Source organism: Thalassophryne amazonica, chromosome 7 (genome assembly GCF_902500255.1).
Source record: "Thalassophryne amazonica chromosome 7, fThaAma1.1, whole genome shotgun sequence".
NCBI lineage: Eukaryota > Metazoa > Chordata > Actinopteri > Batrachoidiformes > Batrachoididae > Thalassophryne > Thalassophryne amazonica.
The window spans coordinates 4,032,147-4,176,325 of NC_047109.1; the positions used below are offsets into that span (position 1 = coordinate 4,032,147).

Genomic DNA, 144,179 nt, shown 5'->3' on the forward strand with positions numbered 1-144,179 from the left:
AAAAAACAGAACAGCACAGTACATGTATACAAGCAACTGACTGGTAGCCAGTAGTCTGAGGATGTTTACAGCAATTACCAAAAAATAAATAAAAATAAAGTACAAATTTGTTGGCAATTTCAAATCACTAATCTTTTGATTTGCAGACAGTCCAGAGCATGCTCCCATTTTTTAAACAGGTTGGCTTTACCATTAAGACGATATCTTAAACGTTCCAAAGTCACTATCTCAGAAATTAAATTTTCCACATTTGAATGGAAGGGGCATCACCACCAACCCATTTGGACATTACAGTCTTTCTAGCCAGCATCAGGAGGAATTGTAAGATGTCTTTGTGAGCTTTAAGGCCTACAGGTATCAGTCCCAGAAGACATAGCAGAGGGCTGGGAGACAATTTCTGCCCCACTACAGTGCTGATCTGTGCGCACACCGCCTTCCAGAATGACTGTATTATATTACACTCCTATAAACAATGAAATCTAGTTCCTATAGTCAATTTACATTTAGGACAATTTGGGGACGTTCCAGGGGTGAACTTGCTGTAGATATAAGGAGAAATATAAACATTATGCAATATATTATATTGCATCTCCTTGTACCGATTACATACTGATATTTTTTAAGGCAATATTAAAATTTCTTCCCAAGCATCATCCTCAATTGTCGTTTTAAGCACCAAGTTCCATGAGAGGTGTAGATATTTAAACCGATTCTTTTTTTAAATTTGGAGCTCAGAATAGAATTCTGAAATAAAATGACTGTTTTTGACAGTCTAAGTCTTGAAGATACTTATAGAAGTCTCAAGAAGGAATATTATATTTGTTTTGCAAGCCCTCAAATGATTTCAATTTTCCATTGTCCCATAGATCGTGCATCCTCCTAATGCCAGCTTCTTGTCATGCCTTGAGATTGGGACCATCACCCCCTGCCTTCAGGTCTGGGTTATCCACCAGTGTCATCAAAGTGGATAGTTTCAGATTTTTTCCATACATTTTTTTCAAAATGTTCCATGATCTGAGAGCACTGTTAATTAAATAATGATCCCTAATTATGATTGGCAATTCCTTGTTTGGTTTATGTAAAAGATTTATTGGACAGGCAGGTTCACAAAGCGTTTTTTCAATCTCAAGCCATGGCATCCCTAAATCTCCACAGGTCCACATGGATATGACTTGTGCGTGTATAGAGAGTACACAGTTTTCAATGTTTGGTAAGCCCCGGCTCCCTTGTCCTTTTGGGAGTTGTAATACATCAATTTTAATCTTAGGTTTTCTGCCTGTCCAAATAAAATCAGATATTCTCTTATTTACATCACTAATATCTTTTGCGTTTAATAAAACAAAAAGCACTGTAACAGGATACGGTATTTTTGTTTTTATTTTTAATAAATTTGCAACAATTTACAAAACGTTTTCATGTTGTCATTACTTGAGTAGATTAGAGACTTTATGGTGGTTTGGGTCCATAAGAATTCTTGTGCAGAGCTCTAGACTGAATAAATATAAAACGTGTAAAGGTATAACAGTGTAAAACGGATCATTTCTTACTTTGCGCTCCTAATAAAAATATATTATAAAGTCTCAGGTTATTGGGGACAGAGAACAGTTATTGCACGTTTGTATTCCAACACAGATATTAAGACCAACGACTGTTACTGCAAAGGAGATAAAATACTGCACAGCTGAGGGTTTACATGTAAATCATAGAAATGTTTAGTATCTTTGAGGGTTTTTTTTTACTGCTTGCTATGTACAATTTCTTCCGCTAGATGTCGCTGTAGTAGAACGATGTTTGAGGAGCTGAAAGCTTCATTTGTCGAATCAGCTGCTTTACCTGAAGCTCCGCGCGACACCGGGACAGGAACGGCTCCATGTCGCCGCCGTCAGCTGTCGGTTCCGCCGGTTAACGGTTAATGGACACAGCTGCGACTCCTATCACTCCGCCATCCGCGCGCAGTGCTTTGTGGGTAAGGTTAAAGGTGACGCTGCCTTCAGGGACCACCGCGTTTGTGACGATGCGTTCAGGTGCTGTCGGACTTTTTGAGGAACCACTTTGTTCCTGTTCCGTTCTTTAAAATGCACTTCAGACGAACCGCCCGGTTTTCTGAAGCCATGCGACGGGAGACAGACTGAGACTTAGTCCTCAAACTTTAGTCAAAGACTCGTGGTGGGACCATGAGGACAAATGAGGCAAGTTAGACCTGAAGTCCAAAGGTCTGAAAGTGAGACCACCAGCAGAGAAAATTTTGAAATGTTCAAAATCTCCGCCATGCATTAATTATGTGATCTTCACATGAATGGTGCACAAACAATTAAAAACAGTGTGTGTGAGTGCAAGTGATCGCATCAGCGCATCAAAGCGCAGCTCATCTGAAGGATTATAACGAGATGTTAAAAATCGATCATAAACATACTTTTACAGCTGCTCATAAGAAGGAATGAACATGCAACTGTTTTACCAAGTGATTACAATATAAATATCACAAATGATTCCAAATGCTTTCTCCACCTCATGCAGTGCAGGAAACAGAAAAAAAAAATGCTCCAGCTGAAACAGTCCTCTGATTCTGGAAGCGATTAGAGGTGTTTTCAACAGCCAAACTCAGAGTAAATGATGAATCCATTATAAAATAATTATTTTATATACCCAGCGTCCAGCGGAACAAAACGCAGATTTTATCAATATTGATTCCTTATCAGTTCCCTTATTAATACCTCCTGTGAATTTTCTGTGTACTCAAAGTCAGCTTTACAGGTTTTCTATGTCAACAACATTTTATTGAGTCTTAAAGTAAATAAATATGAAATTGGTCACTGGATCCTTAAACTCTGGACATAAATAAACAAAAGCTGTAGTTTTTGTCAAAAGCATTTCCTTTCAGACATTAACTGTCACGAATGTCTCTCCGTACCTCTGAGCTGAGCTCAGCCGGCTGCTGCACGTCAGCATCAATGTCATTCAGAAAGAACACAGGACGTCTCATTTTGGGAGGAAAAAAACATTTTAGTCTGTTGTAGTTTGTTGTCTGTGTTCCAGGGTTTGGAAAGAGTTAGTGGCTACGTTTACATGCTGTTACTATTCAGGATAAGGTCAATATTCCGGTTTCTGAATCATTAGGAATAACCTGTTTACATACTAAAGACATGGATGACCTCTAATTTCCTGCTTTTAAACTCAGATAACTGAAGTTATTGTACTTGGCCCCACAAATCTTAGAAACATGGTGTCTAACCAGATCCTTACTCTGGATGGCATTACCCTGACCTCTAGTAATACTGTGAGAAATCTTGGAGTCATTTTTGATCAGGATATGTCATTCAAAGCGCATATTAAACAAATATGTAGGACTGCTTTTTTTGCATTTACGCAATATCTCTAAAATTAGAAAGGTCTTGTTTCAGAGTGATGCTGAAAAACTAATTCATGCATTTATTTCCTCTAGGCTGGACTATTGTAATTCATTATTATCAGGTTGTCCTAAAAGTTCCCTAAAAAGCCTTCAGTTAATTCAAAATGCTGCAGCTAGAGTACTGACGGGGACTAGAAGGAGAGAGCATATCTCACCCATATTGGCCTCTCTTCATTGGCTTCCTGTTAATTCCAGAATAGAATTTAAAATTCTTCTTCCTACTTATAAGGTTTTGAATAATCAGGTCCCATCTTATCTTAGGGACCTCATAGTACCATATCACCCCAATAGAGCGCTTCGCTCTCAGACTGCAGGCTTACTTGTAGTTCCTAGGGTTTGTAAGAGTAGAATGGGAGGCAGAGCCTTCAGCTTTCAGGCTCCTCTCCTGTGGAACCAGCTCCCAATTCAGATCAGGGAGACAGACACCCTCTCTACTTTTAAGATTAGGCTTAAAACTTTCCTTTTTGCTAAAGCTTATAGTTAGGGCTGGATCAGGTGACCCTGAACCATCCCTTAGTTATGCTGCTATAGACTTAGACTGCTGGGGGGTTCCCATGATGCACTGTTTCTTTCTCTTTTTGCTCTGTATGCACCACTCTGCATTTAATCATTAGTGATCGATCTCTGCTCCCCTCCACAGCATGTCTTTTTCCTGGTTCTCTCCCTCAGCCCCAACCAGTCCCAGCAGAAGACTGCCCCTCCCTGAGCCTGGTTCTGCTGGAGGTTTCTTAAAAGGGAGTTTTTCCTTCCCACTGTCGCCAAGTGCTTGCTCACAGGGGGTCGTTTTGACCGTTGGGGTTTTACATAATTATTGTATGGCCTTGCCTTACAATATAAAGCACCTTGGGGCAACTGTTTGCTGTGATTTGGCGCTATATAAATAAAATTGATTGATTGATTGATTGATACTTCAGCTTGGGACTCCGACGAGGGCGGTTGCATCTCCTCCACTCTCTCTTATCTCTCTGCCTTTAACCTTCAAGTCCCTACTTCACCAGCAGACTGTGAACTCCTCAAATTATATTGGATTCTGGATCTATTGGACTACTATTGGATTAACCATGGAATTGATCAGCTGGTCTCAGAACGCTATTGACACCATTTTTTCGACAAGAAGGTCAGGACCAGGGGATCCTACCTGCCCAGATGGAACGTATCCTGCGGGCTATGTTCTCAACTTCTGGGGGTCTTGTCGTATTGCACGCTTGGCGCCTTTCTCCGTTGAGGACGTTGAGGATTTATTCATTTTTGATCTCACGGTAGCAGGGCTGGCACTTTTTGGCTTATGTGCTGCCCTGAGCTACTGGAAAATTGGCAAGACGGCAGCATCAAGAACCATGGGCCCTCGCTTGCCCATCATGATTAACGAGGTTGGCAAGGCAGTGCATTCTCAGACTGCATGACGCAAATTGGATGACAGCTTGGAGCTGATGCGTGCCTTGCGGTTGAAGTTGAAGGTTTCGGAGGCCGGTGAATATTCTTAATTCATAATTGGGAATATTCTAAATTCATAATTTGGATTTGGCTGTTCAAGTGGAACTGTAAAAAGTGTTTTTCACTGCTCAGCTACAACACTCCAGGCTTATCTAGCCTCAAGAACAAATTGCCCACTGTTTACCTCCAGAGTGAGTCCATATTTTTTTCCCTCTGCTTGGTCTAAAAAAGTAACCGTTACTGACTGCCACAGTTTTTTTTCCTGATTTCTTATAGTGTTTCTTAAAGCAAGAAAGTTGCCATTTGAAATGACTCTAGTTTTGTGTCATGTCTGTGATCTGCTTTTTTTTCTACAAAATTAAACAACTGAATGAACATCCTCCGAGGCCGGTGATTCCATAATTATTGCCAGGGGTTGTAGAATTTATCAAGTGGCTGAAGACAGTGAGGGAAGAGACGTCAAGCTTTTTGTACATGAGCTGCTTAAATCCGCTCCTCGCCTTCCCTGACCCTAACATCGTCATAGAGAGGGCCTCGCTGATAAGCTGCCCCCCTCGAAGAGAGTCAGCTGTGTGGGTGGTCTGATGGGGCGTATGTGAGCTGTCAGCTTTCATTCATCTCCTCTTGTGTGACAGTTCTGCTTCGTTCTGCGTTGCCTGCGTCCATGTGTTCTTGCCCAAAGTCTCCGCTTGGTGTCACCCTGTGATCATGTTTTATTTTCGCCCCGCTTAGCTCAGTGGCCACTTATGTTCTTCCTTATTTTCTGTACTTGTTTTCTGATATTAATTCTGTGATGATGGTTTTGTCTTACAACCCCAATTCCAATGAAGTTAGGACATTGTGTAAAATGTAAATAAAAACAGAATACAATGATTTTCAAATCCTCCTCATCTTATATTCAATTGAATACACCACAAAGATATTTAATGTTCAAACTGATAAACTTTGTTTTTGTGCAAATATTTGCTCATTTTGAAATGGATGCCTGCAACACGTATCTAAAAAGCTGGGACAGTGGTATGTTTCCCACTGTGTTACATCACCTTTCCTTCTAACAACACTCAATAAGCGTTTGGAAACTGAGGACACTAATTGTTGAAGCTTTGTAGGTGGAATTCTTTCCCATTCTTGCTTGATGTACGACTTCAGTTGTTCAACAGTCCGGGGTCTCCGTTGTCGTATTTTGTTCTTCATAATGTGCCACACATTTTCAATGGGTGACAGGTCTGGACTGCAGGCAGGCCAGTCTAGTACCCGCACTCTTTTACTACGAAGCCACGCTGTTGTAACACGTGCAGAATGTGTCTTGGCATTGTCTTGCTGAAATAAGCAGGGACGTCCCTGAAAAAGATGTTGCTTGGATGGCAGCATGTGTTGCTCCAAAACCTGAATGGACCTTTCAGCATTGATGGTGCCATCACAGATGTGTAAGTTGTCCATGCCATGGGCACTAACACACCCCCATACCATCACAGATGTGTAAGTTGCCCATGCCATGGGCACTAACACACCCCCATACCATCACAGATGTGTAAGTTGCCCATGCCATGGGCACTAACACACCCCCATACCATCACAGATGTGTAAGTTGCCCATGCCATGGGCACTAACACCCCCCCATACCATCACAGATGCTGGCTTTAGAACTTTGCACTGGTAACAGTCTGGATGGTCTTTTTCCTCTTTTGTCCAGAGGACACGACGTCCATGATTTCCAAAAACAATTTGAACTCATCAGACCACAGCACACTTTTCCACTTTGTGTCTGTCCATTTCAAATGAGCTCAGGCCCAGAGAAGGTGGTGGTGTTTCTGGATGTTGTTGATGTTTGACTTTCACGTTGCATGTTAGAGTTTTAACTTAATGAAAACAAAAAAATGAGGTGGGCTTCATAGATAATTGGCAAAGCTTCTGGGGAAAACCTGGTCTTGTTAGGAGAGACTGCATCCATCCCACTTTGGATGGAGCAGCTCTCATTTCTAGAAATCTGGCCAATTTTCTTAAATCCTCCAAACCGTGACTATCCAGGGTTGGGACCAGGAAGCAGAGTTGTAGTCTTACACACCTCTCTGCAGCTTCTCTCCCCCTGCCATCCCCTCATTACCCCATCCCCGTAGAGACGGTGCCTGCTCCCAGACCACCAATAACCAGCAAAAATCTATTTAAGCATAAAAATTCAAAAAGAAAAAATAATATAGCACCTTCAACTGCACCACAGACTAAAACAGTTAAATGTGGTCTATTAAACATTAGGTCTCTCTCTTCTAAGTCCCTGTTGGTAAATGATATAATAATTGATCAACATATTGATTTATTCTGCCTAACAGAAACTTGGTTACAGCAGGATGAATATGTTAGTTTAAATGAGTCAACACCCCCGAGTCACACTAACTGCCAGAATGCTCGTAGCACGGGCCGAGGAGGAGGATTAGCAGCAATCTTCCATTCCAGCTGATTAATTAATCAAAAACCCAGGCAGAGCTTTAATTCATTTGAAAGCTTGTCTCTTAGTCTTGTCCATCCAAATTGGAAGTCCCAAAAACCAGTTTTATTTGTTATTATCTATCGTCCACCTGGTCGTTACTGTGAGTTTCTCTGTGAATTTTCAGACCTTTTGTCTGACTTAGTGCTTAGCTCAGATAAGATAATTATAGTGGGCGATTTTAACATCCACACAGATGCTGAGAATGACAGCCTCAACACTGCATTTAATCTATTATTAGACTCTATTGGCTTTGCTCAAAAAGTAAATGAGTCCACCCACCACTTTAATCATATCTTAGATCTTGTTCTGACTTATGGTATGGAAATAGAAGACTTAACAGTATTCCCTGAAAACTCCCTTCTGTCTGATCTTTTCTTAATAACATTTACATTTACTCTGATGGACTACCCAGCAGTGGGGAATAAGTTTCATTACACTAGAAGTCTTTCAGAAAGCGCTGTAACTAGGTTTAAGGATATGATTCCTTCTTTATGTTCTCTAATGCCATATACCAACACAGTGCAGAGTAGCTACCTAAACTCTGTAAGTGAGATAGAGTATCTCGTCAATAGTTTTACATCCTCATTGAAGACAACTTTGGATGCTGTAGCTCCTCTAAAAAAGAGAGCTTTAAATCAGAAGTGTCTGACTCCGTGGTATAACTCACAAACTCGTAGCTTAAAGCAGATAACCCGTAAGTTGGAGAGGAAATGGCATCTCACTAATTTAGAAGATCTTCATTTAGCCTGGAAAAAGAGTCTGTTGCTCTATAAGAAAGCCCTCCGTAAAGCTAGGACATCTTTCTACTCATCACTAATTGAAAAAAATAAGAACAACCCCAGGTTTCTTTTCAGCACTGTAGCCAGGCTGACAAAGAGTCAGAGCTCTATTGAGCTGAGTATTCCATTAACTTTAACTAGTAATGACTTCATGACTTTCTTTGCTAACAAAATTTTAACTATTAGAGAAAAAATTACTCATAACCATCCCAAAGACGTATCGTTATCTTTGGCTGCTTTCAGTGATGCCGGTATTTGGTTAGACTCTTTCTCTCCGATTGTTCTGTCTGAGTTATTTTCATTAGTTACTTCATCCAAACCATCAACATGTCTATTAGACCCCATTCCTACCAGGCTGCTCAAGGAAGCCCTACCATTATTTAATGCTTCGATCTTAAATATGATCAATCTATCTTTGTTAGTTGGCTATGTACCACAGGCTTTTAAGGTGGCAGTAATTAAACCATTACTTAAAAAGCCATCACTTGACCCAGCTATCTTAGCTAATTATAGGCCAATCTCCAACCTTCCTTTTCTCTCAAAAATTCTTGAAAGGGTAGTTGTAAAACAGCTAACTGATCATCTGCAGAGGAATGGTCTATTTGAAGAGTTTCAGTCAGGTTTTAGAATTCATCATAGTACAGAAACAGCATTAGTGAAGGTTACAAATGATCTTCTTATGGCCTCAGACAGTGGACTCATCTCTGTGCTTGTTCTGTTAGACCTCAGTGCTGCTTTTGATACTGTTGACCATAAAATTTTATTACAGAGATTAGAGCATGCCATAGGTATTAAAGGCACTGCGCTGAGGTGGTTTGAATCATATTTGTCTAATAGATTACAATTTGTTCATGTAAATGGGGAATCTTCTTCACAGACTAAGGTTAATTATGGAGTTCCACAAGGTTCTGTGCTAGGACCAATTTTATTCACTTTATACATGCTTCCCTTAGGCAGTATTATTAGACGGTATTGCTTAAATTTTCATTGTTACACAGATGATACCCAGCTTTATCTATCCATGAAGCCAGAGGACACACACCAATTAGCTAAACTGCAGGATTGTCTTACAGACATAAAGACATGGATGACCTCTAATTTCCTGCTTTTAAACTCAGATAAAACTGAAGTTATTGTACTTGGCCCCACAAATCTTAGAAACATGGTGTCTAACCAGATCCTTACTCTGGATGGCATTACCCTGACCTCTAGTAATACTGTGAGAAATCTTGGAGTCATTTTTGATCAGGATATGTCATTCAAAGCGCATATTAAACAAATATGTAGGACTGCTTTTTTTGCATTTACGCAATATCTCTAAAATTAGAAAGGTCTTGTCTCAGAGTGATGCTGAAAAACTAATTCATGCATTTATTTCCTCTAGGCTGGACTATTGTAATTCATTATTATCAGGTTGTCCTAAAAGTTCCCTGAAAAGCCTTCAGTTAATTCAAAATGCTGCAGCTAGAGTACTAACGGGGACTAGAAGGAGAGAGCATATTTCACCCATATTGGCCTCTCTTCATTGGCTTCCTGTTAATTCTAGAATAGAATTTAAAATTCTTCTTCTTACTTATAAGGTTTTGAATAATCAGGTCCCATCTTATCTTAGGGACCTCGTAGTACCATATCACCCCAATAGAGCGCTTCGCTCTCAGACTGCAGGCTTACTTGTAGTTCCTAGGGTTTGTAAGAGTAGAATGGGAGGCAGAGCCTTCAGCTTTCAGGCTCCTCTCCTGTGGAACCAGCTCCCAATTCAGATCAGGGAGACAGACACCCTCTCTACTTTTAAGATTAGGCTTAAAACTTTCCTTTTTGCTAAAGCTTATAGTTAGGGCTGGATCAGGTGACCCTGAACCATCCCTTAGTTATGCTGCTATAGACGTAGACTGCTGGGGGGTTCCCATGATGCACTGAGTGTTTCTTTCTCTTTTTGCTCTGTATGCACCACTCTGCATTTAATCATTAGTGATCAATCTCTGCTCCCCTCCACAGCATGTCTTTTTCCTGGTTCTCTCCCTCAGCCCCAACCAGTCCCAGCAGAAGACTGCCCCTCCCTGAACCTGGTTCTGCTGGAGGTTTCTTCCTGTTAAAAAGGAGTTTTTCTTTCCCACTGTAGCCAAGTGCTTGCTCACAGGGGGTTGTTTTGACCGTTGGGGTTTTTCCGTAATTATTGTATAGCCTTGCCTTACAATATAAAGCGCCTTGGGGCAACTGTTTGTTGTGATTTGGCGCTATATAAAAAAAATTGATTGATTGATTGACTTGTAGATGTAGTGACAAACTGTTAACTGACAATGGTTTTCTGAAGTGTTCCTGAGCCCACGCGGTAAGATCCTTTACCCAACTATGTTGGTTTTTAATGCAGTGCTGCCTGAGGGGTCGAAGGTCACGGGCATTCAATGTTGGTTTTCAGCCTTGCTGCTTATGTGTAGAAAGTTCTCAAAATTCTCTGAATCTTCTGATTATATTATGGACTGTAGATGATGGAATCCCTAAATTCCTTGCAATTGAACATTGAAAAACATTGTTCTTGAACTACTAGACTATTTTTTCATGCAATTGTTCACAAAGTGGTGATCCTCACCCCATCTTTGCTTGTGAAAGGCTGAGAATTTTGGGGAAGCTCCTTTTAAGTAAGTAATGTTCATTTATATAGCACCTTTTACAGACAGGGGAAGTCACAAAGTGCTTCACAAAAGGCACATGCAGATAAAAAATTTGGTGAAAAATACAATGTACATCACAATAAAATAACACTAAGACACACACAGTGGTCATAAAACAGCCAGATCACTACTAAGGTTTGAATGCCTGGAGAAACAAATGGGTTTTAGGTTTGCTCTTAAAAACATCAATAGAGTCCAGTGAATGAAGAGACAGAGGGAGATCAGTCCAGAACCTTGGTGCAACGGCCTGGAAAGAGCAATCTCCTTGGGTCTGAATGTGGGTACGAGGGACCCTCAGAAGGTTCTGAGCCACTGATCTCAGGGTCTGAGTGGGAGTCTAGGAACATAACAGGTCTCTAATGTAGAAGGGAGCCTGGCCATGCAAAGCTTGAAAAGTCAACACCAGGATTTTAAAATGGAAATGAAACAACACTGGGAGACAATGAAGGGACTTTACAATAGGAGACATATGAGTCCTTCTGCTTGAACGAGACAGCAGCCTTGCTGCAGAATTTTGGACCGGTTGCAGACGGGACAGCTCCTTTTTGTTCAGACAGGAAAACAAACTGTTGCAGTAGTTATGACCACATTCATTATAAAAACAAACAATAACAATCTACATAGGAGGAGGAGAGCAGTGGCGCTGCCAAGCACAGGCGCCATCTTGCCAACCTCAAAAGCCATCAAAGCTTTATTTTACTTTAATTCCTTTTATACCCAATCATGACACTCAGCTGTTTCCAGTTAAGCTGTTCACCTGTGGACTGTTCCAAACACATGTTCTTTGAGCATTCATCAACTGTCCCAGTCTTTTGTTGCCCCGTCTGAGCTTTTTTGAAACATGTTGCAGGCATCCATTTCAAAATGAGCAAATATTTGCACAAAAACAATAAAGTTTATCAGTTTGAACATTAAATATCTTGTCTTTGTGGTGTTTTCAATTGAATATAGGTTGAAGAGGATTTGAAAATCATTGTATTCTGTTTTTATTTACATTTTACACAACGTCCCAACTTCACTGGAATTGGGTTGTAGAAGCTGCTCAAGCTCACAGACATGACACCGTTTCTGTCAACATCGAGCAGGATTAATGTAGACTGAGTCAGTCCTCCTAACAGAAGACTAATTTAATCTGTAATGTAATGTAATGCTAACAGAGGTGTCAAATCCAACTTAAAGTAAAAGTCCAGCCACATATTTGTTCCATCTTCCCAATAAACCAGCCGATTGTATTTAGTTCAGCTCTTCAGGCAGGTGGACGAGCTCATTATTGAGATCACCTGTTTTAGGTGCACAGGTAGAAGCAACACACCGGAGGGTTTTTACTTTCTGAAGCCGGATTTGACACCTCTGAATGCAAACCACTCCTAAGATTCACACAGGAGTAAAATAATGATGTAAAATTTGCAGTGGTTGCACCTAGACACATCTTCAACTGTTTACTCCAATTAAGGGTCACGGGGGCTGGAGCCTATCCCAGCAGTCACAGGGCGCGAGACGGGGCACACCCTGGACAGGACGCCAGTCTGTCAGAGAGACACATACAGACAAACACATTCACAGCCGCACGCACACCTACGGACAATTTAAAGTTTACAGTCCATCTCACCTGCATGTCTTTGAATGTGGGAGGAAAACCACACAAACATGGCGAGAACATACTAACTCCACACAGAAAGACCACAGATGGGAATCGAACCCATGACGTTCTCACTGTGAGGCAACAGTGCTAACCACTAATCCACCATGCTGCCCTTGCACCTCGTCAGGTAACAGAAATAAAAGTAACAACTACAACCCTGTATCGATTAGAAGAGTGTTGTTCAAGCCAGCAGTCCGTCTGGAGCACAGATGCCAGGTCAGGATCTTACTGTGCACCTCAGTCCAGCTCAGGTTATATGACTGCTTTATTATACTGTACATTCATTACAAGGAGCACAGAGTGCATTTGTTTTTTTTCTCTTTCCCTTTCTGTGACAACCAATCACAGCTCCAAGAAGACTGTGTCATACCGAGCAACAGAGTAAACCCCGCCTCCTCACAACCATTAAAGTTTCTGTCTCGTCCTTGCTCAGTGTTTCTCTGAGACGCGGCCTGGATCACGCTGGGAGCTCTCCTGAACTTTAACCTACTTTTGATGTAATCTTTGGAGTACTGAGTAGTTTTCTTACAGTTGAATTTGCTGGGACAACTGACAAACTCACAAAGGAAGAATAATATATGTATATACACACTACCGGTCAAAAGTCTGGACACAGTTTACCCAACCTTGACTCGTAGTTTGTACATGTATATATCTATGAATATATGTTTTAGTGCGCCTCTGCCTTCTTTCTATTTGGCCAAGTAGAAATTTAATGTGAATTTAAACCGGTTTATTTAAGTCATGAAACAGTGAGCGTGTGATTATATTTGGGATGTTAGAGTTAACCACTCTTAACCAACTCTTACCCAAGTGGCACTGAATTATTTTACTGTTGTACGTCGCTCATGATGAAGCCACGAGAACAGCGCCGACACAAAATCTATTTAAAGTTCAAGAGCAAACAGAGATGTCTGACATCCACCAATCCAGAGTCAGCAGAGTCTTCTCTGCCCTGATATCCATCTGTGGTGAAAATCTGGTGAGAATCCATGAAGTAGTTTTAATGCGACAGAGACGAATAAACACCGATGATTTGATCACGTCCCTGGTGGACATAATAACTCGAACACTCACTTTGACTCCAGCAGACTTTCTCACTTTCTTGTTTGTTTGTTTATTTATTTGCTGTTGCCATGGCAAACCCCAGTGTCAGAACTGAAACCAGCCACTCTAGACCCCAAAACTCAACATTTCCATCTCAGGTTAAGTCAAGCCAGAGTTCAGAGACTCAGAGTTTGTTGAACCTGCTTCATATTAACTGCTGTAGAAATGAACAGTGACAACATCATTTCCAATGAAAAACCACAAATAAAACTAAATAAAATGGAAATATTAAATATTCATGAAAATTTAGAATTGTAGATATTTGTACAGTAGATGACACACTCGAGTTTCATGTGTCCTTGGTTCCTCTGATGAAACCGTCTCCTGTGAACTGGGTGTTGATCTAAAGGTGGTCTGTGGTCCCTCAACCCTAAAACAGCCGATTCTGGGACTCAAACTAAGAACCTTTAGTCCGAATCCATCCCCAGCTCTGCAGGAGCTCCATCGGGAATGGCATCCGGTGTAAACTCTGTGCCAAATCCCAATCTGGATCAACATCGGCTGATGAAGCCAAAAGACCAACAAGAGCATCAGTTCCACCAAACAAACACTGATATTTGGTCTCCATGAATGATAAAGATGACAGCATTAAATACGCAGTTCATCTCACATCATCATCAAAGGGGTGTGAGTGAACGAGTGAATGTGTGGCATCACTGTGTGCGTTTTAGGGCCTTTGTGCAGTGAGTAAACAAGTGAATGTGTGGCATCACTGTATGCGTTTTAGGGCCTGTGTGCAGTGAGTAAACAAGTGAATGTGTGGCATCACTGTGTGCGTTTTAGGGCCTGTGTGCAGTGAGTAAACAAGTGAATGTGTGGCATCACTGTATGCGTTTTAGGGCCTGTGTGCAGTGAGTAAACAAGTGAATGTGTGGCATCACTGTATGCGTTTTAGGGCCTGTGTGCAGTGAGTAAACAAGTGAATGTGTGGCATCACTGTATGCGTTTTAGGGCCTGTGTGCAGTGAGTAAACAAGTGAATGTGTGGCATCACTGTGTGCGTTTTAGGGCCTGTGTGCAGTGAGTAAACAAGTGAATGTGTGGCATCACTGTATGCGTTTTAGGGCCTGTGTGCAGTGAGTAAACAAGTGAATGTGTGGCATCACTGTGTGCGTTTTAGGGCCTGTGTGCAGTGAGTAAACAAGTGAATGTGTGGCATCACTGTATGCGTTTTAGGGCCTGTGTGCAGTGAGTAAACAAGTGAATGTGTGGCATCACTGTATGCGTTTTAGGGCCTGTGTGCAGTGAGTAAACAAGTGAATGTGTGGCATCACTGTATGCGTTTTAGGGCCTGTGTGCAGTGAGTAAACAAGTGAATGTGTGGCATCACTGTGTGCGTTTTAGGGCCTGTGTGCAGTGAGTAAACAAGTGAATGTGTGGCATCACTGTGTGCGTTTTAGGGCCTGTGTGCAGTGAGTAAACAAGTGAATGTGTGGCATCACTGTGTGCGTTTTAGGGCCTGTGTGCAGTGAGTAAACAAGTGAATGTGTGGCATCACTGTATGCGTTTTAGGGCCTGTGTGCAGTGAGTAAACAAGTGAATGTGTGGCATCACTGTGTGCGTTTTAGGGCCTGTGTGCAGTGAGTAAACAAGTGAATGTGTGGCATCACTGTATGCGTTTTAGGGCCTGTGTGCAGTGAGTAAACAAGTGAATGTGTGGCATCACTGTGTGCGTTTTAGGGCCTTTGTGCAATGAGTGAACAAGTGAACGTGTGGCATCACTGTATGCGTTTTAGGGCCTGTGTGCAGTGAGTAAACAAGTGAATGTGTGGCATCACTGTGTGCGTTTTAGGGCCTTTGTGCAATGAGTGAACAAGTGAACGTGTGGCATCACTGTATGCGTTTTAGGGCCTGTGTGCAGTGAGTAAACAAGTGAATGTGTGGCATCACTGTATGCGTTTTAGGGCCTGTGTGCAATGAGTGAACAAGTGAATGTGTGGCATCACTGTATGCGTTTTAGGGCCTTTGTGCAATGAGTAAACAAGTGAATGTGTGGCATCACTGTATGCGTTTTAGGGCCTGTGTGCAGTGAGTAAACAAGTGAATGTGTGGCATCACTGTGTGCGTTTTAGGGCCTTTGTGCAATGAGTGAACAAGTGAATGTGTGGCATCACTGTATGCGTTTTAGGGCCTGTGTGCAGTGAGTAAACAAGTGAATGTGTGGCATCACTGTGTGTGCGTTTTAGGGCCTGTGTGCAGGGAGTGAACGAGTGAATGTGTGAATGAGATCTTGCTTGCCTCTACTGGTGGTTGGCTCTCACTGCGGTATTGTATCACTTCCTGTTCCGGAGCACAGCGGTGTTTTTCTGTATCTGTTAGCTGTTTAATCTGCGCAGTTAGATTGATCTAGTTATCTAGATTACGATTTGTTTCCCAGTGTAATCTTTACATGCCTTAACTAAAGCACTCCTTCTGCTGAATCACCTCTAAATTATTTACACATTATTCACTTTGCGTGTTTTTAGGAATCCGCTAGCTTAGCGTAGCTACTAGCTCTTAGCCGATTTAGCATGGCGGCTTCTCCTGTCTCTCCCACACTTTTCTGCTCTGGGTGTGAAATGTTTAGTTATTCCTCGGCCTCCTTTAGCAGTAATGGTACTTGTAATAAGTGTAGCTTATTCGTAGCTTTGGAGGCCAGGCTGGGCGAATTGGAGACTCGGCTCCGCACCGTGGAAAATTCTACAGCTAGCCAGGCCCCTGTAGTCGGTGCGGACCAAGGTAGCTTAGCCGCCGTTAGTTCCCCCCTGGCAGATCCCGAGCAGCCGGGAAAGCAGGCTGACTGGGTGACTGTGAGGAGGAAGCGTAGCCCTAAACAGAAGCCCCGTGTACACCGCCAACCCGTTCACATTTCTAACCGTTTTTCCCCACTCGACAACACACCCGCCGAGGATCAAACTCTGGTTATTGGCGACTCTGTTTTGAGAAATGTGAAGTTAGCGACACCAGCAACCATAGTCAATTGTCTTCCGGGGGCCAGAGCAGGCGACACTGAAGGAAATTTGAAACTGCTGGCTAAGGCTAAGCGTAAATTTGGTAAGATTGTAATTCACGTCGGCAGTAATGACACCCGGTTACGCCAATCGGAGGCCACTAAAATTAACATTAAATCGGTGTGTAACTTTGCAAAAACAATGTCGGACTCTGTTGTTTTCTCTGGGCCCCTCCCCAATCGGACCGGGAGTGACATGTTTAGCCGCATGTTCTCCTTGAATTGCTGGCTGTCTGAGTGGTGTCCAAAAAATGAGGTGGGCTTCATAGATAATTGGCAAAGCTTCTGGGGAAAACCTGGTCTTGTTAGGAGAGACGGCATCCATCCCACTTTGGATGGAGCAGCTCTCATTTCTAGAAATCTGGCCAATTTTCTTAAATCCTCCAAACCGTGACTATCCAGGGTTGGGACCAGGAAGCAGAGTTGTAGTCTTACACACCTCTCTGCAGCTTCTCTCCCCCTGCCATCCCCTCATTACCCCATCCCCGTAGAGACGGTGCCTGCTCCCAGACTACCAATAACCAGCAAAAATCTATTTAAGCATAAAAATTCAAAAAGAAAAAATAATATAGCACCTTCAACTGCACCACAGACTAAAACAGTTAAATGTGGTCTATTAAACATTAGGTCTCTCTCTTCTAAGTCCCTGTTGGTAAATTATATAATAATTGATCAACATATTGATTTATTCTGCCTAACAGAAACCTGGTTACAGCAGGATGAATATGTTAGTTTAAATGAGTCAACACCCCCGAGTCACACTAACTGTCAGAATGCTCGTAGCACGGGCCGAGGCGGAGGATTAGCAGCAATCTTCCATTCCAGCTTATTAATTAATCAAAAACCCAGACAGAGCTTTAATTCATTTGAAAGCTTGTCTCTTAGTCTTGTCCATCCAAATTGGAAGTCCCAAAAACCAGTTTTATTTGTTATTATCTATCGTCCACCTGGTCGTTACTGTGAGTTTCTCTGTGAATTTTCAGACCTTTTGTCTGACTAGTGCTTAGCTCAGATAAGATAATTATAGTGGGCGATTTTAACATCCACACAGATGCTGAGAATGACAGCCTCAACACTGCATTTAATCTATTATTAGACTCTATTGGCTTTGCTCAAAAAGTAAATGAGTCCACCCACCACTTTAATCATATCTTAGATCTTGTTCTGACTTATGGTATGGAAATAGAAGACTTAACAGTATTCCCTGAAAACTCCCTTCGTCTGATCATTTCTTAATAACATTTACATTTACTCTGATGGACTACCCAGCAGTAGGGAATAAGTTTCATTACACTAGAAGTCTTTCAGAAAGCGCTGTAACTAGGTTTAAGGATATGATTCCTTCTTTATGTTCTCTAATGCCATATACCAACACAGTGCAGAGTAGCTACCTAAACTCTGTAAGGGAGTTAGAGTATCTCGTCAATAGTTTTACATCCTCATTGAAGACAACTTTGGATGCTGTAGCTCCTCTGAAAAAGAGAGCTTTAAATCAGAAGTGTCTGACTCCGTGGTATAACTCTCAAACTCGTAGCTTAAAGCAGATAACCCGTAAAGTTGGAGAGGAAATGGCGTCTCACTAATTTAGAAGATCTTCTCTTAGCCTGGAAAAAGAGTCTGTTGCTCTATAAAAAAGCCCTCCGTAAAGCTAGGACATCTTTCTACTCATCACTAATTGAAGAAAATAAGAACAACCCCAGGTTTCTTTTCAGCACTGTAGCCAGGCTGACAAAGAGTCAGAGCTCTATTGAGCTGAGTATTCCATTAACTTTAACTAGTAATGACTTCATGACTTTCTTTGCTAACAAAATTTTAACTATTAGAGAAAAAATTACTCATAACCAACCCAAAGACGTATCGTTATCTTTGGCTGCTTTCAGTGATGCCGGTATTTGGTTTAGACTCTTTCTCTCCGATTGTTCTGTCTGAGTTATTTTCATTAGTTACTTCATCCAAACCATCAACATGTTTATTAGACCCCATTCCTACCAGGCTGCTCAAGGAAGCCCTACCATTATTTAATGCTTCGATCTTAAATATGATCAATCTATCTTTGTTAGTTGGCTATGTACCACAGGCTTTTAAGGTGGCAGTAATTAAACCATTACTTAAAAAGCCATCACTTGACCCAGCTATCTTAGCTAATTATAGGCCAATCTCCAACCTTCCTTTTCTCTCAAAAATTCTGAAAGGGTAGTTGTAAAACAGCTAACTGATCATCTGCAGAGGAATGGTCTATTTGAAGAGTTTCAGTCAGGTTTTAGAATTCATCATAGTACAGAAACAGCATTAGTGAAGGTTACAAATGATCTTCTTATGGCCTCAGACAGTGGACTCATCTCTGTGCTTGTTCTGTTAGACCTCAGTGCTGCTTTTGATACTGTTGACCATAAAATTTTATTACAGAGATTAGAGCATGACATAGGTATTAAAGGCACTGCGCTGCGGTGGTTTGAATCATATTTGTCTACTAGATTACAATTTGTTCATGTAAATGGGGAATCTTCTTCACAGACTAAAGTTAATTATGGAGTTCCACAAGGTTCTGTGCTAGGACCAATTTTATTCACTTTATATATGCTTCCCTTAGGCAGTATTATTAGACGGTATTGCTTAAATTTTCATTGTTACGCAGATGATACCCAGCTTTATCTATCCATGAAGCCAGAGGACACACACCAATTAGCTAAACTGCAGGATTGTCTTACAGACATAAAGACATGGATGACCTCTAATTTCCTGCTTTTAAACTCAGATAAAACTGAAGTTATTGTACTTGGCCCCACAAATCTTAGAAACATGGTGTCTAACCAGATCCTTACTCTGGATGGCATTACCCTGACCTCTAGTAATACTGTGAGAAATCTTGGAGTCATTTTTGATCAGGATATGTCATTCAAAGCGCATATTAAACAAATATGTAGGACTGCTTTTTTGCATTTACGCAATATCTCTAAAATCAGAAAGGTTGTTGTGAAAGTGTAGGTACACGGACCCACAACAGGGGGCGCAATGAACGGACAATGGAGAAAAGTAAGAACAAGTTTTACTGTTGTGAAAATAGCACAACTGATACAACAATTAGCAATTTGGAGGTGTAAGCCGAAATCTGCTGGTGTCTGTGGGCAGGCCCGAAGGTAGGAGACGTCCGTCCTAGTTGAACCGGAACCACCCAGATCTCCTCTGCCACCGAACCCAGAAGTACTGGAACCGCCAAGTCCCGAATTCCCAGGTGGCCACTGCCTCCGCTCGTCGGATCCGAGGACTGCTGGCGGGAAAGAACACAAACACACAGGTTGGGATGCGACCGCACCCAGTAGATGAGAGGGGCAAAGCCGCCTCCACCTCTTGTCACACTGAAGCAGGAAAGGTGAGTACTTATCCGAACACTTGGCCTTCCGCTGTCCTGAAAAGTTTATAAAGTATCGTCACAAAGATACAGTATCTGTTGCAGAGGTGATTACCTTAAACTCAAGGTGATATCTCTGCACTGAGGTGGAGACGCTGTCCTGCTGATATACCTCCGTACTGAGTGAAGTCAGCTGTGTCCAGTAATGGGTGACAGCTGTCACCCTGGCTGCTCTCATCAGGCGGCGGCGCCCTCTGGTGCCTGGAGCCCGCACTCCAGGCAGGGCGCCCTCTGGTGGTGATGGGCCAGCAGTACCTCCTCTTCAGCGGCCCACACACAACAAAGGTCTTGTCTCAGAGTGATGCTGAAAAACTAATTCATGCATTTATTTCCTCTAGGCTGGACTATTGTAATTCATTATTATCAGGTTGTCCTAAAAGTTCCCTAAAAAGCCTTCAGTTAATTCAAAATGCTGCAGCTAGAGTACTGACGGGGACTAGAAGGAGAGAGCATATCTCACCCATATTGGCCTCTCTTCATTGGCTTCCTGTTAATTTTAGAATAGAATTTAAAATTCTTCTTCTACTTATAAGGTTTGAATAATCAGGTCCCATCTTATCTTAGGGACCTCATAGTACCATATCACCCCAATAGAGCGCTTCGCTCTCAGACTGCGGATTACTTGTAGTTCCTAGGGTTTGTAAGAGTAGAATGGGAGGCAGAGCCTTCAGCTTCAGGGCTCCTCTCCTGTGGAACCAGCTCCCAATTCAGATCAGGGAGACAGACACCCTCTCTACTTTTAAGATTAGGCTTAAACTTTCCTTTTTGCTAAGCTTATAGTTAGGGCTGGATCAGGTGACCCTGGACCATCCCTTAGTTATCTGCTATAGACGTAGACTGCTGGGGGGTTCCCATGATGCACTGTTTCTTCTCTTTTTGCTCTGTATGCACCACTCTGCATTTAATCATTAGTGATCGATCTCTGCTCCCCTCCACAGCATGTCTTTTTCCTGGTTCTCTCCCTCAGCCCCAACCAGTCCCAGCAGAAGACTGCCCATCCCTGAGCCTGGTTCTGCTGGAGGTTTCTTCCTGTTAAAAGGGAGGTTTTTCCTTCCCACTGTAGCCAAGTGCTTGCTCACAGGGGGTCGTTTTGACCGTTGGGGTTTTACATAATTATTGTATGGCCTTGCCTTACAATATAACGCGCCTTGGGGCAACTGTTTGTTGTGATTTGGCGCTATATAAAAAAAAAATTGATTGATTGAATGTGTGGCATCACTGTGTGTGCGTTTTAGGGCCTGTGTGCAGGGAGTGAACGAGTGAATGTGTGGCATCACTGTGCATTTTAGGGCCTGTGTGCAGGGAGTGAACGAGTGAATGTGTGGCATCACTGTGTGTGCGTTTTAGGGCCTGTGTGCAGGGAGTGAACGAGTGAATGTATGGCGTCACTGTGCATTTTGGGCCTGTGTGCAGGGAGTGTGAACGACCTGAATGTGTGCGTCACTATGAATTTTAGGGCCTGTGTGCAGGGAGTGAACGAGTGAATGTGTGGCATCACTGTGTGTGCGTTTTAGGGCCTGTGTGCAGGGAGTGAACGAGTGAATGTGTGACGTCACTGTGCATTTTAGGGCCTGTGTGCAGGGACTGTGTGACGAGTGAATGTGTGGCGTCACTGTGAATTTTAGGGCCTGTGTGCAGGGAGTGAACGAGCTGTGAATGTGTGCATCACTGTGGTGTGCGTTTTAGGGCCTGTGTGCAGGGAGTGAACGAGTGAATGTGTGGCATCACTGTGCATTTTAGGGCCTGTGTGCAGGGAGTGAACGAGTGAATGTGTGGCATCACTGTGTGTGCGTTTAGGGCCTGTTGTGCAGGGATGTTGAACGAGTGAATGTATGGCGTCACTGTGCATTTTAGGGCCTGTGTGCAGGGACTGTGAACGAGGAATGTGTGACGTCACTGTGAATTTTAGGGCCTGTGTGCAGGGATGTGAACGAGTGAATGTGGGCATCACTGTGCATTTTAGGGCCTGTGTTGCAGGGATGTGAATGAGTGAATGTGTGGCGTGAATATGTGGAGTCACTGTGTGTGTGTGTTTTAGGGGCTGCGTGCAGTGAGTGAATGAGTGGCATCACTGTGTGTGTGTTTTAGGGCCTGTGTGCAGGGAGTGAACGAGTGGCATCACTGTGTGTGTGCGTTTTAGGGCCTGTGTACAATGAGTGAACAAGTGAATGTGTGGCATCACGGTGTGCGTTTTAGGGCCTTTGTGCAATGAGTGAACAAGTGAATGTGTGGCATCACTGTGCGTTTTAGGGCCTGTGTGCAGTGAGTGAACGAGTGGCGTCACTGTGTGTGTGCATTTTAGGGCCTGTGTGCAATGAGTGAACAAGTGAATGTGTGGCATCACTGTGTGCGTTTTAGGGCCTGTGTGCAGTGAGTGAACGAGTGGCGTCACTGTGTGTGTGCGTTTTAGGGCCTGTGTGCAATGAGTGAACAAGTGAATGTGTAGCATCACTGTGTGCGTTTTAGGGCCTTTGTGCAATGAGTGAACAAGTGAATGTGTGGCATCACTGTGTGTGTTTTTGGGCCTGTGTGCAGTGAGTAAACAAGTGAATGTTTGGTATCACTGTGTCTGTGTTTTAGGACCTGTGTGCAGTGAGTGAACGAGTGAATGTGTGGCATCACTGTGTGTGTGTTTTAGGGCCTGTGTGCAGTGAGTGAACGAGTGAATGTGTGGCATCACTGTGTGTGTGTTTTAGGGCCTGTGTGCAGTGAGTGAACGAGTGAATGCGTGGCATCACTATGCATTTTAGGCCTGTGTGCAATGAGTGAATGAGTGAATGTGTGGCATCACCGTATGTGCATTTTAGGGCCTGTGTGCAGTGGGTGAATGTGTGGCATCACTGTGCGTTTTAGGGGCTGTGTGCAGTGAGTGAATGAGTGGCATCACTGCGTGCACGTGTTAGGGCCTGTGTGCAGTGAGTGAACGAGTGGCGTCACTGTGTGTGTGCGTTTTAGGGGCTGTGTGCAGTGAGTGAACGAGCGGCGTCACTGTGTGTGTGCGTTTTAGGGCCTGTGTGCAATGAGTGAATGAGTGGCGTCACTGTGTGTGCACGTGTTAGGGCCTGTGTGCAGTGAGTGAACGAGTGGTGTCACTGTGTGTGTGCATTTTAGGGCCTGTGTGCAGTGAGTGAACGAGTGGCGTCACTGTGTGCGCGCGTTTTAGGGCCTGTGTGCAATGAGTGAACAAGTGAATGTGTGGCATCACTGTGTGTGTTTTTGGGCCTGTGTGCAGTGAGTAAACAAGTGAATGTGTGGTATCACTGTGTCTGTGTTTTAGGATCTGTGTGCAGTGAGTGAACGAGTGAATGTGTGACGTCATTGTGTGTGCATTTTAGGACCCGTGTGCAGTGAGTGAACGAGTGAATGAGTGGCGTCATTGTGTGTGCGTTTTAGGACCCGTGTGCAGTGAGTGAACAAGTGAATGTGTGGCATCACTGTGTGTGTTTTAGGGCCTGTGTGCAGTGAGTGAATGAGTGAATGAGTGGCATCACTGTGTGTGTTTTAGGACCTGTGTGCAGTGAGTGAATGAGTGAATGTGTGGCGTCACTGTGTGTGCGTTTTACGGCCTGTGTGCAGTGAGTGAACGAGTGAATGTGTGGCGTCACTGTGTGTGCGTTTTACGGCCTGTGTGCAGTGAGTGAACAAGTGAATGAGTGGCGTCACTGTGTGCGCATTTTAGGATCCGTGTGCATTGAGTGAACAAGTGAATGTGTGGCTTCACTCTCTGTGCGTTTTAGGGCCTGTGTGCAGTGAGTGAACAAGTGAATGTGTGGCGTCACTGTGCGTTTTAGGGCCTGTGTGCAGTGAGTGAATGAGTGAGTGTAAGGCATCTTCGTAAAGCACTCTGACCATCTGTGTCAGATGCAAAAGTCTCATTCTTCATGTTTTTTGAAACATGATTCAGAATCTTCGGCTCCTTTCACACGTGTGTGTGTGTGAGTTTCACAGAATTGAACCAGCAGCCAAACACTTGCTTCACACACAACAACAAAATAAATCCTGATAGAACTGCAGAAAAAATTTGATCTGATCCATTTCAAACCATCCTCAAACAGTGTTTGAATAGCTGTTGGTATGGTAACGCCCCCTAAAGTCAAAGCCTGTTTGTTTGGGTCAGTCAGACGGGTTCTTTTATTGGATTTTTTTTTTTTAAACCAACATTTAGGTTCATTCTGCTTAAAAAAATACTAACACTGAAGAGCAGCTGCTGGTTCAACCTGAGTTGGTGTTAAAGCAGAGCGGAATGTCGGCCGTATCTCATCAAAGTGAAGATCAAAGCTCCGGGATGATGTTCAGTCTGTGGTCATCTCTGTTCAGTGCCTGTGAGTCAACACCAGGGGGCGGCGTCTGGCTGCAGTGCTGCACATGGTTTCTGAGTTAACAACAGCGACAACATGACAAAGTGATTCTGGTTCTCATCGGATCCACAATCTTCCGACATTTTTTTCCGAGTTATATCAAAGAATTTCAGGAAGAGAATCCACCGGGTGGTCGTATGCGGACACAGTCCTGATGTGCTCACGTGCACGTGTCAAAGCGTGACAGTACTTGGTGCAGGCTGTAGGGGGTGACGGACTGGAGCAGGTTGCCATGGTAACACTGGAGTGAGTAAGAAATGTGAGAAATGAGCAAAGACTGACATCAAGCGGGAACATTTTTGAGCCTGTGCAGGAGAAAGAGCAGCTGACGCTGACTGACAGCCATCACTCTGACAGATCCATGAAGTCCGGATAGTCCAACCTCCACAGACCTCAGATTTTCGCCACGTAGTTTCCAGGGAACATTCCCTCCCTGCCCCGCAGCCGGCCAAACCACCAGCCTGAAGGATCTGCACACAGAGGTCAGAGGTCACATCAAAACAAAGGCATTTTTCATGTTCACTGTCATAACGGATGTGTTGGTCCGGTGTCGCCGACTGACCGGTCCCGCCTAAAAATCGGTCCACCCTGCCTCCACTACGCATGTGTCATTTGGAACCACAGCAGTACGTCTGAGTCCCTTCACCCAAAGTGATCAAATGGATTAAAGTGATTATTAACCATCAGAGGACAAAGTAAAACCTCCGAAATCATGATTCTAAAGAACACGAGGTGATAATCGGTGAGTCGCCACTGATGCTTTGAAATGACGGCGGTGCAGTGAACGCAGCAGCTAGCACCTTGTCTGGCTGTGGCGCTCTGATCGCTTCCTCTGTCTTTTATTCTGAAATAATGCTGAATTTATGTGGAAATGATTGTTGTAGAAAAGCTTCAGATATCTGTGGCTGAGACAGATGATGACTGGAGGCAGTCTGAAGCAGAAACGAGGTGATAATCCGTGAACCGTGGATAATGTGCGCAGGTTTAGGCCAGACTGTTTGGTCAGCGACACCGGGAATCGGCACCGGGACACGCGTCACCTTGACGTGACCTATGTTGTGACTCGCTGTACTAATGAACAAGTTCTACCTTCAGTCAGGATCTCGATGATGTCATCGGTGTTGAAGCTGAGCTCGTCGGTGTCCTGGGCGTCGTACGCGTATAGCGCTCTGCACTGAGGCGACCGAGGCTTCGGTTTGGGAGCCGGCTTTGGGCGACTGGCTCCTGGAAGCGGCTTCACTTCCTTTGAACGCCTACGCTGCATCCTGCGGTGAAGGGGTGGGGCTTAGTGTAGCAGCGGTTACATTTCAGACACAGTTGGGTTGGACGGTGTGATGTCATGGGTCTCACCCTGAGGCGCCTTGTTCTGGGACATCCATGAAGTTCATGTCATTATGTTGCTGTTGGCGGTTGCTGGGGCGACGCTGGCCTTGCAACCGAGGCAGCGTCGGCTGCTCCATGCTGGACTGCTGCCGCAGGAGGGTCCCTCTGGAGGGGGTGTATCCTCGTGGGGCTCCACCCCCTCTGGACCGCCGATCTGATGACAAAAGAATAAAAAACAAAGTTCATCTTCTGACCAAAATAAGTGACAGCCTCTTGACCAGTCACAAGGCTGGAATGAGTCCATACCTGTAGAACACTGGGCAGGGGGCGGGGCCCGGTGGCCCATGTAGCGACTCTTGCGGTTGTCTTTCCTTGTCGGCCCTAAAGCAGGACGAGTACAACAAGATGTTAGCAGCAGAGAAGGGGTCGGAGTTCAGGAGGGCAACAGCAGAACATGGTCAGAACCTACTGGAGGTTTTGGGCAGGCCTGGTCCAATGCTGACCAACAGAACCTTTCCACTGGGCTTCAGGACAGCTTCATCCCCTTGACCCACCTGGAACTGGATCTGCCTGGAACCGGAACAGCTGAACGGACCCCAGCCGCCTTTCTTCACCTTAAACTCGAGACTGAACACAGTCAAAGTCCAATTAGGGAGGAAAGTCTCACTTTGGATCAGTATAAATATCTCATTTTTTTCAGAAACAAAATCTTAATCTATACTCACCAAAAATATAAACGCAACACTTTGGTTTTGCTCCCATTTTGTATGAGATGAACTCAAGATCTAAAACTTTTCCACATACACAATATCACCATTTCCCTCAAATTTTGTTCACAAACAGTCTAAATCTGTGATAGTGAGCACTTCTCCTTTGCTGAGATAATCCATCCCACCTCACAGGTGTGCCATACCAAGATGCTGATTAGACACCATGATTAGTGCACAGGTGTGCCTTAGACTGCCCACAATAAAAGGCCACTCTGAAAGGTGCAGTTTTATCACACAGCACAATGCCACAGATGTCGCAAGATTTGAAGGAGCGTGCAATTGGCATGCTGACAGCAGGAATGTCAACCAGAGCTGTTGCTCGTGTATTGAATGTTCATGTCTCTACCATAAGCCGTCTCCAAAGGCGTTTCAGAGAATTTGGCAGTACATCCAACCAGCCTCACAACCGCAGACCACGTGTAACCACACCAGCCCAGGACCTCCACATCCAGCATGTTCACCTCCAAGATCGTCTGAGACCAGCCACTCGGACAGCTGCTGGAACAATCAGTTTGCATAACCAAAGAATTTCTGCACAAACTGTCAGAAACTGTCTCAGGGAAGCTCATCTGCATGCTCGTCATCCTCATCGGGGTCTCGACCTGACTCCAGTTCGTCGTCGTAACCGATTTGAGTGGGCAAATGCTCACATTCGCTGGCATTTGGCACGTTGGAGAGGTGTTCTCTTCACGGATGATGCGAAGGAGATGTGTTGCACTGCATGAGGCAAATGGTGGTCACACCAGATACTGACTGGTATCCCCCCCCAATAAAACAAAACTGCACCTTCAGAGTGGCCTTTTATTGTGGGCAGTCTAAGGCACACCTGTGCACTAATCATGGTGTCTAATCAGCATCTTGGTATGGCACACCTGTGAGGTGGGATGGATTATCTCAACAAAGGAGAAGTGCTCACTATCACAGATTTAGACTGGTTTATGCACAGTATTTGAGGGAAATGGTGATATTGTGTATGTGGAAAAAGTTTTAGATCGTTGAGTTAATCTCATACAAAATGGGAGCAAAACCAAAAGTGTTGCGTTTATATTTTTGTTGAGTATAGAACAAATTCTGAACCAATCGCTGCCTACAAAAGTTTCAAAAACGTTCATGTGGAACAGAAAACTGACTCTGTCTTACTTTTTAATGACATCTGAGCTCAGATCCCTGATTAGAAGCATCACCAGCCTCACTGACCAAGAACAAGAGACCAGGTTCACTGAGGCCCGTCCCCAAAGCGGACACAACTGATTCTGGACATCAATATGGTTCAACATTCAGGTTCTGGGGCAGATCTTAGCCTCATCCTATGGTGGAGACGAGTGTGGCCTAACAATGGCATCCCAGGCTGATTCTCCTACCAGGGTGTCGGTTCTTGGCGCCGGTCCTCCTGCCAGGGTGTCGGTTCTTGGCGCCGGTCCTCCTGCCAGGGTGTCGGTTCTTGGCGCCGGTCCTCCTCCCAGGGTGTCGGTTCTTGGCGCCGGTCCTCCTCCCAGGGTGTCGGATCTTGGCGCCGGTCCTCCTCCCAGGGTGTCGGATCTTGGTGCCGGTCCTCCTCCCAGGGTGTCGGATCTTGGTGCCGGTCCTCCTCCCAGGGTGTCGGATCTTGGTGCCGGTCCTCCTCCCAGGGTGTCGGATCTTGGTGCCGGTCCTCCTCCCAGGTCCAAATCAGTGAATCTCAGTGAGAATACAAAGGTTGCAAAAAAAGATGAGAGCAGTAAAAGTTGCAGGAACCCGCAGTATCGAGGCTGAACGTCTGTAGGCGGGCAGAGATGATGTTCTTTGTTTCAGTCTGGGAGACAGGTATTATCTCTATGGACTGGAAAGAAAGGACTTGTTGGCTCTTTGTGGCAGAAAAATGGTGATCACTGGCCTGCAGTCAAGCAGTTTGCATGTTTTCCTCCCGACAAAAGGTCCTCCATGTACATCTGGAGGTGTATCAGGAAGTGCATCCAGCATCAGAAGAAAACAATCCATGCATAATCTGCTGTGGACACCTAGAGGTAAACTGGAGCAGACAAAAGAAATCCTCTGCACCAGGCAAAGAACCTCAAGGATCCTCCACCAGAGTTCCAGCATGTTCCTCAATGACCACAGCAGTCACTGAAGCACTGAAGAGAGACCTTCACTGATCTCAGCAGGGACCTTCGTGTCTTTGTGTCCTCAGCCTTTAAGATCCAGAGATGCCTGTGAAGACCTTATGGGGGCATGAGGTCAAAGGTCAGAGGTCTTTGGTGATGCTGATATCTTTGCAGGAGAATGAAGGTCCATGTTTTCAGGGTCCTGGTGCTTCCTGTCTGACTGTCTGGTTGTGGGACTTGGACTCTAACCGGTGACATATGTCTAGTCTGCTCAGGAGTTGACTTCCCGGTGGAACTGAGCCGAGATGTTTGGTGGATCTGTTGTATGTTTGTAGATTATCTCACAAGCAACAAGAAAGTTTCAAAAACTGTGTCATAGCTATCCAACAATCAGACGTACACAGAAACAGCAGCAAACGTAACGTACTTCACTACAACTAAGAATTTTCATTGTGTCTGTTTTATTGGCTACATGTGAGAGGGGGCGGGGCATTGTGTCAAACATGCTGATGACTGACAGGTTGTTGAACTTCAGTGGCAGCTTCTGCTGGGTTTGGTCTTGGTATCTCTTCACCAGCAGACTGAGGAACTCGGTCTTGAAGGTGCTCTGGAGGACGCTGTCATACTCCTCCTCGTGGACAATGAAGACGTCATCCTGCAGTGTGCTGACACACAAATACACAAAGTCTACAACACACTGTTAAAGAGACACAACAAACAAGATGGCGCTGCCAACGCAGTTGCCTGGTATTTCAGCTCTATTCCCTCTTTTCCTACTTTCGCTATTTTTAATACTTTTTAATACTGCTTATTTGTCTTTATTTGCAGTGGGTGGTACCCTGTGCAAGTCTGCACATGGGAAACCCACTTTTGTCACTCTTGTGATTAGTTTTATGCTGCTTTCGGCACTATTTGAGGCAGCGCGGGGAAATCCCTTTGTCTCCAGCTCTGGACGTCCCAATGTTTATAGCCGGGATCAGCTGCTTGGACTAAGAGACGCTATGTACAGTGGGCCAGGTCCCCGCTATGCTGAGCACCTGGACATACCTGCAGACATTCGGAAGAGAAGGAGAGGCTGCAGGGGCGGACGGACGAAGCGGAGAAGGACTTATATTCCATCTGTGGTCATGGGGAATGTAAGATCTCTCCGCAACAAGACTGAGGAGCTATCAGCGCTAACCTGTTTCCAGAGGCTGTATAAGGGCTGCGGTCTCATGTGGTTCACGGAGATGTGGTTGGATGAACATGTACCGGACTCAGTCATTAACATGGACGGCTTTACACTCATCCACGCGGACAGGACACTGGCGGAGAGAGGAAAAAAAAGAGGAGGGGGGCTCGCCGTTTATATGAGTAAGAGATGGTGCAACATAGTTCATATTCACGTGAAAGATCAGATCTGCTCCTCGGACGTGGAGCTACTCACGATGAGCATGAGGCCGTACTATTTCCCACGGGAGTTTGGAAGTGTGATTACGCTCTGCCTGTATATTCCTCCCTCTGCAGACGCCACCGCTGCCTGTGAGCAGATTCACAGTACAGTGACGCGGCTGCAGACGCAACACCCCCGCGCCCTCCTCCCAATCACCGGGGACTTTAACCACGCCTCCCTCTAAGCCACCCTCCCCACGTTCACCCAGTACGTCACATGTAAAACCAGGGACAACGGAATACTGGACATTTTTTACGCCAATGTGGAGGACGCATACACCTCCACCCCCCTCCCCCCACTGGGACGCTCTGATCACAATCTCATCTATCTGCTCCCCCAATACACACCCAGGGTGAGAAGAGAACCAATACACAAAAGGTCAGTGAAACTCTGGACTGAAGAGGCCACTGAGAGCTGAGGAACTGTTTCAGAACCACAGACTGGAGCATGTTTCAAAACTCTTGGTGGAGACGTGATGGTGAAGACATCAATGGCATGACCCAGTGTGTTACTGACTACATGAACTTCTGTGTGGAGAGCACTGTGCCCAACCGGAGGGTACGGTGCTTTCCCAACAACTACCCCTGGGTGACCCCCGAGCTGAAGATCCTGATGAACCAGAAGAAGAGGACGTTCAACTCGGGAGACAGAGGAGCAGCGTAGAGTCCAACAGGAGCTCCAGTGGAAGATCCATGCAGCCAAGAAGGTGTATGGAGGGAAGATGGAGGAGCAGCTGGCCCGGAACAACGTCAAAGACGTGTGGAGATGCCTCAAGACCACCTCCGGATTTGGGCAGGGTTCCAGCAGGACTGCAGATGGAGATTCTCGGTTCGCAGAGGAGCTAAACAGCTACTTCAACCGTTTTGACTCCTCCACACCTGCCCCCCCGCCTGCTCCCGGCTCTCCACACGTCTCCAGCAGCCAGCCCTCCAGTCCCTCTGACCCCCCACCTTCTACCCCCCGGTCACCTCCACTGCACCCCGGACCTTGTCCCTCCTCCCCCGGGACTGTATTCAGCACCAGCCCACCTCAGCTCACACCTCAGCTTCCCCCTCCCCTCCCCCCTCACTGTAACTCCAACTGAGGTGAGAGGCCAGCTCCTGCGGCTGAAGCAGAGGAAAGCAGCAGGACCTGATGGGATCTCCACGAAGCTGCTGAGGACCTGTGCAGATGAGCTCTGTGAGGTCCTCAGCTACATTGTCAACATGAGCCTCAGCCTGTGGGTGGTCCCCACCCTGAGGAAGACCTCCTGTGTGGTCCCGGTTCCCAAAACACCGCACGCCAAGGAACCGGCCCACTATAGACCAGTTGCCCTGACCTCCCACCTCATGAAGACCATGGAACGGCTCGTCCTGTCTCACCTCCGCACTGTGGTGAGCAACACCCTGGACCCACTGCAGTTCGCCTACAGGCCTGACATCTGGGTAGATGACGCTGTCATCTACCTGCTGCAGTGAGTGCTCACCCACCTGGAGACGGGCGGGAGCGCTGTGAGAGTCATGTTCTTTGATGTCTCCAGCGCTTTCAACACCATCAGACCGGCGCTGCTGCGGGGGAAGCTGGAGGACGCAGGTGTGGATGGACAGCTGCCACCTTCAGACGTTCTCTGATGACTCCGCCATTGTGGGTTGTGTGTCTGAGGGGAATGAGCTGGAGTCATCACAGACTTCGTGGACTGGTGTGAGCACAACCACTTGTGTCTCAACACCAGTAAGACGAAGGAGATGGTGATCGACTTCAGGAGGAAACCACCACCTCACCCACCAGTGAACATCCAGGGGGAGGACATAAAGACTGTGGACAGTTTCAGATGCCTGGGTGTTCACCTCAACAACAAACTGGACTGGACTGACAACACCGACGCCCTGTACAAAAAAGGCCAGAGTCGCCTCCACCTCCTGAGGAGACTGAGATCCTTTGGAGTGAGCAGGCCTCTGCTTAAGACCTTCTACGACTCTGTTGTAGCCTCTGCTCTCCTCTATGCTGTCGTCTGTTGGGCCCCAGGCAGCACAGAGCAGGAGAGAAAGAGACTGAACAAGCTGGTCAGGAACTCCAGCTCTGTCCTGGGCTGTCCTCTGGAGTCTCTGGAGGAGGTGGCTGAGAGGAGGGTGTTAACCAAGTTCAAATCCATCATGGACAACTCCTCTCACCCTCTGCACCGGACTGTAGTGGAGCTGAGCAGCTCATTCAGTGACAGACTGAAGCACCCTCAGTGCAAGAAGGAAAGATACCACAGGTGGTTCCTCCCTGCTGCTGTCAGACTGTACAATAACACTGTGAAATAACCACATGCAATAATATGTCCACAAATCACGTACAATATTAATATGTCCACAAATCATGTGCAATAACAACTTGTTTACAAATCCCTGCACTAATGTCACCTTATCACACCTAAACTCCATTTCACAAATTGTAAAGAAGATGCTCCTATCTCCTTTTCAATCCCAGTCATGTTTATATATATATGCATATGTATAGGTATGTGTATACACACACACACACAACACACACACACACACACACACACACACCACACACACACACACACAACACACACACACACACACACACACACACACACACACACAACACACACACACACACACCACACACACACACACATTCTATTTCAACCTAATTTCTTATGTCTTGTATTGTTACAAGTATTATTATTATTGCTTATTCTTGCACACACTGTTTGATGAACATTTTCCTCTACTTGCACCCATCTTGTGTGTTTTTTAAGAGCTGATGTAATGTGAATTTCTCCTCTGTGAGATCAAAGTTTATCTTATCTTAAACAACACAAACATTTAAATTGCTTTGGTTATTGTAATGGTCATGTCTGACTGTTTCCATCTGTCTTTCTGGCTGTCTCTGTCTGTTTCTGACTGACTGATGGGTCTCATCGTGTTGGTCTGTATGACTGTTTACGTATGTCTTTCTGGCTGTCTGTTTCTGACTGACTGAAACAAGAAACAGGTGGAATATGTCAGAAAGCTCAAACGGAGCAAGAAAGGAGATGATATGTCCTTCCAGACGTTCGTGGTTTTGGTTCTTCTTGTCACTTTGTCCGTGACATTTGGTTGATAAACAGGTGTATGTTTCCTGCCCATGTCTGTGTCGTCAACAACACACACACACACCACTGACTTCATGAATGAAACTGTCAAAGGATAACTGTGACACAATACTGTAGAATCGGAGGTCACTAAAATTAACATTGAATCGGTGTGTAACTTTGCAAAAACAATGTCGGACTCTGTAGTTTTCTCTGGGCCCCTCCCCAATCGGACCGGAGTGACATGTTTAGCCGCATGTTCTCCTTGAATTGCTGGCTGTCTGAGTGGTGTCCAAAAAATGAGGTGGGCTTCATAGATAATTGGCAAAGCTTCTGGAGAAAACCTGGTCTTGTTAGGAGAGACGGCATCCATCCCACTTTGGATGGAGCAGCTCTCATTTCTAGAAATCTGGCCAATTTTCTTAAATCCTCCAAACCGTGACTATCCAGGGTTGGGACCAGGAAGCAGAGTTGTAGTCTTACACACCTCTCTGCAGCTTCTCTCCCCCTGCCATCCCCTCATTACCCCATCCCCGTAGAGACGGTGCCTGCTCCCAGACTACCAATAACCAGCAAAAATCTATTTAAGCATAAAAATTCAAAAAGAAAAAATAATATAGCACCTTCAACTGCACCACAGACTAAAACAGTTAAATGTGGTCTATTAAACATTAGGTCTCTCTCTTCTAAGTCCCTGTTGGTAAATTATATAATAATTGATCAACATATTGATTTATTCTGCCTAACAGAAACCTGGTTACAGCAGGATGAATATGTTAGTTTAAATGAGTCAACACCCCCCGAGTCACACTAACTGTCAGAATGCTCGTAGCACGGCCGAGGCGGAGGATTAGCAGCAATCTTCCATTCCAGCTTATTAATTAATCAAAAACCCAGACAGAGCTTTAATTCATTTGAAAGCTTGACTCTTAGTCTTGTCCATCCAATTGGAAGTCCCAAAAACCAGTTTTATTGTTATTATCTATTGTCCACCTGGTCGTTACTGTGAGTTTCTCTGTGAATTTCAGACCTTTGTCTGACTTAGTGCTTAGCTCAGATAAGATAATTATAGTGGGCGATTTTAACATCCACACAGATGCTGAGAATGACAGCCTCAACACTGCATTAATCTATTATTAGACTCTATTGGCTTTGCTCAAAATGTAAATGAGTCCACCCCCACTTAATCATATCTTAGATCTTGTTCTGACTTATGGTATGGAAATAGAAGACTTACAGTATTCCCTGAAAACTCCCTTCTGTCTGATCATTTCTTAATAACATTTACATTTACTCTGATGGACTACCCAGCAGTGGGGAATAAGTTTCATTACACTAGAAGTCTTTCAGAAAGCTCTGTAACTAGGTTTAAGGATATGATTCCTTCTTTATGTTCTCTAATGCCATATACCAACACAGTGCAGAGTAGCTACCTAAACTCTGTAAGGGAGATAGAGTATCTCGTCAATAGTTTTACATCCTCATTGAAGACAACTTTGGATGCTGTAGCTCCTCTGAAAAAGAGAGCCTTAAATCAGAAGTGCCTGACTCCGTGGTATAACTCACAAACTCGTAGCTTAAAGCAGATAACCCGTAAGTTGGAGAGGAAATGGCGTCTCACTAATTTAGAAGATCTTCACTTAGCCTGGAAAAAGAGTCTGTTGCTCTATAAAAAAAGCCCTCCGTAAAGCTAGGACATCTTTCTCTCATCACTAATTGAAGAAATAAGAACACCCCAGGTTTCTTTTCAGCACTGTAGCCAGGTTGACAAAGAGTCAGAACTCTATTGAGCTGAGTATTCCTTTAACTTTAACTAGTAATGACTTCATGACTTTCTTTGCTAATAAAATTTTAACTATTAGAGAAAAAATTACTCATAACCATCCCAAAGACGTATCTTTATCTTTGGCTGCTTCAGTGATGCCGGTATTTGGTTAGACTCTTTCTCTCCGATTGTTCTGTCTGAGTTATTTTCATTAGTTACTTCATCCAAACCATCAACATGTCTATTAGACCCCATTCCTACCAGGCTGCTCAAGGAGCCCTACCATTATTTAATGCTTCGATCTTAATATGATCAATCTATCTTTGTTAGTTGGCTATGTACGACAGGCTTTTAAGGTGGCAGTAATTAAACCATTACTTAAAAAGCCATCACTTGACCCAGCTATCTTAGCTAATTATAGGCCAATCTCCAACCTTCCTTTTCTCTCAAAAATTCTTGAAAGGGTAGTTGTAAAACAGCTAACTGATCATCTGCAGAGGATGGTCTATTTGAAGAGTTTCAGTCAGGTTTTAGAATTCATCATAGTACAGAAACAGCATTAGTGAAGGTTACAAATGATCTTCTTATGGCCTCAGACAGTGGACTCATCTCTGTGCTTGTTCTGTTAGACTTCAGTGCCATAGGTATTAAAGGCACTGCGCTGCGGTGGTTTGAATCATATTTGTCTAATAGATTACAATTTGTTCATGTAAATGGGGAATCTTCTTCACAGACTAAAGTTAATTATGGAGTTCCACAAGGTTCTGTGCTAGGACCAATTTTATTCACTTTATACATGCTTCCCTTAGGCAGTATTATTAGACGGCATTGCTTAAATTTTCATTGTTACACAGATGATACCCAGCTTTATCTATCCATGAAGCCAGAGGACACACACCAATTAGCTAAACTGCAGGATTGTCTTACAGACATAAAGACATGATGACCTCTAATTTCCTGCTTTTAAACTCAGATAAAACTGAAGTTATGTACTTGGCCCCACAAATCTTAGAAACATGGTGTCTAACCAGATCCTTACTCTGGATGGCATTACCCTGACCTCTAGTAATACTGTGAGAAATCTTGGAGTCATTTTTGATCAGGATATGTTATTCAATGCGCATATTAAACAAATATGTAGGACTGCTTTTTTGCATTTACGCAATATCTCTAAAATTAGAAAGGTCTTGTCTCAGAGTGATGCTGAAAAACTAATTCATGCATTTATTTCCTCTAGGCTGGACTATTGTAATTCATTATTATCAGGTTGTCCTAAAAGTTCCCTAAAAAGCCTCAGTTAATTCAAAATGCTGCAGCTAGAGTACTGACGGGGACTAGAAGGAGAGAGCATATCTCACCCATATTGGCCTCTCTTCATTGGCTTCCTGTTATTCTAGAATAGAATTTAAAATTCTTCTTCTTACTTATAAGGTTTTGAATAATCAGGTCCCATCTTATCTTAGGGACCTCATAGTACCATATCACCCCAATAGAGCGCTTCGCTCTCAGACTGCAGGCTTACTTGTAGTTCCTAGGGTTTGTAAGAGTAGAATGGGAGGCAGAGCCTTCAGCTTTCAGGCTCCTCTCCTGTGGAACCAGCTCCCAATTCAGATCAGGGAGACAGACACCCTCTCTACTTTTAAGATTAGGCTTAAAACTTTCCTTTTTGCTAAAGCTTATAGTTAGGGCTGGATCAGGTGACCCTGAACCATCCCTTAGTTATGCTGCTATAGACGTAGACTGCTGGGGGGTTCCCATGATGCACTGTTCTTTCTCTTTTTGCTCTGTATGCATCACTCTGCATTTAATCATTAGTGATCGATCTCTGCTCCCCTCCACAGCATGTCTTTTTCCTGGTTCTCTCCCTCAGCCCCAACCAGTCCCAGCAGAAGACTGCCCCTCCCTGAGCCTGGTTCTGCTGGAGGTTTCTTCCTGTTAAAAGGGAGTTTTTCCTTCCCACTGTAGCCAAGTGCTTGCTCACAGGGGGTCGTTTTGACCGTTGGGGTTTTACATAATTATTGTATGGCCTTGCCTTACAATATAAAGCGCCTTGGGGCAACTGTTTGTTGTGATTTGGTGCTATATAAAAAAAAAATTGATTGATTGATTGACAATATAATATAATATATATATAAATGTTTGGTGATGTTTTAGGAGCTGAAAACAGCAGCAGCAGCTGGAACACATCAGATCCGTGTGACTTTCAACACTAATATTTGTGGACTTCCGGTACGGTGCTCTACTAGTTGGGTGTGTGTTTGGAGCTCCGGTGTGAAATATTTTGAAAAATAAGCAGACAGCGTTTGGAGCTCCGGTGTGAAATATTTTGAAAAATAAGCAGACAGCCTCTTCCAATTGATTTAAACACCTGAAAGATCAACTAAACGCAGATAACAGCCAAGATGCCAGCGAAACTGAACCCCAAATTGAAATTATCCAAGACAGTGGCGGAATCTGGGTCAGTGTTGCCCTTGGAGCTAGCATGCTACGAAGCTAGCAGTGACGATGCTAATGATAGCTCACGTCAAATCCTAGCCGCTATTAACTCTCTAAGGGGTGATTTTACAACAATGAATGAAGATTTTGCTTCCAGATTTGACAGTATTATGAGTGCAAATATAAAGAAATAGGAACATTTAATAATTTTGTCTTTTGATTTTTAGAATGGGCTGAAATCACTGGGTGTCATCGCTCTTGGTACCTCCCACTCGTTGGAGGGGGTTTTGAGCAAACAATTTTCAACACTTGGTCCAACTGAAGCTGCAATCTGATGAAGGCCTTTGGCCGAAATGTTGTTATGAAATAAAACAGCAGCAGGACATCAATATTTTGAGTGTGCTATGCTTTTTCTTTATATTCGAGTTCCTATTTCTGCATATGCACCTCAGCAGAGGATCTTGGTGTGCATTTTTTACCTATTTATTTTGGTATTATGAGTGCAGTCAATAAAGTGCAAAGCGATTTGGTCACTTTGAAGACTCGAATGTCAGAGGCTGAAAGAAGAATATGTGATGAAATGAGGACGAGGCATCACTTCTGAAGGCGCAAACAACTTCAACAAACACATTTGACACCAGAAAATATAGTGAAAGTGAGACGGAGATGGCCAGGACAGGTTTTTTCAGACTCACTTTAATACATAATTCAATACCATTTCGTCTAATAAATGTAGATGTGGACAGGAATGGAAAATATTGTGCAATGTGAAATCAATTCACTGCGATTCAATCTAGTGAATTTAGATGGTCCCAATAATGATAACCTGGTTTTTATTCCTTGCTAATCTACCTGGTTTTTATATTATTGGTGGTGATTTTAATTGTGCGGTTCAACCTGAAATCGATAGATCAACAGGGAGGGATACCTCGCACACCCAGTCTCACAAAGAGTTACTTAATTACATCAGTGAATTGAATTTAATAGATGTATGGAGAAAATATCACTCTAATCAATCTGTTTTCTCATGCTTCTCTGGCACTTGTCAAATGTTTTCTAGAACAGACTGTTTTTTGGTTTCTGCTTCCCTTATATCTTCACTAACTAAAAGCTGGTATAATAGCATCATTATTTCAGACCATTCTGCAGTCTCTTTTAACTTTAAAATGCTTTCAGCACGGCCATCCACTAGATGGCGCCTCCAATCTTTCTGGCTGAGGGATCCAGAATTCATGGATTATATTGGTGCTCAAATTGCAGATTTCTTTAATAATAATACAGATCAAACCTCAGCCTCTATTCGCTGGGAAGCATTTAAAGTTTTTTTAAGGGGTCATATGATATGCTATTCAAGCTTTAAACACAAATCTTGGAGATTGGAAATGGAGCAGCTAGAAAATAAAATTGATCAAATTCAATCAAAACATTTTAATAACCCCTCTGAACAGTCATATAAAGAACTACTCGAATTAAGAGCCAAATATAATCTTCTTTCTGTTAATAGAGCCACTAAGAGTCTCCTTAGACTGAAGCAGTCATATTATGAGCAAGGAGAGAAAGCTAGTAAATTGCTAGCTTGGCATATAAAACATTCAGAAACAGAGAGAACAATAAATACAATAGAAACAAATAAAAATGTAGAAACTAGTGACTTTAAAGAAATTAATGACGAATTTAAAACGTTTTATGAAAATCTGTATGGCTCCAATATCTCCCCATCAGCTTTACAGAACCAAATTGAATTTTTGGATTCACTAAATTTTGCTCCTCTTGAAGAAACATCCTGGCAGATTTGGACTTAGAAATTTCTACTGATGAACTAGCAGCAGCTAACAGCAGTATGAAGGGCTCAAAAGCTCCAGGGCCCGACTGTATTCCAATTGAAATATATAAAACCTTTTCGAACTTACTGATGCAGCCGCTGCTTGAAATGTTTATGGAGTCTTTGCATGATGGATCCCTGCCGCCCTCACTGAACATGGCTGTAATCACATTACTATTAAAGCAAGGCAAAACTCCCACTTTGTGCGGATCATATCGACCAGTATCCTTACTTAATAATGATCTCAAAATTCTTTGTAAGGCTTTGGCAAGACGCTTGGAGAAATTGCTACCACAACTAGTGCACCTGGACCAGAACGGTTTTGTTCGGGGACGGCAGGGTTTCCATAACATAAGGCGGGTGCTCAACATTGTGTTTGAGAGTTCTGACCGCACGGATAATGGCATTCTATCCTTGGACGCCAGAAAGCCTTCGATAAGGTGGAATGGCATTTCCATTTCCTGTTTGATGTTCTTCAGAAATTTGGGATAAAAAAGTATTTTCTTTCTTGGATCAAATTACTTTATTCTGATCCCCAAGCAATGGTACTTACAAATGGACACTTATCCACTCCTTTTAACCTACACAGAGGTACGAGACAGGGTTGCCCCCTGTCTCCATTATTATTTACTCTAGCAATCGAACCGCTTGCGGTAGCGATTCACAATCACCCTGTGCTGAAAGGTATTACAATAGGTGATAGAGAGCACCGCAATGCTCTGTATGCAGATGACATAATTTTGTTCTGCTCCAACTTGACACAGACAATACCTGCATTATTGGATTTAATTAATTTTTATGGTAGCTTTTCAGGGTATAAAGTTAATCGTTCAAAATCAACAATATTATTTATGAATCAGCTAGAACACATTAACCCCCCAATTTTTACACCCTTTGAAATGTGTACACAGGTTTACTTACCTTGGTGTCAAGATTACCCCTACAATTGATGAAATTATTGCCAAAAATTATAATGATCTTACTGAAAAAGTTACTAATTTAATAAATAGATGGGATAAGTTACCCATCTCAATGGTTGGCCGAATTAGTATACTAAAAATGTCAATTCTGCCTAAATATTTATATTTATTTCAATCCATCCCTCTTGCACCCCCTGCATCACTTTTTAAGATTCTGAAGAATAATTTTATTTGGAACAACAAACGTCCCAGGACCAGACTCTCTCTCTCTCTTGTATTTACCTTATGAACGGGGTGGCTTGAAACTGTCAAATCTTGAGTGGTATTATTGGGCTGCTCAGATAAGAGCAGGGATGTTCTATTTTGAGCAGAAGTCCCCACCTGCTTGGGTTTCAATTGAGAAACATCTGATCAATGTGCCTCCAAATTTATATTTATACTCAGAGTAAAATTACTTTAAAACACACACACACAAAAAAACATTTCTTTGGAATACATTATCAGTTTGGCACAGCTCTCAGTTGTATTTAGAGGAAAATGTGGAACTTTCTCAATTCTCACCCATCTTTGGTAACAAAGAGTTTGTTCCAGGTAGGGCAGACTCTGGATTCAAAAGTTGGCCAGTTGTTCTCACGTCTGGTATGGCCGCGAGCTAGACAGTCACACTCGATCCTGCTCTCTACAACAATTCTGACTAATCCTCACTACAACAAGGAAAACTGCTCTAAAACTGTGAAATTTATATAGCTAAATATGCCTGGCCCCGGAAAAGGTGGGAAAGAAAAATTCAAAACTATGCAGTCTAAACTGACAGATTATGGTCCGCATGGAGTAGAGCTGACCGCTAGCCAAGAAGCTAATGCTATTAGCACAGACGCTAATACTGAAGCAACTACCAGCACAGGTGAAGACGCCAATGTGGAGGTACACGCCGTTAAGACATCTGCACCCAGCAAAGATAATCTGCACTCTGCTAAAGGTGAAATTCTGGGAGAGTTGTGGAACTTGAGGGCAGAGTTTATTGGAAAGTTTGACTGCGTATTGAAAGTATTGGAGGACACAAAAAAGGAGGTGTCGGAGTGCACAGAGCGGCTGTCACAAGCGGAGGTGCGCCTTTCCACAGCAGAGGACAAACAAGTTGATTTCAAAGTTTTGGTCGAAAACTTAGAGCAGAGAAACAAACACCTCGAAGATAAAGTAGTCAACATTTGAATAATCTCAGGCTGGTGGGTCTCCCTGAAAACAGTGAAGGTGCGGATATGTGTGGATTTTTAGAGAGCTGGCTGCCTGACGCTCTGGATCTGAGTCCCATGCATCATCCATTGGAGCTGGAAAGGGCACATCGCATCGGGCCAAAAAGGGACACTGACGCTCTGCTGAGAACGGTACTCATGCGTTTTCTTAACTACAAACAAAAAGAAATGGTGTTCAGGGCCGCAAAAACAAAGAAGGATGTCCTGTACAAGAACCATCGTTACAGAAGTGCACAAGCAGCGCAAACAGTTCAACAAGGTGCGTAACCAGTTGTGCCAGCTTGGAGTGAGACATGGCATTCTCTCCCCATCAACACTGGTGCTGACATACAAACAGACTGTCTACAAGTTTAACTCTCCAGCAGAGGCCAAGAATTTTATGAAGATCCAGATGGACACTGAAAAAAACCAAACTGACTGGGATGTAAAGATACTGTTAAACATTGCTGTTAATTTGGGAAAGGTTTGTATTTCTTATCACCACCACTATTATTAGAAAATGTGATAGTAAAAAACAATAACTGACAATCATATGTATACATCTTTAACTCTGTTATCTGTTTATTTACTTCATACGTTTGTTTTTTTTCTCTCAAACTAGAGTAAATATTGTCTATTAAAAAGAGAAGGAAGGGAAAGGAAGGAAAGAGGAAAGGAAAAAAAGATATAAATAAATAATAAGAACTTTAATAATAATAAGATAAAAAATAAAATAAAAAAAAGGGATCTATTATCTGAAACCAGTAGCAGGTAGACGTATAAATGTTACACTACTGATAGTAGTTCAGATCGTAAGATCTGTGATGAAGCGGTTGGAAAAAGAACATTTCATGAGGTGACCCAGCGAGCTGGAGAAGGAGTATATGTATGTGTGTTGTTTATGGTTTTTGGTTTTGCGTTCTAATGTTTGAATATTTGTTCCCTCCCAGACACTTTTATATTCTGTAACTGAAAGGTAGTTTATTTGTTTAGATGACTCAAAAACTTGAAATTAAATATATTTCATGGAACTGCAGGGGTTTAGAAAAAAATGAAAAAGATCAAGCAAGTCATGAATAAAATAAAGGATTTGGGCTCAAAAATAGTATTTCTGCAGGAGACACATACTCTTGAGAGTGAAAATATCAGGATAAGCAGAAGGCGCGATGTATCCTTCATGCTGTGGAGGGGAGCAGAGATCGATCACTAATGATTAAATGCAGAGTGGTGCATACAGAGCAAAAAGAGAAAGAAACACTCAGTGCATCATGGGAACCCCCCAGCAGTCTAAGTCTATAGCAGCATAACTAAGGGATGGTTCAGGGTCACCTGAGGAGTCATTACATTAATACATAAATCAATACCTTTTCAAGTCATGAATGTAATAAAAGATAAATTCGGAAGATACCTAATCATCCAAGGATCTATTTTAAAAGAGACCCTTAACCTAATCAATGTATATGGACCAAATAATGATGATAGGTTTTTCACAAATTTATTCCTAAGTATCTCCTCTCTCCCAGGAAAGAGCATTATCGGTGGAGATTGGAACTGTGTTTTGAGCCCAGCTATAGATCATTCAACTGGAACTGACCAAACTCATCATAAATGCAGAGAAATCATCCAGACCTTTATGAAGGAGTTACAGATGATAGACATTTGGCGACATTTTAATCCTACTGAAGTTACATCCTCCTGTTATTCCAAAACATTTCATTCTTACTCGCGCATAAATTATTTTCTGGTTTCGGCAGACTTGTTGTCCAACAAAATAGATTGTACATATGATGGAATTACTATTTCAGATCATGCCTCGTGCAGTTTAAAATATGTTTAGAATTCAATAATAGACCCTCCTAGATGGTGCTTACATCAAAAATGGCTCCAAGACGAATCATTTGTTGCTTATATAGGAAATAAAATAGATTAATATTTTAGTTTAAATACTACACAAACAACAGCATGTATCAAATGGGACGCCTTTAAGGCATTACAGCATCAAAGACAGGTCATTTGTTTTGTATTAAATATTAATTAATCGCACTTTGATCCATTCGGTTTGACGTCACTGACCTGGTTGGCATGGACGGTGCCAGGGGTGCTACAGCTCCCCCTGGATTTGTCATAGCACCCCCAAGAAAATAATTCCTCTTATTATTTTAATTTAATTCCATCCCATGTTTTTAAGGCCTTGTCTGCACTGAAACTGAACTTCTGCTATACAACCTTTTTCTTTGTCATTTTCAGAAAGTGTTCCATTCAAGAAACATCTCGGTTCTCGCAGATCCAGTGAAACTGTGTGAAAATGCTGTAGTACACATGCCAGGCCTGTATGTGGCGCTGTAACACTTCTACAAAAAATGAAGACGACGACGTGGAGCTAACAATGAAAGCTAACACTTTAGAAGCCGGCTGACGGATTAAATAAAGTCTTTTAATTTGACCTGTTGCCAGAATTCATCATCACAGATCAAATCAAATCAATTTTATTTATACGAGGTCTGTGAGAAAAGTATCCGACCTTATTATTTTTTTTAAAAACCATATGGATTTGAATCACGTGATTACATCAGCCAAGCTTGAACCCTCGTGGGCATGCGAGAGTTTTTTCACGCCTGTCGGTGACATCATTCGCCTGTGAGCACGCCTTGTGGAAGGAGTGGTCCAGCCTCCTCGTCAGATTTTCATTGTCTGACTTCTTCCTGAGAGACTGGCAGCATAACTAAGGGATGGTTCAGGGTCACCTGATCCAGCCCTAACTATAAGCTTTAGCAAAAAGGAAAGTTTTAAGCCTAATCTTAAAAGTAGAGAGGGTGTCTGTCTCCCTGATCTGAATTGGGAGCTGGTTCCACAGGAGAGGAGCCTGAAAGCTGAAGGCTCTGCCTCCCATTCTACTCTTACAAACCCTAGGAACTACAAGTAAGCCTGCAGTCTGAGAGCGAAGCGCTCTATTGGGGTGATATGGTACTACGAGGTCCCTAAGATAAGATGGGACCTGATTATTCAAAACCTTATAAGTAAGAAGAAGAATTTTAAATTCTATTCTAGCATTAACAGGAAGCCAATGAAGGGAGGCCAATATGGGTGAGATATGCTCTCTCCTTCTAGTCCCCGTCAGTACTCTAGCTGCAGCATTCTGAACCAACTGAAGGCTTTTTAGGGAACTTTTAGGACAACCTGATAATAATGAATTACAATAGTCCAGCCTAGAGGAAATAAATGCATGAATTAGTTTTTCAGCATCACTCTGAGACAAGACCTTTCTAATTTTAGAGATATTGCGTAAATGCAAAAAAGCAGTCCTACATATTTATTTAATATGCGCATTGAAGGACATATCCTGATCAAAAATGACTCCAAGATTTCTCACAGTATTACTAGTCAAAAAATGCCATCTTTTTCAAGATGAAAACTGTTCCCCACACAACACCCTTGTTTTGGAAGATGACGCCTGGAAATGCGTTAATTCATTATGATGGAAGTTACTTGTTTTTTTTTTATGTTTCTTTTAAGAAGCCCCTCGGTGTTTGTCTGCTCTGGGTGAGTTTCTCAGACTGAGCTGGAGGACGCTGGCACTTTGTCCCACCACCAACAAAATGAAAAAAAAATATATATATACTAAATTAGACTGTTAAATAACACTTATCATGTTCCAGAGGCAGGGTGATGACATCATCCTTTCAGTTTACCACAGTAAGACACTTCTGGCCTTTTTAGAGTTATGTGATGAGATAAATATTTACACAGAAAATAAACATTCATCAGCAGAACTGATTATTTTACACAAAATGAGTGTAACGTGATGTTCAATGACATCACGTTCAACAATGCCATGATAATAATAATAAATTTCATTTATGATGCACCTTTCATTAATAAAAATCTTATAAAGTGCTACAGGGAAAAAATAAAACCAAGGATAAATAAGAATAAAAACAGAATATCTTTAGATAAAAATAGTCAGCAGAATAGAATTAAACTAAACTAAAATAAAATAATAAAATAGAATAAAAAGACTAAGATGCAACAGATTGAACAGATACTGAGACCTGTGATAGGCCTGTATAAACAGGTATGTCTTGAGGCTTTTTTTATTAAAAGCTTCCACAGTTTGTGGAGCCCTCTGGTGGTCAGGGAGGGAGTTCCAAATATGAGGGGCAGCTGAACAGAAGGTTCTGTCTCCCACGGTGTGAAGTTTGGTCCGAGGGAGACGGAGAAGATTAGTGTGTATGAATGGAGGGAATGGGAGGATGTGTGGGGGTGAGGAGGTCTTTGGGGTATGTGGGGGCATTGCCATGGATGCACTGGTGGGTGATGAGAGCAATCTTAAAATGGATTCTGTAGGTGTTGGGGAGATTGTGAAGGTTATGGAGGTGTAATGTGCTCCAGTTTACGTTCTCTCATCAGAATTCTAGCTGCACTGTTTTGAATGTATTGGAGCCTTTGAAGGGTTTTTCCAGAGATCCCAAAGAGCAGGGAGTTACAGTAGTCAAGCCTGGAGGAGACAAAGGCATGGACTAGTTTTTCAGCATCAATGATGACGGCGTACTGCAGTGAGTGTAGTTTCAAGTTGCTGAAATGGTTCATTTTTTTTGCTGCCCAAGTATCCACGAGTGGAACTGTAAAGAAGTGAAGTCTGTGTGACCTAAAGAACTACCTGAGGAACAGCAGTAGGCACAGACAAACCAGTGACACTCCTCGCAATTAACCCTCAGAGAACACGGCCTCTGGACAGGAACCACATCATTGATTCTTTTGCTGTTAACCACAACATCAGGCACATTGTGCCGTTATGAAGACATCAATGGTAGGTGAAAGATTTTCTCTCTGTCTGCTGTTGGCATTTTTTCCCTGAGGCTGTAGACTACATGTGGAGGTCTGTGATTATTTGTATTCAACAGTAGCCTAGGTTTGTGTGTATGATTTTGGTCATTCTGTATGTCATTAGTGACTGTCACAGATCAGAATGTGGGTATGTGTACGCATGTCCGTGAACGTGGCAGAGGTGTAGCAGAGAGCCGTCGCGACACACGAAGCCCATAGCACACCCATAAAAATGCCAAGCTCCCCCACAGCACCTGCAGAAAAAAAATCTCTGGAGCCGCCACTGAAAAATAATCACAAAATTGCTCCATCAGCACCTAAACAACGTTCTCGATTCCTGCAGCTCACATGGAACCCGAACACAACACTTAAAAATAATTTGATAACGTCATCGATATATCTTACATGGGGGCGGGGCTTTAATGATCTTTAACACACCACAAAACTGACAAAGTTTAGTTTCCACTGAAATGCAGACATTATAATGTGTTTTATCTTTGGGGAATTCCATAACAACTATTTCCTTTTCTTTCTTGTGTCGTCATTCAGATGAACTGCAGGAGAAAAATGCACATACGCGAGACTGTGAGATGACCTTTGACCTGACACACTCTTGTGCACGCTAACATCGGTAAAATGTCTGTGAAACACTTCAGAGTTGTTATCCGGTTAAAAAAGTTTTTAGATTTAGAAGAGTGTAATTCTCATGCTATGTGAGACACAGATTAGACTGATACACAAACAAGCTGTTTCAGAGCATTTTCCACCATCTTGGTTTATCTTATTTGAGCGAGCAACCAGCTGATGTCACACTGCCTTTCTCGACTCTGATTGGCTGTCGCCATGTCCTTCCCAGCATCCCTCCCCCACATCAGGGGACGCCCCCACGTGCTGTATGAAATCGCAACCAAATGTAGGTCATGGCACCTGATTGCTTGACTTTCTCCCCTTCAGGGGCAAAAATTCTAAATTGTTTCCAGACGGCGTGAATTTTGATCATATTGGTAAAATAATCATATGAATCTCTTATTTAAATGCTAATAAATAAAATTATATTGATGTCAAAGAAAATTATTTTCATGACTTAAAGCTGAAAAACCCCAGAGGCCATAGAGCTTTAATTAACAGCCCCAAGGAGCTCTTACAGCTTTAAATCATTTAAACGTGTGTTTCATGATGTTTGTCATCCAGATTTTAATGTTCAATGGGTAGATTTAAAAATGAAGTGGTCTCACATCCACTAGGATTATTAAAGGGGTCATATTGTGCCAGATCACTTTTAATCTTTTACAATTGAATTTGTTTGATATTTAATGTTCAGCAACTCAAACTTTGAACAGTTTGGATATTCTTCTGATTGAAGCAGAACATATGAGTGACAGCTCATTTAACACCTCTGTGACATGTGTAACAGAAAGACCCCGCCCCTCAGGTGCTCTAATTTTATTATTTATTTAGACTGTTAAAAGCCCTGTGAAACACACACACACACACACACACACACACACACACACACACACACACACACCACCTTAATTTAGGTGATAACATTTTTCAAAATGTTCTTTGTAGTGCAGCGATAAATAATTTAGTGATTTTTCTGTGAAGGCTCTCAGTTGTCCAGGTGGTTTCCATAGTAGAGAAGCTTGAATCTTGAAAGATTCAAGCTTCTCTACTAATTCAGCAATCGCACGTTTAATTTTTATACATTCAAATATTTGTGTCATTGTTTTGTTTTTATATCTCTGACAGACTCATTTTTCCGCAGTAGGAAGAAAAACTAAAAAAACTAAAATTACATATATGATTAACTTGTATTAATTAATTCCAGAGCTTTAAATCACCTGACGGCACTAAGTAATATACAGACAAATTCAGGAATTTAATGTGAAAAGTAAATGAAAATGTCATTTTAAAATTATATTTGGAAGGAGAACTCCATTCATCTGAGTTCCCACCATCCTTCACCTGGGTACAAAGATCTACTCCGGTTCTGATGGCCTACCTTAAGGAAACAGACTGGATCCTGTTCAGCTCCATCTTCCTCTTTAGAACCTCCTGGATCTGGCCTTTATCTGGACCTTGCTTCACTTTCTCTCGACCAATCAAGTAAAGGAATTTTGGGGTCAGGATGAGGTCACGCTTCACTGTCTGTGGTGGACAGAAAGAGAAGGACATTAATGTGGACTGTAGAGGTTGTGGTTCACCAACATGGAGGTTCAGGTTTCATGTCGTGGCGCGCCCGGCCGCATGCTGTTGAGCAAGACCTCTACATGCCTCAGTGCTATCGAAGGCGAGCGTGAGAAAAAGGAGTCGACACACCACAGTGAGCTCGGCGTGAATAGACGGATTTTATTTTCACATATACAGCATTTATACAAGTCGGTGAACAACGATGTTTCAGTGAACAAAGGGACGAGACGGCCTTTGACCTGTGTCGATGATCATCTGTATGTGATGGAGAACAGGCGGTTTGTCCGGGACATGAAAAGGCATTAACATATATAAAGTGAAAGACATTAATTTGCCTCGGCTCTGCTGCAGGCAGAAACACCGTGACATCACATCTGGCTTTGTCCTTGGTGACTGGAAGGTTTTTAATGCTGAATCTGTTTCTCAAAGATGTAGCCTGGTCGCTACAGGACGCATATTCACCAAAATCCAGTCACTGATATGGTCTCAACCTGACAACACCAACATCGGGAAACTCCAGTGGTAATGGATCGGTCCCTGAGGAACTCCAAAATGAAAACACCACAGATTCTCCAGCCCAAAATAAACCCATAGAGTCACGTCTGTTCTGCGCTCCAAAGTCCATTAAATGAGGAAAGAAAAACTGTTTTTCTTCAAAACTGTCTCTTGTGTCTCCAAGGATAGGTGAAATTCAGAATGTCCCACAACTCCTAAGGCCAGAACTGGGTGTCTTTGGTCCCAGGTCTCTGTGGAGGATCTTTGAGTCCTGCTGGAATGACTTTGTGTCCAATGAACGGTTACTTAGTGAGACTCAGATGAGGAGGATCACTGACACTGTGAGGGAACATCAGACACCACATTTACTCCATGTGGGGAGTTTCTGTGGACATGATCCAGGACACAGGAGGACACCAGAGACTGTAAGAGGACAAGGACATGCCCACATTTCACCTGGCTGCAGCAGGTAGATGGTTACTTTAGAGAGGTGGGGGGTGGACCGGCTTCCTGCCCCCCAGGCAGCTGGTAAAAGCCTGAATCTTAGTCTTGATCCAGAGGAATCTCCAGCGCAGACACACCGAGTCCCCACTCGTTCACTGTATCTCCTCACCTCCAGGTGGTCATCTTCCTCTTGTCCTACCCAACACTGTGTCCACTCTCATACACCTATTTTGCACATAGGGATATGTTCAATATGTACGATCGGTGTGTGTGTTAAGTTCAATATGTACGATCGGTGTGTGTGTTAAGTTCAATATGTACGATCGGTGTGTGTGTTAAGTTCAATATGTACGATCGGTGTGTGTGTTAAGTTCAATATGTACGATCGGTGTGTGTGTTAAGTTCAATATGTACGATCGGTGTGTGTGTTAAGTTCAATATGTACGATCGGTGTGTGTGTTAAGTTCAATATGTACGATCGGTGTGTGTGTTAAGTTCAATATGTACGATCGGTGTGTGTGTTAAGTTCAATATGTACGATCGGTGTGTGTGTTAAGTTCAATATGTACGATCGGTGTGTGTGTTAAGTTCAATATGTACGATCGGTGTGTGTGTTAAGTTCAATATGTATGATCGGTGTGTGTGTTAAGTTCAATATGTATGATCGGTGTGTGTGTTAAGTTCAATATGTATGATCGGTGTGTGTGTTAAGTTCAATATGTACGATCGGTGTGTGTGTTAAGTTCAATATGTACGATCGGTGTGTGTGTTAAGTTCAATATGTATGATCGGTGTGTGTGTTAAGTTCAATATGTATGATCGGTGTGTGTGTTAAGTTCAATATGTATGATCGGTGTGTGTGTTAAGTTCAATATGTATGATCGGTGTGTGTGTTAAGTTCAATATGTACGATCGGTGTGTGTGTTAAGTTCAATATGTATGATCGGTGTGTGTGTTAAGTTCAATATGTACGATCGGTGTGTGTGTTAAGTTCAATATGTACGATCGGTGTGTGTTAAGTTCAATATGTATGATCGGTGTGTGTGTTAAGTTCAATATGTATGATCGGTGTGTGTGTTAAGTTCAATATGTACGATCGGTGTGTGTGTTAAGTTCAATATGTATGATCGGTGTGTGTGTTAAGTTCAATATGTACGATCGGTGTGTGTGTTAAGTTCAATATGTATGATCGGTGTGTGTGTTAAGTTCAATATGTATGATCGGTGTGTGTGTTAAGTTCAATATGTATGATCGGTGTGTGTGTTAAGTTCAATATGTATGATCGGTGTGTGTGTTAAGTTCAATATGTATGATCGGCGTGTGTGTTATGTTCAATATGTATGAGTTATGTAATTATGTCATGGCAGTTTTATTTGTGCAGCTCTTGGAGTCCAAGACAAATTTCCTGGAAGGGACAATAAAGTGTATCATATTGACACAAAGTCACGTCTTTGAAAACGCTCCACCTGAAGCTGATCTTCAGACCTGGACCACTGCTTCTTCTGGTCCTGTTCTCTCACTCAGTCACCAGGATTTTATGAATCACTGTCAGAATTCCTCAATTCTCTCAAACCTGATGTTCGTGTATGTGAACTGGATGTTCCCTTCACATGCAGAAGCTCAAAGTGCTTGACAATGATGACTCACATTCACACAACTGCCCACATGCACACTGGGACCAACATGTGGACAGAGGTCCTTCCTCCGGTGTCCTCCCACTATCAAAAACATGCTTATATAGGGTCTGCTCCTTTCTCTGTGTCTGTCAGCGTTTGGACATCTGGAGTCTGTCCCCAGATGGTGGACTGTGGCTGCACACTGCCCCTAGTGGTTAGATTGTGTCCAACTGTAATTAGGATGGTTAAATGCAGAGGACAAGTTTCATTGTATGTGTTCATGTACGTCCTCATCACTGCGGTCACTCACAGGTGAGTGTGGCGGCTCATGGACAGACCAGATACTCGGCCATGTTTCTAGTCTTTGGCAGCAGTTTTCCTTTGTTCACGACGCACGGAGTCCTCTGGAATTCCATTCTTCTCGAAAGACTGGACGCCTTTCCAGGCAGTGCTTCTCCAAACCTGCTTATCTGCAGCAAATGGAGTCCATTCATTAGGGCCGATATCATACTTCAACAACGATGACATAAACGGGACCTCGTGTGTCTTCTTTGGGGGACCAAGTGGTCCTGAGCCGTGGGAACGCTTTGGTTGTGTTGGTAGACAATAATGTGTCATTCTGAAGATGTGTCCAGGTCACCTCAGAAGGTCAAGACAATAAACTCCAGGCAGGACCAGGAGGCTCACTCAAGTACAGAAGCATTTGCCCCCCCCCCCCATCTCCCCACTTGATGTGTGGAATTTGTCTCCAACAAACCTCGCTGATGATACAGTTCTAGATGTTTTATCTGCTTCCAAGAGGTGACTCCCGTCTTATGGCTGTAAAAAGGGCGGGTACGATGATAATCTTTACGTTGGTTTGAATATGGTCCTGTAGCTGAGCCGTCGGAGTCAGCGGCGGCTGCACTGATGCCACTTTGAATTCCTGTATCCAGGGAGGAGAAAGTCGTGCCGCGGTATTTAAAGTGCTTATAACCACACTGAGCGCTTCACCGCTGATTTGAACTGATGGAAGAATCTGTAGACGGTGAACAGCCGCGCTCACGCTGAGACACGATCTCTAATCATGAGAGAAAGGACTTCATCTACGGTCAGCAGTTCTCTGGACGCTGTCCTTGGGGAGTAGACGACACAGAGATGCTCTGAGGACGGCATGCAGAGAACTAGTCCTGTGTGTCCAGTCAGACTAACAGCTCTTCTTAAGGATATGTTAGTGAGTTTCCTGTCTAATGGAGAACTGAACCAGATCTGCTGATCTGGACTTGGTCCAGATTTGGTGTGGAAGAATTTAAGGCTTCTTACCTTGAACCTGCGGTCAAACTTCACCACAACGTCAGCAAATTCAATCCTCTCCCGGCGGCCGACAAACTGGCGGATCTCTGGATGGTTGTCTGTCCCGATGTAGTCGCCCACAAAGTTCCTGTTGAGGCTGTTCCTGCGGCGCTCTTTTTTGTTCAGCAGGATGTCGGAGGCTGTAAGAAACAAGAAAACAGACAGAAAGGAGGAAATGTTCAGTCTGCTACACACCAAGTCTGGATCGGACACGTTCCACATGTTCACACTCGGTGTCTGGCTGAACTCAGACAAAGTCACAACACCGTCTCCAAAAACACTGACGTCTAGGCTGCAACCTCACAGGTGCCGTCTGTCAAACTTCACCAAGTCTGAGTGTTCTGCTGTGACTCCAGCTGTCTGTCCAATCAGCCAAGAAAAACGGGGACTCGTTCAGAATCGTCATTGGTGCTTCTCACTCCGTTTTTGAGGATGACCTGCTGAAGGATTTACAGATCTCATCTAAAAAGATCTGAATGAAACTGGTCTAATCATCTCCCTTTGAACATGACCGAAAAGAATGATTTTCCTTCATGGTGACCCTCTGGTGAAACGTGGGTGTGTCCTTGTCCTCCTTGACAAGGACCTGTGTCCTGGATCATGTCCACGGAAACTCCCCACATGGACTAAATGTGGTGTCTGATGTTCCCTCACAGTGTCAGTGATCCTTCTCATCTGAGTCTCACTAAGTAACCGTTCATTGGACACCATGTCAGTCCAGCAGGACCCAAAGATCCTCCACAGAGACCTGGGACCAAAGACATCCAGTCCTCACCTGAGGAGTGGTTAGAGTCCAAGACTGACAACCAGACAGTAAGACAGGAAGCAGCAGGACCCTGAAGACAAAAAGACTAAAACCTGTGAAACCAGACTTGCGTGTCTTGATATTATTCCTCACCTTCCTCCCTCATCTTGACGTATTTTCGGACAGCTATGTGTTTGCGCCACGCCTTCTGAATGACCCGAGCGTAACCGTTGTACTTCCTCTCTCTCATCTCCTCCAACAGGAACAGCTGCAGCAGACACATTGGACAGACACATCATTACAAACACCCACAATGCAATGCTTTGCATTTGATCATGGGAAAATAGTGTAAAAATGATGTCATCAAATACATGTGGCTCCACCCACTGCATTTCATGGTCACTGCAGACTAGAGCCCCTTTATTCAGAGAGTGGGGTCAACTCAGAACATGGCACCATTTTGGTTCCAACTGTGAACTACTGAATGAACCTTTAATGTTTTCAACATTTTTTAAATCATTTCACCACATACAGAAACACATCCAGGTACAGGTGCTATCAAAATAAATATTAACATAGTTAAGCTACCAAATTTACATGAATTTATAATTTATGATGATTTATTTAATTAATTTAAAGCCTGATTTATGCAGCTGCAGCTCTGTAACTCTGTGTTATACAGTGACGTGTGTGACAGTTTTAAAGTTCTCCGTCTCTGGATTATGATTTATTCTGGACTAATTTGACCTTCAACAAGCTTTTTTTCCCTACAATCATCACCTCCAAATTAAAGGGAAGATGGACAGTTTTCTCTTTTACTGACTTTGAGCTGTAAAGTTGCAGACTTTATGGGCAAAGATACGTGATCTCAAAATGTAATCAGTGTACACGCTGCAAAAACTATTAAAATATGACAGGAAAGAGTGAAAGCAGAAAACTGTCAAATCACAGCCTTTTGCTGTGTCTAATTTAACAGGTGCACGTCAGGCTGCAGGTCTGAGTCTGAACACGTGTGAAAAAAATAAACGGTCGGACTTTTAATCACTGAAATGACTCCGGTCCCACTTTCCTCAAATCGGCAACTGTCAGAGCTGAACTTTAATTTGTACCTCTGTTACTGTGCACATCCAGACTGCTCTGGGTTTTTAATGGAAATACATCGTGATCAAACGGGACATTTTATCTGATGTGAGCGAAAAATCCATTATACAAAATCTGTTATACACAATGTTTATTACCTGGAAAACAAAACAAAAACTTTGGGCCTTTGTTTTGTCCAGTGACTGTGAATATCTGGTTTATACGATGATGGTTTAGGTGAGTTTTACTGAACATGGGACTGAACAATAAATTTACCTCTCAAAGCTTTGATGATGAAGTCGCTTCCATCCCTCACGCTGACTTTATTTTCCCAAATGTTTCTTCTGTTCAGATCTGAAGGGAATCTGTACATCTTGAAGCCCTTGTTGTGTCTCTTTGTGCCTCCAAATGCACAACAACCCGACATTTTCAGTAAATAAATCAATAAAATAGCTGATTTACATGCAGACACATTAACAGCCAACACTATTTTGAACCCAACGTGGAACCATGAGTCACGTGACCGATTTTCTTTTTTAGCTTGTCATGTCGCTAGTCTCTGAATAAAGGGACTCTACTGCAGACATCACGTGTTCCATGGACTGCCCATGGTTCTGAACACGGGTCTAAAACACTCCATGTGCTCAGACCAGAGAGCGTGTCAGAGGGCCACCTCAGCACCCTGGACTCTGGGACGTGGTCTGCATACGTTTTTGGAAGATGGATGAAGTTTTTGGATTAAGTATGTATTCAGATTTGTTTCATACCGACTCTGGAGCTTTGATGAAGACTTTGGTTTTACCCAGCTGGAACTGGTCCTGGTCCATGTGCACCGAGCTGAGGAGGTGAAGGACGCCCTGACGCTCATCACCCCTCCACTGTGGCCACGTTTCCTTAGTTAGGATAGCGTACCTGTTAGCAGTGTGAGAAGAAAGATTCTTTCCAACACAATTCTGAGCTAGAGCACCACCTTCGTAGAGTGCAAACCTCCACCAACACCAGTTTCCAATTCCACAAAATGTGACCTCGGAAAAAATGTACAAGGTCAAAGTCCTTTCCATGACCCAAAGTAGATGTGATGAAATGTCAGGAGGATGTATTTAGTTCAAGCACTTGAAGTTTTTTTTTTTTTTTGTGGTGTTGCCAGGTTTTTTTTTTATTTTCATTTGTTTCAGTTTCTGAATTCTTTTTCAGATCATTTTACACAACACTGGTTATCTCTGCTGTGCACAGTTTGTCTGACTGATAACTGGAAGACAAACAGGCAGAAAACTGGAACCTCCATCCCGTTTTGGTGGTGTAGGTAAATCCAGAACAGAAAAATGAGAGTGACTGAGGAACTTTGATTAAGATATAATGTAAAATGTATGTTAAATGGGGTTTTCAATGTTAAATTTAAATAGCCACAAAATCTGTAATCTGGATCAGATCCAGATCAAATTTTGTCAGACGGTAAAGCATACTGTCCAACATAACACTGTCAAATATGAAAGAAACTTGATCTTTCTTGACAAAGTTATGAATTTTTGAAAATTTGTTCAATGTTAAAGGATAGGGATTTTTACAATTTTCAAAGATTTTTCCTGACTTTGACCTATGACCTTGAAAATTTAATCCGTTCTTGCCCATCAGGACATGACTCTTCAATAAAAAAAACTGTGGGCTCCAGGCTGTTCACAAACACACAAACAAACAGGCGAAAACATAACCTTTGCCAACTTGGCAGAGATCATGAATACGATCACATCATCGGCGAAGAGGCGGACCAGACGACCACGTTCAGTCCGTCTTACCCGCCCACGGACCAGGATTAAACTCAGGGTGCCGTCTTTCTGAGACGTTAAAACCCAGAAAGTAAAGAACTGCTGTCCATCCAGCAGAGGCTGAGGTACTGAAGGAGCACAACAAACCTTCTACTGATTCCACAGAAATATTTGACTTCTTCAACCCTCAAGTGCGTAAATGTTTCAGTTTAGCATAAAGGAGTTTATACAGGAGCGTCCAAGTTTACCTGAGAAGAAATACAAACCTCAGTAACTTGTGCTCTCTGTTCTTTAATGTTTCTGCCCACCGGCTGTAATTGGCTGCTCAGTCACATGACCTGCTGTGGCACCAATAAGCATCCATCCATCATTTGTTAAGAATTAAAGCAAAATTTCTCCAGTCACAGCCACAGAAGCCTGTAACTTCTTCTGGGTTGTCTGGGTGTCTTGGTGGCTTTCCTCACTCTTCTTCTTCAGTTTTTCAGAACTGTCTACTCCACACAGATTTACCACAGAGTGTCAAACTGTTTGTATTTCTACATAACTGATGGAAATAAAGTCCAAGACATATTCAGTGATTTGGAAATGTTCATGTATCCATCCCCTGACTCGTCTGAAGAAAAGTAGCAATACAATCGATTATACTTATGCAACCCATCATCTTGGCTTTTATATTTTTCATTAATTTATATGATATTATAGAGATTTGCTTTCTGTTCAAGGAAGATAATTTTTTATTTTTATATTGAGAAGCCTGATTTATTTATTATATTTGAAATGGCATCAACAAATTCAAAAGTGAGAAATACCAAGGGGCTGAATACTTTTACAAGCCACTGAATTAATTAGAAACTTACTAGGTCAGCTGATTAACAGTGAGGGTTGTAAAAATACAGGAAGTGAAATACCTCCATCTTTTCTGCTGTGCAGTTAGTTTTAGCATGCATGTGCACCTGCGCACCAGATATGTGCACAATAGAAATGGTTAAACTGAACCAGCCGATTGTTTAACGTTTACTAATGCAGCTGAATTTTAACTTTGAAGGAGCAGCTTCGAAAATGAGACCCGTGACCTAAACTCACTGTCATCCAAACAGCGGTAAGTACGGTGATACTAACTTTAGCTCCTGAACTGGTGTTGTGTCGGGTTTTATGAGACAACCATCAGCACCTCAGGTGCCCTCACAGGTATCAAGATGATGGGAACCTTGACCCCCACGGTGTCCCCATGATATCCAGGAGAACTTTGAGTCTCCACTGTACCGGGGTTTGTGTACTTGACCTCTGACCTCTGCAGGAACTTGTTGAAGATCCGTCGGTAGGCGTATCCAGCTCTGCGGACACGGATGTTCTCACGCAGACCCAGGTATTCCACCTGGTGCCGGACTCGGTTCTCCTCCCAGTCCCGGGGCCGTTTGGTCTCGTTGGGTTTGATGCAGCGGATGTAGTGGGGGGTGCACTTCATCAGGGTCTGGACCAGACTGTTGGCTTGTTTCTGGGGGGAAATAGTCAGACTGAACACAGAGAACTTCAGGAGCTGCGTGAATGTCAAAGCCGTGTTGAACCCTGACCTGCCAATCAAGCAGAGGTCACGGTGTGCACGCTACCTTGATCTTGCTGCTGGCAGTGGTCGGTCGCCCTCTCTTCTCCGCCTCCAGGTTCTCAGGAAACAGAGCTCTGATGAACGTACTGACAGCAAACACAGCACAAACATGTGATGTCACAGTCAGGTGACCCCAGAGTTCATCTCAGACACACACAGAGACACTCACAACTCGCTGCTCTGCATCAGCTCGATGATGTCACTGAACAGAACATCTCTGTTGCGCTCACAGAAGCCGCTGACGTCATACGACACCTGGACAGGTAAACACAGCACCGTGATGATGTCACCATGGCGACAGAGCGTCCGTGCAAAGTGCCGAGCTGCTCACCGGCAGCATGTTAGGATTCTGCTAAAATAAACCACCTGAATAGGATGAATCGGTAACCCTGAGCAGGAAGCCTGTGACCAGATGGTCCACAGTTCAATCCCCATTCAGACAGAAAAACCACTGAAGTCCTCAATCCCCAAGTTGGTCCTGGTGTGCAGTCGAGCATTTTGCACGGAAGCAAACAAAACAAAAGATGGTGTGTGTGTCTCATTATTATTATTATTATTATTATTATTATAGATTTTTTTCTGCCTTGTCAATCACAACGCTCAAGTCCAGAGATTCCGACCTAGACTTGCTCAATCAGGTCCTGCTCTTGTCTGCTTAAGCTGGTTTCTGGACATCCTGAGATTTGTGGAATAGGGAGCGGGGGCAGAGTCTCTAACCTTCCATTGAATTTTGGCGTCCCTCAGGGATGTGTTCAGGCTCCCACAGCCTTCAGTTCTTGACAGGGTGTTGGTGAATGAAGGTTTCCTGACCTTGACTTTGTGGGCGATGCTGTGATCTTTGTGGACTCAGTGGACACTCTGACTGCAGCTCTGGAGAAACTGAGTGAGGAATCAGAGTGTCTGGGTTTGTGATGGCCTTGGATCCAGACTTTCAGTGACTTCCTGGACTTGGCCATCAGAAGTGTCTCTGTATCTGTTCAAAGTGTTGACCTTGTGGAGAAATTCACTGATCTCAGTCTCTGGGTCCTCGGAGACACCTGGGGGTTAGTAAGGTTAGACTTACATGTGTAAAGCGCTTTGAGGCAACTTTGTTGTGATTTGGTGCTATAAAATTAAAATAAATTAAAATTGAAAACCTGGGAAGACCTTATGGATTCACAAGGTCAAAGGTCAGAGGTGTTTGGTGATGCTGATGTCTTTGTGGGAGAATGGAGGTCCAAGTCTTGGTGCTGGTGTTTCCCATCTTCCTGTCCGGTTGTCAGACTTGAAAGCTGAATTGGCCCCAGGAATAGATATGAACATGACACCAAATATGAAAGAAGTCCACTGAGATGTTTCTGAGATCTAATTCCAGTCAGAAAACAGAAGCAGGTCCAGCTGTGATTCTTCTCGCGTTTCCAGGGGAGCATCTCAGTCATTAACAACACAGTTTCCATGAACATGAAGTCACCATAAGCCTCCTGCTGAAGCACAGCTCAACTTGTCCCGTAGAGCCCCTTTATTCAGAGAGTGACGTCAACTCAGAACACGGAGCCACGTTAGGTCCAACTGCGCTGAACTACTGAATGAACCTTTAATGTTTTCAACATTTTTTATAAAGTCATTTAACCACATACAACAGCACACCCAGGTACAGGTGCTATCAAAATAAAATTTACAATTTATGATGATTTATTTAATTAATTTAAAGCCTGAATTCTTCTGCTGCTCTTTAACTCTGTCATACAATGATGTGTGTGACACTTTAAAGTTCTCCATCACTGGATTATAATTTATTCTGGACTAATTTAACCTTCAACAATTTTTTCTTTCTACAATCATCACCTCCAACTCAAAGGTAAGATCAACAGTTTCCTCTTTTACAGACTTCGTGTTGTAAAATTGTGGACTTTTCTGATCCATTTGTAATCTGCGTGTGCACTGTAAAAACTACTAAAATATGATGGGAGAGGAAGGAGTGAAAGCAGAAAAGTGTCAAATCACAGCCTTTAGTGTCTGATTTAACAGGTGCACGTCAGGCCGAGTCTGAACATGTGTGAAAAAACTAAACGGTCGGACTTTTAATCACAGAAATGACTCCAGTCCCACATGGAAACACACTGTGACCTGATGTGAGCCAGATGTATGTAACGGATTAGTTAGTCAGGAGGCATCAAACATCTTACGGTCTGTCCCTCTGACCCACACCTGTCCCCTCTGACCCGCGTCTGTCCCTCTGACCCACACCTGTCCCCTCTGACCCGCGTCTGTCCCTCTGACCCACACCTGTCCCCTCTGACCCGCGTCTGTCCCTCTGACCCACACCTGTCCCCTCTGACCCATATCTTCTCCTCCCTGCTGTTCTATAAGTAAGCCTCCAGCATCAGTATTTCTTCAGTATTTCTGTTGGTCCTTGTTTTTCCTGGCTGAGGTGTCTCCTCTGTCCAGCAGAACTGATCTGAACCTTTAGTCTCACTGCCTTCACTTGCCCCTCTGACATTTGAAACCTTTGTGTTCTTTACTGCAGCACAGTGACCTCAGTAACGGTGACCTGTTCTGTGTCCCACACAGACTCCATTTCATGGGTCTTCATTTGGATGTCACAACTGTTTCACGTTTGAGCAATCTGATCACCAATCAATGTGAGTGACTGATAGGTGTCTGTGCACCTTTCCAGCGTAGTGATGGACGACAAATCCGCGGTTCCAGCTGCTGAAGTGTTCGTGTGAGCCGATCTGACCCTGCAGCTTCTGCAGCAGTGTCTGGTCCGCCCCCTCGCCTTTAGCATGCATGGTGGCACACACGTCGTCCAAGATGCTCATGATCCCTGGAGGACTCTGGAAAAGCAGGCAAAAAAATGAAGGCTTTACTAGCATGTTAGCATCAACATTCTCACAGTAACGGTAGCTATAACAATGCTAATGCTAACACAAGCACAGCTGTTTTTTACCTGCAGAACATGGCAGTGGCACTATGAAGGCAGCGTGTTCAACATGCTGCCTTCATAGTTAGCTAGTTAAGTTAGCGTTAATCACCCGACCACACGGGGGGGTAACACACCGAGGTGTCCAAAAACCCTTCATCAGCGCACATGGTCACGGTGACATCACGCAGAACCAGAGGCGTGTCTGTGACAGCTGTCAATCACTGAGATAAGACAGACCACAGGACCTGAGTCCGAGTCTGAGCCTCATTATCCACAACAAGAGCAGCTCACACTGAGGAGGTGCAGGACCCGAGGGTACGATGAGCTGCCGTCACCTGATCCTTCAGAGCCGAGTGGGATGAAGAGCGTTTCTATGCCTTACTGAAGCCTGAAATCATGAAATGTGCTTTAAATGTCTTGCTGAAAAGTCCAGGACAGGCTCTCAGACTGAGCTGTGGATCTGGCTGAACCCCGGCACACCGTGCCCACAAGCAGAGCGTACGCAAGTCATCAACTCGCAACAACAGCACAAACACCGTGAGCTGGACTTTGGTCCCAGTTTTGGGTGGTCTGTGGTTCTGTGCCTGACCATGATTCACTTTAAGTCCAACATGCAGGTGGAACAGTCACTAATTCCACAACATGGGTCATCAAACTGACACTTGCACTGTGCTTGGTATCAAGTGGAAGATCCAAGTCACCAGGTCACCCCACCTCAAGTGGTTTGTGCCTTTGGTGCGCTTAGTGAACGTGTTACTCCCCCAGTCTTAGACTTAAGCCTGGGTCCCACCAAATAATAAGCCATGAATAAATAATGAGCCATGCATGGGTGTGTCAGCGATTATTTGAAGAATGACCCACGTTTTCATCCATTACGTATCCGCTACTAAGGTGCCTCTATGTGCCTCTCTGGCTCCGCAGCTTGCTGGCTTTATTTCTTCTGCAGCTTTAAACACACACACACCGTGATCCCACTTTAAACTGTGTGTTCGTTTATTTATTTCTGCAAAATCACTCTTGTGCGCGTGCTACTGTTCTACATTCCTGGACAGCCACCTCTGTGCTCCATCTCACTGGCTTCCTTTCCATCCATGTCTGTTTATTTCTGCAAAATTGCTCTTTCTGCTTGGGACTCTGGCAAGGGTGGTCGCATCTCCTCCTCTCTCCTCCATCTCTGTGCCAACTTTCAAAGTCCCTACTTCACCGGACTGTGAATTCTTAAAACTATATTGGATTAACCATGGAATTGATCAGCTGGTCTCTGAACGCTACTGACACTATTTTTTCAACAAGGAAATCTGGGCCGGGGGACCCTGTGTGTCCAGAGGGAACCTACCCTGCAGGCTATGTTCTCGATGTCTGGGAGAAATGGCATGTCACATGCTTTGCACCAGTCTCTGTGGAGGACGTCAAAGACTTATTTATATTTGGTTTCATTGTAGGAGGGCTGGTACTTATTGGTTTATGTGCTGCCCTAACCTACCGGAAAATTGGCAAGACGGCTGCCACCAGAACCACAACCCCTCACCTGTCCGTCATGATTAATGAGTTGGGCAAGGCAATACATTCTCAGACTGTGTTAATCCTTGAACTCAGACACAAAGTGGATAACATCTCTGAGCAAATGCACACCTTACAAGGGAAGATGTCGGAGACCAGGGAATATTCATAACTGGATCTGGTTGTTCATGTGAGCTGTAAAGGTGTTTTCTCTGCTCAACCATAAACATGGCAGGCTTATCAGCCTCTGAAGGACAAAACGCCCCGTTGTTTTCCTCCAGAAGAATTTCTATGCCCTTGGTGAACCATTCAGCTGCCTTCTTACCTTTCTGCAACTCCAGCACACATGGACAGAAACTGACATAAACTTAACTCATTTGCCACTCACATATGGACAGAGACTGATATGCATGCTGCCACCCTCCCCCGCCCCCTCCTTTGTGTTCCTCTCCCCATCCCGGCCCCCGCTCACGCCACTCCCTTCCCCCTCCGGGGCGCAGCACAGCTTTTGTTGCTTCAGCTCCCCGTCTCCCCCCAAGCTGGCTGCGCGACCACGTGTTGTTGCAGCCCCCCACACACACACTCACATTTCCTCAATGACTGTTTCAAAGTTTAATGTACATAATCAAATGTATACGCGTGGTTGCTTTAATTCTGATGTGTGCCATTATTATGTTCAACTAGTAATAACTGTGAATTAATTGCTGCAGATTTGTCTGAGGTAATTGGGTGTGAAATGAATTGCCCTTTTAGGGATCAATAAACTTGTCAGAATCTGAATCTTTTGTGTGTGCGCTGCCGTTCTGCATACACAATGAGGTTGCCGCTTTAATTATATACACCAGCTGCTGCAACTCATGTGGATCACTTAAAAAATATATATATATATTTTTTCTTACAGCAGCTTAAAAGTCACCGTGATACAACTTTTAACTTTGTGTTATGTCTTCAAAATGGGGCTTTAACCCTCCTCGTCCCACTCCAGAGGATTAAGCCCTGGTCCCAGGGCTCAGGGCTGTGTGCTCAGCCCCATGCTGTACACTTTGTACACCCATGACTGTGCACCAACCCACAGCAGCAACATCTTTGTCAGATTTGCAGATGACACTACTGTGGTCGGGCTGATTCACAATGAGACGGTCTACAGTGAGGAGGTCCTGAACCTCACCACTTGGTGCTCCCTCAATAACCTGGCACTTAACTCCTCAAAGACTAAGGAGTTGGTGCTAGATTTTAGGCACAAGAGGGAGGACCCCTCTCCCCCTTTCTCTTTCAAGGAGACACCGTAGAGAGGATCAGTGACTTCAAGTTCCTGGGAACATACATTTCTCAGGACCTGACATGGGGCACCAACACCAATGCCCTTGTAAAAAAGGCACAGCAGCATCTGGACTTTTTAAGGTCACTGAGGAAGGTCAACCTGTCCCAGGAACTGCTGCTGTCCTTCTATAGGTGTTCTGTAGAGAGCGTCCTCACCAACAACATCTTGGTGTGGTACAGGAGCTGCTCTCAGGCTGACAAGAAGGCTCTGGAGAGAGTCAGGAAGTCAGCACAGAACATCATAGGAGCGCAGCTGTCCTGTCAGACATCTATAACACCAGATGTCTGTGCAGGGTCAGAAGCATCAGCTTTGCTGGTTCACACCCCGGGCACAGCCTGTTCTCACTGCTGCCCTCAGGAAAGAGGTACCGGTCCATCAAGGCCCGCACATCCAGACTCACCAACATGTTCTACCCAAGTGCAATACGAGTATTGAATGCACATTAGCCTACAGTCTGCACTATTCATTGCATTTATTTTTTATGAAGGTGAATGCAATGAATAGTACAGACTCCTGTTTATATTTATATACACCTACTGGCTCCTTTTAAATACATGTATATATGAAAACTCATCTCTTCTCCTTGGCTTTCAACACTGGCTAAGTGGTATATGCATTGCTCTGCTATTTTGCTCTGTATTTTTAGATTATTTATTTATTTAGTTTTATTCTTTTCCTTTGTTAATATTTTACACTTTTGTTTTGCTATTATTGTGAAGCACTTTGGTCAGCTGCAGCTGTGTTTTAAATGTGCTATATAAATAAATTTGACTTGAATTGATATATTCTTATTTGTCTTTTATATTTATATTTTTTATATTTAATTTGACACCTTTGCACTACAGGAGTTGTCTTTTAATTTTGTTGTACCTTGTGTATTTCTTGAAAGGGTAGTTGTAAAACAGCTAACTGATCATCTGCAGAGGAATGGTCTATTTGAAGAGTTTCAGTCAGGTTTTAGAATTCATCATAGTACAGAAACAGCATTAGTGAAGGTTACAAATGATCTTCTTATGGCCTCAGACAGTGGACTCATCTCTGTGCTTGTTCTGTTAGACCTCAGTGCTGCTTTTGATACTGTTGACCATAAAATTTTATTACAGAGATTAGAGCATGCCATAGGTATTAAAGGCACTGCGCTGCGGTGGTTTGAATCATATTTGTCTAATAGATTACAATTTGTTCATGTAAATGGGGAATCTTCTTCACAGACTAAGGTTAATTATGGAGTTCCACAAGGTTCTGTGCTAGGACCAATTTTATTCACTTTATACATGCTTCCCTTAGGCAGTATTATTAGACGGTATTGCTTAAATTTTCATTGTTACGCAGATGATACCCAGCTTTATCTATCCATGAAGCCAGAGGACACACACCAATTAGTTAAACTGCAGGATTGTCTTACAGACATAAAGACATGGATGACCTCTAATTTCCTGCTTTTAAACTCAGATAAAACTGAAGTTATTGTACTTGGCCCCACAAATCTTAGAAACATGGTGTCTAACCAGATCCTTACTCTGGATGGCATTACCCTGACCTCTAGTAATACTGTGAGAAATCTTGGAGTCATTTTTGATCAGGATATGTCATTCAAAGTGCATATTAAACAAATATGTAGGACTGCTTTTTTGCATTTACGCAATATCTCTAAAATCAGAAAGGTCTTGTCTCAGAGTGATGCTGAAAAACTAATTCATGCATTTATTTCCTCTAGGCTGGACTATTGTAATTCATTATTATCAGGTTGTCCTAAAAGTTCCCTGAAAAGCCTTCAGTTAATTCTAAATGCTGCAGCTAGAGTACTAACGGGGACTAGAAGGAGAGAGCATATCTCACCCATATTGGCCTCTCTTCATTGGCTTCCTGTTAATTCTAGAATAGAATTTAAAATTCTTCTACTTACTTATAAGGTTTGAATAATCAGGTCCCATCTTATCTTAGGGACCTCATAGTACCATATCACCCCAATAGAGCGCTCGCTCTTACTGCAGGCTTACTTGTAGTTCCTAGGGTTGTAAGAGTAGAATGGGAGGCAGAGCCTTCAGCTTTCAGGCTCCTCTCCTGTGGAACCAGCTCCCAATTCAGATCAGGGAGACAGACACCCTCTCTACTTTAAGATTAGGCTTAACACTTTCCTTTTTGCTAAAGCTTTAGTTAGGCTGGATCAGGTGACCCTGAACCATCCCTTAGTTATGCTGCTATAGACGTAGACTGCTGGGGGTTCCCATGATGCACTGAGTGTTTCTTTCTCTTTTTGCTCTGTATGCACCACTCTGCATTTAATCATTAGTGATCAATCTCTGCTCCCCTCCACAGCATGTCTTTTCTGGTTCTCTCCCTCAGCCCCAACCAGTCCCAGCAGAAGACTGCCCCTCCCTGAGCCTGGTTCTGCTGGAGGTTTCTTCCTGTTAAAAGGGAGTTTTTCCTTCCCACTGTCGCCAAGTGCTTGCTCACAGGGGGTCGTTTTGACCGTTGGGGTTTTACATAATTATTGTATGGCCTTGCCTTACAATATAAAGCACCTTGGGGCAACTGTTGTTGTGATTTGGCGCTATATAAATAAAATTGATTGAATTGATTGATTGTATAATGACAATAAAAAGCATTCTATTCTATTCTATTCTAATGAAGGATGAATAATGAGCCACACAGCATGTTGTTTTTGCTACCAGAGGGTTTCTTCAACTATGATGGGAGTTTCGTGGCTCTTAGAGTCATTATCTTCAGTTAACGAGGCTCCTCTCTGAACGTGGTGCTAATTTCAAGATGTTCAAAATTAACAACAACAGTGTGGGACAGTTTGTGTACGAGGTTTTAGAGGCATGTGCGTGGTGCTTACAAGGCTGCTAAAAGCCCGTTATCCATGCGTGTGGCAGCTACGAGGACCTGAGAGGCTGTTTTTGGAGCGACTGCCCTCGTGCACACACAATTCCACCTGCTCTGTGCGCTGGACGCTGTATATAAAATAATTATTTTGTAGCAGATTATAATCATTTTCTGCCAAACCTTGGATGCTGAACACACCTCTAATCACTTATGGAATCACAGAGGACCGTTTCATCTGGATGCTTTTTTCCTCTTTCCTGCTCCATGTGGAATGTATTTTGAACAGCTTAAGGTAACTATTTTTAATGTTTTTTGTAGCTTGATAAAACCTAGCTGTAAAAGTATGTCTATGGTTAATTTAATATCTTGTTAATGGATCACATGAGCTCCGCTGTGTGTGCGCACTGAGGCAGTGACTCATCATCACGCTCCAAACGAGCATTTAGGCAGAACGCCAGCTCAAAAAAAGAGTGATTTTTCAGTCAATATTGGACGAACACAAAGTTAAAATTTGGATGACTGTGTGAAAGTGGATGTGTGTTTAAAGCTGCAGAAGAAATAACAGTGAAGCCGCTAAAAGCAGCGCAGAGCGGAGCACAGAGGTGGCTGTCCAGGAACTCTTGGTTCTGTTCTAGCTGGTCTGGTGCATTACAGGTAGACAGCAGCCTGGTGCACAACCGCGGGTCTGTACTGGAGCATCTATTTTTGGACTGCATTTAAAAAATGTGAAATCTTTAAATGCTGCTGTGTATTAAAACCCCACTTTAAAGGTGTGGGAGGGCTGGAGGTTTGGACCAAACCCATCATGCCTAAACGTGCGCCAACATGGCGTTATCATGGTGCCATCACAGCGCTATGTGGCTTAGTGTGGCTGATGTGAGCCATTTGAGGCTCTAATGACAGGTCGGTCGTGGCTCACTAGAGGCTGCTACGTGGCACATACAGAGAGATACATAGAGGCACCTTCATAGCACATACGTGATAGATGAAAGTGTAGGTCATTCTTCCAGTAATCGCTGACACACCCATGCGTGGCTCATTATTCGTGGTTTATTATTCGGTGGTGCCCAGGCTTTACAGCCCAAAACAAAGTCCAGGTGGATTGGACTGAACACAGCTCGGCAGTTTGTAGTCTGGTTTCCGACGTGCTCCCTGACTGGACCACTCACCAGTTTGGACTCGATGAGGTCACACACCACCTTGTTGTTGAAGTATTCAATTGGACTCCACTTGATTCCCTCTTGAACATATTCTTCCTGCAGACACACCAGGACAGTTACAGCAACACAAAGCTGTGATCGGACCGATCGATCACAGCCACCTGACCGGCTCCTCACAATTTGACTGCAGATGGTGCTGATGAGTAACTTCACTGATTCCAAAACAAATAAACAACAAGTGCGTCACCTGCTCCGCCTTCAGCGTCAGCTCAATGAAAATCTGCTGCAGCTTCTCGTTAACAAAGTTGATGCAAAACTGCTCAAAGCCATTTTGCTGAAAGGAAGAAATTAATAAACATGAGGATAGAAATCAATCAATCAATCAATCAATCAATCAATAGCAGCAGGAAACACTGAGGTTAGAGTGTTGTTACTTCAGAGGCAAACATTGCAAATTTAAATCTGTTCTGACATCTTCCATCTGTGGAGCATCACCTCCTCAGTAGGTGGTCAATACCTGTGTTAACCAGCAGGTGTCAGGATACAAACAGAAACATGGATCCTCACCCACCAGAGTCCTGCAGCTCCCATAATGCTTTTCAGCAACCCCCACAGGAAGCTGCTGGGACTTTTAGGTGTCATAAATGAACTGACAATTGTAGACTTTAAGACAGAGAAGTTCTTGGACCTTGAGGACACTTCTGGAAAATGGGTCATTTTCTGCACTGAGGCGTTTTTCAGCTGAAGGAGAGTTTTGGTTCCTTGTACACTTTGGGACAGTGAGGACCTGTTCTATGTTCCTTGCTTGTCTGTGGACTGTGGTTTTTGCTGATGGTGTTTGTCTTTTACCTGGAAGATCTCGAAGCCGTAGATGTCCAGCACTCCGATGTTCAGCTCCTCGTGCTTCTTCTGCATGGCTTTGTTAACAGACTGACAGAAAGCAACAGAAGAACGTCAACGCTCAGAAGTCAACAGTAAATGACAGCAATCCGAGTCTGACTCACATCAACAAGGAAGTCAAAGAGTCGGGTATAAAGGGCTTTGGACAGCGCGTCCCGGGTGAAAACAGCCTGCTCAGTGTTCAGGGTGACGGAGATGGACTCTGTCTTCCCCCCCCACTTACTGTCCATAATCCTGCTGGTCAGTTTACTGCAGAGTCCATCCTGAGCAATTCCCAACAAGTAGGACGGGAACGCCAGAACTAAGGGACAAAGACAAACACACCACAGGTCCCAGTCAGTCTCCTGTCCTGTGGATCACAGTCACTGGTTTTAATCAGCTGGAGACTCTCACCAAAAAAAAAAAAAAAAAAAAAAAACATTTTGCTGAACACAAAGTGAACTGAAGACGCTTGTCCACGCTTTGATCATCTCACAGTTTGATTATTGTCTCACTCTGTTCTCCCGTCTAAACTAAACGTCTATTAAACGCCTCCAATCTGTCCAGCATGCTGCTGCAAAGTTCTGATCTCAGTCTCATGAATCAGCTCAGTCACCTGTTTAGAATTCATTTTAAATGATGGTTATTGTTTTTATGGCCTTATGGGGCACTTTTAGGTCTGTATTGAGTAACATAGCGAGCAGACAGTCAGACGGCCGGAGCGTTTGTTACGGCCCGCGGCCTTGTTGGAGGCCACCATTAGCGTCAGCAGTCACCCTGCTGTCGCTGCGGGGAAGCTGGGACATCGCAGACTAAGCTAAGGCAGCCTGGTCTTGGTGCTCCTGTACTGGCAAGTTGCTGTGGCTGTGAAACGCTATCAGCTGATGTGCAGCAAGCAACTGTTAAATCAGTCAGAATGGGACCAAAGAAGGCGCCTTTGATGGAGGATTTGGATGATATCTAGAAGGTACTGGATATTCTTACGAAAAACGTTTGTTTCGTAAAAACTCAACAGAAGGAGATTCTGGCACTAGTTAAGGAAGTTAAGGACCTGCGAGGCCTCATTGAGGACAAGGACAAATGTATGGCGTCCTTGGAAAGAAGGGTGGCTGAGATGGAGCAGTAGATGTGAATCTGGGCTCTACATCAAGATACTTGAGAAAACACCAAAAAATTAAAAACACATGGACTACAAACTGTAAAGTCTTCATCAAACTGAATGAGTCCCCAGAAGAAGCCAAAGTGTTGATGATCAGAAACATGAAGGAACTGGAAACATATGAATAAAACATAAGTGAACGCAACCAACTTTTACAAAGACTGACAAACATACAGACCATTCATCAGAGCTTCTGAACAGTAAAAATATAACTGAGATGATCCATGGTTATGAGAACCTGGAATTACAACCTTTTCAGCACACTGAGCATCATATACAGGATCTGGAATATGAGACAGATCTGGACAATCATTTCTGTTCCTTCACAAAGAGTAACTGTCAGTATTACACAGAGGAACAATACAATAACTGCATTACAAGTGATGGGAAATGATCAATAATCCACTTTAATAGGAGGGAGTTTATATAAAATATTAATACTAAATATTAAAGATTATCTAAAACAATTTTGTCAGCCCTTCAGTATAATCACCATAACAGAAACCTGGCTTGCAGAGGCTGATGATACAAACTATGAGCTGGATGAATTAAATCATCTGAATAGAAAAACAGAGGAGGAGAAGTGGCTTTGTATGTTGACAAAAACCTTAACTACAAAATTAAAGATCAAATGACTGTGGCTGTGGAAAATCTTCTGGAATGCATCACAATCTAAATAGCTATAGAAAAAGATAAAAATATAATTATTAACTGCATATATAGAGCTCCTGGCTCTAAAACTGAAGAGTTTCAAAATTGGACAGATCTTTTTTTTTCCTCAGAAATGCAATAAAAGAGTAGTTGTTTGTAGAGATATAAACATTGATCTTTTAAATCTGTATCAACATAAAGTAACAGAGGATTTTATTAATACTATGTACAGCTTAGACCTATATCCAGAAATGACTAGGCCTTCAAGAATCACTTCACATTCAGCTACTCTCATTGATAACATACTTTCAAATGAGAATGATACCAAAACACTAAGTGGCCTATTAATCAATGATATTAGTGACCATTTACCAATTTTTAAAGTAACTGATTTTTTTTTTAATTTATTGAATTTATTAGGCACCAATGCAAAAAACAAACTACACTACAAAAAAAATAAAATAAATAAAATAAAAGTTACAGGAAAGAAAGAACAAGAAAACAATAAACATGGTGCCCGAAAGGTGTCGGCAGAAGCAACGCTTATCAACGCCTGCACCCACTCGTACAGTCAAACCAACCCAGGATAGATGCCAGTTCATACACGTTCATTTCCAACAAAGTCTGAACAGTAGTAGCTCATAACTACCACTGAGGGAAGTGAGTATTTCATAAGAGCTCCTATTTCGTTCTAGTTACCCCGGTACATTCAATAGTAAGAATTTAAATGAAGCACAGTCATCATACAACACAACTCAACGTTTTCCATCAGATACATATCCAGCGAACACCATTTCTCCATCCATCCATTTTCTTCCACTTTATATGGAGTCGGGTCGTGGGGGCAGCAGCTCAAGCAAGGCCGCCCAGACCTCCTGATCCACACACACCTCCCCCAGCTCCTCCGGAGGGAACCCCGAGGCGTTACCAAGCCAGCTGAGAGACGTAGTCCCTCCAGCGTGTCCTGGGTCTTCCCCGGGGCCTCCTCCCAATGGGACATGCCCGGAACACCTCTCAACAAGGCGTCCAGGGGTCATCCGGAAAAGATGCCCAAGCCACCTTAACTGACTCCTGTCGACATGGAGGAGCAGTGGCTCGCCTCCGAGCTCCTCCCGAGTGACCGAGCTCCTCATCCTATCTCTAAGGGAGCGCCCAGCCACCCTGCGGAGGAAACTCATCTCGGTCACTTGTACTCGCAATCTTGTTCTTTCAGTCATGTGTCAAATCTCATGACCATAGGTGAGGATCGGACCGTAGATCGATCTGTAAATCAAGAGCTTTGCCCCCCTACTCAGCTCTCTCTTCACCACGACAATCCAATACAGCGATCGCATCACTGCAGACGCTGCACCGATCGCATCACTGCAGACGCTGCACCGATCTGCTGCCACCTTTTCGTGGTGGGGGAGTTTGCGTTCCCAGATGATCCTAGGAGATACATTGTTGGGGGCTTTGTGCCCCTGGTAGGGTCTCCCATGGCAAACATGTCCTAGGTGACGGGCCAGACTAAGGGCAGTTCAAAAGCTCCCATGACCAACACGAAATCAAGGACCAAGACGTCGCCCGGTATGGCGGAGCTGGGGCCCCATGCTGGAGCCAGGCTTGGGGTTAGGGCTCATGCGCAAGCACCTGGTGGTCGGGCTTTAGCCCACGGGGTCCAGCCGGGCTCAACCCGAAAGAGCGATGTGGGCCCACCCTCCTGTGGGTTCACCACCTGCAGAGGGGGCCATGGGGGTCGGGTGCAGAGAGGACTGGGTGGCAGTCGAGGGTGGGTGGCCCAGCGGCCCTGTCCGCGCTCACAGCCTCTGGCTGTTGGGACCATTTCTTTGTATAAATATTTAAACTGACTGATATTTGGACATCGTTGGAGTTTCTCAGGTAGCTTATTCCATTTTTTTGGGCCACAAATAGAGACACAGAAGCATTTCCTGGTCATCTTTGCGCCAGCAATTTTAAAGTGATACAAACCCATTAAATTATATATTCCTTCTCTTTGCATAAAATATCCTTGAATTCTGAGAGATACTTTTTTTTTTTTTACTTTAAACATCAACTGAACAATCTTAAATGAAATCATGTCACAGAGTTTTAAAATCTTTGATGTAATAAACAGTGGACTGGTATGATCCCAATAACCTGCATTATGAATTATTCTTAATGCTCTTTTTTGAAAGTTGAATAATGGTTGTACTGTAGTTTTGTAGTTATTGCCCCATACTTCAGCACCATAAGTCAAGTAAGGTGCAATCAATGTGCAGTACAGAGTATGTAGTGATTTACCATCAAGAATGTGCTTTGTCCTGCTTAATATTGCCGTACTTTTTGATACTTTCTTTTGACTATGTTGAATATGTGCTTTCCAGTTGATTCTGTCATCGATGACCCCACCTGAAGACTTGTTCTCTTTGACAGGTTCTATATTTACCCCCCTGTATCTTTAACTGTATTTGTTCATCTTTTTTTATGGTTTCCAAATAACATTATTTTAGTTTTAGACCAATTTAGTGACAGTTTGTTCATATCGAACCATCTCTTCAACTTTATCATTTCTGATCCCAGATCAACTAATAATTGTTGCAAATTATCTCCTGAACAAAGTTTGTATCATCTGCAAAGAGGACTGCTCTAAACAGATCAGAGACTTTACATAAATCATTGATATACAATATGAATAACTTTGGTGCCAACATAGAACCCTGAGGAACTCCACAAATGATGTCCAGATATGAAGAACAGCAATCCCCAAGTTTAACAAACTGTTTCCAGTTTTGTAAATAGCTTTTAATCCAATTCAAAGCCACTCCTCTGATCCCATAAAGCTCCATCTTTTGAAATAATATGTTGTGATTGATTGTGTCAAAAGCCTTTAAGTCAACAAATAATCCTAGCACTATTTTCCTTTGGTCCACATGTTTATTAATCTCTTCTACTGCATCTAACAAAGCCAGTGTTGTGGCCCTTATTGACCCATATTGACTATCATTAAGCAAGTTGTGTTGTTCAATACATTTATCCAATCTGTTATTGCAAAGTTTTTCCAATATATTTGACAATTGTGACAGTAGAGACACAGGCCTGTAGTTAGTAAAAAGATGTTTGTCACCAGATTTGAATAAAGGTGTCACTTTTGCTACTTTCATACCATTTGGGACAATTCCAGTTTGAAATGATTTATTAAATAAATATGTTAATGGTTTAGCAATTTCTGTAATTATTTGCTTTACTAAAGACATATGTACATCATTATGATCTGTTGACTTTTTGCTCTTACATGTACTAACTACCTTAACTTCCCTCTCATCAACTGGGCCAAGAAACATTGTACAACCCCTGGCAAACATTATGGAATCACCGGCCTCGGAGGATGTTCATTCAGTTGTTTAATTTTGTAGAAAAAAAGCAGATCACAGACATGACACAAAACTAAAGTCATTTCAAATGGCAACTTTCTGACTTTAAGATACACTATAAGAAATCAGGGAAAAAATTGTGGCAGTCAGTAACGGTTACTTTTTTAGACCAAGCAGAGGGAAAAAAATATGGACTCACTCAATTCTGAGGAATAAATTATGGAATCACCCTGTAAATTTTCATCCCCAAAACTAACACCTGCATCATATCAGATCTGCTCGTTAGTCTGCATCTAAAAAGGAGTGATCACACCTTGGAGAGCTGTTGCACCAAGTGGACTGACATGAATCATGGCTCCAACATGAGAGATGTCAATTGAAACAAAGGAGAGGATTATCAAACTCTTCAAAGAGGGTAAATCATCACGCAATGTTGCAAAAGATGTTGGTTGTTCACAGTCAGCTGTGTCTAAACTCTGGACCAAATACAAACAACATGGGAAGGTTGTTAAAGGCAAACATACTGGTAGACCAAGGAAGACATCAAAGTGTCAAGACAGAAAACTTAAAGCAATATGTCTCAAAATCGAAAATGCACAACAAAACAAATGAGGAACGAATGGGAGGAAACTGGAGTCAACATCTGTGACCGAACTGTAAGAAACCGCCTAAAGGAAATGAGATTTACATACAGAAAAGCTAAACGAAAGCCATCATTAACACCTAAACAGAAAAAAAACAAGGTTACAATGGGCTAAGGAAAAGCAATCGTGGACTGTGGATGACTGGATGAAAGTCATATTCAGTGATGAATCTCGAATCTGCATTGGGCAAGGTGATGATGCTGGAACTTTTGTTTGGTGCCGTTCCAATGAGATTTATAAAGATGACTGCCTGAAGAGCACATGTAAATTTCCACAGTCATTGATGATATGGGGCTGCATGTCAGGTAAAGGCACTGGGGAGATGGCTGTCATTACATCATCAATAAATGCACAAGTTTACGTTGATATTTTGGACACTTTTCTTATCCCATCAATTGAAAGGATGTTTGGGGATGATGAAATCATTTTTCAAGATGATAATGCATCTTGCCATAGAGCAAAAACTGCGAAAACATTCCTTGCAAAAAGACATAGGGTCAATGTCATGGCCTGCAAATAGTCCGGATCTTAATCCAATTGAAAATCTTTGGTGGAAGTTGAAGAAAATGGTCCATGACAAGGCTCCAACCTGCAAAGCTGATCTGGCAACAGCAATCAGAGAAAGTTGGAGCCAGATTGATGAAGAGTACTGTTTGTCACTCATTAAGTCCATGCCTCAGAGACTGCAAGCTGTTATAAAAGCCAGAGGTGGTGCAACAAAATACTAGTGATGTGTTGGAGCGTTCTTTTGTTTTTCATGATTCCATCATTTTTTCCTCAGAATTGAGTGATTCCATATTTTTTTCCTCTGCTTGGTCTAAAAAAGTAACCGTTACTGACTGCCACAATTTTTTTCCTGATTTCTTATAGTGTTTCTTAAAGCCAGAAAGTTGCCATTTGAAATGACTTTAGTTTTGTGTCATGTCTGTGATCTGCTTTTTTTCTACAAAATTAAACAACTGAATGAACATCCTCCGAGGCCGGTGATTCCATCATTTTTGCCAGGGGTTGTATTAAGTATTTATTTTATGTTATTTTTATTATCGCTTAGTATTTTTCCAAAGTATGCTTTTTTTGCAGTTCCGCATAATGGCTGTTCATTTATTTTTATAAGTCCTTATATTTACTCTCAGTCTCTCTTGATTTGTTTCTAATAAACTCTCTATATAGCATATGTTTCTTCTTGCAGTCCTTTTGTTATCCATGGACACTCCTTATATTTATTATTTACACCGTACTGCACGATTGGACAATTTTTATTGTATATATCAAGAAATATATTTTCAAATTTAGCATACGCTAAATTAGCATCATGCTCTGCATAAACAGAATTCCAATCCTGCCGACGTAAATGATTTTTTAAATGCACTAATAGCTTCTTCAGTTTGCAGTCATGTGCGATATATTTTCTCATCACATTTCTTATTTAATTTTAAATCAATTACTATAAAAATTGGAAGGTGGTCACTAATGTCATTGACCAATAATCCACTTGATGTTTTGGTATCAATATCATTAATAAATATATTATCAATGAGAGTAGCTGACTGAGAAATTATTCTTGAAGGCCAAGGAATTTTTGGATACAAATTTAAGCTGTACATAGCTTAAATTTGTATCCAATTATATTAATAAAATCCTCTGTCACTTTATGTTGATATGGATTTAAGAGATCAATATTTATATCACCACAGACAAATGCACACTTATTACCCAACTGTGAAAAATGCTTCTCTATCCAATTTTGAAATTCTTCAATTTTAGAGCCTGGAGCTCTGTATATGCAACTAATAATTATATTTTTACCTTTTTCCATCCCTATTTCAATTGTAATACATTCCAAAAAATGATCCATGGCCATTTTATCTTTAATGCTGTATTTAAGCCTTTTATCAACATACAAAGCCACTCCACCTCCTCTATCATTTCTATTCCGTTGATTGAATTTGTAACCCTCCAATAATCAATCAATCAATCAATTTTATTTATATAGCACCAAATCACAACAAACAGTTGCCCCAAGGCGCTTTATATTGTAAGGCAAGGCCATACAATAATTATGTAAAACCCCAACGGTCAAAACGACCCCCTGTGAGCAAGCACTTGGCGACAGTGGGAAGGAAAAACTCCCTTTTAACAGGAAGAAACCTCCAGCAGAACCAGGCTCAGGGAGGGGCAGTCTTCTGCTGAGACTGGTTGGGGCTGAGGGAGACAACCAGGAAAAAGACATGCTGTGGAGGGGAGCAGAGATCGATCACTAATGATTAAATGCAGAGTGGTGCATACAGAGCAAAAAGAGAAAGAAACACTCAGTGCATCATGGGAACCCCCCAGCAGTCTACGTCTATAGCAGCATAACTAAGGGATGGTTCAGGGTCACCTGATCCAGCCCTAACTATAAGCTTTAGCAAAAAGGAAAGTTTTAAGCCTAATCTTAAAAGTAGAGAGGGTGTCTGTCTCCCTGATCTGAATTGGGAGCTGGTTCCACAGGAGAGGAGCCTGAAAGCTGAAGGCTCTGCCTCCCTTTCTACTCTTACTCTTATGGGTGAGATATGCTCTCTCCTTCTAGTCCCCGTCAGTACTCTAGCTGCAGCATTTTGAATTAACTGAAGGCTTTTCAGGGAACTTTTAGGACAACCTGATAATAAAGAATTACAATAGTCCAGCCTAGAGGAAATAAATGCATGAATTAGTTTTTCAGCATCACTCTGAGACAAGACCTTTCTGATTTTAGAGATATTGTGCAAATGTAAAAAAGCAGTCCTACATATTTGTTTAATATTAAACAGCTAACGGATACAGCAAAACACCGCTGTGCTCCGGAACAGGAAGTGATACAATACCGCAGTGAGAGCCAACCACCAGTAGAGGCAAGCAAGAGCCAAAATCGTCTTCAAACTTAAAACAATAAATAAATAAAGAATAAATAGTTTATATCATCAACTACTGCAAGCCAAGTTTCCGTTACAGCAATTATACTGAAAGTTTGGCCAAGTTGTTTTAAATAATCTTTTATATTCCCAAAAAGTCCAAACTCGTACTGTTAAAGTGAATCCTTGAGAATTTCCCCTCATTTGTAATACAGTTGCTGTATTGTTCTTCTGTATAATACTGACAATTACGATTTATAAAAGAATAAAAATGGTTGTCTGGGTCAGTCTCATATTCCAGGTCTAGTGTATGATGCTTGGTGAACTGAAAAGGCTGTAATTTCTGTGCAGAAGTAAATTCAAAAGAATCAGCTGTCATCATGAAATGAAAAATATAAATAAATAAATAACATAAAATTCACAAACCACAATAGGATTCACCTGAGTTTCACTACATGATGTAAACACATAGATGCTGTGGAAAGCTTTTCCCCAGTTTGATTCTACCCCTGACACACAAACAGAACCATTACTAAGCCAATGAACAAACGCCCATCACTTAAACCTTTCCAAGTCTGAAAGTTCTCTTACCACTATAACTTTAGCTTCTTCCAGTGATCCATTGAACTTAATCATCACTTTACACTTTCTCGTCCAAGTCGCCTGTATTTTTTTCTGTTGTTTCCTGAGGATTCTACCTTGTCTCATCATATCAGTGTTTTTTTGGTCAGGTGTTCATTAACGCACACATCAGAACCTCTGGACTTCTTGGACTGCCTCAACAAATCATTCTTAACTTTTCTGTTTGTAAACCTGATCATGATGGCTTCTTTGCTCTTGTTGTCCTTCTTTGGGGATGAATGACAATCTGCAGTGTCGCTGTTATTAATGTGAATGTGCTTTGAGGAAAAAAAAAAGCTGATAATCTGCTGCTCGAGGGAATCTGTTTCTTCCTGTGTTTCCTCCATAGTACTAGTGCTGTTAGCTACTAACCTGGCGTATGACTTGTGACTAGTGTTCAATCCTGTTAGAACAACATCATCCATTCTGGTGTTCTGCTCCAACTCATCCACTCGTTTTTCCAAAAATCTAATTTTGTTGTCTTTTTATTGCATCAGATTTCTCAACACGTCCTTAAAGCCACGACTTGTCCAAACCATTTGTACACTCTCTGGTACAAATATTTGAGCATCACTTTTTATATTGAATGTCCAAGATTTGGTTAAAAAGTTTAAACTGAAGTTAGGTTTTTGTTTTTTTGTTTTTTTAAGAATCAAGTCCTGTTTATCTTTTGAAGCAAGAAAACAACTTGGAAATGCAACATTCTTGTCTGTCTTGGACTATGGTGATATTTTATACATGCATTTAACCGCCCAGTGTCTTCATGCCTTGGACACTGTGTTTCATGGAGCCTTGAGATTTATGACCATCTTAAAATCTCTCACTCATCACTGTTTGCTGTACTCTCAGGTTGGTTGGTATTCCCTCTCCATTTGGCATTGGATTCACTGGCATCTTGTTATTTATAAGGCAGCAGGGGCATAACACCAAATTCTGGGCCCTAGGTACTCGTCATATTGAAGACCCCCCCCACACACACACACTGTTATGTTCTTTTTTATTAACACAAACACCAAATTTCTAATGTGTAGTCAAACCAGGTCTAAATCATGTATACCTGAGATCACACCTGGGAGTCAGAACCCTTTTTAAAGTTGGGGGAGCAATACTGAGTTGGGGGGTCTGGGGGACCAAATGCACCATGCAATTTGGTCCCCAACTCAGTATAGCTCACTTTCAAGCTCACGTCTCTTTTCAAAGAATTTGGTTAGCAGCTGTTTTCCCTCATTTAGTTTTCTTTCCCTGTCCTTTTTTCTCTTCTTTTTTGAAATCCAGACTGATTTTTTTTTTAGGAATATTTTATTTCAGCCTAAACACTAGGGCTGCAACTAACAATTATTTTTTGGATTAATCGTTTTTTTGTTTGTTTGTTGTTTTTTTTTACTTGCATGTGAGTTTTGCCATCATTTCTTTAAGTGAGTTATTATTAAAAGGTCTTTATCACACAACATCAACGTTTGAGCTTGTAACAAAGTTATGTTATATTCGTGTCAAAAACATACCTGGAGTAGTGTTTTGTTTTATTTTGCGCATACATACATGACTGACACACCACAAAGAGATTTCCATCAGGTTTCAACCAATTATGAGCATTTTTAGATGCCTACAGCAACTATCTCAACCACTGACAACATATTACAGCAAGAGTCCAGAAAAGTATTTTAAAGGCCTGACTAAAGTGGAATATGTGATCTTTAAAAACATATTTTCATGAAAAAAGACACAAATGTGCAGTTTACTGCATTTTATTTTTTTTTCTTATGTAAAAACACAGCTTAGATGTGGTTTGACCGAAACAAATTGTTATTAAACTTAAATAAAACAGTGATGAAGTGGAGGTTTAAGAGTCACTCAGTGTTCACAGGAAACACTTAATTCTATATTTATGTTCATTGTTAGCTGGTTTGATCTTTTCTGTTTTGTTTTATCAGATTCTTTTTGTCCTATCTCTAAAACTGCATTGTGGCATTATTGGTTATTATTACTATTATTGTTGTAGTTGCTATTATTATTATTATTGATATATAAATAAAAAGAAATTACAATTTGTAATACATTTGACTCTTTTAGCACACAAATGTGCTGACAGCTGCAACAGCTTAACACTAACTTTAACATTGAAAACACCACAGACATGCTAATGCGTTTTAAGTTATAAAATACATCTATCAACTGTTTCAGAAGACCATAACAGGTCAGATTAACATAAAAAAGGTAAATATTACTCACAGAAATATGCTCTTTGGGTTTTAGTGGGGAAAAATTAAGATAAAGTGAAATAAAACACTGAATCAACAAAGCGAATCACTGCTTCAATTGGTTCAAGGTTCAAAGCAAAGCCACGCTGCAGAAACGGTTGATTTATATGGAAGAAACAAAACATTTGCAGTAAAACAACGTTATTTAACAGCTAATCGATGACTAAATTAGTTGACAACTATTTTAATAATCGATTAGTTGTTTCAGCTCTACTAAACACCTCTTTCTGTCAGATCCCGTTTGGGATGTGTGTGTGGCAGAGTGCCGCCTGTGCCCCTGGACTAAACCACTGTACAACTGTGCAGGGGTGGAAGGGCCCTCAGAGATCTTTCAATATTATTGTTAGAGCAGAATTATGTTTTGCAACATTTATACATTCATTCTAATTATATTCTTTTACAACATGAATTGTATGGACATTAATGACATGCAACACAAAAATGTATTTAATGACAGTTTTTTGTGCCCCCCCCATGCTCTGGGCCCTGGGTACATAGTGCCCTTTACCCCCCCGGTCCGACGCCCCTGTAAGGCAGTACTTGGACTTCTTCCTCCTTATCTGAACACTTACATTCTCTCGAGGCCTGCAGGGACGTATTGCCTACGTTCACGGGATCTGTTTTTAGTGACTGTCCCTAAAGCCCGCACTGACTTTGGGAAAAAGGCTTTTAATTTTGCAACACCTTCTGCATGGAATCAGCTTCACAATGAATTGCAGTCGAAGGAGTTTTATTCTCATTTTATTCTTTTAAAAGGACCTTGCAGAAAGGCTGTCACTGTTTTGAAATTGATTTGGGACCCAGGTTTTTATGATGACATTGTTTGACTATGTTGAGTGAAAGTGTGTCTATGCATTTATTTGTAAGTGTTTTTGTATTTATTCGTAACCACATTGCTGCCACTTGCCAGGACACTCTTGTAAAAGAGATTTTTGATCTCAATGAGTTTTTATCCTGGTTAAATAAAGGTTTGATAATGATGATTTACTGTGTACATCAATGATTTATGCAAAGTTTCAGATGTGTTTAAAGCAGTTCTCTTTGCAGATGACACAAACCTGTTTTGTTCAGGAGAAAATTTGCAATTATCTGATTTAGGAACTGAAATGATAAAGTTAAAGAGATGGTTTAATATTAATAAATTATCACTAAATTTATCTAAAACTAAAATGCTATTTGGAAATGATAAAAAAACATACAAATTCAGTTAAATATACATGGGGTAAACATAGAACAGGTGAAAGACAATAAGTTGTTAGGTGTCATTATTGATGAAAGTATGAATATTCAACATATTCAAAAGAAAGTATCAAAAAGGATTGAAGTATTAAATAAAGCAAAGCACATTCTTGATAGCAGAGCACTTCATACTCTGTATTGATCATTGGTTGCTCCCTACCTGACTTACTGTGCTGGATGTCTAGCAACTTCCTACTTTTAAACTCTGATAAGACTGAAATGATGCTTCTTGGTCCAGTGAGACATTGGCATCAATTTGACCAGTTAACGCTCAGCCTCAGCTCGTGTGTCATACATCACACTGACAAAGTGAGGAACCTTGGGGTAATTTTTGATCCTATGTTGTCCTTTGACCTCCACATTAGAAATATTACTAGGACTGCTTTCTTCCACCTGCAAAATAAATATAGTGAAGATTCGTCCCATCCTGTCTATGGCTGAAGCTGAGACTTTGATCCATGCATTTATCTCTTCTAGATTGGACTACTGCAATGTTCTATTTTCTGGTTTACCGCAGTCCAGCATTAGGGGTCTCCAATTGGTTCAAAATGCTGCTGCCAGACTTTTGACACGAAGCAGAAAGTTTGACCACATTACACCCATTTTGGCGTCTCTTCACTGGCTTCCTGTCCCAGTGAGATCAGATTTTAATGTTCTGCTTCTAGTCTATAATATTATTCATGGACTGGCACCTCCCTACTTAGCTGACCTAATTAAACCTTATGTACCGGCCCAGGCTCTGCATTCTCAGGGTGCAGGACTACTTTGTGTCCCTAAGATGAATAAAAAGTCTGTGGGTCACAGAGCTTTCTCTTATCGTGTCCCTGTTCTGTGGAATGATCTCCCTGCGTCAATAAAACAGTCAGATTCTGTGGAGACTTTCAAGTCCAGACTTAAAACACACTTATTTTCCCTTTCATATGGCAGCATACTGGTACAGTTTTGTTTTACGCTTTTTACTCTTAATTCATTTTATTAGTAATTGGAGTGGGCTGCGGCCTCAACTTTATCTAAATTCTGGGTCTTTTAGTGAAGCTTAGGGCTAGTGGCCGGCGATCACCTTAGTATTTCTCTGGCTTCCTGTTACTTAATGCCATTGTTGTTCGTAGTGTGTTGTGGCGTTAGCTGTCGTACGTTGTAGGTTTGTTTGTTGTGGTACTAGCTGAGAACGCAGCCGGTGGGTTTTCGGTGGGTTCCCAGGTATACGATTTATAAACCAGCCTGTTGTCAGCAGTCCTGCCACCAGACACAGATTTGCGGGGGGGGGGGGGGGGGGCAGCTTGCACTGCTCTGAGGGGGGCACAATTTTTTTTTTTTTAAGGCCAGAAGTGGAGAATCCTATTTAATCAGGGGTTTCTCCTCAGGACATTTAAAAATGTGAAAAAGATGTGATAATAACAGTTTGAGAAGAAACGAGTCGTCTTCTTGTGTCTGACTCGTGTGAACAAAGCACAGGGCTGTAGAGCAACTGAACAGGACTTAACACACACCTCCTTTATAGATTTAAAATTGTGTGTCAAAGACAAAGTTGTGGAATGAACACAACAGAGGACGAAAGCAGTGAGGAGGACAACGTGCACAGAGAGAAAGAGCCGAGTCTGAGCAAGAAAATCCCTCTGAAGTGAACGTGGGACAACAACTGAAGAGAGTCAGCGTACAGTGGAGAGAGGAGACAGGGGGCAGCGGGTTCGAGTGCTGACTTTAAGACGTTCTATCAGAGATCCTCTGTTCCTGGTTGTTGCTGTAATGAACAAGCTGTGTGAGAAACAGCTCCTGCTTTTCTCCCATTCGACCGCTGATGGCGTCCGTGTGCGCGGCGGGACTGTCGTACACCGGACGCTCTGCAGCGGACCAAAAAAAAAAAAAAAAAAGCGCAGAGTCATTTGGCCACAAGGTGTCTTTTCCCTGTGGGTGTATTTTATGGTGAAATATGCACCAAAATCCAGGAAATGGCACCTAAATATATGTTCACTAATGCATACCCCCCCCACCTACAAGATTCTGGATCCGCCCCTGGACTTTCACGGCACATTTGAGGTGCAGGTTCAGACTGTGGATTTTTGAGGTCATGTCACATCGGACAGACGCAGATTTTTGATTTGATCCAGCTCTTATTTTGTGCAAAAGCAGATTTTGTGGGGAAACTTAACGGGGAAGAAAAACTTCTCTGCGCAAATCAAACTTTCTGTCTAGATCCTGTGACGGTTTCTGACATCTGAACGCGCGCGGGTGTGTGTGTGCGTACGTCGCTCAGAAACAATATTATTATAAATCATCTACATTGGAAATTTGTACAAATTGTCATCATGGTCGCCTGTAATTTGTGTGTGTGTGGTTGGCGGGTAACTGACAGACTCATCCGTCCATGGCGGGGACCAACTGTCTCAGCGGGTGAGGCAGGCACCCTAAGACCCGCACATGACCCCAGGCCTGGTTGCCAGGTCTGCACTTTATAAGCCAGCCTGAGAGGAGACACACCAGAGTAAAGCCGCTTCGTTCCGTTTTAGCACTTTTTCTGGATGGTGCAGGATCATAATAGAACGGTGTCCTGTGGAATGGGGTGTTAGTTTGTCGTGTGTTGTGGCATTAGTCGTTGTGTACTGTGGTACTGTCTCACAGTCTCGGCTCTCCACCACAGCATAGTTGTTCTCCTCTCTGAAGCTGATGTTTCCCAGATGAAGGATTCCGGCCACGAGCTGAAGAACAGAGTCCTGATCCTCCACAGACAGACCCACAACAGACATGGCCTCCTGCACAAGCACAAACACAAATGTGAGGGAAGCCACCAAGACAACAGTGGAAACAGAAGATTCCATGGCTTTGACTGCAAAATGCATGTGGCCTCTGAATCCATGTGATCAAATTAAGCACTTTCACTTCAGACAAGAACAGGTCAGATTTCATCAGCCTCGCTGTCTGAATTTAGTGTTAACACAAATGCTAACATGCCACGTGTGTGCAAAAACATCATCATGTATGTGAGTGTGTTACTATGGTAACAGACAGACCATGGTCTCAGAGAAGTCCTTCTTGTCATTGACATCCTCCACTGTGTAGGTTTCTGACTGGTTGAGATAGTTGTAGTAGTCTGGGGTTGTGACCCCAAGGTTCTCCCTCTGCTCCCCAGTTGCTCCATCCAACAGCTGAGGACAAGAGGTCACAGGTCACAGCGTTATACAGGGAGAGAGGTCACAGCATTATACAGGGCAAGAGGTCACAGGTTGCAGTATCATACAGAGTTATACAGGGCAAAAGCTCACAGTGTAACACAGGACAAGAGGTTAAAGATCAGAGAGTTATACAGGGCAAGAGGTCACAGGTCACAGCGTTATACAGAGTTATACAGGGCAAAGGCTCACAGCGTTATACAGGGCAAGAGGTCACAGGTCACAGCGTTATACAGAGTTATACAGGGCAAAGGCTCACAGCGTTATACAGGGCAAGAGGTCACAGGTCACAGCGTTATACAGAGTTATACAGGGCAAAGGCTCACAGCGTTATACAGGGCAAGAGGTCACAGGTCACAGCGTTATACAGAGTTATACAGGGCAAAGGCTCACAGCGTTATACAGGGCAAGAGGTCACAGGTCACAGCGTTATACAGGGCAAGAGGTCACAGCGTTATACAGGGCAAGAGGTCACAGCGTTATACAGGGCAAGAGGTCACAGGTTGCAGTATCATACAGAGTTATACAGGGCAAAAGCTCACAGTGTAACACAGGACAAGAGGTTAAAGATCAGAGAGTTATACAGGGCAAGAGGTCACAGGTCACAGCGTTATACAGAGTTATACAGGGCAAAGGCTCACAGCGTTATACAGGGCAAGAGGTCACAGGTCACAGCGTTATACAGGGCAAGAGGTCACAGCGTTATACAGGGCAAGAGGTCACAGGTTGCAGTATCATACAGAGTTATACAGGGCAAAAGCTCACAGTGTAACACAGGACAAGAGGTTAAAGATCAGAGAGTTATACAGGGCAAGAGGTCACAGTGTAACACAGGGCAAGAGGTCACAGGTCACAGCGTTAAACAGGGCGAGAGGTCAGAGAGTTATATAGGCAGAGAGGTCACAGCATTATACAAGGTGAGAGGTCACAGATTGTACAGTGTTATACAGGACGAGAGGTTAAAGATCACACAGCATTATACAGGGTAAAAGGTCAAAGATCATACAGCATTATACAGGATGAGAGGCCACAGCATTACACAGCGTTATACAGGGTGAGAGGTCAAAGATCGCACAGCGTTATACAGGGTGAGAGGTCAAAGATCGCACAGCATTATACGGGATGAGCGGTCACAGCGTTATACAGGACGAGAGGTCAAAGATCACACAGCGTTATACAGGACAAGAGGTCAAAGATCACACAGCGTTATACAGGGCGAAAGGTCACAGGTCACAGCATTATACAGGGCAAAAGGTCACAGGTCACAGCATTATACAGGGCAAAAGGTCACAGGTAAATGCAGCAGGGACGTGGTGAAAATGGACAAATGTGCCGTCTTCTATTTGATCCTGATCATGTCTCTGCCATGTCTCCTTCTCCAAGTTATTTGTGTCACCATATAGGTTGAATAATAAACTCATCTGCTACTAAACAAGTCTGTCGCTGCTTAAACTCAAACATGCTCCATGAGGGCTCACGCGCACAGGAACATGATCTGAAGTGAACCTTGATTTGTATGAGGAGCCCGAGCGAGGTCTCACCATAGAAGTAGAGAGATGGTGTCAGGACTGGTGGAGACCAATGCAGACTGTCAGGCACGGTTGGTTTTGATGAATAAAATGCTTTATCATGTAACCAGGCAGTCCATTTGGTACGCAGGTTGTCAGATATACAGGCAGAGGTATCAGACATGGTGCAGGCTGGGTCGTAGTCCATAAACAGACAAAGTTCATACAAGCGCCATCGAGGAGTAATAGAGGCAAAACAGAGGCAAAGTCAAAAACAGGGTTGAGTTCAGGGTAATGGCGAGGTGGAGGTCGGAGTACGCAAGCAAGGTCAAAAAATACACAAGAGTGCAAACAGGATGAGAGGCGAGAAAGTGAACAGAGTCAACAATATGGCAGTGAGCTGTGGAACTATGAGGGTTTAAATAAGGAGCAAACTAATCAGGGTGATGTGAAGCAGGTGTGAGGAAGGTACTGGAAAGAGGTGTGGTTTAGTGAACAAAGAAGAGGGAAGAAAGGCAAGAGAGTGTGGGGGGCAAAACAAAGCGGTGCAAAGCAAGAGAAGTGAGTGACAGAAAAACTAACTGTGAGAAACATGACGTGCTCAAATAATTAACATGAGCAAAACAAAAAGGGGCAAAACTAACGTGACAAGTCAAAAAGGGGAAAACAAGAAAACTAATGATTAAAACTAAAACTAGAATGGAACTGTTACTGACTGGTACAGAAAAGTGAATACAATAAAATGGCAAAACAAACTATTGGTTAAACAGAGAACAAGTGATGAACAGAAAACAAAACCGGTGACTACTGAATAATGCAATAAACAACAAATGGAACATAATCTGATGAGCAACACAAGATTAAAATAACAAAAACCTGTCACTAAGCATTATGTGATAAATGTGATTAACAGAACAAAACTAAGACTAAAGTAACTTAAAAGACCCAGAGTGAAAGAATACAATCACCAGGTACAAAACATATGATAACCAAAGAATGAACCAGACAAAAACGCAAAACCAAGAAAAGCAATAATCAGAACCAAACTGAGATGTACATGAAAAAGTATAAACATATGAAAACCATAGAGAACATAGAACCGAAAATGTGGACCTAAACCCTGAGCTGGGGCCGAGCATGACCGATGAAACGCCAACTCCTGATCTCGGGCGCTGAGGTTGTGCCGCGTATATGCGAGAGGAGATTGGGTTCTTCACTTCCGGTCTTTTGCTCTGCAGCCAGCGCTTCATTCATGGGTATTATAAACTGGAATATGCTGGGAATCGATGATATCAAACATCACAAAATAAGGTTAAAGGTTTTGATCAATTATTCTGAATATTTTACCGAGACTTACATTTTGTAGCTGCCCCAATCATCGCTCACAGAGTCACTCTGCTCTCAAAATAAAAATGCTTCATTGGTGCCGAACTGTTATTAGTGTGAAGGTTTGCAAAGGAACTGGTTAGGTTGAAAGCTGAAGGTATAACCCACGTATCCCACACGTCGGGAACTATTCACCGCAAATATATCTTATATAAAATGGAGATCTTGCAGTTGATTAACTGTCTTTTAAAACTTGCCTTGTTGCTAAAGTTAAGTTTATTCAGGCAGCTAAGAGACGAGGATCACAACACTTTATTTTTAAATGCAATTTCTGGTCCAAAAGACGAGTTTATCTTCTAGTCCATTATTTTACTGTCCAAAACTTGGTGCTAAATTTGTTGTTTACACTTCTACAGGGATACAGTTGCTATTTATTTTAATTTATTAAGATCTTAATGTTCCCTGTTCAATTTATACTTATTTTAATGATATCCCAGTGTAAATGATCTCTCTCTCTCCCCTCTCTATATATATTTATTTATTAAAAACTACACACTTATTGTGACTTTCATTAATTGATGAGATTACGAGGTCTGTTAGAAAAGTATCTGACCTATTTATTTTTTTCAAAAACCATATGGATTTGAATCACGTGTGATTGCATCAGCCAAGCTTGAACCTTCGTGCGCATGCGTTTTTTCATGCCTGTTGGTTGCATCATTCGCCTGTGAGCAGGCTTTGAGTGAGCAGTGGTCCACCCCCCTCATCGTTAAGGAAATGTCTGAACGATTTGGAGCTTTGCTGCATCAATTTTTTCCTGAAACTGTGAGAGACCTCCAAGTGGACACCATTCAGAAAATTAATATGGCTTTCAGGGACGATTTTATGGGGATTACACAGATTGAGGAGTGCTCCAGCCGGTTTAAAGACCGCCCACAGCATTTGAGAACGCGGCGCGCTCCGATCGACAGGCTCAAACCCCGCTAGAACAACCAGATCATTTCCAACGTGAAGGCTTTGTTGATCCGGGACGTCGTCTGACTTCCACAAAAAAGGCAGAAGGCGTGGACATCAGCACTTTTTCTGCACATTCCACTGTTACAGGAGTTTTTTTCATGGAAAAAGAAGGGGATGAATGCGCCACCGTGCCGCTCATTGCGCGGGACAAAACCACCTCCATGTTGGTCTCACAGGACGGCTTTCAGGTGGCTTTCAGACGGCTTCCGGTTGCTTTTCAGTCGTGTGAATATCCGAGAAATTGAGCATGAGCTGGACATGCCCCAACATGTCCTGTGAGGCTTCATCACGGCGTTGCTTTGCGCCATGCGGCTCTGCCGCGACACGCGGGATTCCTCCGCTCCTCTTTCCATGACAAAAACTCCTGTAACAGTGGAATGTGCCGTTCATTTCTAAACTGGACGCTGTCTTGATCCGGTATGTCCTCTGACTAGTACAGGAATTGCGGAAGACATGGACATCAGCACTTTTTCGGCACATTGAGACAGACGTGCGGAGGAATCCCGCACGTCCTGGCGGAGCCGCATGGCGCAAAGCAACGCCGTGATGAAGCCCTGTATAACCTCCCACCTCTCCCCAGCATTACTTCAAAGGAATACTGTGATTATTTTATGGTGTTTGATTTTATTGATTGATGATTTTATTATGGTGTTTGGTGACTTTTATTGTGCTATTTATGAGTTTTATACGGTTATACGAGGTCTGTCCATAAAGTATCGTACCTTTTTATTTTTTTTTTAAACTATATGGATTTGATTCATATGTTTTCACGTCAGACAAGCTTGAACCCTCGTGCGCATGCGTGAGTTTTCCACGCCTGTCGGTGACGTTATTTGCCTGTGAGCACTCCTTGTGGAAGGAGTGGTCCCGCCCCCTCGTCGGATTTTCATTGTCTGGAAATGGCGGAATGATTTGGGCTTTTTTTCCATCAGAATTTTTTCAGAAGTTGTTAGAGACAGGCGTGTCAGAGGACAAGTTGGGACATGTCCAGCTCTCCACAATTTCTCTTATAACTCACTCGACTGGTAAGCATTGAAAGCCGAGATAGGCATGTCCCAACTTGTCCTCTAACACGCTGAAACGGAGGCGTTCTTTGTCTCGCTCGAACAGCGAATCGGTCATGACGCGCGAAGCCTCCGCGCAGCTTTCCATGACAAAATCTCTTGTTAAAAGTGAAATCTGCCGGAAAATGGCTGATGTCCAGCTCTTGTGATAACCAGAGAAAGAGCACACGACGGTCCCAGATCCACAGAGCGATCATTTAGAAATAATCCGGTGGTTCGTGCCTGTCGTCGCGGCTTGGAGCGCGGCGCGCCGAGCGCCATTGTGGGCCGTCCTTAAAGCTGTAGTAATAGTCCTTATTCTCTGTGAAGCCCGTAAAATTTTCACCAAAAGCCAGATAAATTTTTCGAATAGTTTCCAGCTGCCAGTCTCTAACAGTTTCTGAAAAAATTCTGATGGAAAAAAAGCCCAAATCATTCCGCCATTCCCAGACAATGAAAATCTGACGAGGGGCGGGACCACTCCTTCCACAAGGCGTGCTCACAGGTGAATGACGTCACCGACAGGTGTGGAAAAACTCACGCATGCGCACGAGGGTTCAAGCTTGTCTGATGTGAAAACATATGAATCAAATCCATATAGTTAAAAAAAAAAAAAAAAAAAAAAGGTACGATACTTTATGAACAGACCTCGTACTTATGAGTTTTATACGGTTATATTTATGAGTTTTACTGTGATGCTTTTTTTAAATGACCTTATGATGTGCTTTTATTGTGTTTATATACATGTTTTATGAATAATGAATTATTATTGACCATGATTTTCCGTTTTGTCCTGAATAACATTCACACTTTGAACATACTTCAAGGGGATAACTTGCTGAACCCACAGCAGAAAGAGCAAGAAAACACAGAAACTGTGCTTTAAAAGTGCATCTGGTGTTACTGCTGCCAGACGACCAGAAGTAAATGACCCCAACTCTCGTGGCCGAATGGCTGAAATCTCGGGGCCGCAAACTCACAAACAGAACTCAGTGGAACAAGATCTTGATTTGGCAATCTAGCCTTTCTACTTGTATGGTCTCACCAAGCGGCCGAGCGAGGTCTCACCAAGCGGCCGAGCGAGGTCTCACCAAGCGGCCGAGCGAGGTCTCACCAAGCGGCCGAGCGAGGTCTCACCAAGCGGCCGAGCGAGGTCTCACCAAGCGGCCGAGCGAGGTCTCACCAAGAGGCCGAGCGAGGTCTCACCAAGCGGCCGAGCGAGGTCTCACCAAGAGGCCGAGCGAGGTCTCACCAAGAGGCCGAGCGAGGTCTCACCAAGCGGCCGAGCGAGGTCTCACCAAGCGGCCGAGCGAGGTCTCACCAAGCGGCCGAGCGAGGTCTCACCAAGCGGCCGAGCGAGGTCTCACCAAGAGGCCGAGCGAGGTCTCACCAAGCGGCCGAGCGAGGTCTCACCAAGCGGCCGAGCGAGGTCTCACCAAGCGGCCGAGCGAGGTCTCACCAAGAGGCCGAGCGAGGTCTCACCAAGCGGCCGAGCGAGGTCTCACCAAGCGGCCGAGCAAGTTGAAATCTACAGCAGCATGTTTCATCAGCATGAAGTCTTTTGGCATTTTCATGTTCACAATGTTTCAGAGACATAACCCCCTGGTGGTCAGAATTAGAACAGCAAAGTGGTGAATGTCAAACCTGTCCAAGGTCTTCCTGAGTTGACCTTTTGGACCAAGTTTCACCGACATCCATGAAATCTTTGCTAAGGTACTCCATACATACATGTCAACCTCACAGACACAAGTAAACCCCAGACCTCCTCCTCCTCCTGCAACTTTTGCTTATTGTCACCAAGTGTGTCGTAGCAAATACTGAAGCACCTGTAGCGACATAAATACTGCAGGCTGTAAAACCTGGAGCGCCTCGTAGTACACTTTGCAGTACCTGGTAGTAAATGTGGAAGTTCCTCTCTCCAGGATTCTGCGACACCACTCTGCTCTTCTCCAACAGGAAGTTGGAGATCTTCCCTCCATCTGGAGCTCCTCCTCGACTGAACTGGATCTCAAAGTATTTACCCTAACAGGAGATGAAGCAGCTCAAATAACATTCAAAAACTAATTTGTGTACTTGTGTGTGTACAGTATATGTTTGTGTGAACTGACAAAACGACTGGAGTTGTTGTTGCGGACAGTTTTGGCATTTCCAAAGGCCTCCAGCAAGGGGTTGGACTGCAAGATGATGTCTTTAACATGCTGGACACACACACACACACACACGTTAGCAAAGCAGTGCTCGGGACTCAGAAGGGGTACTGTAGTCCAAAGAGGATGAGAGGTGGACTGACCTGGACTTTGTCTCCTCCTCCAGACACTTTGGACACGTAACTCATGATGAACTTGGCAGCGACAGTTTTTCCTGCTCCGCTCTCTCCGCTGGAACAAAGAAAACGCAGAAAGCTGATTTTGTTCTGGGACATCAGTCGAACTCTGAACAGTCGCACTTTTGGAACTATGATGAATTGATTCTGAAGTGGACCTTCATCCATTAAGATCGTAAAACTGAAGTCACAAGTAGCAAAACCACTGAAGGCAACACAGCAAGTCCAGCGGCTCTGGTAAACCTGGAGATACTTATTAGAGTCAGAGTGGAGACAGGACTTGGACTGAGATGGAGCCTGTCCCTTCATCTGCCTCCAGAGGAAACAGACACCTTGTGGCAGGATGCCTGTTCTGTTCCGTTGGGTTGGTGGCTTTGAGCAGTGGTCTGATTCTTCTGCCAGGATGTTGGATCTCAGTGAACCCCTTGAGGGATCTGCGGTTTCAGTGCTGTGTCATTCCATCTGGAAGACGGGTAACACTGATGTTGCTCTCTCAAAAGGAACATGTGGCTGCCTGGACCCCAACAACTACAGGGGTTTTAGCAGTCGTAGTAGGTCTCAGTGCCGGACACTTTGAAAGAGGATTCAGAGCCGCTGCGTGCTGCCCAGGGACCAGAGTAGTCTAGTTTCATGCCCACAAAGTGTTTTCAGAGTGTGGGTGGAGTCCCTGACATCTTCACAGTGGCATTTGGTGTTCCTCAGGGATGTGTTCTGGCTCCTACACTGTTCACTGACTTCATGGACTGGGTGTCGGGTCAGGTCTTTCTGGAACCAGCAGGGCAAGAGGAGACCCCAATGCTGCCAATTTGAGTGAAAATATTGAAAAATGTTTCCTACCAGCAGGTGATGTTTGTTTTGGTTCATATCGATATCTAAAGTTGTTTTCAAGACAAACAACTATTTTGATTTCCTGAATCAAGGTCACTTTGAAGATAAATGTCAGAACTACAGTCCGCCTCCTCGCCACCTCTCACTTGAAGGCATTTGTAGCTGTCGCCCCCTGGGAAGAGTCGCATGAATGAATGAACAAGATTTTGTGAAGGAATGACAAATGGACCCAATAACTCCAGCGATGTGTTCAGAGCAAAGCCCTGATCGGACCTGTCTGGGTTTGAGACGGTTCTCGATCAAGCCCAGGGTCCAGGTCAGTCACTTCCTGGACTCGACCATCGGACACGTGTGTGGTCACGTGTTGAGTTTTCACTGATGTCAGCAGGGACATTCATGTGTCTGGGTCCTGCTTGAGGACTCTGGTGACTGAACGAGGCCAAGAACACACCCAGCAGGCACCTTTACCTTCAGGAGGTAAGGATGGACCAAATGTCCACCTGGGCGCCCGGCAGCAGAGCCCTTCCTAAACCCGCCCTGCATGCTGCACTGAGTAAAAGTGTTGCGTATCAGCGTCATCACTCATGTTGTGTTTCCTTAAACATCATCCGTGTGTGTGTCTGTAGACCCGCCTACCTGATGATGACACACTGATTCTCGCTGTCAATCATCATGTTGCGGTACATGTTGTCAGCCAGAGCGTAGATGTGAGGAGGGTTCTCATACTGCGCCTGAAGGGGGCAGTGTTACATTTGGTGAGTCAGAGAGAGAGAGAGTGTGTGTGTGTGTGTGTGTGTGTGTGTGTGTGTGTGTGTCCTCACCGCTCCCTGGTAAAGCTCCACCTCTCTGTCTGTGAAATATGGCAGCTGTTTAAACGGGTTCACAGAGATCAGAACCGGGCCGATGTAGGTCTGAGTGAGCTGCATCAAGGAGCACCAAAAAAACAAACAAACAAAAAAAAAAACACACACACACACACACAAAGGGCCAGCAGAACATTTCACACAAATGTGAGGTCCATGTTGTGAGTGGAAATCTGGGCCTGAAGGTGGTTCTGGGTCAGGACGTGTCGAGGATTCACAATAAATAAATATTAATAATTGTACAAAATTGGGCCATTTTGTGTCTCGTGCTGATTGGTTGGTCTCTTCCACAATTTCTTGGATAGTCACATGACTGAAAAGCCACTGAAAGCCGTCTGAATCTTCTGAAAGGTGGACGAGCTGGGCATGTCCCAACATGTCCTGTGAGGCCTCAACACAGTGGCGCTTTTGCTCCGTCATCAGCTTCGTGTCGAAGCCAGCGGCATGAATTTCACCGCCACTCTTTTCATGGCCAAATCTTCTGTCACAGTGGAATGTACCGAAAAAGTGCTGATGTCCACCTCTTCCGCAATTTCTCAGATAGTCACACGACAGTCCCACATCACCACAGAGTTCACTTTGGAAATGATCTGGTCATTTCAGCATGTTGATGGCTGACCGGAGCGTGGCTCGCTCTCCACCGTTGTGCGGCCGTCTTTAAACCGGTTGTCCCGCTCCTTAATCTGTGTGATGCCCAGAGGATCGTCACCGAAAGCCGTCTGAATCTTCCGAATGGTTTCCACCTGGCTGTCGCTCAGTTTCTGGAAAAATCTGATGCAGTCGCGCTGCTCCAGTTGTTCTGCCATTTTCCTTGCAAAGATAAAACGACGAGAGACTCCACCCATCCTCACACAAAGGCTGCTTAACAGCAAATGACGCAATCGACAGGCGTGAAAAAACTCACGCATGTGCACGAAGGTTCAAGGTTTGCTCATGCAAACACACGTGATTCAAATCCATCAGGTTTTTTAAAAAAAAAATAAAAAGGTTGGATACTTTTCTAACAGACCTCGTATAAACAGACAAAAGGAAACAATTTTGGAGAGAGCAGCCACTGATGTCACAGGGCCGCTCCACTCTGATTGCCTGCCACACCCGTTACTCAAAAACAAAACTGAAAAGATTGAAACAAAATGTGACTTTTTAACCTCTTAAAATAGGTCCAGGTTGGCCATCTCTGAACCTGTCCAAGGTCTGTGTCCCAAGAACGTTCCCTGTGAATTTGAAGACTCTGGCAGTAAAAGGACTGGACTGATGCTGAGCACAGACAGACAGACGGACGGACAGACGGACGGACGGACGGACACAAAGCCTTCACAACAGCCGTTGGCCACATTTGATGGTGCCGGGTAAAAAGCTGTTATTGTTCCTTCAGTGAGAACTGCAGTCCTTTAAAGTCCACAAAGCTTTAATCTGCACTCAGACTGGTGGAAAACAGTTTGTCCGCTGCTGCCGTTGTCTGTTCTTCCATTCCTGGAAAATTGTAAAGTATTTATTACCTGCTGAGTTGTGGATCTGGGTGTTACTATCAGTACACAAAAACACGACAGTCCCTCTCCAACGATGGCAGACAAAAAGTATTGTGGACATGAGGTGAACGTGAGTGTTTATTCAGCTCCAATCAAACTGTCACGACCAGACCACAGTCTCAAATTCAACACCAACTTCAACAACTACAAAATCATCCATAAACGCATCACATCTTCTTCAAGTCACTTTACTTTGTGTCCGTTTTATGACAGCCGTGTCTGTTGGTTTGTTTGTGTCCGTTTTATGACAGCCGTGTCTGTTGGTTTGTTTGTGTCCGTTTTATGACAGCCGTGTCTGTTGGTTTGTTTGTGTCCGTTTTATGACAGCCGTGTCTGTTGGTTTGTTTGTGTCCGTTTTATGACAGTCGTGTCTGTTGGTTTGTTTGTGTCCGTTTTATGACAGTCGTGTCTGTTGGTTTGTTTGTGTCCGTTTTATGACAGTCGTGTCTGTTGGTTTGTTTGTGTCCGTTTTATGACAGTCGTGTCTGTTGGTTTTTGTGTCCGTTTTATGACAGTCGTGTCTGTTGGTTTTTGTGTCCGTTTTATGACAGTCGTGTCTGTTGGTTTTTGTGTCCGTTTTATGACAGTCGTGTCTGTTGGTTTTTGTGTCCATTTTATGACAGTCGTGTCGGTTGGTTTTTGTGTCCGTTTTATGACAGTCGTGTCTGTTGGTTTTTGTGTCCGTTTTATGACAGTCGTGTCTGTTGGTTTGTTTGTGTCCGTTTTATGACAGTCGTGTCTGTTGGTTTTTGTGTCCATTTTATGACAGTCGTGTCGGTTGGTTTTTGTGTCCGTTTTATGACAGTCGTGTCTGTTGGTTTTTGTGTCCGTTTTATGACAGTCGTGTCTGTTGGTTTTTGTGTCCGTTTTATGACAGTCGTGTCTGTTGGTTTTTGTGTCCGTTTTATGACAGTTGTGTTTGTTGTTTTTTGTGTCCGTTTTATGACAGTTGTGTTTGTTGTTTTTTTTGTGTCTGTTGTTTTTTTTGTGTCTGTTTTATGACAGTTGTGTTTGTTGTTTTTTGTGTCCGTTTTATGACAGTTGTGTCTGTTGTTTTTTTTGTGTCTGTTGTTTTTTTTGTGTCTGTTTTATGACAGTTGTGTTTGTTGTTTTTGGCCCAGTTTTTCTAGTTACCTTCACGTTTGTCTTGTTTAGTCTTAAAATAAATGATTTATTTGCATGTCAGTTGTACCTGTTTTCACGATGTCTCCAAACACGGAGTCTCAGCACACAGAAAGGATACAAAGATGTAGTCGTCCATGTACCTCTTCTTCAGGTTGTCTGTGATGGCGTCCTCGCTGATTTTTGACAGCAGCACCATGTCGTCCACACCGCTCACCTTCACGTTCTGAGCCTGCCAGTGGTAGCGCTCCTTACTGCCCTGTGCACAAATCAATCAATCACACTTTGTGATCTGTGTGAAGGTCACGGTGGACACCGTGGGGACAGGATGTGTCTGAGGTCGAGGAGGTCACGAATGTGGAACGTGAATCTGTTCATGAGCGGCTCATCCAGAACAGATCACCACCACAGATCAAAGTTAGTCCTGTTTGGATGAAAGAGAAAGTCAGAAATGTCAGTGAGCTGGAAGTGACGCTGTTTCAAGGACAGTGGAGACGCACCGAGGAGACGCACCAATCACTTCCTATCTGCTGATGCTGTTGCATCTAAAGTGTTTATAAAAGTTCAAATCAGCTCAAATTCTTTTACTGAAACACCAGAAACTTTGGCATCAAAATGAAGAAAGGTCAGGTCTCCGCTCCCATACGGCGCCGCTCGGGCCGGTTAGGACTTTTGATGTTATGGTGAAAGTGTCCGATGGTATTTTTATCTGTCGTTATCGATATCGCTGTTTAATTTTTTAATATTTATCCCGATATATATTGAGCTGTTTTAAACTGTATTTATTTCGATTTGTTGCTTGCAGTCATCAAGACGACCACATTGGAAATAAGCGTGTTTTACACTTCATGTGTTATTCATATATTGTTCTGCACATATGAATTTTACCAAATAAATTCCATGTACAGACCCATAAATGCAACAGGCGGGTTCAGTACATGGATGGATGATAAATGACTGATCACATGCATTGACAAGAGAAACCGTGTGCTTCGTCTCCTGCTGTGGCGCTGAGAGCTCAGGTTGGATTCCCAGCATTCCTCTGTGTCGCATGTTGCAGCACGCCGTGTGTTTCAGGGCGTGTCTGTGGAATTACAGCAAAGTTTGTTAGTTTAACAAATGCGGCATTCAGGTGCTGCTGGGACAAAAAGCAGCACAAAAAACACCTCAGAGCTTCACTTAAAAAAAAATTAACTCAGATCCCCAAAACATGTAACATGAAACAGAAAAGTTAAGTCATAAAAACTATAAGAGCACTCAGAGCGCACACTCATCCACCAAACACAACATTCAGCGGGAGCACAGACACGTCGTCCTCCAAACCCAGTGGCTCTCTTTGTCCCGACTTAATTAATATTCATCATCTAAATCAGTGACTTGATTTCATTTTGAAACATCAGTGAGATATGATCAGTTTGGGTGAAACTTGGATTAAACCCAACGTACTCCTGCCACTGAATGAAATATTTCTTTGTGGTGCAAAGGTGAAAAAGAAGTCAGCAGGCCACAAAGTGTTCTGCTCCTTCTCCGTGGAGCAGTCTGCTGAGGTCTGTCTTTGAAACCAGACTACAGACTCATCTGCTCTCACCGACAGCTTGCTGCAATGGATCAGAAGATTAAGTCTCACTCAGTCACTCAGTCACTCACTCACTCATCTTCAACTGCTCACTCCAACGAAGGGTTATGGGGAGACAGGGTTGGGTACGGAGAACCGGTTCTTTTCGAGAATCATTCAGAAATGATTCAATCCAGTGACATCAGTCACCTTTTTGCTTAACGATTCCCTTATCGGTCCTTCGGAGCGGCCGCTGTTTTTGAGGGTATTTTATCGGGAAAATGATCATTTCTTTACGTCAATTCCAGACCCTGCAGCAGGTCTGGAATCAACTGCATCTGCAGCACAACTCTGCTTAAAGCAATGAAGCAATGAAGCAGTGCTCTGACCTACTGCTTCACTGTTTTTCAGAAGCAGTAAGTCGGCTTCTTAACTCCTCTCAAAGCCATTTAAAAATGTCAATTGTGAGTCACTTTAGTGTTGATTAAAGTCACTAACTGGGACTCTTGTCTTGTTGTGAGAAAGAAATGAGAATTGTTCTTCGTTCCGTTGCTCCAAACGCTGCGCGGCTCTCTGCCGAGTCACGTTAGAGTCCAGCTGGAATTAATAACTTCAAAGTGAATCACCGTTTAAATCAAATGACACCTCTTTTCAAATGCTGGAACACAGACAACAAACTACAACAGACTGAAACATTTTTTTCCTCCCAAAATGAGACATTCTGTGTTCTTTCTGAATGACATTGATGCTGACGTGCAGCAGCCGGCTGAGTTCAGCTCAGCTGTACGGAGAGACATTCAGGCTGTTAATGTCTGAAAGGAAATGCTTTAGACAAAAACTACAGATTCTGTTTATGTCCAGCGTTTAAGGATCCAGTGACCAATTTCATATTTATTTACTTAAAGACTCAATAAAATGTTGTTGGCATAGAAAACCTGTGAAGCCGACTTTTAGTACACAGAAAATTCACAGGAGGTATTGATAAGGGAATTGGATCAACAAGCAGAATCGATAGATAAAATTGTATCAATACCCATCCCTACGGGTCGAAGGATTCAGTCTCCCGAAAAGTCTAATTTGGCATTGTGTTCCCACATACAGGATTCTTGCTGACAGGGTTTTGATATTTTTCTGTCTGAACAGTTTTCTGGTGGACTGGATCTGTACAACACGACAACTGCCCCCTACCGCTGCCTGTCCACAGGTCACTCATGGACAGCACCTGTCCTGCATCTTTTCCAGCTCTCCTGACTCCACCCACAGCTAATTAACTCCATGGAGTTAATTAGCCAATCACGAGCTGGGAAACACCAGCGTTAATCAGGTACGAGTCAGACAGGTGCTGTCAAGGAGCAAAGCTGGAGACCCCGAACCCAGAAATGTCTCAAAGTGAGGACATGTAGCTTGATGTCCCCAAGACCAACAGGAAGTCTTGTTGGTGTAACGTTGAGTTCCTACATGGACACACAGTTCCTCTGGGACTCTGTCCCTCACCCTGGTGTTGTGTATTTGTCCACGGTTTTCTTCTTGATCCATCATTTATTTTAGTTTTATTTTGTTGGTCCAGCAGATGCTCCGCCCACTGAGTCGTTGTCAGTGTCCCCAGTGTGTCTGCTCGTGGGCCGGGTCAGAGTTTAAACCCTGACACTGGAGAAAAAAAATCATGTGAAATGACAAGAATAAAATAAAGTCACATTTTTTAAACTGTAAGAACCAATAAACAATAAGTGATTAATATTACTGGCAGATTATGAGCTTTTTGTTTGTGCATCATTTCACAGAGGGGAGGAGCCACTGCTCTGACAGAGGATGTGGGCGGAGTCAAAGCATCACTATAAGGTGAGTAATTGTTTTTTATTACAAAATTTAAAACACTCAAACCACGTGATGCGACGTCACACACCCAGGATGTGATGTCAGGACTCAGCGGCCAGTGAGAAACTCGCGGTTAGCCTCCAGCTACCTGACAGCTAAACTTAATGATTGCCTCCTTCAAGGCTCCACCTCCAGCATGTGATTGGCTGGTTAACCTGCCTTGGTTCTGATGAATGGGACCAGATTTTTAAACAACGTATTGTTGTATTTAAAACGTATCGTGTCACATGACGTTGCTGACAGTGAGGACGTGCTTTAAAAGTACACGCCCACCTGTCACCTGACTGTGGCATGACGTGTAGATGGCGAGGACTAAACGCAGGGCGGTTGTGTCACGCGGCCAAGACGGCGACACACTGCACTGACCTCTGACCTTCCACACACAAACATACAAATAAATGGGTGTGATCACATAAGCTCCGCCTTCCTATGGAGCTGTGTGGAGGTAAACGCCCTTCTGACTTTCTGTCCATCTGTGTGGAGACCTGAGGGCCTCCTGGGGCCCCCGTACCACATGTTGGACACCACACTGTTGGACCCTGAGTTAATAACTTCACAGGTGTTGAACAGCAGACTGTTTCCATGGTAACCATAGTTTATTGACAAACATTTTGTTGTTTCCTGCTTTTCTTTGTGAACATTGTTTACTTTTACTTTTAACCGCTTACTTTTTAATTCTCACTTTTAGTTTTCAAAAGAAGAACTTTGTGACTTCAGAAAAGTCTGAAACAGAATCAGAAAGTTCTGAAGAAGAAGAAGAAAAAGAAAAAAAGTCTCTGTAACTCACCATGGTGTCACTTCCGGGTTCCGACACAAACTGGGAACAAAGTTCAGGTGTGTCCACGTCCAACGCCTCTGAAGCCAACTGGACTCGGATCAGAACCTTTACACACGAACCGGGTCAGATGAAATCAGCGTTTTCTTCTCAGATGAAACATTTTCCTTCCGCGTCTCCTTCTTCGGTCTGATCCTCTGCAGCCTGCAGGTGTGGACAGGTAAGGCCACGCCCACACCGCGCCACACAACAGTCAGCACAGCTGGAAACGTGCTGCCACCCAGCGGCCAGTTCGAGCATGACAGCGCTCCATAAGACCAAAGGTTTGAGGTTCCTCAGTGAGACTCAGATGAGGAGGATGAGGAAACATCACACACCACGTGGGGGGTTTCTCTGGACCTGATCCGGGACACAGGGGTCTCCGTGGCCAGAGGCGTGGATTTCCAACTGAAAACCCAGAAACTGGCGTCAGCACGAAACGTGACGTCAGTCCGTCTTGACGTCACGTTCAGATGGATCAAAAGTGACGTGAGCGTGGAAATGTCCGGTGTCACGGCAAGTTCACGGCTTCCGTCCGCGCCTGTCTACAGCTGTGGTTCCTCCGCGGACACGTGGAGGTGTGAAACCATGACGTCATCAGAGTGACGAGGAACATCAACTCCGGTAAAGTTAGAAAGATGCTCACAGGGTCAAAGTTCACGGCTCAATAGATCTGAAGAGAAACGTGGTAGAAAAACAAACGTCACCAGTTTGTAACCTCAGGAAGGTAGACAACCTTATTTTTTATCTATATGAGCCGGAAAAATAACACTGATCTGAACGGGCAGAAACGGAAGCTTAGGGACCGTCTACAAAGTGCAAAAAAAAAAAAAAAAAAGAACCAGAAATTATTGACTAAATCATTTTAACAAGGAGTGATATCACCAAATTCACTGCACACATCAGTGGCGTTCTGTTTATTAAACTACAGAACTCAGATTGGAAAAAAAATAAATTATTGTTTAAATTTTCAATCGCATCAAAGTTATTGTGGTGTCACCAGATTTACTACAGAACTCAAATACATTTGACAAAGAGAGACCCCTGTTGTTCAAACTGAGAACTGCTACGAAAAGCTGATGACAGAAATGACTTCCTCACCACCGAGTGAAAGAAATCCAAAATCCCCAAACCAGGTGCTGTAAACAGCAGGTTGCATATATACATTTTAAAATGACTTTTTTACAATCTGAGTTCTGTAGCTTAATAAACAGAACACCACTGATGTGTGCAGTGAATTTGGTGATATCACTCCTTGTTAAAATGATTTAGTCAATAATTTCTGGTTCTTTTTTTTTTTTTTTTGCACTTTGTAGACAGTCCCTAAGTGTCCGTTTCTCTGCCCTCTGCTCGTTCAGATTAGTGTTATTTTTCCAGCTCAGATGGATAAAAATTGGGTTGTCTACCTTCCTGAGGACAGAAACTAGTGTTGTTTGTTTTTCTACCACGTTTCTCTTCAGATCTGTTGAGCCGTGAACTTGGAATCTGTGAATATCTTTCTAACTTTACCGGAGTGGAACACTTGAGACACACTGATGAACAACTAACACACCCACGTGTTTGCACTTATATGGATGGATATAAAACCAGCAAAATCCAAGATTCAACCTTCAAAGAGTCAAACAACTTATTGATCCCTAAAAGGGCAATTCATATCACACCCAATTACCTCAGAAAAAAAATACAGCAATTACTCCATAATTACTGCTAGTTCAACATAATAATGGCACACATCAGAATTAAAACAACCACACATATACATTTGATTGTTTATGTATCCAAATTGATGCAATATGAATGTGGGGAGGCTGCAGCCGTCTCCTGCACAGCTACGGGCTTGGGGGAAAACGGAAAGCTGTGTGTGTGTGGGGGGGGGGTCAGAGACATGGGGGGGGGGTAGAAATCTTGGTAGGGGAGGCGTGCATCATGCGTGAGTGTGCAGATAAGTTTATATCATTTTCTGTCTGTGTGTGCATAATGTCTGGAGTTGCCTTGACAACATGTGTAGGGGAGGGCAGAAAGATAAGAGGGGGAGCCAAAGGTTCACCAAGGTTGTAGAGATTTTTCTGGAGGAAAAACAGCGGGGCATTTTGACCTTCGGTGGCTGCCAAGCCTGCCATGTTTAGGGTTAAGCAGAGAAACACAGAAATTCCACAGATGAGGAAAATGGCACAAACAGTGGCTGCGTTCCATTTACCGAGGCCACCGTCACTGGAGTTGCGTGCAAAATTGCGGCCAGCCAAGAGCGTAATACAGTGAGGAGCCAGGGTTTGTCTGTGCCCACACAGGTACTGACCATGCTGGGCTTCCTGGCAACAGGGGCATTCCAGCAGGAGCTGGCTGATCAGTCAGGTGTGTGCCAGTCAACTGTGTACCGAGCCACCAGCTGTGTGGAACGCAATCATCCAAATGTCATCCAGTTACATCACATTCCAACATTAAAGTGCAATTTGCAGCCGGTTTCCTGAATGTAATTGGAGCTACTGACTGCACACATATTGCTATAAAGGCAAGGAGTTTGTTTTTTGTTAATAGGAAACATTTTCATTCCATCTATGTTCAAATCATATGTGGTCTGCAAATGCATCTAACATGGTGATTCAACGCATGACTCATTCACCCTCTAACAGCTGGTTGGTGCAGCCAGTCATGGCTTTTTTTTTTCATCCTCCCATCATGAGACGAGTGACATTTCTTTTACTATTCTAAGCCTAAGCCCGTCTCCTAACCCTAACTGCACCGTGTCAGCCTGTTCCCAACCCAACCCAGCATTTGCGCATCCCATATGATTTGAACATTGATGGAATGAAAATGTTTCTCCAGCACGGCTGTGGGAACTGAACCTGGTTACTTTTGATGTGTGGTGTAATAAAGAAACAAATTGACTTCTTCCAGACGAATTCTCTCCTCTTCGTTGAGCTTGTAGTTGTATGTTGAGATGTTGAGTGCCCCACATTGAACGCCAATCCTCCTGTGATGTTTCCATACCCAGTTCTTGTTCCCACTTTAACATAGCCAGTGTTATCGCCTCGGTACCAGGAACTATCCCTAATGGAAAAGCAAAAAAAAAAAAAAAAAAAAAAACTGAGTAGAGCTCGTTCTGTGTAGTGGAAAAGGGCCTTTTATTTCTGGAGTCCCTGATATAGTTTGGAGCTTTGTTTTTTTTTTGTTTGTTTGTTTGTTTAGGTTTTGTATATGCTTCAGTTAAAATAGCTATTACGTCATTACCCTCTGAGGATATTATCATTTTTCTGAAGAAAATTTCATTTCCAATTTCTAATTCTGTCTGGAGCTTCTCAAAACTCTTGAATTTCCCTCCTTTGACTAGCACACGAACTGCAGTGATGCCTGTATTGATCCACTGTCTGAAGCCAATGGTAGATATATTTGTGTGTTTAATTATTGTTTTCTTTATTTGTTTTGGTATTAAAGTAGTTATTTTTCTTAGGATTGTATTCTTAGTTTCATATACTTTTCTCTGTTATCTGTTGGAATGTGCATGTTGAACTGGATTAAACCAGTTTTACCACTCAGGACCAAGAGATTTTGGGTTACTGCTGTGAAAGTGTCGTGACATGGACCCACAGCAGGGGGCGTTAATGAACGGACAATGGATAAGCCAAAAGTAACAATTTAATGTTGTGAATCGCACAACGATGTACAGACAATAACAATATAGTGGACTGTCAATCATACACCAGGTGACGTGTGGGCAGGCTCGACGATAGAAGACGTCTGGCGAGAGAAGAGCTGGATCCCACACAGCTTCCACCACCAACGGAGCTGAAGAACACCGGAGCCGCCAAGCCCTGCGCCCCAGGTGGCCGCTGTCTTCAGCAGTCAGACCCGGTACTGCTGGCAGAGAACAGAGACAGTCCTGATGAGTGTGAGTTCGCACACTCAGTAATCCCACAGTCTGTATACAGTTAGGAGGGAGAACCTCCACCTCCAATCACACACTCGTGCAGCTCCTGTCTAACCACTTATCTGGTTGGGGTGTGAAGCGAAGCCATCGCTGATCACACCAAACGCCAATCCCACAGATAAGGCAACACCACAGGAAAACGGCTGCAAAGAAGATCAGACTATTAGTCAGTGTTAAGTACAGCAGAGAATATTACCTGAATGGTAGCTGATTTCTCGGCGGAGAGGTGGAGTTGCAGTCCAGCCTTTATGGTGGTGGTGATGAGTAGTGGATGAGTGACAGCTGGTACGGATGATAAGTGACAGCTGTCACTCCCGGTCGCTCCGACGCCCTCTCGAGCTTGAAGCCCGCACTTCAAGCAGGGTGCCATCTTGTGGTGGTGGGCCAGCAGTACCGCCTCTTCAGCGGCCCACACAACAGTTACATTATAAATCATAAACGTCCTGTTATTGCGCGGGTCTTGGGCAGGGAGTTGGATCTCCCTTGAATGCCCAAGGGGACCAATAAGGGAAGGATGTTGTGAAATAAGGTCCTCCTTTGTGACGCCCATGGAGAGTTTTATAAAACTCTTTGTACCTGTTGTTCTTGGTTCTGAATGGGTGGATCTCATGCATCAGTTCTTCAGAATCCTGATTTCCATTGTGACTTTGAATAAATTTAAAAGTGTAGAATAGTTGGAGTTTGCACTTTGTGAGGGACAGTATTACAGAAAGAGCCGGGGGGTATAACTCTGAGGTCACCTCTTCCAGGTTTAAAATCGGAGGCAAAACAAGCATTTTGCTCTCACCTTCCATAGCATATTCTTTTACAATTCTGGCTCACATATTCATGGTTTGATGTATAATTTCATGATAATTTTCCTGATATAAGATGTTCCTTTTATCTCTTAATGCTGTTTGCATTTGGAAAGGTTTAACATTAATTTCTGTCTTTCCTTTTTGCCTGATATAGAGGGCAGCGTACGCAAACCAGAGAGCTCACTTGAGCTGGATAAAAATATTCCCTCAGGTTTGCCATTACTACTACTATTACTACCCCATGGTATTTTACTCTTTTAATATTCCATTTATTTCGGTTTTTCACAGTAAGTTCTGAGTTAGGGGACTAGTTTAGTGACAGAATTTGTGTCTTTGTTACAGTTTATTTATACCTTGAGTATTGTCCAAAATCTTCCAAAGTTGTCATTAGTTGAGGAAAAGTACTGTCTGGATCCTGGAGATATACAATGACATCATCTGCAAAAAGCCCAACGATATGTCCCTGTTGTCCTGTGTTGATGCCTTTGAAACATTTGTTCTGTCTGATTGCCTGTGCCAGGGGTTCAATAAAGATTGCAAACAATGTTGGACAAATATCCTTGATGTGTCCCACGTTTTAAAGTGAATTTTATCAGTTAGATGACCACAGATTTTGATCCTGGTGTGTACACAGTCTTTGGACATGAGGCTCCTGGACCTGTGTGGAGGAGCTCAGGACGAGACATAAACAGCCAATCACAGCGTCAGACCCCTCCCCCAGCTGTGATTGGTCACATCAGTGACCGTTATCTGGGCATAGACATCCCATAATAGGCAGGTATTTTGGTCAATCAATCAATCAATCAATTTTATTTATATAGCGCCAAATCACAACAAACAGTTGCCCCAAGGCGCTTTATATTGTAAGACAAGTGTTGTGTGGGTCGCCAGAAGAGGAGGTACTGCTGGCCCACCACCAGAGGGCGCCCTGCCTGAAGTGCGGGCTTCAGGCACGAGAGGGCGCTGCTGCCACGGACACAATCGGGAGTGATAGCTGTCACACATCAACTCATGACAGCTGTCACCCATCTCCACTTCATCAATCCTCTCCATAAAAGCCGGATGTCATCTCCACCTCGCTGCCGAGATATCATCTACCTGTGAAGGTAATTCTCTGCTAAACTGAAAACACTGACTAATAGTCTGAACTTCTTTGCAGCCGTTTTCCTGTAAGTGTTTCCTTATCTGTGGGATTGGCGTTTGGTGTGATCAGCGACGGCTTCGCTTCACACTCCAATCAGATAAGTGATTTAACAGGAGCTGCACGTGTGTGTGATTAGAGGTGGAGGTGACTTTCCACCTTCTGACTGTTTTTGTTACTGGGTGTGCACACACCCACATGTCACTGTTTGTGCTCCTCGCCAGCAGTACCAGATCCGACAGTCGGGGACGGTGATCACCTGGGAATTCGGGACTTGGCGGCTCCAGTATTCACCAGGTTCTGTGGGGGCGGAATCGTGTGGTTCCGGCTTTTCTCAGGACAGACGTCTTCTATCCTCGAGCCTGCCCACACGTCACCTTGGTGTATTGACTGCTATCAGATTCTGTGATTGTATCATCGTTGTGCACATTCACAACATTAAATTACCTTTTGGCTCATCTATTGACTGTTCATTTGCGCCCCCTGTTGTGGGTCCGTGTCACTACACTTTCCCCAACAGCAAGGCCATACAATAATTACGTAAAACCCCCAACGGTCAAAACGACCCCCTGTGAGCAAGCACTTGGCAACAGTGGGAAGGAAAAACTCCCTTTTAACAAGAAGAAACCTCCAGCAGAACCAGGCTCAGGGAGGGGCAGTCTTCTGCTGGGACTGGTTGGGGCTGAGGGAGAGAACCAGGAAAAAGACATGCTGTGGAGGGGAGCAGAGATCGATCACTAATGATTAAATGCAGAGTGATGCATACAGAGCAAAAAGAGAAAGAAACAGTGCATCATGGGAACCCCCCAGCAGTCTACGTCTATAGCAGCATAACTAAGGGATGGTTCAGGGTCACCTGATCCAGCCCTAACTATAAGCTTTAGCAAAAAGGAAAGTTTTAAGCCTAATCTTAAAAGTAGAGAGGGTGTCTGTCTCCCTGATCTGAATTGGGAGCTGGTTCCACAGGAGAGGAGCCTGAAAGCTGAAGGCTCTGCCTCCCATTCTACTCTTACAAACCCTAGGAACTACAAGTAAGCCTGCAGTCTGAGAGCGAAGCGCTCTATTGGGGTGATATGGTACTACGAGGTCCCTAAGATAAGATGGGACCTGATTATTCAGGTGACCTGGAGCGCTGAGCTGCCCATCTTGGAAGGTTGAAGTGCTGCAGCGGGTTAAACGCTCCGCGCTTGTGATCACTGTTGATTCTCTGGCTGACTTCTCCGCCGTTATTGACATTTAAGACATGAAAACTTGTGCTTAGGTCAATTCAGATACGTAGATTCGATTTCTGAAGTCAGATTGATCATAACTGTTGATCGTTTCTCCCTATAAGGCTGTGAATGGAGCGTAAAGTGGAGCTGCTGTCAATAGAAACCATGTCATCAGTCAACTCTCTGATTCCTTTTTTCCCCTCTGTGCTTTGACAGCGAAGGATTAGAACGAAATCATGAGCAGAAGAGGCAAAACAGGCAGTAAAGCCAGAGCCAAGGCGAAGACTTGCTCCTCCTGTGTTGGATTGCTGTTTCCAGTCAGCCGTGTCCACTGTCAGTTGGGGGGCGGGGCTGTGCTCGAGTGTTGACCGCTGGGATCCTCCAGCTGGACAGCGGAGCTGCTCGGGACAGTGGGAAGACTCGTATCATTCCCTGTCACCTGCAGCTGGCTGTCCGCAATGACGAGGAGCTCCCCTTCCTCAGCGGGCAGCGGGCTGCGGTCCAGCACTGGATAATTTTGTTCTAATCCTGCGCTGTCAAAGAGAAAAAGAGGAATCAGCACGAGTCGACTGGTGACACAAGGTTTCTACAACCCCTGGCAAAAATGATGGAATCACCGGCCTCGGAGGATGTTCATTCAGTTGTTTAATTTTGTAGAAAAAAAGCAGATCACAGACATGACACAAAACTAAAGTCATTTCAAATGGCAACTTTCTGGCTTTAAGAAACACTATAAGAAATCAAGAAAAAAAATAATTGTGGCAGTCAGTAACGGTTAGTTTTTTAGACCAAGCAGAGGGAAAAAATATGGAATCACTCAATTCTGAGGAAAAAATTATGGAATCATGAAAAACAAAAGAACGCTCCAACACATCACTAGTATTTTGTTGCACCACCTCTGGCTTTTCTAACAGCTTGCAGTCTCTGAGGCATGGACTTAATGAGTGACAAACAGTACTCTTCATCAATCTGGCTCCAACTTTCTCTGATTGCTGTTGCCAGATCAGCTTTGCAGGTTGGAGCCTTGTCATGGACCATTTTCTTCAACTTCCACCAAAGATTTTCAATTGGATTAAGATCCGGACTATTTGCAGCCATGACATTGACCCTATGTGTCTTTTTGCAAGGAATGTTTTCACAGTTTTTGCTCTATGGCTAGATGCGTTATCATCTTGAAAAATGATTTCATCATCCCCAAACATCCTTTCAATTGATGGGATAAGAAAAGTGTCCAAAATATCAACGTAAACTTGTGCATTTATTGATGATGTAATGACAGCCATCTCCCCAGTGCCTTTACCTGACATGCAGCCCCATATCATCAGTGACTGTGGAAATTTACATGTTCTCTTCAGGCAGTCATCTTTATAAATCTCATTGGAACGGCACCAAACAAAAGTTCCAGCATCATCACCTTGCCCAATGCAGATTCGAGATTCATCACTGAATATGACTTTCATCCAGTCATCCACAGTCCACGATTGCTTTTCCTTAGCCCATTGTAACCTTGTTTTTTCTGTTTAGGTGTTAATGATGGCTTTCGTTTAGCTTTTCTGTATGTAAATCCCATTTCCTTTAGGCGGTTTCTTACAGTTCGGTCACAGATGTTGACTCCAGTTTCATCCCATTTGTTCATTTGTTTTGTTGTGCATTTTTGATTTTTGAGACATATTAAGTTTTCTGTCTTGACGCTTTGATGTCTTCCTTGGTCTACCAGTATGTTTGCCTTTAACAACCTTCCCATGTTTGTATTTGGTCCAGAGTTTAGACACAGCTGACTGTGAACAACCAACATCTTTTGCAACACTGCATGATGATTTACCCTCTTTTAAGAGTTTGATAATCCTCTCCTTTGTTTCAATTGACATCTCTCATGTTGGAGCCATGATTCATGTCAGTCCACTTGGTGCAACAGCTCTCCAAGGTGTGATCACTCCTTTTTAGATGCAGACTAACGAGCAGATCTGATTTGATGCAGGTGTTAGTTTTGGGGATGAGCTGATCTGGCAACAGCAATCAGAGAAAGTTGTAGCCAGATTGATGAAGAGTACTGTTTGTCACTCATTAAGTCCATGCCTCAGAGACTGCAAGCTGTTAGAAAAGCCAGAGGTGGTTCAACAAAATACTAGTGATGTGTTGGAGCGTTCTTTTGTTTTTCATGATTCCATAATTTTTTCCTCAGAATTGAGTGATTCCATATTTTTTCCCTCTGCTTGGTCTAAAAAAGTAACCGTTACTGACTGCCACAATCTTTTTTTTCTTGATTTCTTATAGTGTTTCTTAAAGCCAGAAAGTTGCCATTTGAAATGACTTTAGTTTTGTGTCATGTCTGTGATCTGCTTTTTTTCTACAAAATTAAACAACTGAATGAACATCCTCCGAGGCCAGTGATTCCATCATTATTGCCAGGGGTTGTATTGACAGCAGCTCCACTTTACACTCCATTTGCAGCCTTATAGGGAGAAATGATCAACAGTTATGATCAATCTGACTTCAGAAATCAAATCTACGTATCTGAATTCACCTAAGCACAAGTTTTCACGTCTTAAATGTAAATAACGGAGAAGAAGTCGGCCAGAGAATCGGCAGTGATTACAAGCTCAGAGCATTTAACCCTGACAGAGCGAGACCGCTGCAGCGCTTCAACCTTCCAAGATGGCCGCGACCCGCCGCCCGGGGCCGCGACCCGACGCCCGGGGCCGCGACCCGACGCCCGGGGCCGGTCTTTTGTACAGCTCAACTCTATGTAGTAAATCTGTGTATCTGATGTCTGCTGCTGACTGTACAGCTGCGCCCCCTGCAGGTGATCAATAATCTGAGGCATTGATCCACAGCAGGCTGAGCTGAATGAATATTTTAATGCACCATAAATACAAAATAAATTACAAAAAATATTGAACAAGGGAAAAAAAAAAAAAAAGACACGAAGATAAACATCTCACATTCAAAAAAACAAACAAAAAACTTTTTACAAGAATCGCATTTGGAGAACAAAGTTGGAATATTAATCATTTGAGAATATTTTTTTTCAATGAATAACGTTTTGTCATTTTGACAAAAAAAAAAAAATCACAAGAATAAAGTTGTTCATATGTTTAAAAAAAAAAAAGAGACCTGAGCAAAAACTTCATTTTAGCTCAATTTTAGTCAGATTATATTAAGGAGTCTTCACACAACTTTGTCCTCAAAATGTAATTTTATTTTCAGAATTTCACTTTTTGTTCTTCTACCAACTTCAACAGTCATTCACGAAAAATATTTCACTGTAAGAAATCTTTGTGTCACATATTTACATTTTCATCACATTAAATCCAATAAATTAATTCTATGATACAAAGAGACAATAAAAAAACAAACACTGGTCATTGATTGGTTGGGAGTCAGGCTGACGAGCCAATGAGGGAGCAGCAGAGCAGGATCCCACACAGAAAGAAGCATCCAGCTGTTCCTTCACGGCGCCACATGCTGGCTCACATGATGCCATTGGTGAGGTACTGGAAGCCGTCGTAGAGTTTGGTAGTCAGCGAGCGCATGGAGCCGTCCACCAGCTGGTCGACCAGCAGCTGGAGCTGCTCCTCCGTCAGGCTCATGTGGAAACGCTCCTTCAGGCTGCGCATGGTGCTCGAGCCGTGGTAACATGGCAGCTGAGAGCCTGGGGGCAGAGTCAACATGCATTTGTTTCTCATTAAAACCAGGAACCTCCTCCTGTCAGGCATTTAAAGAACTTTCCTTCTCTAGTTCCTGCAGCACCTGAACGTCTCCCACATCACAACATGAAATCCAGAAGATAACAGCCGTTAGCATCGCAACCTGACCAGCGCTACAAGCGGTGATGCTAGCGACACACACAGTGGAGACCTAAGTTCTTTGGCCAACCTGAACCGAACAGTCGGCTCGTGCTTTCAAACCCTCCCGCCGCTGGTCTTGTGGGCGGGGCTGAAGCTGCAGGCAGGTGGGGTGGACCTGTTGGGACCTCAGGCCATGTGCCTGGAACACTGGAAGGTCTAAATGCTAAAACCAGAGCCGGAGCAGTGACGCTCCTCCCCATCTGAAGGTCCTGAAGAACCCATCAGCCCTGTTCTGATACCTTCAACAAGAACACAAAACCAACCAGCATCTGGTGCAACCCTTTAAAACTGGTTCACAAGTCTCAGCTTCATCACAGACCATCGACTCACCGGGACAAGTCGCACCACGTCCACCAAACCACAGAACCATCTTGGGTGCTGGATGGCAACCACCCAGGCGAACACCTGCTCTCTATCAACTCTGAATCCTGTTCAGGATCCTCTGTGAAATAAGTTTTCCTCAGACAGGATTTGTTTCAATCCAGGTGATCAAACCTCCACAAAGACAGTACCCCTTTTTGTGGGAGGCCCCGCCCACTAACCAGGGGCCTCATGTACACAGACCTGTGCAGATTTCCTACTGAAACACGGCGTACGCCAAAACCCAGAAACTGTCATAAGCACAAAAATATCCAGATGTACCAAAGTGTGCGTACGCATGGATCCAAGCACGATCCATTTGTACATCCCACTGCACATGGAATTGAGCAGACATGCACCAAACTCTGCCCTGGCCATGCCCTATTTAAATATGCAAATCCATGTAAATAGACCCTTGGAGCTGGGATTCAGTCAATGTGAACACAAACAAAATTGTACAGACTGTGAGTGACAGATGACTGGACATGACGTTAGGGTTAGACTACTAAAATAAAAAAACCTACATCACAGAAATGTCACTCAGTTCATGACGGGAGCATGACAGAAATGTGTGAGACTGGGCTGCTCCAACCACACTGTTAGTGCCATTTTACTCATCACTGCGCATGTTTTTATATCCACCCATATAACTGCAAACACGTAGGTGTGTTAATTGTTCATCAGTGTGTTTCTGATGTTCCTCATCACTCTGATGACTTCATGTTTTCACACTATTAATGGTTCCCAGCATCACCTCTACGTGTCTGCAGAGGAACCATAGCTGTAGAAATGTGCCCACGCCAGCCAGGATTTTTGTGTGACGCGCTGCACATTTCCACGCTCATTTCACTATTGATACATCTGAATGCTGGTGTGGAAACGGACGCCAGGTTTTGTGTGTATGCAGCCTTTGTCCATGAGGGTCTTGGTGTTGTGCTCACTGACCAGGTGAACCTTCACGTTCCCCAGGAGATCAGTGGATTCCCAGGCTGGTACCAGGACACGCCCACCAGACTCCTGAAAGGCCAGAAACTGCAAACTGGTGTCTGCTAGACATGCAGAACCGATGGCCAGAATCTTTCTAACAATGTGTTCCATCAACCCGGCACTCAGCCACACAAACCACTGACAGGTTCCAGGCCCGGTCCTGGAGCTACTGCTAATCCACATCCCCGGACCTGCTGTGCGTCACCGTCACAGCTGACCCCCGTGACCTTCTCCATGTTGCTCATGTTAGACAAACCAGGATTCTGAATGTTCTTATCACAGCTGTGAGTGTGTAGCGCATTGGTCACCTTGCTGCATGATGTCCACGACCTGCAGGACTCTGTCCATGTGCTTCCGGGCCGCGATCAGCCCCTGAAGCATCAACATCTTATAGTAGTTAAACATGTCGCCGTCCGGACCATCCATCACCTAAAAACAACAGCCACGGCCAGTCAGCACCTCCTGCCGGGTCACAGAGCCACCTACAAGTGTGTCCTCAGGACGTACACACACACCCACATAGTGTGCGCAGTGCAAAGTCAGCTGGTTTAATGTCACCGACGAGATCGTCAGCGGGACGTCTGAAGCCTGCTTCGTGTTATTAACAGAGCGTCGGCGGGACGTCTGAAGCCTGTTTCGTGTTATTAACAGAGCGTCGGCGGGACGTCTGAAGCCTGTTTCGTGTTATTAACAGAGCGTCGGCGGGACGTCTGAAGCCTGTTTTGTGTTATTAACAGAGCGTCGGCGGGACGTCTGAAGCCTGTTTCGTGTTATTAACAGAGCGTCGGCGGGACGTCTGAAGCCTGTTTCGTGTTATTAACAGAGCGTCGGCGGGACGTCTGAAGCCTGTTTCGTGTTATTAACAGAGCGTCGGCGGGACGTCTGAAGCCTGTTTTGTGTTATTAACAGAGCGTCGGCGGGACGTCTGAAGCCTGTTTTGTGTTATTAACAGAGCGTCGGCGGGACGTCTGAAGCCTGTTTCGTGTTATTAACAGAGCGTCGGCGGGACGTCTGAAGCCTGTTTTGTGTTATTAACAGAGCGTCGGCGGGACGTCTGAAGCCTGTTTTGTGTTATTAACAGAGCGTCGGCGGGACGACTGAAGCCTGTTTTGTGTTATTAACAGGCGTCGGCGGGACGTCTAAAGCCTGTTTCGTGTTATTAACAGAGCGTCGGCGGGACGTCTAAAGCCTGTTTCGTGTTATTAACAGAGCGTCGGCGGGACGTCTAAAGCCTGTTTCGTGTTATTAACAGAGCGTCGGTGGGGACGTCTGAAGCCTGTTTCGTGTTATTAACAGAGCGTCGGCGGGACGTCTGAAGCCTGTTTCGTGTTATTAACAGACGTCGGCGGGACGTCTGAAGCCTGTTTCGTGTTATTAACAGAGCGTCGGCGGGACGTCTGAAGCCTGTTTCGTGTTATTAACAGACGTCGGCGGGACGTCTGAAGCCTGTTTCGTGTTATTAACAGACGTCGGCGGGACGTCTGAAGTCTGTTTCGTGTTATTAACAGAGCGTCGGCGGGACATCTAAAGCCTGTTTCGTGTTATTAACAGAGCGTCGGCGGGACGTCTAAAGCCTGTTTCGTGTTATTAACAGACGTCGGCGGGACGTCTGAAGCCTGTTTTGTGTTATTAACAGACGTCGGCGGGACGTCTGAAGCCTGTTTCGTGTTATTAACAGAGCTTCGGTGTGTAACCCCTGTTTAAAACTGATAATAAATAAAATATCTTAACTGCTGCCTCTGATATTCTCCGAGTTCTCGCGGTACTTGGCGCCGTCTCACGTTAACTCGTGATGCACGTGAATCATGTGACCAACTAGTTTTAAACATGGCGCAGCAGGCATACATACATGCATGAGGGAAACTTCTCTAAGGACTACAACAGGTCAGTAATCGCTCTAAACTCGTTTTAAACAGTATGTTTTCTTTCTGGTCAGTGCCTTATACTTTGCTTAAACCTTGCTCATAGATGACAGAGCTGAACCCACTGTCTACATCGCGAGGGATGTGCGTGTAAATCACAGCGAATTGGTGAATGTTTTTGCTAATGGCTAGCCGCAGCCCATTTATTTCTACGGGATAGCATTAGCTTAGCATAAGCAGCAAAGTCAGCTGGTTTAATGTCACCGACGAGATCGTCAGCGGGACGTCTGAAGCCTGCTTCGTGTTATTAACAGAGTGTCGGCGGGACGTCTGAAGCCTGTTTCATGTTATTAACAGAGCGTCGGCGGGACGTCTGAAGCCTGTTTCGTGTTATTAACAGAGCGTCGGCGGGACGTCTGAAGCCTGTTTCGTGTTATTAACAGGCGTCGGCGGGACGTCTAAAGCCTGTTTCGTGTTATTAACAGGCGTCGGCGGGACGTCTAAAGCCTGTTTCGTGTTATTAACAGAGCGTCGGCGGGACGTCTAAAGCCTGTTTCGTGTTATTAACAGAGCGTCGGCGGGACGTCTAAAGCCTGTTTCGTGTTATTAACAGAGCGTCGGCGGGACGTCTGAAGCCTGTTTCGTGTTATTAACAGAGCGTCGGCGGGACGTCTGAAGCCTGTTTCGTGTTATTAACAGACGTCGGCGGGACGTCTGAAGCCTGTTTCGTGTTATTAACAGACGTCGGCGGGACGTCTGAAGCCTGTTTCATGTTATTAACAGAGCGTCGGCGGGACGTCTGAAGCCTGTTTCGTGTTATTAACAGACGTCGGCGGGACGTCTGAAGCCTGTTTCGTGTTATTAACAGACGTCGGCGGGACGTCTGAAGTCTGTTTCGTGTTATTAACAGAGCGTCGGCGGGACATCTAAAGCCTGTTTCGTGTTATTAACAGAGCGTCGGCGGGACGTCTAAAGCCTGTTTCGTGTTATTAACAGACGTCGGCGGGACGTCTGAAGCCTGTTTTGTGTTATTAACAGACGTCGGCGGGACGTCTGAAGCCTGTTTCGTGTTATTAACAGAGCTTCGGTGTGTAACCCCTGTTTAAAACTGATAATAAATAAAATATCTTAACTGCTGCCTCTGATATTCTCAGAGTTCTCGCGGTACTTGGCGCCGTCTCACGTTAACTCGTGATGCACGTGAATCATGTGACCAACTAGTTTTAAACATGGCGCAGCAGGCATACATACATGCATGAGGGAAACTTCTCTAAGGACTACAACAGGTCAGTAATCGCTCTAAACTCGTTTTAAACAGTATGTTTTCTTTCTGGTCAGTGCCTTATACTTTGCTTAAACCTTGCTCATAGATGACAGAGCTGAACCCACTGTCTACATCGCGAGGGATGTGCGTGTAAATCACAGCGAATTGGTGAATGTTTTTGCTAATGGCTAGCCGCAGCCCATTTATTTCTACGGGATAGCATTAGCTTAGCATAAGCCGCTCCGTAATGCATTTTCTATGGACACTCGTTAGCTTAATGCTAAGTTAGCATTAGCATGTGGAAAAGCGTGTGTATGTTGAATGATTTGTGAATTGTTGTTATTCAAATAACTACTGTATTTTGTAACACGGTTTTTAATATGGGAATATTATTTCTAAATGATATCTAGTGCACTGTGAGATGAATACCTATTAATCTTTTTGGACATATTTTTGATACTTATGTGTACACTGTTAACTTAGTGGTCCTGTACTCATTCAGGCCGGGTTTTTTGTTGTTGGCTGGAAAAGCTTATAAGAAGTTACCTTGATGGCGAGCTGAAGCCCAGGAACGAACAGAGCCAAGGAATATAACAAATACACCTGCTCAGGAATCATCATCTCTCTCCATCTCCACCTGTGCGGTAGGAGCTGTTTGGCCCAATCCCCCATTGGTTTTTTGCTGCTGCCATATCACAAACTGTGGCTGATGAAAGAAACTGAACTTCTAAGCTTTTTTACCATATTAACTCCTCTTCAACTCAACTCCCCTGGAACAGGGGAGCTTTGGTTCTGAACTCTGGGGAGGGGAACTTGGACTTTTCCTTTTTTTTTGGTTGTTTAACTATTGTCTATCACTGGTCATGACCAATGCACTGTAAATACCTGCACTTGCATATTTAACAACAAATAATAAGGTACCTGCATTTAAAAATCAATTTAGTCTGTGTTTATTATACTGTCTAAAAACCTCTTGGAGCGAGTCTACAACCCCTGGCAATAATTATGGAATCACCGGCCTCAGAGGATGTTCATTCAGTTGTTTAATTTTGTATAAATAAAGCAGATCACAGACATGACACAAAACTAAAGTCATTTCAAATGGCAACTTTCTGGCTTTAAGAAACACTATAAGAAATCAGGAAAAAAAATTGTGGCAGTCAGTAATGGTTACTTTTTTAGACCAAGCAGAGGGAAAAAAATATGGACTCACTCAATTCTGAGGAATAAATTATGGAATCACCCTGTACATTTTCATCCCCAAAACTAACACCTGCATCAAACCAGATCTGCTCGTTAGTCTGCATCTAAAAAGGAGTGAACACACCTTGGAGAGCTGTTGCACCAAGTGGACTGACATGAATCATGGCTCCAACATGAGAGATGTCAATTGAAACAAAGGAGAGGATTATCAAACTCTTAAAAGAGAGTAAATCATCATGCAATGTTGCAAAAGATGTTGGTTGTTCACAGTCAGCTGTGTCTAAACTCTGGACCAAATAGAAACAACATGGGAAGGTTGTTAAAGGCAAACATACTGGTAGACCAAGGAAGACATCAAAGTGTCAAGACAGAAAACTTAAAGCAATATGTCTCAAAAATCGAAAATGCACAACAAAACAAATGAGGAACGAATGGGAGGAAACTGGAGTCAACGTCTGTGACCGAACTGTGAGAAACCGCCTAAAGGAAATGGGATTTACATACAGAAAAGCTAAACGAAAGCCATCATTAACACCTAAACAGAAAAAAACAAGGTTACAATGGGCTAAGGAAAAGCAATCGTGGACTGTGGATGACTGGATGAAAGTCATATTCAGTGATGAATCTCGAATCTGCATTGGGCAAGGTGATGATGCTGTAACTTTGTTTGGTGCCGTTCCAATGAGATTTATAAAGATGACTGCCTGAAGAGAACATGTAAATTTCCACAGTCATTGATGATATGGGGCTGCATGTCAGGTAAAGGCACTGGGGAGATGGCTGTCATTACATCATCAATATATGCACAAGTTTACGTTGATATTTTGGACACTTTTCTTATCCATCCTATTCTTATCAATTGAAAGGATGTTTGGGGATGATGAAATCATTTTTCAAGATGATAATGCATCTTGCCATAGAGCAAAAACTGTGAAAAAGACAGGGCAAAAAGGCACATAGGGTCAATGTCATGGCCTGCAAATAGTCCGGATCTTAATCCAATTGAAAATCTTTGGTGGAAGTTGAAGAAAATGGTCCATGACAAGGCTCCAACCTGCAAAGCTGATCTGGCAACAGCAATCAGAGAAAGTTGTAGCCAGATTGATGAAGAGTACTGTTTGTCACTCATTAAGTCCATGCCTCAGAGACTGCAACCTGTTAGAAAAGCCAGAGGTGGTGCAACAAAATACTAGTGATGTGTTGGAGCGTTCTTTTGTTTTTCATGATTCCATAATTTTTTCCTCAGAATTGAGTGATTCCATATTTTTTTTCCCTCTGCTTGGTCTAAAAAAGTAACTGTTACTGACTGCCACAATTTTTTTTTCCTGATTTCTTATAGTGTTTCTTAAAGCCAGAAAGTTGCCATTTGAAATGACTTTAGTTTTGTGTCATGTCTGTGATCTGCTTTTTTTCTACAAAATTAAACAACTGAATGAACATCCTCCGAGGCCGGTGATTCCATCATTTTTGCCAGGGGTTGTAGATCTCCTGATTCAGTTGCCCATTGCTGCACTACATTTACTAGCCCATAATATATAAATTCCAGCAAATTCAAATTACTCTGTAGTATAAGTGCTACAGGTGGGACATCTAAAGCCTGCTTCGCGTTATTAACGGAGCGTCGGCGGGACGTCTAAAGCCTGCTTCGTGTTATTAACGGAGCGTTGGCGGGACGTCTGAAGCCTGCTTCGTGTTATTAACGGAGCGTCGGCGGGACGTCTGAAGCCTGCTTCGTGTTATTAACGGAGCGTCGGCAGGACGTCTGAAGCCTGCTTCGTGTTATTAACGGCGCGTCGGCGGGACATCTGAAGCCTGCTTCGTGTTATTAAAGACATAAATCAGTAGACAAACTCACGTCCACAAACTCAGCAGTCAGTTTGAAGGCCGACGTCTCAAAGCCGAGGTTTTTGGGCGAGTTGGACAGGATGAAGCCGAAGTCGATGTGGATGATGTGGCCCTCTGCATCCAATAGGATGTTTCCATTATGCCTGGTAGTGGCAGGGTTAAGACCTTAGTGCATTGTCTGCAGTGGACACGTGCACACACCTGACTGACGGCTGTGGTCTCACCTGTCTTTGACCTGCAGCAGGTAGCAGATGAGGCTGTACCCGGCACAGCTCTGGACAAAGTTTCTCTGGGCCGACAGGAAGGCCTCGGTGGTGGGAGCGCCGTGCTCCTGCAAGAAGTAGTCCAGCAGCGACAGCTGGCTGTGCTTCTTCACCTGGTGGAGGGACACAGCATTCACCACGGGCTCGATCATGCCGCTGTCTGATGACAGCACCAGGATCTTATAGGGTTTAATCCAGAGTGGAACTCGCTCCTGCTCCCAGACAGACTGCAGAGAGAAGAGAAGAGGAGTAGAACGGCTCCGGCACGTTCCAGTAGGTGTGCATTGCCGCCTGTAGTCTTCTCACCTTGAGCTGCTGGAGGACCTGGTAGGCCAGAAGCTCCTGCCTCAGGTCGTCCCCACATTTCACAATGACAGACAGCAGCCTCCAGTTGGGCAGGTGACCGTACGGAGAACCTTCTCTGATCCGCCTGCGACCCAACACACAAACCTTCCATCAGTTTCTGGAATCTTTTACAATGTTTAAGGAGTGACTGAATGAAAGAGGCTGCAAGGGTTCAACATGCTACAAAACGAATGGGACACATGCCATGTTATGAGCATCATCTTCTGTTTAATTTGCAGTTGTTTAATTGGTATCATACTGCAAATTATATTTGTTATATATATATATATATATATATATATATATATATATATATATATATATATATATATATATATATATATATATATATATATATATATATATATATATATATATAGTTATTTCCATTAATTATTCAGATCCTTTTGTCTCATGTACAATTTGTACCTGTTCAATCAAGCTCGTCTGTTTTGTCACCTGATCATTTCAGAAGGACGCAGTGGAAATAAGTGTTGATGTTTTATTGTGTTATCAGTGTGTCATGTTTATATTGTGTTGCAGAATAAACTGAATCAATCATAATCAATATTTTATTTGTTTTAATGGTGTCTGCAGGAGGGCGTGCGTGTGCATACATGAGCTTTTGAAAAGAGCGGAACTTAGCTTTGACCGCGTGTGATGCGCGTGCACGCCAACGTCTGTGAGATGTCTGTAAATGAAAGGTGTTATCAGGTTACAGTGTTTATTTTTCACTAGCTTTACATCATATATGACAAACGTGTTAAATTTACACAGAAATGCAGCGGTTTGGGAGCAGATTCCGCCATGTTGGATTAGCAGCCAGAAAGAGATCAGCCAGTGATATCACAGTGCCTCTCTACTCTGATTGGCTATCACCGCGTCCTTCCCAGAATCCCCCCCCCCCCCCCCCAAAAAAAGTGGATTTGCATGATTCATGCTCTTGGCCATGAGGATAACAATTTGGGGGGGGTAACATTTGTGGACATGCGTACGTGTGCGCATGCATGTGTGTGTGCGCGCGTGTGCAGAGTGCAATGGTACCAAACATATGGAACCAAATTTGCACTCTAAACGGAACAAAATGGCACTCGAGATGCAATGCAACACAAATGGGATGAATTAATCTATGTCATGTGACATACAAAGCACCAATCAAATGACAAGGATCTACTGAGCTGTTATATAACAGCAGTTGTTCTTTGCAGCCTGTGTTGATTTTCACAAAGCGTTTGTTTGAGCTGATGGGACTCTTCTCTGTCAGAGCGGCGGCTGCCCGGCAGCCATAGCGGCTGGACCCGCAATACAAACTCCCACACTAGGCTTAGGTGTCGGAGAAAACACGGTCTTTATTCCAGGCTCTGGTTCGGTACACATGTGATCAAGCAGCGGAGCAGAGATACAATCAGGATCAGGGAAAAACGCAGTCATGGTTGAGCAGGGGTCAGAGGCACGAGCAAACACAGGCATCTGGGACGAGGCAAGAGGCGTGGTCGAGGAAAACACAGCAAAGATACGATACACGGTGAGGCAAAAATCAGGACTGACAAAGAGAGCTGGAATGTGTACAAGACAATAAATTGGCATCGGTGTGGTGACTGGGAGGAGGCTAAATAGGACAGGAGCTAACAAGGTGCACGTGAGGAACAATCTAGAAGGGGTGTGGCTAGCGAACAAAGATTAAACACTGTGCAAGATGGGGAGGAAGAGAGTGCACAAAGTGAAGTGATGTAGGAAACAAAGATGCGTGAGCAGGTGCCAAGAGTGAGAGTGAAAGAAGACACAGATTGAACAGAGACAAAGTGAAAGACAAAGACATGAGGCAGGTGCAGAGATGTGAAGTGAGAATAATCGGATGGGTGTGAGAGAAACGGGGAACTGTGAACCGAGGACATAAACAGATGACAGAACAAATAAAGACTAAATTATTAACAGAAAACAAAACCTGATAAGTGAGTAAAACTGATGACAATAAAGATAACAAAATAAACAAGTGACAACCTAATGAAAACTACATGAGCATAAATAGAGATAAATACTAAAACTAAACAGAAGCTGACTAAGAAAACAAGGTGGTAAAACAAACCACAAGAAAAGCAGTGACAAAACAATAACAGAACAAAACCTGACATTAAAGCACAACAAATGGTACAAATAAGAGAAACTAAATAACCAAGTGATAAATTCAATTAATGAACAATAAATGAAAACACAACTGACTGCAGAAAAGTAGAACAGAACTGAACGAAAGGCCAAAGTAAAAAATAACAAAGAAAACTGACAACAGAGAATAAACCAACAACTCATAACTCAAAGCTGGGGTTGAGAGAGAACAACAGACAGGGGGGAAAAAATGGGCTCAATGCCCTGAACAGGCCAAAACCATGACAGTCTCTGGGACATCCTGAGAACTGTGGGAACAGAAAAAACTCAGGTCCAGCACACAAACACTTCATTAGAAGAACATGAAGACTCGAAGGAGGACAGCGTGAACCTACCGAACCTTCTCCTCCCAGGGTTCCTTCAGGGCCACGGCTGACGGGTCTTCGGGATCCCTTTTGAAGGTGGTGGGGGCCTGAGCCAGCTGCTCCGAGAGACGCCGCCTGCACACAATATAGGACACGAGAGGTGACTTCGTCAGGCGTTTTTTTTTTTTTCCCAATAACAAGAACTGTCAAAAAACATTTCTCGTGTGGTTGGAGTTGTGTGGCGACAGGAATCAAATAACGATATCAGTCGCACAAAGAAATCAAATAATAGTGAAAACATGTTCATTGTGCCCAGAATGTTGGTATTGTGGTCGCTGAGCTTTGTCATAACGGATCAATCAGTCGCTCCGTGTGGTGACACAACAACAGATCTGTTAAATTGAGATTCAGGCCGATGACACTGTAATATAACCGGTCACCAGTAGATGGCAGTGCTCTGTGCATTTTGACACCGGTTATATCACACAGTTGTGGACCTGAATCACAATTTAACAGACTTTTGAGCTTTGCAAATGCCTTTCTTTTTTTTTTTTAAACGCAACATATTTTACAAAAGCACATTTGTTTGTAAACACCAACACACACACTGATTCACTTGTGTCGGTTTTTACATAGAATTAGTCAACCAATCAGTATGAGCAGAGGCTAAGTTCACCCATAATCCCTTTGGGCCTCTGTGTGTTAATGTTCAAATCTTCAGAATTAGTGCATCATTTCAAAATTAACAGATACGTCTTATACAGTGGGGAAAATAAGTATTTGACCCCAATTTCAATTTCTGTCATTTATATAACGCTAAATCACAACAAAGTTGCCACAAGGCGCTTCATACAAGTAAGGTCTAACCTTACCAACCCCCAGAGCCAGCAGACAGGCGACAGTGGTAAGAAAAAACTCCCTCTGATTTGAGGGAAAAAACCTCAAGCAGATCAGACTCAAAGGGGTGACTCTTTGCTTGGGGCATGCCACTGACACAATTTACAAAACATTTTACAAAACAAATATACAGAAAATTTTGCCGGTGCACAGGACGGGAAGGTTGCAGAAGTAGACACCACTCCCATCTGTGGATGGAGCTGCACCTCAAACAGAAGGAAAAAACAGAATCAAGCATTGGAAAGACAATACAGCATAATTTATCAGCATTAAGCAACAAGAAAAACAAAAGAAATGCTCAATTTCAATTTATTTTTCCTTTATATAGCGCCAAATCACAACAGAGTTGCCCCCTGTCAGTTTTGCAGGTTTTCCCACCTACAAAGAATGTTGAGGTCTGTAATTTTTATCATAGGTACACTTCAACTGTGACAGACAGAATCTAAAAAAAAAAATCCAGAAAATCACATTGAATGATTTTTAAATAATTAATTTGTATTTTATTGCATAAAATAAGTATTTGACTGCCTAGAAAAACAGAACTTAACAATTGGTACAGAAACATTTGTCTGCCATTACAGAGGTCAAATGTTTCCTGTAGTTTTTCACCAGGTTTTCACACACTGCAGTAGGGATTTTGGTCCACTCCTCCATACAGATCTTCTCCAAATCTTTCAGGTTTGGAGTTTCAGCTCCCTCCAAAGATTTTCTATTGAGTTCAGGTCTGGAGACTGGCCAGGCCACTCCAGAACCTTGAAATGCTTCTTACAGAGCCCCTCCTTAGTTGCTCTGGCTGTGTGTTTGGGGTCACTGTCATGCTGAAGACCCAGCCATGACCCATCTTCAATGCTCTTACTGAGGGAAGAAGGTTGTTTGCCAAAATCTTGCAAGACATGACCCCATCCATCCTCCCTTCAATACGGTGCAGTCGTCCTGTCCCCTTTGCAGAAGAGCACCCCCATGAGAACAACCCCTGGGGTTGTTCTCATCCTCTAAACATGGTAAGTGGAGTTGATTCTAAAAAGCTCTATTTTGGTCTCATCTGACCACATGACCTTCTCCCATGCGTCCTCTGGATCATCCAGATGGTCATTGGTGAACTTCAAATGGGCCTGGACATGTGCTGGCTTGAGCAGGGGGACCTTGCTGTCCTGCAGGATTTTAAACCATGACAGCATCATGTGTTACTAATGTAATCTTTGTGACTGTGGTCCCAGCTCTCTTCAGGTCATTGACCAGGTCCTCCTGTGTAGTTCTGAGCTTTCTCAGATTCATCCTTACCCCACAAAGTGAGATCTTGCATGGAATCCCAGACCGAGGGAGATTGACAGTCACCTTGTGTTTCTTCCACTTTCTAAAAAAATAATCATAACAGTTGTTGTCTTCTACCAAGCTGCTTGTCTGTTGTCCTGTAGTCCATCCCAGCCTTGTGCAGGTCTACAGTTTTGTCCCTGGTGTCCTTAGACAGATCTTTGGTCTTGGCTATGGTGGACAGGTTGGAGTGTGATTGACTGAGTGTGTGAACAGGTGTCTTTTATACAGGTAACAAGTTCAAACAGGTGCAATTAATATAGGTAAAGAGTGCAGAATAAGAGGGCTTCTTAAAGAAAAATTAACAGGTCTGTGAGAGACAGAATTTTTGCTGGTTGGTAGGTGTTCAAATACTTATTTTATGCAATAAAATGCAAATTAATTATTTAAAAATCATACAATGTGATTTTCTGGATTTTTTTTTTATTCTGTCTCTTACAGTTGAAGTGAACCTATGATAAAAATTACAGACCTCTCCATTCTTTGTAGGTGGGAAAACCTGCAAAACTGACAGGTGGTCAAATACTTATTTTCCTCACTGTATATCCATCTTGTACCTTTTAAGAGTTTACACTAATGTAGTTATTCTATCCGGAATAATTTGATTTATAAATCAAAACCACAAGTCAAACCTGCTTTCCATTTCAAGACCTCTACCTCATGGCGGGACCACTGTATGGTGTTAAGGAATAATGACTTTTCTTTTTATTTTGTGGCAGTCTGGCAGCAAGGCCCGTTATACTGGAGCAGAGTTTATGTCAGCTCCTCATAGCTACCTCACTGCTGCAAAATACATAGCAGTTTTCAACATTACTAGCTTTGTAAAAAAAAACTGTTAGCGGTCTAAAAGTTATCAGAACTAAATTTATTGTAAGATAATTGGTCTGATGATGGTTTTAAAATGTATCTGAAAAGCTGATCTGCTAACAAAAAACATTAGCTTTGATAACTGAATTAGCTGAACAGCGCCCACCACTGCTAAAGAGTGATATATTTTTAAATATCGAGTTTCTGTGCATCTGACAAAAATGTTTTAAGTAGAAAGTTTTATTTCTAAGCACTTTTAAAAAAAAAGTTTTTACAGAATAAATTCAAAGACTGATCTAATAAAGACACAAAGTCTGGTGTTCTCCACAGAGACTCACTAATCCGTCATTCAGATAAAGCTGCAAACACACTGCTAACTCCAACATCCAGGACAAGCTCCAGCCTGTTCTTACATGAATGCTGAGGGGATCCTCACAGCTTGGCACGTGCCCCCTAGTGGAGCTGGCTGGTAACAGGTTGGTATGGATTCTGAATGTGCAGACGAGAGCTGGATATTGAATCAAATTTCAATAATGGTTTGGATTCGATTCTTAAGATCCAGAATCGATTATTTCAACTTGATTTGATTGGGCTGGTGTTATTAAAACCGTTTTTGAGCTGTCACCTAATTGTCTAGTTATGCAACAAAATACTAGTATTGGATTGACATCTGACAGCAAATGAATGAAGTGTTGATAGTTACTAATGATGGCTTTAAGACTAATGGCACAGACCAATCCCCCTCCCAGAATGATACAGTAGTATTTTTATTTTACAAACATGCTAAAGGGCAAAATGACTGAACAGATCCTGGGCAGCCAAAAGACGGCGCCAGAGGTACGTGGCTCATTGGGCCTGACACAGGTACATTTCTACACCCTTCCATCCTTCTTTGTTTCTTTTGGCTTTAAAGTAAAGTTAAAAGATAGGAAAAAAAAAAAAAACCCTATGGCTGCAGGAGAACTTCTCCCACAGCCATGCAGACTGACTGAACAGTCACTCTGCATGGCTGTGGGAGAAGACTGACTGAACAGTCAGTCTTCTCCCACAGCCATGCAGACTGAGTGCTGGTGGAAAAGACTGACTTAAAAAGTCAGTCCACACCAGAGACCCTTCGTGCACAGACCCCAAAGCATGATGAAGAATGAACAAAAGAAAAAACAAAACACTACTGTGTGAATTTAACAGCGGACTTTTCACTTCTGTTGCGTGCAACAGAAAAGAGTCCCCATTGTCATGACCGACAGCTTTAAATGTTTTTGACAGAGGTTGATGAATAAATTGTGGACCTGCTTTCTAAATCAGAACCAGCGGGTCCACAATCAATGTAGAGAAATGATCATTTTCACACCCTCAGAAACAGCAGAACGGACCAACTGCAGCCTCATTTTTCAGAGACACTGGCAACAAGTGCATGTGTGTGTATATATCAGAGCTGTGAAATGAAAATTGTGAAATCTGAGGAAAATTTGCAGGGGGGGGGTACAGCTCCCCAGGAACCGGGGTCTAGGGCCCTGTGGGGCCCCAGAATTACATTTTTATCTAATGAAACTTTTTCAGCATCTCCTGGAAGAACAAATCTCAAGATATTTAAATGATCCTCTATTCAACCTTTTATTTGACCTGTCAATGATGATGTTGAAATAACAGAATATGACGTGGAAGTTGGACCTGGAATGATTTTACTTTTAACTGTAAACCGAATTATGCATTAACTCAGAACAATTAAACTACATGAAATTCATGAATACTGAAAAGACTGTTACATCATTTCAAAAACCACAGATAAACATTGGAGAATATTTGGAAAATCATGGTAAAATATCAATAACATACCTTATAGAAAAAGTCACTTATTCTTGTGTAAATTCATGCAGCCTAAATCCATTCAAAGCCACAATGTCTTTTTTACAATGAAAGAAAGTCTAGATTAGTGAAAAATGTCACATAATCTTGTCTAAAATCCTGTTTGAACAGCAGAATGTTTATTTTCCAGGGAGATAAAAGTTCTTACCGTGTTTCCTGAGAGGACACAGTTCACTTTTCCCGTTTCTTTTATCTTTCAGGTGTGTTGATGAAGCCAGAGACGATTCCACAGATTCTTGTCCTTATAAGACTTGTTCAAACCGTCTTTCTCGCCATCTTCTCTCTGTGTGACGTCGCTCCGTGACACAGACATGCTGCACAAATCTTCTTTTAAAAATCTGAAAGCTCTAAAAGTTTGTGATGTCCACATGCTACATTTAGCTTAAGCGTCGCACAGGAGCCACACAGCGTCGCCGCAGCAACCAACCAGTCCTGCTTTACAACAACTGTCGTAACAGCTACGCTTTGAGGGGCATTTTTCCTCCACAAAACTGCGGATCCGAGGAAACTGATTTGTATCTGTAACACATAGATCAGTGTCTGCGGACTTATAAAACTTTCACGATGTCGTAAAAAAGAGAACGCTTTGCGATAGACATTTTAAAAACTCAGTGACGTTCATGATTAAAGAGTACATCACCAACACCCCACCCCCATCCCCATAATGAAATCCGCGGAATCCCGTGGATCCGCAGAGTTTTCACAGCCCTGATATATACATACACTCAACAAAAATATAAACGCAACACTTTTGGTTTTGCTCCCATTTTGTATGAGATGAACTCAAAGAGCTAAAACTTTTTCCACATACACAATATCACCATTTATGATTAGTGCACAGGTGTGCCTTAGACTGCCCACAATAAAAGGCCACTCTGAAAGGTGCAGTTTTGTTTTATTGGGGGGGGATACCAGTCAGTATCTGGTGTGACCACCATTTTCCTCATGCAGTGCAACACATCTCCTTCGCATAGAGTTGATCAGGTTGTCAATTGTGGCCTGTGGAATGTTGGTCCACTCCTCTTCAATGGCTGTGCAAAGTTGCTGGATATTGGCAGGAACTGGTACACGCTGTCGTATACGCCGGTCCAGAGCATCCCAAACATGCTCAATGGGTGACATGTCCGGTGAGTATGCCGGCCATGCAAGAACTGGGACATTTTCAGCTTCCAACAATTGTGTACAGATCCTTGCAACATGGGGCCGTGCATTATCCTGCTGCAACATGAGGTGATGTTCTTGGATGTATGGCACAACAATGGGCCTCAGGATCTCGTCACGGTATCTCTGTGCATTCATAATGCCATCAATAAAATGCACCTGTGTTCTTCGTCCATAACAGACGCCTGCCCATACCATAACCCCACCGCCACCATGGGCCACTCGATCCACAACATTGACATCAGAAAACCGCTCACCCACACGATGCCACACACGCTGTCTGCCATCTGCCCTGGACAGTGTGAACCGGGATTCATCCGTGAAGAGAACACCTCTCCAACGTGCCAAACGCCAGCGAATGTGAGCATTTGCCCACTCAAGTCGGTTACGACGACGAACTGGACTCAGGTCGAGACCCCGATGAGGACAACGAGCATGCAGATGAGCTTCCCTGAGACGGTTTCTGACAGTTTGTGCAGAAATTCTTTGGTTATGCAAACCGATTGTTTCAGCAGCTGTCCGAGTGGCTGGTCTCAGACGATCTTGGAGGTGAACATGTTGGATGTGGAGGTCCTGGGCTGGTGTGGTTACACGTGGTCTGCGGTTGTGAGGCTGGTTGGATGTAGTGCCAAATTCTCTGAAACGCCTTTGGAGACGGCTTATGGTAGAGAAATGAACTTTCAATACACGAGCAACAGCTCTGGGTGACATTCCTGCTGTCAGCATGCCAATTGCACGCTCCCTCAAATCTTGCGACATCTGTGGCATTGTGCTGTGTGATAAAACTGCACCTTTCAGAGTGGCCTTTTATTGTGGGCAGTCTAAGGCACACCTGTGCACTAATCATGGTGTCTAATCAGCATCTTGATATGGCACACCTGTGAGGTGGGATGGATTATCTCAGCAAAGGAGAAGTGCTCACTATCACAGATTTAGACTGGTTTGTGAACAATATTTGAGGGAAATGGTGATATTGTGTATGTGGAAAAAGTTTCAGATCTTTGAGTTCATCTCATACAAAATGGGAGCAAAACCAAAAGTGTTGCGTTTATATTTTTGTTGAGTGTATATATATATATATATATATATATATATATATATATATATATATATATATATATATATATATATATATATATATATATATATATAAAATCGATCTTTGGATGTGGGAATTAAAATAAGAATTGATTTCAAATTGGCGAATGGATCTTTTCAATCCAGCACGAGTGCAGACCTGATGTCTCCAGCAGCGATGAACACGGGCTCTTTGCTGTCCAGGCTGGTGATGCTGTCCACTGAGAACTGACTGATGTTATCACAGCTGTTGGTGTGGACGTCTGGCAGCTGGACACACACACACACACACACACACACACACACACACACACACACACACACACACACACACACACACACACACACACACACACACACACACACACACACACACACACACACACACACACACACACACACACACACACACACACACACACACACACACACAGTGGTCACTGGAGCTGCATAACATAGTTCTTTTTTTTTTTACATGAATTTGCATCACAGCCTGAAACGTCACAAGCACTCAGAGAGAAAAATGTAAAAAAAAAAAAAAAGACAAGTCCCAGGCTTTAATGTGAAGTAACAGGAAACAGAATTCATCTTGAACTAGCGTGTTGCTTGTGGGGCTCACGGGCTCTAGATTTGGTTGTGTTTATAAAACAGGTAGCTGACATTTTTCAAGGGTGGTAATAAATTAGGCAAAGTTTCTATAATGAGTTGGAACGGTGTCCAGATTATTCTTAAACCTTAGCCCTCAACAGTTTTTAGTTCCTGTTAATTATTTAATGTTAATTTACTGTCTTAATGTATTTATAAATGTTCAGGTTTTTGTTATGATAGCCACACTATTATTTGTTTTTATTATTACTTCTATTTTGTCATTAGATTTTTAAATGGACCACAATGGAAATACAGTTGTTTGCAAAAGTTTGGGCCCCCCTGATAATTTTCATGATTTTCCTTTATAAATCATTGGTTGTCTGGATCAGAAATTTCAGTTAAATATATCATATAGCAGACAAACACACTGATATTTGAGAAGTTTATAGGATTTACAGAAAGTGCGCAATAATTATTTAAAATTGGGCAGGTGGATCAATTTGGGCAGTTTATTGTTTTGAATACATTTAGCACTAATTATTGGAACAAAAAATTGGTTTGGTAAGGTGCTACAACCACAACCTGTGAGGAGTTTCTTCAGTTTTTTTCTTGACAAGGTTTCATCAGTCAGACAAAACGCTGATCAGAGCTGTAATGTTGAGTTGTCTGCTCCTCGTGCACATTCTGCTGTGCCCGAACAGTTTGAGCCCATTTCTTTTGCATCTCTCGCTGATGTTGTCAAACACATAAAATCTACAAGTTGTCCTTTTGATGTTGTTCCAGCTAAAGTGCTGAAGGAGGTTTTTAATACTGTTAGAGCGGGTCTCCTAACTTTTATCAATGCTTGTCTTAGATCAGGGTCTGTTCCAGCTGCTTTTAAACCACTTCTTAAAAAACCTCACCTGGACTCATCAGTTTTATCTAATTTTAGACCTGTGTCTCATCTGCCATTTCTGTCTAAGGTTTTAGAAAAGGTTGTCTTTTTACAGTTACAATCATTTTTAGAAGACAATCTCATCCTTGAAAAATTCCAATCCGGGTTTAGATCACGACACAGCACTGAGTCAGCACTTTTAAAAGTTTATAATGATATCACTTTGTTTGTGGATGCAGAGAATCCTGCTGTGCTGGTTCTGTTGGACCTCACAGCAGCCTTTGATACTGTGGATCACACAGTACTTGCCTCCCAGTTAGAACATTTTATTGGCTTTCAGGGTACTGCACTTAAGTGGTTTAGATCATATTTGGCTGAAAGGAGCTTTTCTGTCACGACTGGGGACCTCTCCTCATCAACTGCTCATCTGTCTTGTGGAGTGCCGCAGGGTTCTGTTCTTGGGCCAATTCTATTTTCTTTGTACATTCTGCCATTGGGGTCAATTATAACCCAGCACAACCTGTCCTTTCATTGTTATGCAGATGATCTGCAAATCTATCTACCTGTGAGGACTAATGGGAGTGATGCTTTGTCATCATTATTTAATTGTATTCGCGATGTAAAGCAGTGGCTGTCCCAAAATGTCCTTTACCTGAATGATGGTAAAACTGAGATCATGGTGTTTCAGCGCACTGGCATACCAAATGTGGTAACACCAAATTTTGGTGCTTTGGCTAACTATGTAAAACCAGCTATCAAGAATTTGGGAGTGATATTTGACAGCTGTTTGAGGTTCGATCAACAGATAAACTGTGTTGTCAAAGCTACTTTTTTCCAACTTCGCCTTTTGGCTAAATAAAGCACTTTCTCAGTAGACGTGATCTTGAGACGCCATTCATGCTTTCATCAGCTCCAGAATTGATTATTGTAATGCACTTTATTCAGGCATTAATCAGTCGTCTCTTGCACGTCTCCAGTTGGTGCAGAATGCTGCTGCTCGTCTTTTAACAAACACTTTTAGACGTGAGCATATTACGCCCGTCCTGTACTCACTCCACTGGCTTCCAGTTCATTTTAGAATTGATTTTAAGATTTTACTGTTTGTTTTTAAAGCTATTTATGGCCTTGCACCTCCCTACTTGTCTGAAATTTTAACTCTGCGCACCTACAGTAGGACCTTAAGGGCGTCTGGCCAGCTTTACTTAGATGTTCCGAGGTCAAGATATAAACACTGGGGTGATCGTGCTTTCACGGTAGCTGGCCCCAGACTGTGGAACGAGCTACCTCTTGAGTTACGTACTATTCCTGACCGAGCACTTTTTAAATCTAAGTTAAAGACTTATTTATTTAAACTGGCTTTTAACACTTAGGGGAGGTGACATGTTCTGATATTTTTATGTTCTTTTTTATGTGTTGTTTTAAAATTTTATTCTATATGCGTTTTATTTTTGTGAATTTGTGTTTTTAATGTTAAGCACTTTGGACACCAGTCGGTGCTGTAAAGCGCTTTATAAATAAATGTTGATTGATTGATTGACCCTTGACCTCTTTAACCTTCCTTTTCTCTCAAAGGTTCTTGAAAGGGTAGCTGTAAAACAGTTAACTGATCATCTGCAGAGGAATGGTCTATTTGAAGAGTTTCAGTCAGGGTTTAGAATTCATCATAGTACAGAAACAGCATTAGTGAAGGTTACAAATGATCTTCTTATGGCCTCAGACAGTGGACTCATCTCTGTGCTTGTTCTGTTAGACCTCAGTGCTGCTTTTGATACTGTTGACCATAAAATTTTATTACAGAGATTTGAATCATATTTATCTAATAGATTACAATTTGTTCATGTAAATGGGGAATCTTCTTCACAGACTAAGGTTCATTATGGAGTTCCACAGGGTTCTGTGCTAGGACCAATTTTATTCACTTCATACATGCTTCCCTTAGGCAGTATTATTAGACAGCATTGCTTAAATTTTCATTGTTACGCAGATGATACCCAGCTTTATCTATCCATGAAGCCAGAGGACACACATCAATTAGCTAAACTGCAGGATTGTCTTACAGACATAAAGACATGGATGACCTCTAATTTCCTGCTTTTAAACTCAGATAAAACCGAAGTTATTGAACTTGGCCCCACAAATCTTAGAAACATGGTGTCTAACCAGATCCTTACTCTGGATGGCATTACCCTGACCTCTAGTAATACTGTGAGAAATCTTGGAGTCATTTTTGATCAGGATATGTCATTCAATGCGCATATTAAACAAATATGTAGGACTGCTTTTTGCATTTGTGCAATCTCTCTAAAATTGGAAAGGTCTTGTCTCAGAGTGATTCTGAAAAACTAATTCATGCATTTATTTCCTCTAGGCTGGACTATTGTAATTCATTATTATCAGGTTGTCCTCAAAGTTCCCTGAAAAGCCTTCGGTTAATTCAAAATGCTGCAGCTAGAGTACTGACGGGGACTAGAAGGAGAGAGCATATTTCACCCATATTGGCCTCTCTTCATTGGCTTCCTGTTAATTCTAGAATAGAATTTAAAATTCTTCTTCTTACTTATAAGGTTTTGAATAATCAGGTCCCATCTTATCTTAGGGACCTTATAGTACCATATCACCCCAATAGAGCGCTTCGCTCTCAGACTGCAGGCTTACTTGTAGTTCCTAGGGTTTGTAAGAGTAGAATGGGAGGCAGAGCCTTCAGCTTTCAGGCTCCTCTCCTCTGGAACCAGCTCCCAATTCGGATCAGGGAGACAGACACCCTCTCTACTTTAGGATTAGGCTTAAAACTTTCCTTTTTGCTAAAGCTTATAATTAGGGCTGGATCGGGTGACCCTGAACCATCCCTTAGTTATGCTGCTATAGACTTAGACTGCTGGGGGGTTCCCATGATGCACTGAGTGTTTTTCTCTTTTTGCTCTGTATGCACCACTCTGCATTTAATCATTAGTGATTGATCTCTGCTCCCCTCCACAGCATGTCTTTTTCCTGGTTCTCTCCCTCAGCCCCAACCAGTCCCAGCAGAAGACTGCCCCTCCCTGAACCTAGTTCTGCTGGAGGTTTCTTCCTGTTAAAAGGGAGTTTTTCCTTCCCGCTGTCGCCAAGTGCTTGCTCACAGGGGGTCGTTTTGACCGTTGGGGTTTTTCCGTAATTATAGTATGGCTTTGCCTTACAATATAAAGCGCCTTGGGGCAACTGTTTGTTGTGATTTGGCGCTATATAAATAAAATTGATTTGATTTGATTTACACAGGTGAATCCAATCATGAGAAAGGGTATTTAAGGTGGCCATTTAAAAATATTTCCCCTCTTTGCATCTCTTCTAATGAGTGGCAAAATGGGAGCCTCTAAACAATTCTCAAATCTCTGAGAACAGTCATAGTCAACCCACAGACCTGCTCCAAAGACCTACAACATGATCTTGCTGCAGATGGTGTCTCTGTGCATCGTTCAACTATACAGCGCACTTTGCACAAAGAGATGCTGTATGATGCTGTAATAAGAGGAAGTCATTTCTGCGTACACACCACAAACAGAGTCACTTGAGATATGTTAAGCACATTTGGACAAGCCAGCTTCCTTTCGGAATAAGGTGCTGTGGACTGATGAAACTAAAATGAAGTTATTTGGACATAAGGGGCGGTATGCATGGCTGAAAAAGAGCACAGCATTCCAAGAAAAACACTTGCTGCCTACAGCAAAATTTGGAGGTGGTTCCATCATGCTGTGTGGCTGTGTGGCCAGTGCAGATACTGGGAATCTTGTTAAAGTTGAGGGTCACATGGATTCCAGTCAATATCAGCAGATTCTTGAGAACAATGTTCATGAATCAGTGACAAAGTTGAAGCTGCGCCGGGGCAGGATCTTTCAACAAGACGACCCTAAACACTGCTCAAAATCTAAGACATTCATGCAGAGGAACAAGTACAACGTTCTGGAATGGCCATCTCAGTCCCCAGACCTGAATATTATTGAAAATCTGTGAGGTGATGTTAAGCGGGCTGTCCATGCACAGAAACCAACAAACCTGCGATGTTTTGTAAAGAAGAACGGTCCAAAATACCTTCAACCAGAATCCAGACTCTCATTGGAAGCTACAGGAAGCATTTAGAGGCTGTTATTTCTGCAAAAGGAGGATCTACTAAATACTGATGTATTTTTTCTGTTGGGGTGCACAAATTTATGCACCTGCCTAATTTTGTTTAAAGAATTATTGCACACTTTCTGTAAATCCTAGAAACTTCATTTCACTTCTCAAATATCACTGTCTTTGTCTGCTATATGATATATTTAACTGAAATTGCTGATTCAAACAACCAGTGATTTATAAAGGAAAATCATGGAAATCATCAGGGGGGGCCCAAACTTTTACATACAACTAAGTGTTTTCACTTTCTTGTGTTGTCTATGTATTTTTAACGTATTTACAATTATATGCACTTACACTCACACTTTTAATATAAAGATGATTTACTGCCCCCTGCTGGAAAGGTGTGTGAGTCCAAAATGTCATTAGCAACGTTAGCTAATATTCGTAGCTAGTCCTATCAGCATTCATATGCCTCATCCAGCATATGGATCATGTCAGTATGTGTCAGTGTTGGTTCCTGTGGGAGGACATCTGTCTCACACAAAGTGGACTATCTGTGGATCCTCCAAAGAAAAAAATGTTCCAATGGTAAATAGATTGCATTTATAGAGCACTTTTCCATCTGCATCAGACACTCAAAGTGCTTTACAATAATCCCTCACATTCACGCCGATGTAAGGGTGCTGCCATTCACTACACACCGGGAGCAACTAGGGGATTAAGGACCTTGCCCAAGGGCCCCTAGTGATTTTCCAGTCAGGCTGGGATTTGAACCAAGGATCCTCTGGTCTGAAGCTCAACGCTGAACCACTAGACAGACCATCACCTCTGCTGGGAACTTTGTCACAAAGCCTGAGAATTGTCTATTTCCACAACTGATAAAAACAAAACTGTGACACTCGCATTCTTTCTATTTCTTCTTCGTCTTTTGGCTGTTCCCGTTAGGGGGCGCCACAGCAGATCAATCGTTTCCATCTCACCCTGTCCTCTGTGTCTTCCTCTGTCTCACCAACCACCTGCATGTCCTCCCTCAGCACATCCATAAACCTCCTCTTTGTCCTCCCTCTTCTCCTCCTTCCTGGTGGCTCCATCCTCAGCATCCTTCTCCCTATATACCCTGGGTCCCTCCTCTGCACATGTCTCCAAACCATCTCACCTGAGCTGTCCCTCTGATATGTTCATTCCTAATCTTGTCCATTCTTGTCACTCCCAAAGAGAATCTCAACATCTTCAGCTCCGCCTCATGTCTTTTTGTTAGTGCCACCGTCTCTAAGTCGTACAACTCTGATCTCACTACTATCTTGTAAACTTTCTCCTTCACTCTTGCTGATATTCTTCAGTCACAAATCCCTCCTGCCACCTTTCTCCACCCACTCCACCCTGTCTGCACTCTCTTCTTCACCTCTCTACCACACTCTCCATTACTTTGGACAGTTGACCCCAAATATTTAAACTCATCTACTTTCACCACTTCTACTCCTTGTACCTGCACTATTCCACTGGGCTCCCTCTCATTCACACACATGGACTCAGTCTTGCCTCTGCTGACTTTCATTCCCCTTCTCTCCAAAGCATATCTCCACCTCTCCAGACGAGACTCAACTTGCTCTCTACTCTCACTACAGATCACAATGTCATCTGCAAACATCATAGTCCATGGGGACTCCTGTCTGATCTCATCCGTCAACCTGTCCATCACCACTGCAAACAAGAAAGGACTCAGAGCTGATCCTTAGTGTAATCCCACCTCCACCTTGAATGAGTCTGACATTCCGACTGCACATCTCACCGCTGTCACACTATTCTTGTACATGTCCTGCACTACCCTAACATACTTCTCTGCCACTCCAGACTTCCTCATACAATACCACAGCTCTTCTCTTGGCACCCTATCATAAGCTTTTTCTCAGTCCACAAACACACAATGTAACTCTTTCTGTCCTTCTCTGTACATCTCCAACAGTATTCTCAGAGCAAACATTGCATCTGTAGTGCTCTTTCTCGGCATGAAACCATATTGCTGCTCACAGATCTTCACCTGTTTTCTAAGACTAGCTTCTACTGGTCTTTCCCATAACTTCATGCTGTGGCTGATCAACTTTATGCCTCTGTAGTTACTGCAGCTCTGCACATCACCCTTGTTCTTGAAAACAGGACCCAGCTCCACTCCTCAGGCATCTTCTCACTTTCCAAGATTTTATTAAACAATCTGGTAAGAATCTCTACTGCTGTCTCTCCTAGACATTTCCATGCCTCCACTGGAATGTCATCTGGACCAACTGCCTTTCCACTCTTCATCCTCTTCATAACAGCCCTCACTTCTTTCTTACTAATCTCTTGTACTTTCTGATTTACTCTCACCACATCATCCAGCCTTTTCTCTCGCTCATTTTCTTTATTCATCAGCTCTTCAAAATATTCCCTCCATCTTCTCAGCACACACTCCTTACTTGTCAGCACATTACCATCTGCATCTTTTACCACCCTAACCTGCTGCACATCCTTTCCAGCTCTGTCCCTTTGTCTGGCCAGTCGGTACAAGTCCTTTTCTCCTTCCTTACTATTCAACTTCTTGTACAGCTCGCAATATGCCTTTTCCTTCGCTTTTGTCACTTCTCTTTTGGCCTTACGCTGCATCTCCTTGTACTCCTGTCTACTTTCTTCATCCCTCCGACTATCCCAAAACGTTTTCGCCAACCTCTTTCTCCTTATGCTTTCCTGGACCTCTTCATTCCACCACCAAGTCTCCTTGTCTTCCTTCCACTGTCCAGATGTCACATCCAGTACTGTCCTAGCTGTCTCCCTCACCACATCTGCAGTAATTTTAGTTGTCCAAAATTGCTTCCCCCCCAACTAGTGCTTCTCTCACCTGCTCGCTAAATTTCACACAACAGTCTTCCTCCTTCAGCTTCCACCATCTGATCCTTTGTTGAGCTCTCACTCTCTTCTTCTTTACCTCTAAATTCATCCTACAAACAACCATCCTATGCTGTCTAGAGACACTCTCTCCTGCCACCACCTTACAGTCTGATTTCTTTTAGCTTGCATCTCCTATAAAGAATGTAGTCCACCTGTGTGCACCTTCCTCCACTCTTATATGTTACCCTGTGCTCCTCCCTTTTCTTAAAGTAGGTATTCACCACAGCCATTTCCATCCTTTTTGCAAAATCAACGACCATCTGTCCTTCCCCATTCCTATCCTTGATACCATATCTACCCATTACTTCCTCATCACCTTTGTTCCCTTCACCAACATGTCCATTGAAGTCCGCTCCTATCACCACTCTTTCATGCTTGGGCACACTCTCCACCACCTCATCTAACACACTCCAGAAATCTTCTTTCTCCTTCATCTCACAACCTACCTGTGGGGCATATGCACTGATGATATTCATCATCACCCCTTCAATTTCCAATGTCACACTCATCACCTTGTCTGACACTCGCTTAACCTCCAACACACTTAACATACTCTTCCTTTAAAATGACCCCAACACCATTTCTCTTCCTATCCTCACCATGGTACAACAACTTGTACCCACCGCCGATGCTCCTGTTCTTACTTCCCTTCCACTTGGTCTCTTGCGCACACAATGTCTACCTTTCTCCTCTCCATCATATCAGCCAGCTCTCTCCCTTTACCAACCATACTACCAACATTCAAAGTCCCCACTTTCATTACTACCCTTCTAGTTTTCTTCTTCTCCCGCTGTTTTTGGAAACGTTCTCCTCCTCTTCTTTGTTGTCTTTGCCCAGCAGTAGCCCAATTTCCACTGGCATCCTGTTGGGCAACAGCACTGGTGGCGGACGTTGTTAACCCCGGCCGCGACCGATCCGCTATGGAAATTCGATTCTTATTCTGCATAGTTGGTTGGCTTGTTTTATGCCGGATGCCCTTCCTGACGCAACCCTCCTCATTTATCCGGGCTTGGGACCGGCACTCAGAATGTACTGGCTGCACACCCCATGTGGCTGAGTTCGCATTCATTCTATTTAGTTCTGTTAAATTTGAATTAACATAATCAAAGTGTTAATTAATATGAAAAAAGCTGTGGTCTGTAAAGCTTTTTATTAGTGACGTGTCCACAGTAACTATCAACTCCAGACGCTCATCGTAAGTCTGCTATAAATAACTGGACCAGTAGATGTCAGCAGTCTCTCATGAGCTGTTCAATGAGGCTTCGAGTCATGAAGCAGTTGGCTGGAAGGTGCCCTGAAGTCCTGATTTGGCTTCATCTCTGCTTCAGTATTCCTTCTCTGTGTACATTAATAGGAAATATTCAACGAACAATGAGTTTCTAAGGACACAACTACACCAGGTTTTTTCAGGTTCTTTTGGCCGCAGCAGGAGTGTTCTGAAGGTTCCCGATGAAAGCCAAACAAGAACTTGTGTTTTTCTGAGATGTAAGCATGAGTACAACGGTGCCGTCTGCATCATCGAGTTCCATCTTAATGATATGAAGAAAACAAATAATTCCTCCACTCTACAGTCAGACATTGTGTTTTCTCAACATGGAAACATGACTCTGGAAACGTGTCTGTGACCTCGTCAGACCTGAGGTCAGTGTGACTCTACCTCCACCTGGAGTTCTCCGATGTCGTCCACAGACCACGCCTCGTCGTCGTTGTCATAGTTGGGCACCACAGAAAAGCCGCCGGCTCGCTGTTCCGCCGTCATCCCGCAGTCTGGCAGGTTGTCCACGGAACGGGTGCTGCGGATCTGGTTCTCTGGTATCCGGATTGGAACACTTGATGTCTCAAAATTCTCGCACTCGAGAACCTCCACATAGATCAGGTAGGGAGCCTGGAGAAACAATGCAAAAGGTCAGCCAAGCAGCAGGGGGCACAATTTCATAGCATGATGGACAATTGTCCTCAGATCAGGTTGTGTGCAGTTAAAGATGTGCCTGATCCAGATCAAACCATCGCCTGTCTCCTGAGCAGATCCAGTTCCTGTTCACTCTTTAAGACATCAGACTGTTTTCAGAGACACAAAACAAAGACAGAACACACGGAAACAAACAAGGTTAAACATTACAGGATTCCCATTTATGACACCAACGTGTCACATCCGACAAACAACAAATGTCACGCCAACCGCGCTTCATCTGACGCGATTCAGTGAAAGCTGAACTTTCCTCGGCGATGTCGAGTTCCAGACTGCGGTGTGGATTTTAGGAATCTTCGATTGTTTTCCCGAGAACTATGTTCACAGATGGCTGACGACTTCACCCTTCATCTATCTCTTATGAATACAAGGTCTGTGAGCAATAAAACTTTTATTCTCAGCGGCTTTTTTACATCCCGGAAGCTGGACTTCATGCTTTTAACAGAGACATGGCTTCGGGCTGGCGAGTCCTTTGCCTTCTCGGAGCTACTTCCCCCGGGTTGCTCCTTCTTCAGCTCCCCTCGCACTACAGGCAAAGGCGGTGGTTTGACGACAGTGTTTAAATCTGACTTTGTTTGCTGCCCGCTTCCCACTAAAGCCTATGCGAGCTTCGAGCTACAGCTCTTTGAAATCAGACTGGATATACCTGTTTTGTGCGCACTCATCTATCGCCCTCCTAAATTTAACAAAGATTTTGTAAATGACTTTTCTGACTTTGTGGCAGGTATTGCTCTTAATCGTAACATATTTTTAATTGATGGGGATTGATGGGGATTCATGTTTGTTGTCAATCCAAGCTCTTGGTCAATGACTTTCTTAACGTTGTGGACTCTTTTAATCTTAAGCAGGCAGTAAATGTCCCGACCCATGACAAGGGTCATACTCTGGACCTTATCTTATTCAGTGGTCTAAATGTCCATGGGAACCACAGAATCGTGTCTCTGCTGTTTGCGGACGATGTGGTTCTGTTGGCTTCGTCAAATCAGGACCTTCAGCGTGCACTGGGGCGGTTTGCAGCCGAGTGTGAGGCGTCCGGGATGAAAATCAGCACCTCCAAATCCGAGGCCATGGTTCTCGACTGGAAAAAGGTGCTTTGCCCTCTTCAGGTCGGTGGAGTGTCCTTGCCCCAAGTGGAGGAGTTTAAGTATTTCGGGGTCTTGTTCACAAGTGAGGGACAGATGGAGCGTGAGATCGATAGACGGATCGGTGCAGCGTCTGCAGTGATGCGGTCGCTGTATCGGACTGTCGTGGTGAAGAGAGAGCTGAGTAGGGAGGCAGAGCTCTCGATTTACCGATCGATTTACGTTCCGATCCTCACCTATGGTCATGAGATTTGGCTCATGACCGAAAGAACGAGATCGCGGGTACAAGCGGCCGAGATGAGTTTCCTCCGCAGGGTGGCTGGGCGCTCCCTTAGAGATAGGGTGAGGAGCTCGGTCACTTGGGAGGAGCTCGGAGTCGAGCCGCTGCTCCTCCACATCGAAAGGAGTCAGTTGAGGTGGCTTGGGCATCTTTTCCGGATGCCGCCTCGCTGGAGAGGTGTTCTGGGCACTTCCCATTGGGAGGAGGCTCCGGGGAAGACCCAGGACACGCTGGAAGGATTACATCTCTCGGCTGGCTTGGGAACGCCTTGGGGTTCCCCCGGAGGAGCTGGGGGAGGTGTGTGTGGATCGGGAGGTCTGGGCGGCTTCGCTTGAGCTGCTGACCCGCGACCCGACTCCGGATAAAGCGGAAGAAAATGGATGGATGGATGGATGGTCTAAATGTGAACGTCAGAGATCTGTAATGCAGGCATATCGGACCAGTTTCCTGTGCTTTTCTCTGTCGCGGTGTCCTCCACTATTAGGAAACGATGCATTCCGGCGTGCCAGCAGCGCGCTATTTGCCCCGCTACTGCGCCACTCTTTTCTGCTGCGTTTCATGCTTCTGAACTTATGTCTTATGATTCTAATACAGATATTGATGAGGTGGTTAGCTTGTTCAATACTACGTGCTCAGACATTCTCAATGTTGTCGCCCCTTTCACTAATCGGCGTGCAAAACGCTGAGAGCCACGGCACAATGACATCACGCGCGCACGCAGACGGGAATGCCACCGTGCAGAACGAAAATGGAAAAAAGATCAACTTCAAGTATCACTGGGGATTTTAAGACATTCACTTATGAATTATCAAGATGCTGTTAAGACTGCAAAGTCAGAGTATATGGCAAATATTGTGTCTACAAATCTTCACAAACCCCAGGTTCTTTTTAATGTTTTGAACAAAATTGTTAACCCTATTGATTCAACTGTTGCTGTTCCCTCTGTTTCTTTGTGTGACAAATTTTGTCAATTTTTCAGTGACAAAATCTCACTCATTCGATCCTCTTTGCCAACTGTCATCACTGACCCCTGCATCATTCCTGAGTGCTCAGCTGTTTTTAGTCAATTTGAGCCTATTTCTCTGTGTGACCTATCTAAAACTGTTCAACGTTTAAGGCCTTCAGACTGTGCACTGGATTTCCTTCCTGCTAAGCTTTTGAAAGAAGTCCTTGATTCAGTTGGCCCTTGTATTTTACAGTTAATTAATGCCTCTCTGACTTCAGGTGTCGATCCTCGTTCCTTTAAACAGGCCATAATACAGCCCCTCTTAAAAAACATAATTTGGACCCTGCTAGTTTTTCTAATTATAGACCCATTTCTATCTAAAATACTTGAAAAGGTGGTCTATACTCAATTACAGTCGCACCTTACTGCATTTGACATAACTGAAAAATTCCAGTCTGGTTTTAAACCTTTGCACAGCACTGAAACTGCTCTTTTAAAAGTTTTTAATGATCTTCTTTTAATCATGGACTCTGGCAGCTCAGCTGTGCTTGTGCTTTTAGATTTAACTGCAGCCTTTGACACTGTTGACCACCAAATCTTATTATCTCGCCTTGAATCGTGCGTTGGATTAAATGGCACAGTGCACAAATGGTTCAAGTCCTATTTGACTGGTCGGTGCCTTTCTGTAAACCCTGGTCCCTCTGTGTCACAGAAAGCCCCTTTGACTTGTACCTCAAGGGTCAATCTTAGGGCCAATTCTATTTTCGCTCTATTTGCTTCCTTTGGGATCAATTTTTAAGAAACATTCAGTTTCACTGCTTTGCTGATGATGTGCAGATTTATTTACCTCTGAACCTTAAAACAAACTCATCTGCCATCCTACAGACCTGCTTTCAAGAAGTCAAAGACTGGATGTCTTTAAGCTTTTTGAATCTAAATGAAAGCAAAACAGAGATTGTGGTCTTTGGTGACCTTGACCTTTCTGCCCTTGGTTCACTCGCCTCCTACTGTCGTTCATCTGCTAAGACCCTTGGTGTTTTTATAGACAGCTCTTTTAAATTTCAGAAGCAGATCAACACAGTGGTCAAAACAAGCTTCTTCCAGTGTAGACTTAAGTAAAATCAAGCGTTACCTGCCCACAAAACAGCTGGAACAGGTTGTGCACGCCTTGATCACATCTCGTTTAGACTACTGCAATTCTCATGTTGGTCTTAATCAGTCATCTCTGCATCGCCTCCAGATGGTGCAAAATGCAGCTGCGCGTCTGCTCACTGGAGCCAAACGGCACCAACACATTTCTCCTGTTTTGTCTTCACAACACTGGTTACCTGTTGCTTTTAGAATCGATTTTAAGATTTTGTTGCTTGTTTTTAAATCAATTCACGGTCAAGCCCCATTCTATTTATCTGATATGCTGTCACTGCACACTCCAGGAAGAGCTCTGCGCTCCGCAGACCAGAGTTTACTGGTCTGTCCCAGGTCTAAGCTGAAGACCAGGAGAGACAGAGCCTTTGCTGTTGCGGGGCCCAAGCTCTGGAACTCTCTGCCGTTAAATGTCCGACTGGCTCCTTCAGTTGACTCTTTTAAAGACATCTTTTTGCACTGGCTTTTAACACAAGATGAGCTGAATACTGCCACATCGTTTATTGTCTTGTTGATTTATTTTGTTCTTGTATTTAATTGAATATAATTTTAATTCCTTTTATTGTACAGCACTTTGGGGCAGTGTTGACTGTTTGTAAATGTGCTTTATAAATAAATCTGACCTTGACCTGACCTTAATAAATAAAGAGGTAAAGTTTGATGTTGAAGTGAACCGCGTGGTCCTGTCTAACTTAGTGTATGTTATCAACACAGACGCTGTGCATCCAGAAAGTATTCACAACGCTTCACTCTTTACCCCAGCTGGACCCCCGCTGAGCCGTAGGAACCTGTCAGGGATGATCAGTGGAAACAGGAAGCACCCCAGCTTCATGGCTGGGATTACTCATGTACATGTGATTTTAGTTTTTATTTTTAATAAATTTGTAAAAATCTCAAGAAATTATTTTGTGTGTAGCATTTGAGGAAAATTATGTGGGGAGGTGATGGTCTAGTGGTTAAAGTGCTGGGCTTGAGACCAGAGGATCCTCGGTTCAAATCCCACCCTGACTGGACAATCACTAAGGGCCCTTGGGCAAGGTCCTTAGTCCCCTTGTATGGCAGCACCCTGATATCAGGGTGAATGTGAAGCATTCTTGTAAAGCACTTTGAGCATCTGATGCAGATGGAAAAGCGCAATATAAATGCAGTCTACTTACCATTTTAAAATGATGAATTTCATCTATTTTGAAATAAGGCTGTAATCTAACAGTATGTGGTAAAAGTGCAGCGCTGTAAATACTTTCCGGGAGCACTTTGAATAATTTCTTTATAATTAATTAAACAACTGCAAATTATAAAGAACACAATGCTCATCCAGCTGAGCGCATTTTAGCATTGCGTTATATTGTTATTTTTACACACACACACACACACACACACACACACACACACACACACACACACACACACACACACACACACACACACACACACACACACACACACACACACACACACAAGGGTAGGCTGAAAAGTTCTAAGGCTCCCCATGAAGCCTTAGAATGATCTCTTGCTTGCCTCTACTGGTGGTTGGCTCTCACTGCGGTATTGTATCACTTCCTGTTCCGGAGCACAGCGGTGTTTTTCTGTATCTGTTAGCTGTTTAATCTGCGCAGTTAGATTGATCTAGTTATCTAGATTACGATTTGTTTCCCAGTGTAATCTTTACGTGCCTTAACTAAAGCACTCCTTCTGCTGAATCACCTCTAAATTATTTACACATTATTCACTTTGCGTGTTTTTAGGAATCCGCTAGCTTAGCGTAGCTACTAGCTCTTAGCCGATTTAGCATGGCGGCTTCTCCTGTCTCTCCCGCACTTTTCTGCTCTGGGTGTGAAATGTTTAGTTATTCCTCGGCCTCCTTTAGCAGTAATGGTACTTGTAATAAGTGTAGCTTATTCGTAGCTTTGGAGGCCAGGCTGGGCGAATTGGAGACTCGGCTCCGCACCGTGGAAAATTCTACAGCTAGCCAGGCCCCTGTAGTCGGTGCGGACCAAGGTAGCTTAGCCGCCGTTAGTTCCCCCCTGGCAGATCCCGAGCAGCCGGGAAAGCAGGCCGACTGGGTGACTGTGAGG

The 144,179-nt window shown here is 43.3% G+C and overlaps 3 protein-coding genes across 6 annotated transcripts in view; all 3 read right to left on the reverse strand.

Moving 5' to 3' along the window:
* Nucleotides 1-1,972, reverse strand: part of prune (prune exopolyphosphatase) — a 38,083-nt gene extending 36,111 nt beyond the window's left edge. Inside the window, exon 1 of one of the 2 annotated variants that reach the window (XM_034173733.1) lies at nt 1,834-1,972. In XM_034173733.1, the coding sequence (XP_034029624.1) occupies nt 1,834-1,872 (39 nt within the window). In that variant the 5' untranslated portion in view covers nt 1,873-1,972. The remainder of the gene's footprint in view (nt 1-1,833) is intronic. The other variant, XM_034173732.1, reaches the window with a different exon arrangement.
* A 19,922-nt stretch (nt 1,973-21,894) lies between these two features.
* On the reverse strand, nt 21,895-99,770 carry myo1eb (myosin IEb). Its single transcript, XM_034173735.1, has 27 exons — nt 99,550-99,770; nt 95,454-95,591; nt 92,640-92,729; nt 92,455-92,549; nt 90,958-91,045; nt 90,776-90,865; nt 90,558-90,689; nt 83,615-83,749; nt 83,224-83,356; nt 67,940-68,136; nt 67,785-67,865; nt 67,183-67,269; nt 66,945-67,031; nt 59,869-60,036; nt 57,390-57,475; nt 57,225-57,306; nt 56,907-57,112; nt 54,622-54,766; nt 52,928-53,042; nt 52,000-52,169; nt 47,955-48,100; nt 28,973-29,119; nt 26,073-26,230; nt 25,910-25,984; nt 25,631-25,817; nt 25,370-25,545; nt 21,895-24,750 (listed from the first exon to the last, which is right to left on the reverse strand). The coding sequence occupies exons 1-27, from the start codon at nt 99,550-99,552 to the stop codon at nt 24,674-24,676; spliced, it is 3,294 nt and encodes a 1,097-aa protein (XP_034029626.1). The 5' UTR covers nt 99,553-99,770; the 3' UTR covers nt 21,895-24,673.
* A 10,000-nt stretch (nt 99,771-109,770) lies between these two features.
* Nucleotides 109,771-144,179, reverse strand: part of pi4kb (phosphatidylinositol 4-kinase, catalytic, beta) — a 62,047-nt gene continuing 27,638 nt past the window's right edge. For all 3 annotated transcript variants that reach the window (XM_034173736.1, XM_034173738.1, XM_034173737.1), the window contains 8 exons: nt 138,342-138,569; nt 128,375-128,484; nt 121,126-121,230; nt 118,589-118,712; nt 118,244-118,509; nt 118,030-118,162; nt 112,154-112,274; nt 109,771-110,302 (listed from right to left, as the gene is read on the reverse strand). In XM_034173736.1, coding sequence (XP_034029627.1) covers nt 110,121-110,302; nt 112,154-112,274; nt 118,030-118,162; nt 118,244-118,509; nt 118,589-118,712; nt 121,126-121,230; nt 128,375-128,484; nt 138,342-138,569 — 1,269 coding nt within the window. In that variant the 3' untranslated portion in view covers nt 109,771-110,120. The remainder of the gene's footprint in view (nt 110,303-112,153; nt 112,275-118,029; nt 118,163-118,243; nt 118,510-118,588; nt 118,713-121,125; nt 121,231-128,374; nt 128,485-138,341; nt 138,570-144,179) is intronic.

Coding starts and splice junctions, on each gene's coding strand:
- myo1eb (XM_034173735.1), bottom strand. Junction 92,730..95,453: donor ACATGGACGACTACATCTTT/GTATCCTTTCTG, acceptor CAGCTCACTCAG/ACCTACATCGGCCCGGTTCT. Junction 67,032..67,182: donor TGACGCTGAAGGCGGAGCAG/GTGACGCACTTG, acceptor GTGTGTCTGCAG/GAAGAATATGTTCAAGAGGG.